The sequence below is a fragment of the Leptosomus discolor genome, chromosome 17 (assembly GCF_034619465.1).
Source record: "Leptosomus discolor isolate bLepDis1 chromosome 17, bLepDis1.hap2, whole genome shotgun sequence".
NCBI classification, from domain to species: domain Eukaryota; kingdom Metazoa; phylum Chordata; class Aves; order Leptosomiformes; family Leptosomidae; genus Leptosomus; species Leptosomus discolor.
The window spans coordinates 15,807,885-15,930,879 of NC_141407.1; the positions used below are offsets into that span (position 1 = coordinate 15,807,885).

Here is a 122,995-nt window from a genome sequence, read left to right on the forward strand (position 1 = left end):
AGATTTGAAAGAGATCTGGGCTTCATTTTAAAGAGATTTTGCTTTCTCCTCCAGGCTGCGGGTCAGCTCCGAGGCGATGCTCGGGATGGCGACGGGGCACCGGCCGCTGAGCGCTGCGCTGGTACCTGGGCCGCATCCTGGTGGCAAACAGACAGACAAAGGCTGTTTTGTTAATGACTTATTCAGCAGAAATGAGGAGGGGGATGAAATTTTTCGGGTGTTTTGTGAGCGCTCCTCCGTCTGTGTGTGTGTGTGTGTGTGTGTGTGTACGAGCGTGTCACGTTGTCCGGGACAGGGCTGAACGTATGTTTTCTACGGTTTGTTGTGCTGCAGTTGATTTCGGGTTCAACCTTGTGTATTTTTATAACGTGGTCATCTACGTATGGCGGAGTCGGGGTTTGGAAATGGAAGGAAAGTGGAGGCATGTTGCTTGTCTCTGGGATTTCTTTGTTCGGGGAACAGTAGGTGGTAGGTTTAAAAAGGCAGAGAGCGAAAGAGGGGGAGAAAAAGAAAGAAACGAAAAAGAAAAAAAAAATGGCCCTTTGCAAATCATCTGACTATTTTCTTCCGGGATGTAGAAATGCTGCATTAGAGATTAAGGAAGGGCCGTGCTTAAGACAAAATGTCTCGTTGGAAGTGTTAATAAAACAGCAGCCAGACCTCAGCCTGCTTTTAGACCCTGCGCCTCAGGAAGGGGCTGCAGGGCCACGGGCGGGGGTATTGAATGGTGAACTTTAGAGGGGCTGAACTGTTGGTGGGGTTTGTTTTAAAAGAGAAATAAAACCCAGCCGCCAGCCCGCCGAGGAGGAGCGCTCCCCCCACCGCCGTGTGACACCCCTAAGCCACTGGCGCGGGGCTTCGCATTGACAGGAGGTTCAAAATACCCCATCCCCGCTGCACCCCAGGGAGGAGTGTGGGGGGGGGATGAAGTAAGAGAAACCCCATGGGTTCTCAGGGAGGATTTGGGGGGGGGGGGGGGGGCAGGGGGGGAGAGGCAGGGGAAGGAGCCCGCTCTGCCCGCTGTACTGACAGACAGACAGACCGACCGACATTCCTCCCCCCGCAGGGCCCTTCGGCGAAGCCCTCTCTGGAAGGGGGCACGCAGGAAAACCCCTCTTGCTTTATGGGGAGAAACAGCACCCACCCGCGCCCACACACCCCCCCTCCCCACCCCACACCCCCACACCCCCCCCCCCCGAATTGAACCGTGCGCCCCCGCGCCCCGCGGCTGCCGGCTCCGCTCCTTCAACACCATGGACAGCGAAACCGGGGCCGGGCCAGGGGAGGCCGGGGCGGGGGCCGGTACCGGGGGAGAGGCCGGAGCAGGGGCCTGGGGCCGGGGGAGAAGCCGAGGCAGGGCCCGGGGCCGGCGGAGAGGCCGGAGCAGGGGCCTGGGCCCGGGGCAGGGGCCTGGGCCCGGGGCAGGAGCCTGGGGCCTGGGGGAGAAGCCGGAGCAGAGCCGGCCGGTACCGAGGCCCCGGGGCCGGGGGGAGAGGCCTCCCCGCCGCCCCGTCACCCCTCCCCGGGCACCCCCGGAGCTTCTCCCCGGCTCAGGGCAGGCCTGGTGGGAAGCATCCCCGGGGCTGGGTGGGGAGGCCGGGTCCGAATCTTGTTCTTCCCCCCCTCCCCGGCCCCGAGGGGTGGGCCCCGTGCAAACGGTCAACTTTTGGGACAAGAAGGGGGGTTTTCTCCGTGTTAATTTGTTTAGGTTGTTTTCTTCTAAATCGATAAAAGATTGAGAGCCTTGGTCTGTCGGAGTAAATAGGTCAATATGGAATAGGCTCTAAATAAGCAGATTTTTTTTTTCCTTTTTTTTTTTTTTTTTTTGAAGTTTCAGAAGATGAAAAGCTAAGGGAAAATTCCCTTCACTGCGTAAAGTCAAATACTGATTTTCCCCGGTTTGGTGCTTATGTCATGAACTGCAGCGTTATAAAAGAGGAAGAGAAAGATGCACACAAATAGGCACGGAGGCTCACAGTGCTGTGGCTGCCTTTTAAATATGGCTCTTGAGCTCGGAAGGTGGTATTTCACCTCGCTGCAGAGCATTTCTGCTCATTCATCGGTAGCCAAACGTGGCCCACCAGCTTTTTACGAGCTGCTATTTGGAGGCAGTTTCCCCCTTGGAGCCTGGTCTGGCATGGCACGGCTCTCAGAAGGGGAGATGCCATCCTCAAAACAATGGTTTTGATATAGTGGGGAACAGAATAGATCTCTCTTCCAGCGGTTATTACCCAGCTGTCCTGGAAATGCTCACACTGCTGGGGCAGGGAAAGACTTCCAGAGCTCGAGTAAGATGCCTTCCTCCATCAAAACAATTGTATCCTGCCTCACCCCCACCTTACCCCCTTCCTAAGGAGAAGGAAAATACCACAGTGTGTGGAAACACACACAGGCAAATAAATCCCTCGCCTGAAAGCTATTCTAGTGAATATGTGTAGCGCTGCTGGCCATAGAATTTACTCTAGGCAGGGAACAAGGGTGTGTAGAAACCCACAGACCCGCATCTCCCATCACAAAAATCAGTGTGAGTGTGTGTGTATACACACTTTTGGGGTGGGTGGTGTGTGCCTGGAGAGGGGACGGATGGATAATTAGCAGTGAAGAAGCGGCTTGCTTACCGAAAAATTAAACAAACACAAGGCTTCTAAGCAAGACCTCTCTTAGCTGGACATAGCCTGCTTGCTGTTAAACACGTTTTATCTCCCCAGAGATGAAATTCGGCGACTCTAGATAAATGAATAAATCCTGGTGCCCATTTCCATTGAAACAGCCGCCCCGTCATGAGGTCTGTAAGTTTAACCAACAAGAGCTGCAGCAAACCCATGTGTGACTGCTTCCCAGCTCGCAAAATGGATGTGGTGGAAGCACGTAGTGAGACACCAGCTAAACTGCAAGCGCAGGATGCTCGAGAGGGACGGCGCGGCAGGGAGAGCCGCCTGGATGCCACGGCATAGGTTAGAGCAGGTTGAGGGCAGCAAATCTATAGGTGTTTTCGGTGTTTTCCAGGGTGGAAGTCTTAAAAGAAAAAAAAAAAAATACTGTCTCTGTTTTTCACTTGGAAGTCAAAGCCATTTCCTTTCAGGTCCTCGCTCCTGTGAGTCTGTGCTCGTGTAATATTAAGAAAAATCTAGCATTAAACCCCAAAATATAAAATTCGTGTTGTATATTTAAAGGGAACCTCTTACTTTATATAACTCAGAACACATTGTCTCTTCTCGGAGAGAACGGGGGTGAAATCCTACATGTTTCTTTAAAAAAAAATAAGAAAAAAAAGAAAAGAGAAAACACGTTTTAAAATTAAATCCATGTCAGCTTTAAAGAAAATTATCGCTGATGTCTTTTTGAGCTTGGAAATATAACTGTAGGATGCAGCTTTCCCCTCCCCCTCTGCCCTTCCACCCCCTCCCTTCCCAACCAAAAAAAAAAAAAAAAAGGAAAAAAAAAAAAAAGAAAAAGCAACAGAATATATAAAGCTCCTCTGATTAACAGTTTAGGTGCAGAACCCTATTTATAGGGCACGCACTCTCCTATAACGCCTCGATCCTCCAGCCCGTAGTGGTACATTATTGATGCAGCTGCAAGTGCTCAAAGCTTAAACAATATTTTTCCGAAAGCCCCAGCAGCCCGCCCGGGAGGAAGGTGGGGACAGGCTGGCGATGGAGTCCTGAATGTTACTCCTCCAGTTTCAAGGACATCTTGCTGATGAGGATTTGGTTAATGGAGGAGAACTTATGTCCTAGCGGTGACGTCATTGGGTCCCAATGTAATCCTCTTGTGCTGAACCCAATCAGCAGATGTGCTGAGAGCCGGGATGCGGAGAAGAAGCTCTAATCCCTTAGACTGGATGAGATCAGCTGAAACAGCCAGGACTAGACCCCAAACCCCTCTGCTAGGAAGATCAAGAGAAAAGGGATAAATTGAGAGAGACGCCTCATAACCCCTTTAAAGAGCTTTGGAGAAGAGAAGAGAAAGATGGGTGGTGCACCAAGTTCATCTTGCTTTTAAAGCCTAGCGGGAGCCTGGTTTTCGCTCTGATGAGGTCCTTCTGCATTGTTCCAGGGCAGGAGGAGAAAGAGAGAGGAGAAAAAAAAAAAAAAAGAGAAAAGGAAAAAAAAAAAAAAAGAGAGGAAAAAAGTCTGAAATTCAAAGATAATGAGAGACTAGGCGCCTTTCTTATTCATCTCCAGCTTGCCTACACAAAAACAAGCGTCCTGAGCCACGGGAGGGCGTTTGCACTGGATCTGAGCGAGGCAGCAGAGTTTGTGCCGCCGGAGCCGAGCGCTGCTTCCACTGGAGTGGGTAAATCTGCTAAGAGCTAGGCTTGCCGAGCTGTAATTACGGGGTTTGGGCGACAATGGTGGGAGAGCGACCCAGCTCTATTGCTAACTTGGAAGAGCATCAGGATTTTTTTCTCCCCTTGTGCAAGCGACCTTAATGGGCTTGTCAATATTTTTTTTTTTTTTTTTTTTCCTTTTGGACAAAAAGGAAGGGGAGGAAGGGGAGGGGGTGAGGATTTTTCAGACGCGGTATCTAGAGAGAGGAATCGTCCTAAATTCATAAGGCGCCTCTAAGTCCGACGGCGATCAACGAAACCGGGTTAATTGCTTTACCCCATTTCAATCCCTCTCAATTTTGTTTTTTTTTTTTTTTCTTTTGCTTTTGCTTTTTTTTTTTTTCTTTTTTTTTTTTTTTTTTTAAGTGGAGCGATTATTGTGCCAAACCGCGGCGGAGCGGAGAGCTGGGAAACGCGTGTTTAACCTCCGCCGGTTTCCCTTCGAAAGGAGAGAAATCGGCTCCTTTGCCTTGCGAGCAAAGAGAAACACCCGAGCGGGATTTTCCTTTTGCTCTGGGGAGGGAGCGGGGGTCCCCCACGTCCCCCGCAGCCCCCCGCTGGCTGCCCGGGGCTCGGACGGTGGCGGCCCGGCGGGGGGGGGGGGACCCGCTCCCTTAGCTTCGGGACCGGGGATGGGGGATGGCTGTGGAGCATCTCCGGGCGCTTTGCAGCGGCTCCTGCCTCCGTGCCGGGACGCGTCGCACGGCAGCGGCAGCCGGAGGTTTGTTGCGAGCTGTCCTCGGCGCTATCGGCTTTTATTATTTATTATTATTATTATTATTATTATTATCACCAGCCGCATTTTGGTCGCTAGTAGGGCCGGCGCTCGGGCTGTGTCCGTCTGTCCGTCCCTCTGCCCTCCGGGGCTGTCCGCGCCCGGCGCTCAGCATCCCGCCGGGGGCGATGCAGCGGGGGCGGCTGGCGGAGCCCCGGGGGTGGGGGGGGGGGGAATGCGGGTGGGGGGGTGCCGAGGGGGTTAGACTGACCCAAGCAGGGCGAGGAAGAGGGGGGGTGGGGGGGGGAGGATGGCAGCGGCACCCGGCCGCAAGGCAAACACACATCCCACCCCCCCCCCCCCCCCCCCCCCCCGATCCCCCGCCCCGCTCCATCGCCCCCGGCCCCGTTGCGCCTCCGCGGCCGCTCCGGCGGAGAGGGGCCCCGGGCGGCGGGGAGGGAGGACGGCGATCCCGGCGGGGTGGACCCTGCACTGACAGCCTCTCTCTCTCTCTCTCTCTTTCTCTCTCCAATCCCCCCCCCCCCCCCCCCACCACCACCTTCACCCCCTCCCAACCCCCTCCTCCTCTCTCCCGCAAGCCCCGCTCGCCGCCTGCCCTGCTCCGAGCGGGGACACCCCGAGCCCCTCTCTGCGTGTTCACAGCGGACCTTGATTTAATGTCCATACAATTAAGGCACGCGGTGAATGCCAAGAGAGGAGCCTCACAGCTTCATTTTCATGGAAATTGGGGACATAAACCCTCTAATTACACTTAACAACAGCCACGGAGCGATCTATGGAGCATCCTCGGCCTTTTGACAAATAGGAGTAACAATGCCGGCAGCGCCCGGCGGGGCAGCTGTCTCCTCGCATTAACGGGGGCACGGGGGGAGGCGGGGAGGGGGGCCCCGCTCCGGCACCGTCGGGGCTTGCGGGGGCTCCCGGCGTACAAAGGGCAGGAGGAGCGGCAGGACAATGCGGGCAGAGCTTGGGGTGGGGTGGGGGGTGGGGGGAGCTGCGGGCAGGGAGCGCTCCGAGGAGTGGGGCGTGGGCGAAGGGTGGGGGTGACAAGCGGCCCCTCGTTGCAGAGTGAGGGACCCCCCTCCCCCCATGCAAAGGGACCCCCCGCCAGAGCAAGCGACATCCCCCTTCCCTTCCCAGCGCTATGAAAGGAGCCGCTGGGCTCCGCAATGCCGCTCAGAAGCTCGCTGAAAACAGACCCCTTCGGAGGTTTTTTGGGAGGGGGGTGCTTTTTTGGTTTGTTTTTTTTTTTTAACTTGCTTTTCTTTTTTTTTTTTTTTCCTGGTGCTATTTTTGCCCTTGCTCCCCGCAGCCCTGCTCCCGCGTCCCTGCACCGCTCCTCCCTTGCGCGGGGGGCTCGGCCATGCGGCCCCCGCAGCGCTGCGGAGCCGCAACACGGGTCCTGTTCTGCCTGTCTGACCGCCCTCATAACCCCTTTGCAACTCAACTAGTCACAGAATTAAACTATGAGCCTGCTTTTTTTTTTTTTTTTTTCCAAAAGCCAGGCAGGTCTGGCTGCAGCACCCCTGGCCCCGTCGGGCTCTGTCACCGCAGCCCGCAAGGTGGGACGCATCCCCTTTCGCAGTGTCCGTCGAGACTGCAGTAGCCCACGTCGGTTCTTAGGTTAGGCTTTAGATCTCAATAAATCTCTGTTGCAAGACTCGTGTTTTCAGCTTCCTAAAGACACGCCGAGCCCTGAGTTTGAGCCTCCCGAGAGCTGTGCTCGGGCAAGGGAAGATTTAATTATTTGGCTGCCAAAAGCCGTATAGCTGGATTCAGCCGCATGCACACAACTCTCTGCACCCCCTCCCCTCTTCATCTCTGCTCCACTTTTACCAGCATTGCGTCTGTCCAAGGAACTGAGTCCATAGACATCTCCACCCTTCATCCCTGCAGTGTCTGACGTGGGACACACAACCTTGTCTGCAACGGAGATGTCGGTAGCAGAGCACTTGTTTAGGAGAGGGGGAAAAGAAAAACCTCACTGTACTTTGTGGGATTGCTTGATTTCATGCTCGTCCGTGAAAAGCAGGCACTTTTAGGTAGGGCTCCTGGGGGAAGCGGGACAAGGAAAGGGAAGAAGCAGAGGACGCAGGCCTTGGAGGACAGCAGCGTGGTGTTGAGGAAGGTAGCTGCCCCCTGCTCTCAAGGCTGTTCTGCAGCAGAGGCGTCGCACCACCGAGCAGTTGAGAACGGGTCGTGCCTCCAACCCTGGCGAGAGGCAGAGGTGAGGAAGCACGCGATGCCCATACGGCTACATCGAGCGGTGCAGCAACCCAGTCCTCTCCTGCGGACCTGATCCTGAGCGTTGCTCCAGCAAGGCCAGGTACCGTGTAACTGCGGAAGCTCACAGGGCAAGAGGCTGCGAGGTGCAGGAGGGCCCAGCTTCATCAGGAGGGCTCTAGAGGCACAGAGATCCTTAAGAGAAGCTGGATTTTTTTCCCCTCCCTCTTTCCCAGTAGATCAGCGCAAGTACCAAGGTGTTGGAGACCTGCTTGCTCCCACGTCCGTCAAGCGCTGCAAGGTCACAGGACACATTTTGACCTCATTTGCCCCCACTGTAAGCCAGGGGCTTTGCGGTGACTGGATTCACTGCTGGGGGAAGGGACACCCGTACCACCCTGACCTCTTCCATGCAACCCTGCGGGGACAGATTTCCAGCCACGGGGCAGTTCTGCTCTTGAACAAGTCCTTGGTGCTTTGCAAAGCAGGTAGCGAGGGGTACGAAGCCAAGTTCAGTGAGCCAGACCCCAGTAAACCTAAAGCTGGCGTTTAAGAGACAGAAGGGAGCAAGTCACGCCAAGGTAATCTGCAGTGCAGCAGGAAAGCTGCTGGCTCCCTCCAGGGGCCACCAAGAGGCCAAGGACAACTCTGAAGGAACGCAGGTAACCGGGGGGCTGCGTGGGGCCCGATGGACCAGACTGAGCCTGGTCCCCAGATTGAGGCACGATGGGGACTGAGAATCAAGATCGGTTGTGCCAAGACGGTGCAAGCCAGATGCTCATCCTGGACCAGATCCCTCTCCAGGTTTGCAGGGGAGATGCACACGCTCCTCAGCAAACTGGACTGCCTCAGTCCTCAAACATTCTCTCCTCCCTCCTCCTCCTCCTATGTGCCCTCATTCTTCTTAGCCAAGAGGGGATTTTAGGAGGTTAGATCGCTTAGATGTCGCCCTCTTCCCCCACACAAAGCCCCTTCCAATGCATCCACGCGTACTGCTCCAGCGTGCCTGGCCATAGCAGACCCCGTCCCCAGGCTGCAGCGGGGGCTCTGCAGGAGAACTGCCCCGAACGTGCTCCCCGCAGCGTGGCCAAGGGGGGCTGGTTCACACACACCCCACCACGCACGGTCACGGGCTCTGGGACTACTGCACTGCAACGAGCCTTTCACGCCAGTCTGAACTCGAAGGAGACAAGAGCATGAGCCAGCAAGAGTCAGACCAGCTACGGCTGGCAGATGGAAAAGCAAGAAAGGCTGGTGAGGGAGCCGGCCTGGTTTCACTTTGCATGTTTTCCGCTCGTATACTGACCCCTATTTGTTTAGGTAAGTCAAGGCTCAGCCGCCTCAGAGCGGAGGGTTATTAAGCAGAGGCCTACGTACGTCCATAACACTGCCCCCACCCTGCTTCCTCCATCGTGCTTTCTGCTCAGTGGTATAATCCCACGTTCTCAGCGATATTGGTCCCACTTCTGTGTCAAAGCCAGCTCCTTAGCCTTGGTTGCTGATGATCCTACAGCGATTCCCGGCTGGCTCAGAGGCTTGCTCTGCTCAGGGTCCGGCTGGGGGCATCTCCTTCAGGAGGTCACACATCCTGCAGGCTGGTTAGATGAAAAAAAGCCCCAGAGCAATGCCATTAGTCACACGGTAAGGACAGCACCGACACCAAGTCATCTCCAGTCCTAGGCACCACCTTCTTTTCATTCAGAAGGAGGATTTATCCGAGACGAGATGTACTCCTGTGCCAGTCACAGCTTTAGTGAAGTCCAGGTTCTGATGGAAAACTCTTGGGGAATATGAGCTGGTCTTTGCAACAGCGGGTCTGGATCAGGCCACCCCATGATGGAGTCACCACAGATGACAAATTACCATCTTATTTCCCCTGCACAGTTCCCCCACACTCAGGTTTGCCACACCGTTTCCCCCCTCTCAGGGAAAAGCACAGCCGGGTCCAAGTTGGGGTGAGAAGGCTAAAGATTTACCTTCAACCCTCTAAGCACCTCTTCCTTGTAGATGTACACAAAGCACCAGTCTCCACTCCTTTTTCATGTGACAACTGCTCAAGGAACAGCTTTGCATATGATTGCCTCATCCTATACAAGTCCTGACATCAGTCATTAAGGACAGGTTAAAAAAAATACATATCTTTGCTGTCCAGTCACCACACGGTGCCGCTTTGTCATCCCATTGTGTGTGCCAGGGAGGCCTCGCATTTGAGCTATGTTGCGAAATACTGCTTTCAAATAGGATAAGGAGAAACAAATCTGGGCAGAGGCCTGATCTCGAGGGAAGGTTTGATGCTATGGGTGGGTAAAGCTAAGAAAGAAAGAGGCTGGGGGAAAGAAGACAACAGTCAAGTGCATAAAAGGGTGCTGTAAGGGGAGGGAAGCTCCCGATTTCCACAGCTGTGTAGGTAGAAACGGGCCTGACCTGCAGCAGGAATGATTCAGGTATTAGGAAAAAAGCTTTCTGGCAGAAAGGGTAGAAAAACACTGGAAACAACCTGGGAAGGAGGAGAAATTCCTGCCTAGGGAAGATAGTGGAGAAGCACCTAGCAGCAGTCCCAAGCAGCACTGGTCCTTCCAGCCTTACACAGAAGGTGGCATCAGTCATCTATTTCCCCTGGAAGAATGGAAAAGCCCCCAACCATCTTCATGTCTTTCCCTAAGCCCACACAGTTCATCTGTGTCACCACAGAGACCTGGAAAGGTACCACTGCTCAAGTGGCAATGACAGAGCCCAGTGTCTGTAAAAGCCCGGGCTTGTCGTCCTCTTATAAGAACAAGGTTGAGTTATCCCAACGGAAGTGATCAAATTCAAGGTGTCGGGTTTTTTTTTTTTTTCCCAGAGAGATGGAAATGGGACGTACCTTCATCAACCCTATGGAAATAATCCTCTTTGGGATTACTTCCTCACACGGTTTGTCCCAAGCCAGCTCAAAACCAATTGACAGCATTACCAAGGTATAATATCCCCAGGGGACATCCCAGAGGGACTGCTATTTTCTTTCACCTCCTAATAGCTCCCTTTCGATGAACTGCACACCTTCTTGGGTATGCTTGCAGAAACAGAGGAAAACGGTGATAATCTGATGTGTATAGGATTATACATATATATGTATATATATTATACAGCCCCATCTGCAGCTTTCCTGTCTCCCTGAAAAGGCCATGCCCAGGGGACCTGCAGAGCCAGACAGGGAAGGATTCAAAGCGCTCACTCAAGGTCCCTGGACTCTGCCTGCCCTATGCTCCAGGGAGGGAAGAGGAGTTTTTTTAGGCTACCAGGACAACTCACCCCACCTGCAGCACAGCTTTCCCAGCCTGGGCTGCCAGGGGTTTGACACCAGCAGGTAAGGGACGCTCAGCAAGGCAGCCTCCCTCACCGCAGAGCTCGCCTGTATTTTCGAGCAGCTTTCCCGTGCTGTTTGCGGAGCGTCCGTAGGACTGTGAGAGCACAGGGATCGTTTTCACAGGCTGCTCTTACAACCCTCTAACTAACCCCATCGTCAGCTGCTGCCCAGCTTAAGCAGGCAATACCTGTTTAAACTTTGATCGCCTTTCTTACAAAGAGAGAGCCAAGATAAAACCAGCGCCTGCAGAATCAGAGGAAACAAGAGCAGGGCAAAGCCACCCTCCCTCTTGCAAAGGCCCAGGTGACCGCAGGATGGCACTACTGCCACTCCGCCGGGGGGGGGGGGGGGGACGACACGGGACATCGCGGCCTGCGCCAGGAACTGCAACGGGAGAGGAGAGGGGTGCTGCGGGCAGCGCGGGGGGTGACAACCGACCCCGCGTTTTGGCCTCCCCGGGTGGTGTTTCTTGTCACTTAACCGCTGATGAATGATTCAGCATCCTGGACCTACGCCGGCGCTGAGCCACGAATTTGTTTTCAAGGCTGCGGCTTGAATGACATTCCATTCTGAACTGGGGAGGCAATTCCGCCTCCTTCTGCCAGCCCAGCCTTGCTTGCTCAGGGGCAAGAGCCACCCCTCTGCTCTGGCAATTGCAGAAACAACTAGAAGTGATGTTCTACCTGATCCTTTCACCCTCAGCTTTTTAATCCATCATCCCTGTCCCTCCCTCCAATGGCTTTGCCACTCCGATTTAGCTCTGAAACCCTCTCGGCCAGGCACCCTGCAGCCAGCGCTCTGCCCCACGCTCCCCCCGGCGGGGAGCAGGCTGGGGAAGAGGCAGGCAGCCCCCCAACGCTCTCCTTCGGGCGGGAGGCAGGGCTGCTGCTGTGCACAAGGTGGCACCAGCTCTCCATCTTACCAAGAGGCTGCGGGGACCTGCGGGGAAAGGAGCTTGCGAGATGCAAGATGCAAGATGCAAGATGATGCAAAGCAGGCGTTGGGTTCCTCTGCTGAGTCCGAAGATGGGTGCTCCATCCCTGCGCAGCCTGGCCCTTCTCTGGATGCTCAGAACACCAGGCGACCTGCTCACGCCCGCGGGCTTTATCTTGCAGACAGCAAGGCTGGGTGCCTGGGCCACCACTGCCACGGTTGCGCTGGATGTTGGCGAAGAGCTCGTGTCTCAAACGACCAGGCTGGAAGTGTGCAAGGAACATAACCTTTCCCGCTGCTCTGCAAGTTAGTGCTGAGATAAAGCAGAGCATCTTTCTCCCCATAAGGGTGGAAAGTTACACTTTACCCAGCTTACCCTTAGCTGAGCAACTAGTTTTCCCTCCTTTCACACGTTTCCACAGGCTTCCCAACTGAAAGCCACCTGAACATGTTCCTTCCCTGTCCCTAGGGGCAGCCCAAGCCTCCCCTTCCCCAGCCTTGCCCCTCCTGGGTTAACTGGGGTACCCCAGCCTCCAGGGACACTGGACATTCTTTAACACTCCACTGCACAGTGGTAACCTCCAGTCTGCAGCATCCCCCTTCTTCCAGGACAGTTTATATCCCTTCCTATATGGAAATGCCAGCTGATTTAGAGATGTTCACGTTTTGTGCAAAGGCTTGCTCGCAGCTGCTAAACTTGATTTTAGCTCTTGCACAACACAGGAAACTTGCTCCTAGCTCACCGTTCTCCCAGTAGTATCTCCAAATGAGGAGTGAGTTTTAAATGAGACCTACAGAGATCACCTAACGTGATGTGTCAAATCTCTTGGGAAAAAAAAAAGTAGTAGCAGAGGAAAGGAGGGGATATGTGCACACGACATCATTTGTCAAAAGCTTGGACGTCAGCTCACAGCAGAGAGGACCTGTATCACATGCTTGTAAATGGGCAACATCCCTTGCAGAGGGGTTGCTTGTAGCTTGGTGCCCTCACAAAAGTCATCCCACGGGGCAAGAGAAGTTGTACAGGTGTTGATGCCAAGGCACAAGGCTGCCGAATCTGGGGGCAACCGAGTCGCAGGCTTGGAGCGTAAGGCATGGGCAGTTGACACCTAAGTGTCTAGAAATAAAATCAGAGGAGGAGGGTGAACTGGGATGTCACAAAGAAGCACTGGGAACTGGCCAGTGGAAGCAGGAGGGGGGGGGGGGGGGGGGCTGTTTTACTGTGCTGCTTGACAGTCTTCTACTGTAAACTCTGCTGGCAGCACGAACCCTTCACACCGAAGGCTCCCCCCTTTTCCCAGCGCAGCCAGCAAGTAACGGCTGGACAAAGTCAGAAATTTACACTGCCAAAAATCCTGATGCAAAATTTTACCTCCTGGAAGCCCGCCATTTCGCAGCTAAATTCAGCTGCAGACCCCAGAGACGGAAAAACTTTTGGCATCATTACAGGAAAAGATCTAGAAGTGCTGTAGGAAGTCACATTCCAATTAGCTTCACATCAACGGTGGGGTAAGCATTACAAAGCGTTTAAAAGATCAAATGCAAAAGCACAGCTTGAGTAATAGGGACCAAGGTGGTTTCAGCTAGGAACAGTCGTGGTTAATCCGGTGGAGCTCTTTGAGGCTGTAACTGCTACAGCAGTCAAAGTGGAGGCAACAGGCAGAGCACAATTAGGTTTGCAGCACGCAGTGGACAAGGCTTTGCAAAAGAAGCTAATGACTGAGATGGGGAGTCCCAGAATAAGTGGATGTGCTGTGGCTTAATGCTCTGGAAATTGCCCAGAAACAAAGATGCAAGCAGGAAGGTATTAATGGAAACCTATGGCAGAAGGAAATGATTCCTGGGATGGAGCAATACCGCCAGCTTGTCTGGAGCAGAACAAAAGGCAGTCAGGTAAGACAGAGAGCTCCCTAGGGCAGGGAGCTGAATTTCTGTTCTGAACGTCATGTCCCACGACCACTCACGCCCCAAACAAACAATTCCCTCCTTTTTTCAAAGAGCTGCTGGAATTCTGCTCTTTGTATTCTCTCCCTCATTTTTCTGCTCTATTGATTTTTTTTTTTTTTTTTTTTTTTTTTTAACAAAACCAGGAACTCCTATCAGAACAAACAGTGCCAGCAGCATGCACAGGCCCCATCCAAGTGGGGATGGAACAGTTGCATGGCTGCAATCACATCATGGGAAGCCCGAGCATGAGCTACGCCAGATGGTGCTAACTGGGAGCTACACTCCCCATATCCTTCCCTCCACGCATTCTGCAATGGGAACGGCAGGTGAGGAATAGAGAGACCTCGTTTTGTACCTATTATCTTTGGTAAGTTTTGCAACTGATGCATGTGGGAACAACTTCCAGGCGAACGGCATCTAAAACCCATCCAACTTCCCAGGGCTTTGTAACTTGAGAGCAGGGAGAAAACTGCAGTCATGTTGGAGGAAAGATTAATTTTTTAGCTGTAGTCCTTGAATCCACTGCAGGACTGTTACACTCACAAGACAGGCTGATTCTCAGCTCTAGGTACGTCCATTCAAAGACCCCAGTCAGAGGGGCTCCCCACCTTCTGGAAGTCACATCTTACTGTGGCAGCTAAAATGCAAGTTCATAAATCTGTGAGCTGCTATTACCAACCATGGTATAGCATCCACAAAAAAAAAATGTAAAAAAAAAAAACAAAAAAAAAAGAAGAAAACCATGCTTCACTCCTGGAGCATTCTGCAAAAGGGGAAAAGAAACCCACCCTGACCCTAGAGCAGCAGAGGCCACACACGTTCATGAAGGATGCAAAGCACCGCAGGAGGTCAGCAAACGACTCTGTGATGCATTCCTACAAAATTTACTACAAACCAGCTTGTTTTCGCACAAAAATACTTCTCAGTTCAACAGGTGTTAAGAACTCCTGGAACAACTCAGCAGTTACATCACGTTGCCTCAGGGCGATCCCTATATATCTATAAGTTTAAATTAATGCAAAGTCCTCGCCCCGTCACAAACACCTCTACAAAGGCATCCTAAATATGCAGGTGGACCTACGGAAAGAGCCGAAGCACTGACTAGCTCCCTCTGGCTCATCCAGCTGAGCTCTGCTGATTGCCACGGAAATGGCAACGCTGGTAACTGCATCAGCAACGACCGAATTAGCGCCACGGAGACGATCAGGATCTCTGCAGTAGGACTCTTGGCACGCAGTTTACTATGACGTTTTCTCCAGATTCGCTAATTCTGACCCTTCACCGTGCGCGAGCTGTGCCAGCTCTGCAGCCTAGGGTGTAAATCCAACCGCTGAAACAAGGTATTTGGGGGTTTACGGTTAGGGTTCAATTAAAAAAAACAAAATGATGGGCATGACTGTATGGGAAGAGCCACCCTTAGCGACAGATAGCTGAAGTCTCCTAAGACAGCCTTACTACTGGAGAAAAGATAACACTGAATAAAGCCCTTCTTGTCTTATCAGCGCTTTTACATTGTAAAAGAATCTTAGTGCTTCACAAACCCATCGCTTTTTTATTTACCTGCAAGTTCTTACAGGACTGACAACCCCTCCTTGCAGAACCCCCTTCTCATGGGTGGGCTGTAATCGCCCACTGTAGGATGAGCTTTTACAGCACGGGCAACTGGGCAGGCATCACACCATACCACTTCTCTGATGAAGGTTTTCTAAAAATGTGAAAAAGGTGTTGGTTTCTCTGCTCTGTATCCCTGAAAGCAGCCTCTGATGCACACTGCGCCTTCCAGACCTCCTCCTTCCTCTGCTATTTTATTCCATTTTTAATCATTCCACTTTTCTCTTTGTTATCATCATTAATACTCTTAATGCATTTCTTACAAGAAACAGGGTGAGATTGCCAGCTAGTGGAAATCAGCAGTGTCTGGGGCTGTGCCAATTCACTTCAGCTCAGACACACAGCAATACAGTCACCATCTTTTCATTTGTATGAAGAAAAAGGCAGCACTATTTCTTACTGTACCTCTCTTTGAAGCGTACAAATATGTATATGTTTGTGTATATATATAATCTATACATAACATACACACTCATACACATAAAATCTACTATTTAGGGGAGAAATCCCAGATTTTATTCCAGAGTGTGATTTCTTTAAAAAACTAACGGCTTATCACGTGCAGAACATTCTTATTCTACTGAGGATGAGGAGTGCCTTCTAGGACAAAGTCTGGGAAAGCTGCAAAACTCACTGCATTGGAAATGATGGAATGAGATCATGAAGAAAATCTACTTTCATTATCCAGGACTGCGGGGCTCCTGTTTGTCCACCACCCCTTTCCTGTGGGCAGAGGCGGCAGAGGTGCTGCCTACAAATCCCCCTTTCTCTGCGACGCGATGGCTCTTGTGACCAGCCTTTCAAACGGCCTGGATGTTTGCTGCGGTCGCCGTGCCAGGGGTGCTTTCTGCCCATGGACAAACGTCACCAGGCTGCCTGACGGCACCGCTGGGTTCCTGGGAATAATTCAAACGGCTTCTTTATTGTTGTAGGAGCAACAACCGAGGCATGCTTTGATAGCTGGGAGCCTCCCAGGAAAGCACACGTGGGCTTCTCACTGCAGGCTGTGGGTGAAGCTGACGACTGTACATGCTGTGCACCACCTACTGTTCCCTCCCCTCCTCCTGGCTTTCCGTTTCGCTCCAACCACACCCGCACACGTTAAACAACGAATAAGAACAAAAATCACAGAATTACTTCCACATTTGCCAGCTTTCACCCCACTTTGCTCAGGTTTAGCTTCCCTGGCCCCCCAGCCGTGCCCTTCTGTTCGCAGCGCAGAACTGACGGGCGGGTCTCCACTTGCAGAGCAAGCTTCTCTACAGGCTGTTCACTACTAACGGCCTCAACGTCCCGAGTATTTCTGAACGAAAACCTGCATATGTTCAATGACTGAAAAGCACAAAAGTGCTGCTTCATAAATGCCTTGTATCTTTTTATTTACACTCTTCATCACCTCTACGGGCCACCCACTTTCTAGAGCATCAGTCCGTCAGGAGGAGGTGCTGAGAAGTAAACGGGCTGTGTCCTCTCTCAAGTCATAACACAGGTCATCTTCACCAGAGCAGATGACAATTTTGTGTACGTTTCTGAGGACAGTTGTGCCTCACACCCCACTCTCATTTTACCAGGAGGCTTTTGAAATTTAGAGGAGGAACCTCTGCGCAATTTGTGATCTGCAGGTTGGCATCCTTGGTAGTATTTATTGTTTAAAATAAACCCTAACAGATTAATAAGAATAAAAAAACTTGTCTGAAGATCACCCTGTCTGCCGGTCTTTTATGAATACTCTCCTTCTAGGATTGATCATCCACTATCACACGCTTTGAAATAACCGAATTAGCAACTTGCAGTGTTTTCCCATCCTCAGCAAGATCAGCAAGTTAAGGAAAACTCTGAAATGATACCTGGCTCATAGCATCACTCTTCTTCCCCATCTAGTATTTTACTCACCATGGGCAGATTACATTTCCCTTAGGAGCTCATTAGTGCTGCTCTTTGCTCAGCATCAGGAAATCTTTTGGAGTTGTCTTTACTCCTAGCTGGCAAATTTTGCTTTTTGTTTCTTCTCCTGACTTACTGCCCACCACCACCCAGCTCTGAAGTGGCACTTTCAGAAAGACAAAAAAACCCCCACCATGTTTCTAAGCTTGATGATGAATGAACTGTCAAGTTACACAAATCAAGTGTACAGCCAAGGAACAACGAAAGACGCCCTCACCGGACTAACAGGTTAAAACTAGGAACTCTTGCTCCGACAGGGAATTGTTACTGTTTAATGTTTTAGTTGCAATTTCTGTTTTTCAGAGGTCAAAGATATAAAACTGAGGACACAAAGCAGCCTCCCTCACCTTCCTTTTAAAACGTGACACACCTACTGAAGTGATGCAACACGCCGATACGCATCCTTAATCGCTTCTTTTGTTCCAAATGGAATTTTGGCTGATTAATGAAGAAAGCATAAATCGCTGCAACACCCTGGCTCCAAAGACTGAACATTGCGAAATAAGCTGGCTTAGTTAAGTACTATATATAAAACAAGGCGTATCGAAAAAGCCCTGAATTTGGTGTGATTAAGTGCATGACCATCCAGCAGCTGCTGCACACAGTTCAGTTTCAGCACACTACAAATTAGTATTTTGATTTAAAGAGAGAACTGAACAAAGTTGTGCAGCCACTTGCATGGGGACTGAAACTAGTAAAATATCAAAAAAAAATCCCCACGCCTTGCCAGTGGCTTGAGCCAGAAAACCTGCTTTGCTATCTCAGAATCTAACACTGCCCCAGAAGCAGAGACCTTCCTGGCAACTGCTTCCTTCGCAGCACCTCCCCGACAGCCAGCAGCCTCCATCCTCAGCCACCGCCGGCTGCCTCTTTAGGCTGTTACCCCCGTCACTGCTCATCTCGGAGCACCCGTGGGAGAGTACAAGGCATCTCCTGTAAGGACTAAATCGTGCAACCTTTAAGCAGAGCATTTCCAAAGACCCCATGCAATGGCACGGTTTTGTTGTCTGTCCTCACCTGCGCCCGCCTTCCAGGCTTCGTCCTATCTCAAACCTGAGAAGCAGAAATGGGAAGGATCACAGGTTTTGTGTATTCCAGAGCGCCAGAATGGCTTTGCATGAGTAAAATACAGGAATAGAGGTCTGGAAAGTTTACCAGATAGTTGCACATCACGCATTTCTAATTTTTCATGCCAGATAGATAGCAAAAAATGACACTGACATATTTATGAAATAAGGTTATTCCAGGCCAAAACATCAAGATACCTCACCCTCCCACAGAAGTGTTTTCAAGGGCTCCTGATAATCAGCTTATTTCAAAGTGGCCAAAAGTCTCTGCTCACAGTTTTTGAGGTTACAAAAGCACTAGTTTGCTACAGACCTCTGAAGAGCTCTGCCCCCTAAAAATCAGACTATCTGCACTCACACAATTGTATTTTGTGAAAATTTTACAAATCTTTATGAAACAGATTTATATTAGAAAAGGATTCCCGTACACATCAACGGGGTATGAAAGCCAGACAGTCTCCATAAATCCCCAGACCTTCCAAAACTCACTCTTTCCTGAATGTGCTAATTATCCACAAGTTTCACCCCCAAAGGGCGTAAAGAGGAAGCCACCCTGCTAATACGTCTAACTTTGACCTTAGTAAAAGGTTTTGAACACTGGAGGTGTCCAAAAAAGGTGTAGATGTAGCATTTTGGGACACCGTTTAGTGGGCACGGTTGGACTTGATGATCTTAGAGGTCTTTTCCAACCTAACGGTTCTATGAAATCTGGGCCCACTACACAGCACGTGAACAGTCTTTAATTAGACAGTGAACCTCCAGCCAGGCGTAGTCACTGATCCACTTTGCTTCTCCCTTGGCCCCCCGACACCACTGCACCAGAAGCAGGCTGAATACTGTTCCAGCAAAGCGCGTTCAGCTGCAGGAATCGGTACGTCGGGTTTCTCCGCCATCGGTGCCTCCAGCTGACTAAAACGTGTCGCTACGGGAGAGCCAACAGCAGCAAGAGCACCTCCGACGGCAGCGGTTTCTGGCTCCTTAAGAGGGTTTGCTGACCTCTGACTTCCAGGGAGACGCGGAGCTCTCGTAGCGAGTTAGACGTTGTCCACCATCAACTCGCCCAGGTTACAATTTGTAGATCTGCGAGAGCAGAGCACAGAAAACAGAACTGCGCTGCGGTTTGCAGTAAGGCTGTAAATGGGGACGGAGCAACGCTTCAATGGAGGGACTACACAGAAGAGATAAACTATGAAAAAAGCTCCCTAATAATATACGTAAAGATTGGATTATCCTTTACCAACAAAATTCACTTTCTTCCTATTCCCACCCCACAGAATGGGGGAGGGGGGATCAAAAGGTTGCTCGTGGTCTGTATCACTGCCCAGGGCATTGCACTAATAATCTAAAAATACCTGGAGAACGCAGATTTGGCGAAACAAGTATTTACAGCTCTTTCACACCACCAGATCCTACTGATTTAGCAGCAGTTGGACAACATTAGAAATGCGTTTGGTGAAGACTTTACCAACTGTCTGTTGTCATGGTAACATCCCAGGTAAAAATAATTTCTTGAGTAGCTTATCAACAGACAGATGGCATAAACCCGCCTACGCTCTCCAAATTAAAGGAGATTCAGTCAAAGACAATGTAGATGCCAGTTCTGTGGAGTCCTGGGCGTTGAAGAAAGCGCCTCTCCAAGGTCTTCCTCGCGCTGTCAGTAACTCACCTCAGGAGCGCGAACAAAAGGGAGAGCAGGGACGTTGCAGGAAGCAAAAGGACGACACAGAAGTCAAGCCAGCCCTCTTTTATGCAGAATTTCCCAAGGGATTACAAAGGTGCCCTGAAATGATGATCCTACATAAAATGAGGAGATTAATCCAGCATCATACCAGGGAACAAAAGCTGTTCTTGTAATTCCTAGAGCCCTGCCCTGCTTATGCTCTTGCTAGGAAATGAAAAACATTGCAGAGTGCCATCACGTCGCATACGCGATGCACCCCGCGTATGCAAGATGCAAGGCAGTTTTAAAGGATTTTTCTCAACGTACGTTTTCGGAAGGCAGGAAAGCCGTGCCATCAGCGGCGGTCGCACACGAGACAATCCCGCCCACCCCGACACGAGGTCGAAGCGCCACAGACGCGAACGGGAAGCGGTGCAGCAAGAATGATGTCAGCTATGAAACAGCCCGTCGCCCCGAACCGCGCTCCTTGTGAAATCCCAAATCTCCCTCTGCCAAGTCATTTCAACATTTTGACTCAACTGCCTGACTTCTAAAAATAGGCTGAACGAGAGCTGCTCGTTCTGAAAGGCACCGCGGACAAGGCGGGCTCCAGCTGAGGTGGTTATCGCAGGCGCCGCAGCTACACTCGCACCGTCCTTGGGCTGTATCGCAAGTTCCGACGAAAAACCTGCACTTCCCCAAAAACAGAGAACAGCTTTCTCCTCAAATGAGCAGGTGCCGAGCACTGTTGTCAGAAAAAGCCAGAGCTTTTCCCAAGTGAAACAGAGTGTTCAACATACAAATTCAAAGTAACTGAGAGATCAGGAAAAGGAGCATTAGATCAAAACACTTTTCCCCCCATTAGATATTTTTTGTGTTTCATTTTTGCATTTATCTGCTATTTTAACTCAGCTCCTTTTGCTCCTCCCGACAGGCGTACAAGAAAAGGGCAGTGACATTACAACAGTTATTTTTCTTCTGATCGTTTTGTAGTATCTTTGCCCACAAGTTTTTTAACACCTGCATTTACTGGAATTTCCATCTTCCCTGGCCAAATAAAATCATTATTAAAGAGGAAAAGCAAAGACATGTCCTGTCACAACTTGTCCATGCTCTCTAGTGCACTGCGGTCAGTCTAATGCTGAGAAATAAATACTACTTCTTTTTCCACTGAGATCTCACTAATATCTTTGAGAAAGTTGTCCAAACAAAAATAAAGTATTTGCTGAAGAAACACTCACAGTTGTTTATATTAACAGTCCTTTAAAGAGCAAAAGGGAAGAAAAAAAGTTAGGATTTTAAATTCTACATCCCCTGTTTCCATCTCCCAAGAATGAGTAAGGTAAAAACCGAAGTTTGACCTTAATTTTTGAGCACGTTGTGTTATGGCACAGCAGTAATTTTGAACACGGGTTTATTTTTATCTGTTTCTGTCCTCACACCTCAGCGTAGATTTAACTTGATCGGTTTTCTCTACAAGCTCAAGTCACTTAAAACCATCCTTCCCATCCACCTCCATAAAGATTTAAGTATTCAGTACCGGTACTTTTGGCGTGACCACGTGCAAATGAGTAAGGGTTTTTTTCCCCCAATGATGTAACGTTCACAGCTTCAGATCAGCGCTGCCATCACCGACCAGTAACTGAACCGGAGAAATAATGTCACTGAACTCTGTAATCAGTATCTGGTGCTACCAGCTACCTTTGGCTTAAAAGCAGAAGGCAGCAGGGATCCTGTCAAATACACACAAATCCTAAAAACATCCAACAATGGCAACTCATTCACAAGGAGTGAATTGAAGCACAAATTCCAAAAGCCCACAGGCAAGTGCTTTTACAACTATTACTCGGATTAAATAAAGGATAAGTTAAGACCTACGACATGAAGTTATTCCACAAGAGACACTGGAAGAAGGCTTCTTCCCTCGCACAGTGTGATTTGAACGCTGCTTGACGAAAAGAGCGAGGTGTCTCTTCAAATTGCAATGACAGCTGACCGGCAGCCAGCACGTCAGTCCCCTAACGCTGAAGGGGTATGAACGGAAAGGATTATTTCACCTGCTGTTAAATTCCCTCAACTCACAGTGCTGTACAACCCAGCCACAGCACCGTGCTATCCGTAAGAAATCTCTGCATGCTGAAGCTGTTAGGAATTTCTTTCTATCCAGACAGCAGGTTGAAACACATCGTAACTTAATACAGCCAAACCGGTTCCAGCTGAAGTTGTTGGGTTTTGCAGGTTTAGTGTTTGGGGTTTTTTTGGTTAGAAAATATTTACCTGAAGTCTATAGGTATATGACAGCAAAGGTTTGCTGTGTTTTCTGGTAAGTTTTGTTTTGTTTTTTTTTTCCCAGATCTGAAGAAAGAAATAGAAGTTGTGTAAATAACTTTTCTCTTCAGGGAGATGGAGCCGAATTCTTTTTGGCTCTGGAATCACTGGTTGTATGTATCCTGACACAGCAACTGAAACTAACAGCAGGTGCTTTTATTAGATGGTAACATGTTTATAGAATGCAGCATTGCTTCAAAAAGTCAGTTAAAAAAAAAAAAAGATACCCACTTACTAAAGTTCAGAGTGGGAAATACAGCCAACTGCTGTTGAAGAAAGCGCTCAGAGCTTTCCTTCTATTTGGGAAGTTCTTCTCTCATCCTGGTGCCCCACCTCTGCACTATTGCCTCCTGAAGGCTACGGGACCACTTCCGACCTCACAAGGAGAAAGGGAAGCACAAGTGACAGCCCCTGTACACACAGGTATTTCCTTTGAGGAACAGCAACATTCAAAGCAGCTTAAATGCCCTCGGCAGAGTCCTGCAGAACCCTCTGGTAACCATCCAGCGCGCTGACAGCAAACATCCAGGCGAGTCAAAGCACTTCTCAAGTTAGACTTAACCCACGAGTCGGCATAAAGGGTGGTTATAACACAGGGAGACAACTGGGAGTAAGGGAAAAAAAGAAAATGACAGCAAACTTGCTAAATATGTATTGTTTATTAAGGCTTGTATTCTCCTAGAGGAAAAAGTTAATCTGATGCTGTCCATTACCCCTTACAGGCAGTAACAGTCCAGAGACAGAGTTATACGTTCTAAATACAAGTCTAAATGATACAGATTAAACTTTATTTAAATTGGAGGTCCTTTTGGAGTAAATAGTATTCAGAAGATACTTGCTTTCTATTATAGTAAAAGATCCTCTACAATAAACACGTGCAGATTCAGTGTGCTAGAGCAGCGGACATGAGCACCATTTCCATGCTTAATTGGAACTCCAGTTGGTGACAGGTTCTCCGACGGTCCCCTCACTCCACAAAAACATGACAGCAAATTCAGTTTCTTAAAACAGGTTTTTTTACTCATCCAACAGAAAAAAAATTAGACGTACACACTGTCAATTTTAAACATCTGAGGCATAATCCATCATATTATCCATACTATTAGTTCCTACGTTAAAGCTCAGCATTATTGGTATAAAAACTTTAAATGGCATTAGGATTTGGGGGGTGGGAGGGAGTAATGAAGGGAAGGATTAAAAATGATCTGCAATTAACTAATAACACCTGAAAGCTGAAACAGGTTTAAACACATTGTCCAAAACCCCTGCAATGTTGATAGCATCACATTATTATTTAATTAAGCTACAAAAACCGTAAAGCAGAATTATGGCTGAGAGAAAGCATCTCGCTCACTCTTGGCAGGATATGGTATAACAAATGCACACTGAAGCACTGGTTAACAGAATGTGAAAGGGAAATATTTTCCAGAGAAACAATTTCACTGACAATTTGATTTTCTACTAGACAGAAAAAACCAACATGGCGCATTAGCAATTTTAAAAGTGTAATTGTACAGATAAATAAGGAGGCAGAGCAGCTGCACAAAGTGATCAGAAATTTAGGGGTTTTTTTCCTTTCAAAATTCTGAAGTGCAGTATCTTAGAAGTTTTTCAAATGACAAAAAATCAACGCGTGGTTTCTTACTTCCGCCATGAAGAAAAAGGGTTTGGGAGGAGGATAAAGGATAATTTGTGATGTATTCTCCATAATCTCTGTTTCTGGCTAGGAACATAATTTGTGCCAAAATGAAGTCTTTGGGAAGCACTGACACTTTAGTATGCTCATGTATAGGTCCACATCAGGTTAATATAACTGTTTACCAACTTAAAAAAATAAAAACAGACACACCTTTATTAATGATTTCTACAGAATTTTACATAGAAAAAAAAGATACAAATTAATGCAGAACCACTTGGGCAAAAATAAACTACAATGTACTTAAAGATGCGACAACTTAATTTCCCCTGCACGAGAAGATATATTGGAGCTGAAAGCTTTAGTTTGTCCTGATGCCAGGATACAGCACCAGCATACTTAAATTTTGTTTCTCATAGTCGAATTTAATATCAGTTCTAGAATATATATCAAACTGCGTATGTTTATTCTTATTGTTTGTTTCGATTCTGACGTTCCTGCAAAGAGAAAAAAAAAGTTAAAAGTTAAGAAAGATTTTACTCAAATGAACAAGCAACAAGTTCAGTAGCATAACAGCCCTGATGTGATCCCAGATACTTACACACTTTGTTAAGACTCTGCTGCTCCGTTTTATGCACAGGCTGTACACACCTGGCCAGCCCAAGGACTCGATAACCCACTATTAAGGGCAGCTTCAAGTGGAATAGCTGAACGAATACCTGAGCAGTCACTTCAAACTGACAGCAGGTGAAGGTCACTGTGAGGAAGGTACAGAGTATTGACCTTCCTAGACAGAAATAGGACCTGCAATATTCTACTTTCTGCATTATTTTAGGTACTGCAATAGCAGCACAAGCACCGCAAGAGCAGAAAGGAGATGGTAGGTTAGCGAACCGCACAAAACCGGTGTAACTTTGAAGCACTCAAAAGACTGGAGTTTAGTCACCATCAATAAAAGCAGGGGTTTGAGCTCTCTAGAAATGTTGTTCCTAATTCTTCCTCTGTTCCAACTATTCTGGGATGCACTGTGAAAGCTGGGGGAAAAAAAACCCAAAACAAACCATCACCAGGTGGAAGAAAAGTTACACGCTTTTGCGTGGTCTGATCAAAACCAGCACGGCTAGACTGAACAGCCCAAGACTTTCCAAGAGCGTTCACAGCCCGGTAGGCTCTCTGAAGTCTCTCTCAAAAGTTCCTGCTCCCCAGAAGCACTGAAAACAGAAGAAGGTAATCTAAGGGATACCTGCAGGCACCCCTCAACTGCTCTAAGCCTTCCCTGAACTAACCCGTGCTCTCCCAGCAGCAGTCACGCCTCTGCTCTGATCCAGAGCAGAGCCCTTGCACAGGGCTCACACAGACAGCCTGAGCAACGCAGTACCAAAAAAGGGGGATTTTTCCAATCATTGTTTCAGGAGCCCTGTAAGATGCAGAAGACAGCAAGACAAGTGGAATAAAACACGCTGCTGTATCTTCAGCCCAGCACATTCTGTCAGCTAAGCCACCCTGAAGACTGACTCGAAAGGGTTCAGCGTTAAGGTTTTCCATTTCGCCCCAAGGGTGTTTAAAACAGACTGCACAGGCAGAGCGGGCAGGCAGAGACTCCACTGTGCGTCCTGCACTTGAATGCATCACTACGGCACCAAATCCTACTGCAAGCAAGAAAATTGTGAAGTAGCCTAAGCACAAACAACAGCCAACTCCTAAACTAACGCCTTCAGATTTTACTTGTTTTGGGGAATCTTTCTGTATAAAATTCATCTCAGAATTGTTTCTGTTGCGATGTAAAGCTTACTTGCAAATATACCAAATGTTATAAATGTAACAGACCATTTGCTACTTCAGCTGGTCATACATAAAAACAAAAGAGTTTTTTTAAAAATTGAACATATTGATTTCTGCCTCCAGGCAGAATAATATTAATATTTCAGTTTTCATAATAAAATTAAGTCAACAAAGTCCAGTATAAATTCTTAATCTATGATTCAAGACAGAAGTAAGACAGCAAAATTGTTTTAGCAAATCAACAGACTGTGTAAAGTGGTATAGTTTACTTCAAAAATCTATATTCCTCCTATCTTTTTACTGCTGACTTAAGACAAACTGTCAATGGAAGTCACTTCCTAGTGGCAGAGTATCAGAACATAGGAGGTGCTCTATGTTCTTACTGAAAAGCATCTATGGCTGCCTAACACTTCAAACAAAAGGTGGTCAGAAAGAATCTAAAACTGAATCCTACCAACCCCATTTTGAGGCTTCCAAAGCAGCAACTGTTCCATCCTCCTTCCATTTCTAAGGTGGCAAATTCCCTTTACCTGCTTCACCGCCCTACCATGCCCCGTTCTTTCCCATCGCCACCTCAGGTAACTTATTTTCTGTTTTCTCCACAGTCACCCACTGACCTTTATCATTCCACTTTCTTTAAAAATCAAAGTTTTCCATTCTTATGGACCAGTCCCACAGAAATAGGAGACAGGCTAGCACCTGAGACTCCTACCTGGTTACTAGGAATTATACCCCTGGCACTCAGAGCTTTATAATTCAGTAAAAAGCGCTATTTATTGAGCAAGTTATTAAGCAGTTCCTCCTACCTTGCTGCTCGCTTTCTCTCTCGGGGACTAATCTGAGTCTTCCTTTTAAAAAGCATCTGAAACCACAAACTGAGGGGGAAGAAACTGATGCAACAATTCTTTGTGCTCTTGAGCACGGCTGCTTTTTAGAAGCTCCAACTCTCACATTCTCTTCCTTACTGCTATTTAGCACTACCGCAAGCAAGAACAAGCAGTTTTGTTCATTTTGGTTCTGAAAATCCATCCGGAGCCTTCAGAGTTTCTCCTCTCCAGCAGAATTCTCTGATATCTCACAGGGGCGCTCCTGTCGCATACTTCTCCTTCCTGACGTTAATATACACATAGTCTTCGGGCACAGGAAAAACAGGTTTTCCCCAAACTTGCAGAAGGTCCCTTTTGGAGACACTCTTCCCTGTCAAACTTCTGTCTCCTTCACCTTAGTCTGAAGTAGCTGGCAAGCTTCCTACTAAACTTTGTTAAGGTCAGTGGGATGAAAGCATTCATCTTCTGACACAAAAAATGTTATAAATGTTATCTCTATATCAGGAAATTAGCATTTTTAACCGATAGAATTAATTAAAATTAATATAATTAGTATTAAAATAGAAATGTTTTTTAACTAGTTTTAGAGGAAAGACAATATTCCATCCTTAAAAGTTCTCCATCAACAAATGTGTTCACAGAAAGCATGCTAAAGGAAATACACCGTGCTAGAAGAAAACGAGTATTTCTAAGTGCCGACACGCAGCAGGCCAACGCTTTGCAATATTTAATCACCCAAAGGAGCCATGGAATGCTTTGTGATTCAAGAGCTTGCTGAGACAAGGCTACTCAGCTCTTCCAGCACAACACCAAGGTGTAGCCCTTGGAACAGCTGAGCGCCTTGCTGCAGATCAGAGGTGATCAGTCCAGCCCAGTAACCAGGACCCTCCAGTCAGATACAGCTCTAGGAAGACAAACTGCTGACAGTAGATCAACCACTGTCCTACTGCAATTAAAAATACCCAAATCTGCAACAAGTCTATTTTCTTTACAAGCTTTTTAACCTCGGAAGACCGTTTTGTTAAGACTCCACAAGCATGTTTCGAGGGAATGTTAATAATTAATGCCACATTACACTGTATTTTCCTTTTAAAGAGGTTCTCTCACATGTGTTGTAACTTTTTTTTTGTTTTAAGAGCATGAGCATCAATCACCGAAGTCGCTCTCTTTGGGCAGGCTGCAGCATTCCTGGAAACTGACTGAAAAACCTAGGAGGGTCAGGAGAGATGTCACGCCACTCACTTTTTTGCTGCTTCATTCCAGACACCAGTATTCTCTATTACTCCTTTCCCAGGTTCTGGGTTGCCAGACTGGGCTTAAATAGTTTATTACTATGGCAAATCAAAAGCTGGACTTATAACCCAGCAAGAACAAATCTTCCCTCAATTCTAGATGACAATACAGTCCTTAAGCAAGGCTGGTAACACTGACAGTGAATTTCATCCAGCACTACACCTCCCTAATCCACATTTGATGATTTGGTGTTGACACAGAGGTTGCTAGATCAGCTAAACTGAGAGAGCACACAGTGCAGCTTCCTCTGCACACATCAGTTAAGGAAACACCGGCTAGCAACAAACTGCAACCGTCTAAAGAGCTAAAGTGCTAGTGGCTTACACTGTATCCTTCCCTACGGAGTGCCACTGGGTAAGTGAAATTAAAGCATTCAAGCCCTCCATGTGGAGATTTTTAAGAATTCTGGCCCTTTGTAATCACAACAGTGGTGAAATGGAAGCACAAAATTTCAAGAAGTAATTTTACTGCTAAACAGAGTATAATGAATGAGTAAAAACCACAGCAACCTGAAAACCAATTAAGATGGCACAGGCACAACCAACCATCTGAAAATGTCAACCAGGTCGTAAGATATCTTAACTGGCAATAAGATCCTTCAAAAGCTGTTGTCACAGGAAGGTTAACGTGGCATAACAGAAAGGCTTCAATAGCACAAACTTCTCAACAGTAAGTTTAAGTGTGTGTACAGCCCGCAAAGAAACTCTTCTAGTAATCCTCAACTTCATTCAGTCAAAGGGGAAATACCAACTTGCCAGGCAACAGTTTTACAGAATGCAACCTGACAAGCAGAGTCTTATTTTTCTTTCCCTCACTATTGATCTTTACCTCTCTAGCACTACTATCTTCCTCAGTGTATACTTTAGTTGCCTGCATCTTGTCCTATTTTCTAAGCTATTCAGAGGAATGTAAGAACAGTTACACTAGACTTCAGAGTTTATTCTCCCAATGTGTCACACAAGCTAGAGCCTCAGTTTTAAAAGAGGCAGAAAAAAACCACATTATTTTGAAAAAACTGATCCTGTTACAAAGAAGTAACCTGAGTGAGAATATTGTATCAGCACCTGAACTGAAAGTGGGAAATAGTTGTGTGTATTAGAACAACCCAAAGCAGGATCAGCATCCCTGAGCTACTGCAAAGCAAAGGAAGCTTCGGGGTTCAGAACACAGCCACCAGGATCTTCCTCAGGCCAGTAAGTTAACTGTCCAAGACTGGATCTCCTGTCGCTTTCCCAGTACTCTCACCCCTTAAACACGCACATTATTCTCCCCTCCAGACTTGGCAGCAAATCACAGGGAGACTCAGCATTAAAAAACCCAAACAAATCGCCCCCCCCACGCACACGGTAAACACTGGACAAAGGAACCCGGGTCTCCGGACTCACTCAAGATTCTCTCCGACATAGGGGAACACCTCTCCAAGGTACAGGTTGCAGTAAATACCGAACTGCTAATTGCCTACTGAAAGAATGAAGTGTTGAAGTAAAGGCTTTTAGGTTTTAGCTTGTGGAACCCCACAGGGAGTACACAAAAAAAGTCCAAATCTTAAGCTCTCCTCCCGTGCTGCACTGAGGTATGCGATGCACGTTGTATCTCACAGCTAGGAAAAACAGAGCTAAAAAGCCCTTAGGACACTGATTTCCTTTTCTCCTGTAATTTAAGGGTACCTTCTATGGAGACAGTTTAAAGCATTTTTTATCTGCACTTTTAAATGGCAATAAAACCTTTAAAATGGCAACTTCAGTTTAAGCTCCAGAAACACGTATTAAGCCTTTGCTTCAAAAACATTTTGAAGCAGGTGCCGGCTGCACTAAACTAGCCTGTCAAATAAACACTCTATGAAATACTATCCAAAAAAAGTCTGTGAAACACCATTTAACCTCAAGCAACTTTAAGTGTAACTTAACTAGTAACTACACATCCCAACACCCACTATTTTGTCAGCCCATTACTTCTAGACTGCCTAATTAGAGAAAGGCATTCGTGAAACGGAGGTCACGGGATGGATAGGGACAGATGTCTCTTGCAGTAGACTTAAAAGTCCTGCAGTAGACAGAGCCATGAAAGCGTATAAAAGTTTTTACTACACTTCCCAGTTACTGCCCAAATGTCTCTTACTACACCTTCACTCAAAACTTCTTTTCAAGAATTAGAAGACAGATTAACTGGGAACTGAAAACCTTTATTTACCCAAACAGTAATACATGTAACTTCAGCAGCAGAAATGCAATCTTTCTAGCACTATTCCAGCAATTTTATGCAACTCTTTCTTTTCCAAAGTGATCAACTGAGCAAACAAGATCAGGCTTCTCGCTCTCAAAAGGTGGCGTACAAATTTCAAATGCCAATACAGGTATCGATTTTGACAGCCCAGTTCCAGTCAGCGTCAAACCACTTCACATTTAAGGCAAAAAAACTTGAGTGGCAATCACTGGCAGAACCCCATTCTGAAACAGAAACTATTTTCTAATTTATTGACCATTTTAAAATAAAAAAATAAACTCCAAAAAACTGGACATAAAGTCCTTTACCTGCATTACTGCTTAGCTTTCTGCTTTGAAACTCGTTAGCTATGAAATTGCCACAGACAAATAAGCATCAGTTTGTTTTTTGTGTTGTTAAACACACACAAAACCATCAAGCTGAGATGTATTAGAAACATTTCGAATTCCTACTTACATTTTTTTCCACCATAGCAGCCTTCACATTTCATTTTCCCCATATCTGTGTATAAAATAAATTTTTTAATAAGTTTACCTTCCGCACCACCTCCTCCTCTTCTTGGCGCTTTTCATAATGAGAAAAGTCATCAAAGATGGAGGTCGTGTGCTTGTAAGTAGCAATAATTTTAAGCACTTGTTTTGCTTTTTCTAAGGGCACCTCCTGTGTATCACGGGAGTTTGTAACGGGTTTGTTGTCATTGTTCTCCAGCCTGATGTGTCGGAGCTGGTTGTTGGGCACATCCTTCACAAAGATCCACTTGACATCAAATTTCCCCTTCCACTTGTCCTGAGACCAGACACCTGCACTGGTGCCGTAGTCCACAGGCGATTTCATCTCTGCTACTCCACAGAAGTGTCCACTGCCATTGACACTGAATAGCAAGTAGACTGGACCCTTGCTATTCATGGACCGAAAAGCACTGTCCAGGCGTTTGTTGCCATGTTCCGTACTACACCAAATAGAATACTTAATGGAACGATGAATATCATCCTCAGAATAGCTCTTTATTATGAACACACGTCCATTTTTAAGGTTCCATTCAAAATCTTTAGGGTTATAGCTGTGAGCAGCTTTCAGTTTTTCAAGAACAGGATGGGACTCGCCACTCGGAACAGGGTTAGGCTGGGTGCTGCCAGCTGAGCTGCTGTCGTTACCAGTTCCTCCACTTTGGCCAAAAGCTGCATTTCTGTTGCGAGGAGCTACCCAGCGATTTTGGGGCGGCTGCTGAGGGGTCTGATACTGCGGCTGAGTCAATGGAGGAGGCTGAGTTGGAACAGGCTGAACAATTTGTTGCTGCGGCTGTGGAACAGACTGAGGAGAAGGTATCTGTTGCGGGGCAGGAACTTTTGCCACAGGACCCTTATTGTCCCAAGTACCTATGTCCATGTTATGCTTTATAGGTGGAGGAGGCAACGCTCCTCCGATTACGGGTCCAGTTTTTGTTTTCATTTTAGGCTGTGGTTTCGCAGGCTTGCTGGCTATAGCAGCCCAAGAGGTTGGCTTAGATACTGGCAAGTTTACATTAGATCCACCATTACCAGAGAGGGCACCTGTCATCCCGGCACTGTTGACAACAGAACCTACTGTTTTCACCGCAGAAGTTGTAACATCTCCACCAATCTTAAGTCCAACCATTCCCTGTTCGATACTGTTCATTCCAGGAGCTTTATTTAATGTATCATTATGAAATCCTGTCTGTCCATCCACAATGGTACCGCCCAGGGAACTAGGCGGGTAGCTGTAACTGCTCCCATAGGCTGAGCTTTGTGTCTGCTGTCCTTGAGATCCGCTTGTTCCCCACGCTGAGAAGGCAGGATTTTCAGGGAAGAAGTTAAACCGGTGTTGATAGATATTATTTCCCAGACCCCCCGGCTGTCCAAAAACAGCATCGTGCATAAAATGATGATCTCCGTTACTGAGCTGTCCATAGGTGGTGAGATACGGGATAGGAGGATCTCCTCCTGTAGACCACGGCGCTTCACTGAGAGAGTAGGGGAACCCAATAGATGGTGGATAATAACTGGACAGGTAAGGATCAGTCATTGATGGATAGCTACTGTTCTGTTAAAGGAAAAAAAAAAAAGGTAACTTCAGATATAAAAAACCCCTTCATGTACAAGTAGCCACAACGCTTTTCATCATCAAATAGAAAAGAACAAAAGAGACAAGGTAATTTAATTTCTAATTACAGATCTTAGGTCGCACTCCAAGAAATGTTCAAAGCTAAAATGCAGTATCTGGGCATTTTTTTTTAATATGCCCCAAGCCTGGTGGCTCACAATGAGGTTAGTACCTGAGATTTCGCAACCATGCATGCTTAGCTACATTACTAATGGTATTTAGTAGCTTCTTCTAGATTTACTCTACCATACCCCAAACTATTTCAAGGAACTTAGGTAACAATATATTTTGTGTCTCTCAGAACTAAGGATACTTAGCATTTCTAGATTGTTATGAGGGAGAAGTTTTAGATTAAATTACTTTAATATAATGACACATGTAACAGAAAATATGATCCCAGTCCTCATGATGGAACTGAGGGGCCAACAGTCCCTGACAAACAACACATACCTGATGTGGTAAAACATGCAAAAGCTGCTTCTGACACAGACAGGACCACAGTGAGATCCCACGCTAAGAAGCACGCTAAGTTTGCCCTAAGCAGACCTAACAACTGCAAACTGAAGTTAAGGGGGCTGGTACACAACAGACAAATATATGTAAACATGGCACGTGCTATATGCTGCCCAAACCGCTGGAGAGACCCTTTTGCAGAAGCCTCTTCCTCTCTTTGGAGTAAAGTTACAAATGTGCAAGACTGCTCCTGACTCCTTCCAAACAGGACATCTTTTCCACTCTGAAACAAGAGACTGTCAGATCCCCCTCTAAAATTCTAGCTTTTCCTCCCTTTCAACTGCTTCTTAGATCAAGCTGAGAAGCCTTTCCTTCCACTCTTAAATCTTCCACTGACACCTGATTTTGAAGCATTCCCTATGTTTCTCACATTCAACAATGCAAAAGAACAAATACAGAATATTTTAAAATAGATTTCATTCCTCTTTAAATAAACTTGAAGCACATATATTGGAGACCTTCCAAACTGACACCCGTAACTGTAATTATCAGCGAGGGGGAGGGAAGGTCAACAGCTCCTGTTAATGAGTCAAACAGCAGCTAGCCTTTCCTTACTCATGGAGAAAGATTATTTTAAGAAGAGGAACTAAGATTTCTTTCAAACGGCAAGATTTCAAACTTGAAAAAAACCGTATCTGCTAAATCAGCAAAACTGCACTGGAACTTCAGGCATTTTTCCAAAAATCAGATTATTCCTCAGCTCATTCAAAAAATGAAGTAAAAAACTTCTCGCTGAAGATAAGAATAATACCCAACTGATACAGAGTAATTTTTACTGCTCATTTTTCAATGACTCCCTTCCATGACACCCCAAAGCCAGAACAATTCAGCACCCTTACTTTCCATATCCAGAATGATACCTTAAAATGCCTCCAAGACTTACTTGCAGTACTGCAAGCATTTCTGAGATGTAAATAGCCTAACTCCAACGTCACTGATTCAAAAGAGATAAATCTCTGCCATTGTTCATGCTGCCTTTATTTACATGCAAATTTATCATTAACAAGAAGTACACAATTCACCTTCCTATGAGAAGATCCTCTACAAAGCATTACATTTTCTGAGACTCCCAAGCTAAAATAATCAATATTTAGCACATGAAAATGTCATTTTTCTGAAAGACTTTACTTTGAGACTGCTATGTATCATATCTTCAAGTGTTAATATTAAGAAAAATGTAAAAGCAAGTGCAGATGAAAGGGAGGACTCAAAAGCATCCCTGAAGAACTATTTACGTTCATACATTCTACAGATTTAGAATTTATTAAGACCATAAAGAATCAGCCAAGAGAAAGCAGGTATTTTGCCCTAAAATACTTCTGCTAAAGGATTGCAGACAATTCCGGAGATTGTCACCTCCTGTCAAACAGCCTGTAAAGTTTCCAGAAGGATTCTACCAAGAATAAAGGAAAGTTTCAGCAGACATCCTCACAAAACATTCCATCTATTTTGGCTGGCTTTATGCCAGCGTGTGTAAAAGAAACCCTGACAGAAGTCCTCACTGCAACAGCAGAACATTTATTTCAACCAACTCATCCTTGACCTTTCTACACCCTTCCATATTTTTTTTTTTTAATTAAAAAACCAAAACAACAAACCAAACCCAACCACTCCATTAATTAGGAAGGGAATCCTCCTTTCTCCCTGAGCACGCTGCTTGCTAGTAATTCCCTGTTACTTATGAACAATCTTGGTTCTGGAGGACGTGACACAGGGGACACCTTTCTGGCTTTGAGTATAACTTTGCATAGGAACACTCTACTTCACTCAGTTCCCCGTGCACCTAAAAGTACTTTTAGTGTGCTTTTGTTATCAAAAAGCTATCACATCTCAAATTTGATCTGTATTAACTTCTGCTGTCAGGATACTAGAACCTTCATGGAAAGTAAAAGAAGGCACCACTACTTAGAAGCAGTTTTCAACAAAAAGATGGAAGATAATTGTATTTTATTATATAACATGCTCAACACTCATTTTAAAGACTAATTTGGATTTTTAAAAAATAAAATTAACACAATATTACCAACCTACATTTGATTTTTGATGTCAAATGTATTGATGTGTCAGCTGGGGTTTCAATTTCTTAAGTATTTTTTTCAATTTCTTAAGTATTTTTTTAAAATATCCAGTCAGTCTCAAATCTTTTTTGGTAAGTCATTTATATTTTACAGTAATTTTAAAGGCCTGAATAAATCTGACTGAATAACTAGATAATAGGGCTTTGTTCAGAAACATGGTTGTCTTCAGCACAAAATCTCACACTCCTAATGAATGCTACTGTCACTTTTCACTTAAAATTTTGAGACGACCTACACAATTGTTTTCTGCAGCGTGCCAATTTCTTACTGCAGCATAAACGAATCGGTCAACAGAGCTACACTTTTATGTAAGAAAACTTTGCTAGAATTATGGAAATTCTAATCGTCATAGCGATTTTTCCATTTAAACATAATAATTTGGCTTGTTGACAGCTAAGACAAATTTCCAAGAATTAAACTACAATAGATGGTTCTCCATTTGTTCTATATGAAGTATGATGTTGACTATATTTCACATTAGAAAGCCGTATCTTGCTTTTCAATTATTTAAAAGTGACACACAAACCTGATGAAGTAGAACTTCAAAAAACCCAGAGAAAAGTGAAAACCTCAATTTCTTTCAAAACTAATTTTGCATTATAAAAGAAAATCTTAATTCCTTTTTTTTTACCCCCAGGTTTCCTGCTTTTATACCTGCTGCAGTGCAGTAATTCCAGAGAAGAGGGAGTGTAAGCCTGGAGAACACACCTACGCTGCAGAAGACCATGAAGCTTAGCTGGGGAGCCAGACCCCACACAGGGCACAGCTCAGAGGACAATACCATGTTGTCACACACACACACACACACACACGGCGTGCCTAGATGGCTGCCAGGATGGAAACGAGCTCCAGCAGATCGATCTACACTGCGCTGAAGTTTGTGCCCTTCCTGAAAACTGCTGTGATTCAAACCAAACTCATAACGTGGTTCCATCTGGCTGCCCTGACAGACACGTTTAATACACCTTGGAGGTAACAAAGCACAGTACCTGAACCCTGACTGTCTGCTCTGGTGTTCATGTTCAAGATTAGATCACAGTTTCCCCAAATGAAACAGAACAGTGCATTATTTGCCGTACTTTTTTAGCATGTAGAACATTTTTTTTTCCAGCAAGTTCAGCGGTGTCACCAATATTAACAGCAGCATCTATCAACTTCAGGCTGAATTATAAATTTCCCTTTTAAAATACAACACTTAGCCTTTCCACCAAGAAATAACAATGTGCCTCTGTAGGTGTCTCTAAAAAACGCCACATTTGTGAAAGAAAACTTTTTGCATCTCCAGTTTCTATACATTTTGTTCACTTTAAGGATTTGAATCTGAAGTCAAAAATGACTTCAATTAGAAGATATTTTCAATTCTAACAGTATGTAAGTCATGGATGTTGATTTAATGTACATTACAAGGAAGTGGATTATACTGAGAATCTACATTACAGTGCCTTACTCTTTAAATAGCACATCTTTAATTCTTAAGATATTTCGGAGGACATGAAAGACAGCAGTATTTGCTGAAGTGCAAAAAGCAAGCGGGACAACTCTACAATATACCCAGAAAGCATTAAAATCAAATTTCAACTATACCAATTTCTAGGATTGTACAAACCAGGAGAGCCCAAAAGCAGAACCTTCAGACTCCCACACACAACTCATCTATCAAATAACCGTAAGATCAAATAGTCTGTCACAGTCCAGCTGTATCAATAACCTGCAATTCGAGGAGCAATCAGCAGACACTCGTTGGAGCATTAACTTCATTTTCACTCGTGGTCATCCGGATAAGCAAAGTAATATTAGCTTTGTGAGCACAAATGCTAGTTGTATTACCAAGTAACACAATATGCTGGTCATTTCTTTTTCCATTTCTATTTAAGGAATTTGCTCCCTCAACACAATCCTATGAATTGAGTGCCAACAGCATGCCTAAGAAAAAAACCCAGTTAAAAATACACTAACCTGATTTGACTGCCCAGAAAGGTAAGGTTCGAAATCGCTGTCATGAACTGTATCCTTCTGATGTAACGAACCATTTTGTACTGGAAGGAGAAGGTTACAACATATTATAATACTGCTCTGGAGCACTTCAGTAAAGAGTTCCACCCCATCTTATCGTATGAAAAGCCATATTTCTTCTTCACACCATGAAGACTCATAAAAAGACCAAGGGATGACTTCTTTTCCCCCAAAAACAGTTTCTCTTTCTATTACTGCTTCCAAAACTGGAGTAAAATTAAAAATTAAATAAGGAAATAAATTATACAGTCGAGAGTGAATCAACAACTCATGTGAATGAACTCTGACAAAAAAATAATTACTCACAAGAATTTTGTGAAAAATATTGGGAAACAACATCTATTGTTCTGGTCCATAATTAGAACTCTCAGAAACTAATACACAGCTCTCCCAGCATGTGTTATTCACTGCTTGTATAAGTCAAGTTGGCTAAAACAAGACAAGATGGGGTTACATCTAATTATGAAATAATGACTGCTAAGTGCCTTGATATCCTGACGTTTTCAGGAAAATCTAAGTCTCCATTTTCTCACATGTAAAACAAAGAAATCTGCCATAATCAAAGGCAGAAATTAATGTGCAAAAAGCATTCAAAACCCATTTCTGAAAGATACACAAAACCAAAACTGTTATTAGGTCACTTCAAATGATTTCCTTTGTTTGCTTTAAATTTAAGAAAACAAGGTCAAAAACATTATGTGGTAGCTGCTTTATTTACCCATTTCATAGAACCTCTAAACTAAACTAAAAGTAACACTACACCAAACAGGATGTTCAGGAAACACGTTTGGGAATTTACCAGAATATTTCTGCAAAGTTTGTCAGGGAGAGCAGAGGTAAGAGAGTATTTACAACCACAGGAAACAGTGTCCAACTTTCTGTAACCAGAAGTGGCTGCGTTTTTAAGGCAGGTTAAGCTATATTAAACAGCATTTACGAGTTCAATATTGTTAGTCGCTATGACTAAACAGTCACACACTTATTAGCAATCACAGTAACAACTGAAGTATTTTCTCAGATGACTTATCATTAAATTTAATTTCAAATTAAGCATCAGAGTTATAATAAATAAGTTTATTATCTCATCACAACTTACCTATTTTTTATTTAGAATTCCTTAAATAAGTAAGTTTGTAGGCTTATATATGGCAGTTAGCACATATCAGTCAATAGCAGATCAGTAACACAATTGTATTCATCAAGCAGGAAGAGACCATGCAAAAGTACGTAAAAATATCTACTGCACAGGCACATCCTTGTGACTTTATGTAGAAATCTGCTCTATTTTAAGGAAAGGAAGAGCATTATTAAGTTTAGTACTATCACATAGTCCTTCCCACTGTAAATTCAGTAGCATTAAGCAGAATGCAAGCAAGCTTGTATGAATAAATGTTATTTTTGAAACAAAGTACAACTTCCCTTGCTCCAGATGTTATCCATATGGACCAAGAGCAGCACCTTTCTGCTCACCTACAGGTACCGATGTAAATCACCTATTACAACAACAATACAACCGATCAGATCTCAGCATGATCCTCACCTTTATTATCCTGTCCTTTCGGTCTCTGGGAAGCCATGGCACACGATTGGATAAGGGGGAAAAAAAAAAAAAAAAAGAGGGGAAATAAAAAACGTTAATTTTAGAAAAACGCTTATATTGCCACTGCAAAACACACAGCTTTTGAGGACGCATAAAAGGCTCATAAAAATGGCTAACAACGCATCAGGGTTTATTCAAACGGGGGCTGAGGAGTATGTTTCACGTATCATTCAGCACCGGCCATCCTTAGAAACGGCCACGGCCCTGAAAGGCAGCAGGAACGTGTTGTGCCCACGGGGGGGGGGAAGTTAACGAGAAGGATCAAGCTCCAAAGAAGCCAGGAGGGAGAAGAAAAGCCTCTCCCGGCCTGCAAGGGAAACCCCCCGCCCCCGGGTGGGGAGGAGGCAGGCCCCGCGCTTCGCTTCGCCACTCACCTGAGGGTCAACGCTTGTGGCAGACATAATTCATGTACAGGGCCGCCGTGGTTCAGCAGAGCGGGCCGCGGGAGAAGGCAGGGCCGCTCGGGGCCTGGCGGAGGGGCGGCGGCGCCTCTCCCCTCAGGCGGCGGCCGGGGAGGGGAAGGGGCCGGGGCCGAGGGGGAGGGAAAGGGGCCGCTGGCGCGCACGCCGCCGCTCGGCTGCTCCTTAGGGGAGGCCCAGGGAACGGTAGGCCGGCGCCGGTCCCGCGCCTCGCCTCACCCTGCCGGCCCCGTCTCTTCACATGCCCCCGGGCCGCGCCGCCCGGGCCTGCCCGCCGCCGCCGTCGGGCCGCAGCGAGGGATGGAGCCGGAGCCTCCAACTCCAATGGCGGCGGGCGCCGGGCTTCGGTGACGTCAACGCCGAGAGCACGCGGGGCACGCCGGGAAAGCACGGCCGGGCGCAGGCGGGGAGGGGGAGGTAAGGCGCGCAGAGCGCGGCGGCAGCCGCCGCGCATGCGCGGGTGGGCGGCGGGCTGAGGGGCCGCGGTCGCGTCTGTCCTCCCGCGTCCCCTCTCCCCTCGCACGGCTTCGGCGAGGCCGTTTCGGAGCCGGTTTGCCCCTGGGCTCGGCCCTGCAGGCTCAGTCGTGGCCCGAGGCGCTGAGGGAGGCCCGGCTCCCCTCACACCAGCCCGCGGGCTGCGCGGATCCGGCCCTGGGGCCTGCGGTGGCTGCGGCTGGGATCCTCTGGCAGAGGGGCCCGACCCGCCGGGCTGCTGGCGGCAGCTGCTCGCCTCGTGGTTTTTTAATCAGGTTAATTCATTTTATTTTTCTAGCAGCTGTTTCGCAGAACCCGGGTGAAATCTGGGCCCGCTTACCATAGCTTGGGTTAATTTCAGCAGGGCCAAGGAGTAAACTAGTAGTTTTCAGGGAAACTTGTCATTGAGCTACGCCCCGTTCTGAAGGAGGGTGAGGAAATGAAGCAGCGTTGAATAAGCCACTTGAGTTGTAATCGTTCAGTGCTGCTTCATGCCAAAGCTGAATCTTAATTTTCAGATAGGGCTAGCTTGAGGAGAAACCAGATTAGGTGAAAGCAACGCCCTTTTATTTCTAGTCTTTGAGTTCTGCCTCACTTATGATTGTATTCCTGCTTTTTGTGCATAGTGGCTTGGGGGTTTGCTTTTTTCCCTATATGGGTGGAATATCTAGTGATCAGAACTGGTGCTATTTCTTAGTAGTTTTTAGGTCCTGCACAGGATCCTTTATTCAAGGTGCATTTTGTAGGTGCTGCAAGAACAAAGGGCAGTTCCTGCCCTCGCCGACATCCCACAGTTTATAATAGATTGCATATTCTGATACAGAAACTTGTGTGACCACCTGCCTCAAATCTATTTGAGTTCTGATGGCCGAATCATAAACGTTTTGTGATAAAACAGAAATCAACATCGTTTTGCTTTCCAAACATCTGTTTGAAGAATGGAAAGAATGGCCCTTAAATTAGCCAGAAATCAGATTTTTTTCTCGAAGGTATCAAAATACCTGCAGACATTTAGTTTGGTAAGTCTCTTTTGGCTTTGAACTTAGCTCTTGTGTAGGTTTCTTGACATAAACATGCACCATTTACAGCTCTTGAGATATGTGTAATGTAAGACTATATTTGAGAGAAAAATGAATCAAAATCCAGCTTTCCACGTGTGTATAGTATATTGTGTTTTTGCCTGAGGTAATAACTTGAGGCCTAAACTGGGCCCAGTACCAACTTGTGTGATGCTTGTATCCAGTCTCGTTCCTACACTTCACAAGTAGCTAGAGCTCTGGCCAAAGTAGTTAAGACTCTGTCACACCAGACAGTTGTTCCAGAAGTTACAAAGTCTTGTAACATCTCCATGCTTAATTTTGGGGGTAGAAGTGGCAAATGCTCATCCTTACAAAAGATACTGAACAATGCAACCGTCTTTTCCTTTAGATGCGGTTAAAACCAGAGTCTTCTCTGTGTTCACGTGTTTGGAGATTGTTAGAGTTTGTATTTACTGTTCTAATAAAATACTTGAAATGAACGGTCCACTTGCTCTTGTCCTTTTTCTGATCAGGCATCCAGAGATGAGGGAGAAAGCGTGTTGTGTTCATCCTCAGCACCTGGAGGTGCTTTGTGTTCTTTGTTTAGCTTAGGTAGCAAGTGAAAATTGGCATGTTTTATGTTAATTCTGTTTGCTATACAATATAGCTATGGCCAAAGTCTGAGTCTGCACTCTTGAGAGTCCCCGAGTGAGCTGGAGAGGCTGTCTCAAGAGCAATGCTGCAAAGACAAGTGTGAGAAAGAAGTGAGCAGCGTGGCTGGAGAGTGGAACATCTGCCTGGAAGGAAGAGGGAAAGGCTTGTCCTGGGTGCTTGGATGATGGGCACTGCTCTGAGGTCCATGTGATTGTGTATATTCACCAGTCTTGATATAGAAACTGTGTGACTATGAATCATCCCCGCCATGAGCGTCTGTGGGCAGAATGTTAGAGCTGTGTTTGCTTCGGCGTCCTCAGGTGCAGGGGAGTGCAGCGACTAGGCTAGACCTGTTACTGCAGGTTCGGAGATGGAGAGGTCAGCCATGGTGGTGGGACTGGTTTGGTTTTTTTCTTTTGCATTTGGAAAGTGTGAGTTATTGCTTCTTCTGGGTGACTTTAATAATAATCTTGTCTATCCATCGGGAAGTGCACAGTTTTTTAGAAACAAAACCAGTAAGTCAAGAAGTCTCAGCTGAAGCATAGGAATGAGGCAATATTCAGAATTACATCAATTTGTGGTACTCTTGGAGTGTAACACCGTGACCTGGGGGGTAACACGGGTATTTGTGTGGTTTTGGCTTTGTGGAGAGAAATAAGGTGGTATGTTCTTGTACTATAAGAAGAAGTTAAGGATATCTTTTTCTTCCTTTGCTAACGCTCTCTGATATCTCAGAAGAATTCATGTGTAAATTACGGAGTGCTTTTGTTGTTGGTTGGTTTGGGTTTTTTTGGATTTAGATTTTACAGGGATTTTACGCAGCCCTCTCTGCTATGAGCAGGGGAGTAAAATCGAACACTGCCGTGCTGGAATCATCTCCCTCCTGCACCCCGTGCCCCTGTGGAATGTAACCAAAGCAAGGATCCAGTTTTAATTTCCATCATTTTAGGCCAAAAAATAAAAGCAGACATGCAGAGAAATAGTATCTGTTCTTCTCTCCTGTTTTTCGTGTCACCGACACATTGTTTGTGAAAACATGAGAAGGGCAATCACATGCAGAGTGTGACCTGTGCACAGATACCTCCCGCCATCGCCATCGCCCGTGCGGTTCTTTGCAAGACGACGTCGCTGGAAAGCTGCAGCAAGGAGCTCGGCTGAGCAGTGGCTGCTCCCAAGGACTCTCCCGTGTCTCCCTCTCGGCCTTCGTCACTGGCAGCTCTTCGCTGCTGTTGTCACGTCGTTTCCATCACATTGTGAGGTCGGTCTGGCTTGGCTTACTCGAATACAATCACCCACTTCTCACTTCAGCTTTTTGCGGTGCCCTTCAGGTTGGGCTTGTTGTCTTTCTTCCTCAGCTTTCATTGATTATTGGACAAAATAAACCTATTCCGAGTCAATTTACATGGAGACAGCTGATTGCTAGTGGGAATAGCTCAAGAATAGATCTTTCTGCCTGTCATCCAAGCAATATTCAGGCAGCCAGGCACATCTTTCTGCAATAAAAACGTGTTCCAAACTATAGCAGAATTTAATTGGAAAATCAGATGTTCCACGTTTCTTGATGGCTGATTTTCCACCAATTAAAAAGTAGGATGAGCTCCATTAAAGGCGTAACAATGCCTGACAAATCCTTCTTTAAAGGTAATTAATGGTGGAACGTGCATTAGTCACAGGCTGACAGCAATCTCTTCTGAAGAGTTTTGTTCGTGAACAATTTGGAGCAGCCATGGCACCCAGTTGACATGAGGCTGCGTGTCCAAGGGAACAGAGCACAGGTGTGAGGCTCCTCCGTGTCAGAACCAGAAGGAATCGGGAAATGATCGGAATCGGTGAGAGGGAGAGGCAGGAGCAGAGAGGAGAGAGAAGCACACCTGATCTTTGGGGAAACCAGCCAGATGCAACTCAGAAAGGGAATATCATTCACGTTTTCCATGCTCACTGTGGGAATTGTACGTAGCCATACAGTTCTCTCCTGAAACGGTGATTCATATTCCTAACGCCTGTGCTGCTGCTCACCCCCCTGAGCGCTCTGCTTGCTCTGTGGATATCCCATGGATCTGCTGAAAACTGAAGAAGTTAATTCCATTTGGGGCAGCACTGAATATTTACAGCTTTTTTTTAAAGTATTCAGAATGTTGTGGGAAACAAAAAAAAACCCCACCCCAACAAATAATGGGTGGGGTTTGGTTTTGTTCTTTTTTTTCCCCGTGATGTTTTATGTTCAAGAAGGGGTAGAAAACCAAATAAAGAGGAAAAAATCACCCTTGAAAAAGTAACACCCAAATTTTTGAGCTCCAAAAGCCATTTAGAAAAATAAAAAAGAAACTGTTTTCTACAAACGGCTACCTTGTGAAAAAGCATTGAACAGTTTTCAACCCACACCATCTTCTACAACAGAGGATTTTTAGAATCAGCTGGACACGGAAATCATGAAGTTGTGAAACTATGAAACGTAGCAATGGCAGAAACACTTTAATTCCCCTCGTTCCAAGGAGCTACCGCGTTAGTTTGCTTTTCTTTCAAATCACAGTACGATTTTAAGGCCAGTTCCTTTATTGATTTTTTGAGTATCTGCTGCGTTTGCAGATTCTTCTTTCAATACGTACTGTGTTCTGTTCCTGTGGGCTGGTGTATTAATAGTATTTGATTCTAAGCACCTTCGTGAGTCATGTTGCAAGCTACATTTTAGCTATTCCTAACTTATAATACATAAAGTTTTGAGGCAATCACATGCTGTGGTAGTGGAGGCCAGAAGAAAGAATCAGGGAAGGAGACTGAAAGCTTTGAACCCTTAGGAAATGACTTCAACAAAACATGGATCTGTTACTCACCTGGGCATTAGTTCTGGCAGTGTATATTTATAGTGTGTGTGTTTACTTTGTAGCAACATTTTCCAGGCTTCTTGAATTAATGATTTTTAATGCTTGGAGGAATAAATAATTTTTTATGATTAATGTGTTACATTTGTTCTTCTTTGTTGTTGAAAAATCCGCTGAGGAAGGTGCAGCGAGGGAAGCGTTGATAGGCAGAGCAGACCCCTTGACAGCAGAACTCCTTACGGTGAAAGAGTGAGCCTTGAGCTGGATGAAAAAGCAAAGCGAGACTTCGGAGCTTTGCCCTGAGGGAATGACTTTGTGTTTGTCTCTGGTGGGACCAGTCACTTTTCAGTGTGGCTTGTCATTATTCACCGGGTTGGGTCACGCTCCCTGTCCACAGTGGACTGGTTTTATGGATTCCTTGGAGTTTTGTGTCGACAGCCAGCGATGTGCTTTGGTCCCTCAGTGCTGCACTGGAAGGCGCCTGAACAGGCGGGCACCCTCACAGATTTTACTGTTGCAGGAAACGTAGTGCCAGCAGCTCGCAGGAGAGCAGGAGAGCGCAGGGGTTTGCCACAGGACGATGCCAGCTCGCTGTTCAGTGTGAAGGAAGACGAAGGGCAGCAGACAAGGAGGAGGGGGCAGAAGAGGACAAGCAAGGCCCTAAGTGGAGAAACAGCAGCATCACCTACTTGTACGGCTACCAGTTTAACGATCTTGTCTACTCGGCTTCAGGCTGGAAAGCAGTTCTGTCACAAGGTCTGAACGTTTTATTCTGAAAAATGGATCTTTGTCTTCATAGTGGTTAACAGTGGCTCTGAGCAAGTCGGGACAGGAATTGTGCCATAAATGTCTTTGATATCCAGCCCCCTTACACATCAGTTGCAGTGGCGAGCTATGGCATCTCTCTTCATGTTCCCAGCCCCTTTGCTTCTTCCATAATGCCAGCTGATACCTTTTTTCCCCCTGTTATAAAAGCCTCTTTCCTCAGGAATTTTTGATTAACTCTTAATTTATTGGTGAAAGCACAATCGTCTTGAGCTAAACCACACAGACCAGCTTCATCCCCTCGCAGCTGTGTAGAACCTCGAGGTTAGAGATGCTGAACTCCACTGGAGTTTTTCCGGGGGCTCCAGTCACTTTAGCCCTTTAAAGCTCTTCATCATGCTATCTCCAGCTATGCTCTGGCCCTTGTATTTATTGCTTTCCTTCCAAATCAGGCTGGCATTAGCAAACATCTTTTTGATTGATTGTGTTTACATTCCTTTCTTCTTAGAGTATTTCAAATCACTGGCTAGTATTCATTTCCATTTATGCTTGGAATGAGCTCAGCAGCGTAGGAGTTACTGCATTTCTCATACAGGGGCATGGTGATGGTGCTGTTGATCGTTATCACTGATCTATCCTGGGCTCCTGGTTGATGCTTACTGATTCCCCCATTTGTTTGTCATTAGTTCATTACACTCTTGGTTTTAAGAAGCCTTCAGAAGTTCAGTAGGACATCTTAATTCTCTGAAAAGGATCTTAAAATGTGTATCAGTTGCTTAAAAAGATCAATATTAGTTGCATACAATACATTACTGACTATGTTATTTGCTTTCATAATTTCGATGTGCTAAAATAAAACCCCATCATTTGTCCATGGTGACTTAGTTTTAATTGCTCTTAGCACCAGACTTGGTGCCGCTTCATCTTCCTCTGCCACCGTTGTCTCACTAGGCCTTCTGAGCTTTCCTTTGTTGGTGAAATGTTTCCCCCCAAAATCACATGAATGTGTCCCCACAGAAAACCAACCTCAAACCTGTCTTTAAGCTTGCATGATGAAAGAATGTTACATAAAATAAAGAAACCCCCACCCCAATAATCGCTGCCAGAATCAGTCGAATTAAATGAACTTAGAAGCTGCCTTTCAGCTCGTCTGAGCTTTTCCATCTTTAACAGTCACCCCAGGGGCTCCCCTAGAACAAGTGGAATTGTAGAGGCTGGGTGGTTCGGTACAGCTTTACCACAACACCACGGTGCCTCGGTGCTACCCCGGGCCATCGGCTGATTTCTTAGGCATTGCGTGAGAGCATCCCTGAGAGCTGCTTGCAGGCTGCTGGTGAGGCCAAGGCAGGGCTCCGAGGAAGTCAAATCAAGGACTCTACCATGTTCCCGGTGCCTCCCGAGATCACATTTGAGAAGCAAGGTGGTTATAAGCAGTACCAGATGAGGTCATTGCTTGTAAAAATGCTTCACAAGATCAGAACGATCGATCGTTCTTATCTATTAACGGGTGATTCGCTGCAACCCATCAGCAGAGACCCCAGCCAGCCTCCGTAAGAGGGATTTGATTAACTCTGTCTTACATTTTTAGGGTACGTTCTTCAAAAATAGATACAGACTTATAAAGAACAGGATCTGTGAAGCAAAAGTTAATGTGCAATTACATATAAATTAATTACACACACAAAAAAGAACGACATTCGTGTGGGACAAGTTTCTGTAAATTTGGTATAGAGCACTGCCCTCTATTGCTCAGGGATTGCCATTGGTGCGTATTTAATTAAACCAAAAAAGTTTCAACACTGTTCTTTTATTTAAAATGTTTGTGTAGGCTTGCCTGTAAGAAAAGGGCTCTGGATCTTTTCCCTTAAAAGAAAAATCCTGATTTATCACTCTTGCAAAACACCTGCGTTCTTATGTTAACGCAGAGAACTTAAAATTTGTCAAGCACATGGTTCAGAATAAGCTGCGTGCATCTTCTCAGGCAGAAAAGTGGTAGAGGGAAACACATTTTCAAGTAATTGCATCTTTCAAAGCTAGCCTTAAAATTCTTCATTCCGAATTGTGACCGCAGGCAGGCAAAGGAATAGAAAGATTTCAAATTGTGAAGATGCAACGGTAGCAAACCAGTGTTTATTTCCAGAGTAAAGGCAATGCAGTCTCTTCAAGCTGTCTTGAGTGAATTCTTGTTCCTATTTATCTGTTCATTTTATGGTACTTTTTCTTAAAAATTGCAAAGTGCAAAACACATGTGTGAGAGCAAGTTGAAAAAGACACAGAAATACTGTTAATATAGAATTAATATAGAGTTAATATAGAGTCACAGCCTGACTGCAAGGGCTAAGAGGGCCATCACCCTCTTGATAGGGAGCTGCTGTTATGCCTATGCATGACAGACTACAGTGTGTTTGACATATGTCATAGCTTACATCTGGACAGTCTTTTAGAACATGATTATATTCATCTCTGTTATATCGGTAGAAATTAAAGAAAAAATCATGGGTGTGGGAGCAAAGGTACTACTGCAAAACAGGAGGATTGCCGTTGTTATGTCTGGGCAGTCAGGCTGTCACAACTGGTGTGACAGGAGGTTTTAACAAGATCATGAGGCTTGGGTGGGGTTTTTTTTAAAATTATTTCTTTTTTCAGGGGCCCAAACTTTTATTTTCTAGAGGAAGCTTGAGCTTTGTATCTTCCTCTGGTGACTCCCACTTATAAAGATGAGACGTGTTTAGCCCATAGAGAATTTCAGCACAAACCCAACCAATCGGGGGAAATGAAGCATTAGAAATGGCCTCTGTGGCAGGTGGGGTCACTTCCATATGAGAAGGGTTTCTGCTTCTTTGAGAAAGACCTCTGTGTTGCCTAGAAGAGGGCGGGGTGAAGCTTGTGTGGTTGTGAGAGTTCAAGTTCTTGGAAGCGTTTTGGGTTTTTTTTAGTGTATTGCAGGTAAATTTTTCTCATTTTAGTTTTTCTTCTGTTAATTGTAGGGATTTGTCGATACTAGCTGTAATGTTGCTTTGGAAGTTATTGCTGTGTAGGTGTAAGTACTGGATTAAGGGATAATATTGGCTTTTAGTGGTGTTGTAACTATTTAAAATATTAGTTTGGTGTGGAGAACCAAGTTAATGGATCTTCAGCAGAGCATATCAATGTCTTTAGTGCAGGTAAACCCTAATGGGTTTCTTACTAAACAAAAGATAAATGTATTTGTTTTCCTATATTGCATCTCTGACTTAAAAACCCCCTTGATTCAGCTGTTAACCTTTTAGGTGGAAAAACGCATTTCCTTTTTTTTGTGGTTTGCTGTGAAGCTCTGGTGTGTACTTCCTAAGTGGAAGCAGGCTAAGGTAACTCAGGCACCTTGTAGATGGAAAACAGCGTTTGTCACAGTTGAAGAATAGCAGCATTTGTTTTATGAGGGCCCAAGATGAGAGCAACAGCGATACTGTGGAGCTGTGCCTGGTGAACAAGTCTCTCTGTTGCCTCTCTGTGTTTTGAGAGCAAAATCTGCTGTGCAGGCTAAAATAATTGCACGCTTGTAAGTTTGCTTAGCTTGCAAATTCTGCTGTGTATCAGTGACTAATGGGTTTTTTAACTTCTGTATGGATTTTTCTTTGTATGAGTGACACAGTTCTTGAGTAACTACTTTGTTTCAGAAACCGTGCTTTGTTTGATACAATGAACTTTCAGAGCTTTCTTTTCCTACAAGTCTGGTTTCTGTGATTACGATTCTAGAAGAAAATTCTAGTTGAATGTTCTGTTTCTCTCTGCCTTTTACTGTGAAAGGCATGTGGTTGAGCAAACTTGCTTTTAAACATCTCGCTGAAGACGTAGTACCTGTGAGGGATGGATTTGTTAACTCTGGCTACAGGTCTTGCAAGAAAATGCCCTGTAATTTTTTTTCCCCCTAAATGTACTGCAGCACTTAACTGAGAGGAATAGTACTTCAGAGGTGCTGCTGGCCTGAGTGCCTCTTAAGGGGTTCTGTGGCTGTGTTTACTGCAAAGTAGCTGCTATACAGGTGGTCTCTGCTTGATTGTTTTTTACAGTGTGCCTGTTCAAAAGGGTGCACTGCAGTATTTACCTATTATCTTAATGTGGTGTACCAGCTTTGAAACACTGTGTCTTTTTTTTGGGGGGGGGTGTATATACATATTTTATTTATTTTTTTTCCTAATTTGCTATTTGCCTCTGATGTTTTGGGTCTGAGTGCTTAGCTCTGATAATTAGTGGACAGCACTTCTTCGGGATGAATTGACCTGTTGAATTAGGTGGTGAAGGGATTTTCAGGGCACTTTATTAAAAAAAAAAAAAAAATAGATTTGAGTGCATCTACCACTTGGCCACATGTGTAGCGACTTCACTCCGGATTCCTTTGGAGTGGGTAGCTAAATTGATCCTGATTATCAGCTGTGTAATTGTATGACCTTTTGAAAGTGTATTTTCCAGCCATATAGAAAGTGTTAGAAGCAGCAGCTGAGCTGCGGTTTGGCTTCCTTGCACAGGTGAGGTCTCTTACCTTAAGCAGGATGAGGGCTTGGATAAGTGGACACTCGGTAACTTTGATTTCCCTCTCCTTGCACAGAACTAGCACAGGCAGAAAATGCCTTATCTTTCATTTAAGGACACCTCCCTATAGAAACTGGACCTCATTACTTCAGATTGTGCCCTGGAGAAGTTCTCTTTTTGTGGAGATATTTGTATATACTCACTATTTAATTAGCACAATAAGGTTCTGAAAAATCTACGGATATCCTGTGTAGTGTTTAGCTGCAAAATGAACACTGAGACATTATTTGTTTGGGTGTGGCTGTTCTCTACTTTGTTATGGCGTGCCTTCTTAAATCTGTTTTTAGGGGAACAACAAAAAAAAAAAGCAGAGTCTCTTTAATGTTGATTGAAAAGCTGAGCAAAATGGCTGGGGAATTATCACACAGATCAGATGCTGAAAGCTGGATTGGTTGAGCAAGGGAGGCAGCACAGGTTTTGCCCTCCCCCTCCACTCTCTGTTACCACAAGTGTCTCTCCTGTCAGTTGGCAGAGGGGCTTAGAAAGTGCTAGTCTCTTCCCTTCAGACACTAGTGAAGACTCAGCAAAAATTCAACAGCAAAGTACAGAAGCACCAGATCTCTGATTGGGCTGCAATTCCAAAACAAGCTCAGCTTTGTCAAGACCAGGAGCTTTCCGGAATATGCACGGGGATGAGGAACAAATAACGCAGGGCGTGTGCAGCCTGACACCGGGAATCCAGCTGGCTGCTCTGGGTTGTCTCATCCTCTTTTTCAGGACAAGAACATGGGGGACATGACACCAGCGGAGGAGGCCGAGCGCGGGGCTGCTTGCTGCCGGGTGTTTGAACCCAGCATGAGGAACGAAGCAAGGAGACTGAGGACTTTTCGGCAGTGGCCAGGCACCTCACCGGTGTCTGCTCGAGATCTGGTCAAGGCTGGCTTTTTCTTTGTGGGTCCGAGAGACGAAGTACAGTGTTTCTGCTGTGGTGGTGTCCTGAAGGACTGGGCACCTGGCGATTGCCCAGCAGCAGAGCACCTGAAGTTTTTCCCTTACTGTAGATTCATTTGTGGTGAGGATGTTGGCAACCAAGAGATGCTGCCTCTCCAGGAAATCTTTGATACTGTAGATGGTCAGTTCCTCAGTCTTTTGCAGGGGATAGACAGTGAGGAGACAGCCCTGCCCAATGAGCCGGAATACCCAGAGATGGTAACAGAGGAGATGAGACTATCTACATTTCAGAACTGGCCGCAGTATACTGACATGCATCCTGAGCAGCTGGCTAGAGCAGGATTCTTTTACACAGGTAGGTACTCTGGGGAAAAATTTTAAACTCTTCAAGTTAACTTTGGAAGGTGTCGCTGTGTTTTATTGCTTGCACAAATACTTCCAAGTATGTGCAGTGTAACTAGAAGCTGCCTCCTTCCGTTAGCTGTTTGACTTGCTGCTTGTGCAGAATTCACTTCAGCCTTAACTCCTGTTTGGGTACTGGCGGATCCACTAGCAAGTCAATTCCCTCACTAGCAAGAATGGAAAAAGTGGCATGTTTTAAATGGATGTTTCGCTGGCAGAGAAGTGTGTGCTCTTAGATCCATTGAGCTGATTTATTACTTGCATTTCTAAGAGGACTTGAGGCACTCACTTGGCATGCCATGTTCTGTATAAGCTCTGTCTTGCACTGTAGCTTTCTCCTAAAAAAAAAAAAAAAACAACCAACCCCAAATCTGAGTGAAAGCTGCAGGTAGTCAGCCCATTTGGCTGTCCCTGTGGCTTGGTGCTGTGAGGACCCTGGGCTTGTAATACAGAAATAAAAAAGGTGGTACTCTTTTTGAGGAAACTAAGCAATGTTTTTTGTTATCATATACATGTGAATATCAATATAACTTTGTTACTTCCCCTTGAAAAGGCTTTTCTGGTTAGATAATAGGTTTGAAGAGGTACTCCTCCCTGGATTGACCAACCAGAGGAAATATTTACAGTGTGTTAATGCTTGACTGTAATTAAATATTGAGGGGATCCTTCTGTTTTTGAAAGTTAATAATGTAGTGATATTTCTGTGTGTTACAAGTGTGACAACTTTTGTATGAAGGAATCTGTTTGGTTTGTATTTACACATCAATCTGAGACATGGAGGGAAATGACAGGCAGGGTCCATAAACTAAAGGTCCCTCAGCAGAAACAAACCTGTGCATCCTGAACGCCTCATGCTTTCATTGTTGCAGTAAAATTCAATTGCCCCTTTCTCCACTTATTTAAGTACTATTTGTGGTAAAGATGGGGATAGGGGGGGAAAAAAAACAGCCTTAAATGTTGTGATATGCGGAAAAGTTTGAAATGGAACATGGTGAATGACATGCATATAGAAATGTCTGTCTGAACTGACCTGTTCTTTTAGCTTGAGTTGGAGGAAGCGACTGGTTAGTTTGCTGGTATGTCTTCCTGCTTCTGCAAGGTTTTCACTCATGCTGCATGAGCTGGATCTTGCTATAAATCCAGTTACTACTAAGAATCTGTGCCTGTCTACTTGGAGCACAGTAGCAGGGGCTAAGCAGCGTGCGTGCGTGCCTAACTGGAAGACCATTTTAGGCATGTTAGCTTATCTGCTACTCCTGTCTTTTTATTAATTTTTAAGGCACACAGAAGACCAGCGTGGCCAGGAACACAGAATAAACTATAAAGCAGTGTCTGCAGCTAAAAACCTGTGTGTTTTGTGTTGGACTTGTTTTATCACTTGCCGAGCAGCTGTTTGAGAGCCCGTCACAGAGACTTACTTTGGGGACTCATTAGGCAGCAGCGGTCTGACCTGGCAGTCCCCTGCGGTCACCTGAGCAGGAGAACTCTGGACCTGAACGCTTGAGTTAAGCCAAGCAGGGCTCTAACGTGAGAGCATTGGGAAGATCATGTCTGTGACCCAAACTCACCAACAGCCTTTACTGACATCGCTTCGTAGTGCTTAGGGCAGGGTATTTGTAGGCAGTTCTTAACTGTGTTTGGCTTTAAGGCTTTTTTTCCCCTGGGACTTCTGTGAAGAGGAGCCCAGTAGAAGGGACCATGTTGTGGCAAATTCTTATACCTATGAGATGGAGGCTGCACACATCATCTGACTCTGCCTGCTGCTGGTTATGGCAGATTATGGCTAGGAAATAGTGTATTTGTAGGTATAATTAAATACGGCTGTACTCTAAATGCAGGCGAGAGGGGATTGGGTAGGTATGTGTGTACGTAGGAGCTGTGGTGCTCACATGTATGCTGCCTGTTAGCTTGTGACCCAGTTCTGGAATTGTCTCAACCAGCCGCAGCGGTGGGAGTTCAAACTCTCATCAGATTTCCTGCCCCTGTACAGCTTGAACGGTGTTGGTAAATCGTCGTGTGCTCATCCGCTCTGTCTGGTAGCCTGTGTTTTGTGCTAAATTTCTCCAGGTTCTCATCCAGGGCTAGTAGAGCATCTAGTGTGTTGGATGTCAAATGGTCTCTCAATGTCTTTTGCAGGACAAGATGATGTGGTGAGGTGTTTTTACTGTGATGGAGGTGTGAGGAACTGGTCATTTGGAGATGATCCTTGGAGGGAACATGCCAAATGGTATCCAGGGTAAGTCAGTCTTTGTTGACAAATATCCCTTGTAGCAAGACCGAAAGATATGCTGTGCATCCCACGTTGTGATTTCTTCTTTCATAAGACAGAAGTGCTCCCAGTTGAGAGATGAATGAATGGTAGTAAGTGCTGCTTCCAGGCTCTGTTAGAAGATGAGTTCTAGGTTTTTCTACCTAGCTAGGTAACTGTGAAAAGCTAGTCAGGTATGTTCAATCATGTTTAACTGCATAAGCTGTTGCAATAGCCTGTAACCTTCTGGAAATCCCCAAAATCTCAAGAGAGAGGTTCTGAATCCTCAAGGTCAAAACTGCACAGCAAGGGACCACCTTCAGATGCTACTGGTGGGTCAAGACAGAAAACTTATTTCTAGGTCTGCTGCTTAGTCTGTAGTGTCTTCCAAAAGTGCCTTCCTCCCACTCTCCCCTCACATGTGGGCGAACCAAAGATTGGTCTGAAAACCTAACCATTGTATCTTCAACTGCCTCTCCTCTCCTGTTGCTCCCTTTCCGCCTTCCCCAAAAAATAGTTGTGTGGCTGGTGTCTCTGCATATGTTATCCCTTACAATAGTGAGCTGACTCCAGGGCAGTCGGCTTCAGTCCCTTTAGGCTTCTTCTCGGGCATTGCCACATCTTCTATTCCAAAGGCTGATCTAGCACTGAAGTGTTCTGTGTTAGTGGTGAAACATACTGGTGATGGTTGTCTAAGCTGTAACTAGTTCTTGGACAAGAACTGTACAAATAGAAGTGATAAAGCTTAAATATTTAGACCCTCTCACACTTTAAAAGCAGAACCGAATGTTCAAGCTCAGGTAGAATAGCACAGTTCAGACCTGAGATTTTCTAATTTGACCTAGAATTCGCCATCTAAATTTCAATTAAAATCAGTTTCTTTGACATCAAAGAACAACTTTGGTTTCTACTACTGTGAGGTACAAAAAGGAAGATATTGCAAACCTTGTTTTTCTGTGATCCGGTCCAAAGGATGTTGCAACTGAGCTCATCTCAGGCCAAACCTGAAGACTAAATTAAGGATGGGGGGAATCATGAGCCTCTTGCTGTTGCCCTTTGTGCAAGGAGGGGGTGGAAAAAAGGCAATGATACTCCCTCTTCTTTAATGAATACAGCAATTTGTTCATAACCTGATAGCATTCTTTGCATCTAAAATTCAAACTACTATTGCTGCTTTCACTTGAGAGATCCTGTACTGACATATTTAAATCTGTCTGCTTTATAGGTGTGAATTTTTATTGCGGTCAAAGGGGAGAGAATTTGTTAGAAGTGTTCATGAGTCCTCTTCTAGCACCCTGCTGTCTCCAGTGAGTCATGAATATTTTGTGTATAGCGGATGGGGATTTGGTAGATGGGGGGAGCTTGGAACGCCTGCTGCTCTTTTGTGACTGTCTTGTGACATTTTCAGAGAGACTCCTGGGATCAGTCTGAACAAGATTCCCCTGCTTCCCAAGGTCAGTGCTGTAATTACACCGTGTTTTGTTTTCTGTTGAAAGTGGTGTAGTCTGTAGACATAGTGTTTGTGAGATGTTTCGATGTTCTAGGAGCTGTTTCACTTTTTAAATTTTTTTTTTTTTGGAAATGGTCTCTAGCACAAGAAGCAAAATGGCTTATTCTTACGAGACCTCTTAGTCTAAGACCAGAGACATTTAGCTGGTCTGGATAATCGTGTGATTTCTGGGTGCCTGCCTAGCCTTCCTTTGACTTGTCCATGCTCTTGATGTTGTTGTCTGTTTGTAGAGTCTTTCACACTACAGCGTTTTGAACATACTTGATAGGAGACCAGAGAACAGCTAGGGGGTCTAGTTGTTCATGAAAGTGTTGAACTTGGGGACCTATTCCCATTCATCAGTTGTTCCTGGAAATTTAAATAGGTGAAATTTGGCTCCCATAACTGTGGAAAACTTGATTTTTCTCATTTTCTTGAAGAGCCTATCCAATAGGATGAGCTTAAGAAAGACTTAAGCCTTTGAATGGGCTGCCAGCTGCATTTCCCACTTCTGTCTTTACTGATAAATGGCTGAGCTAGATTATGAGGTAGGAGAGACTTCAATTGGGATGTTCCACTTGATCTTCATGAAAGCAGTTTTGAGACTTCTGTTCTGGGATGTGAAAACAAAGATAAGGATTCTGGACTGGGGCCAAACATGAGAGGCTTGGTTCACTGATGGAGTCGAATTAACCATCCAAAATTAGTCTCTTGGCTTTTATGAAATTGCTCTCGATTACTTTCTTGTGAATTATGATTGGAAGTAAAAACTGTAAATCTGGATGTTGATCTAGCTATATAGATAGCTTGAGGAATGTTCTAGAATATATTAATGCCATTTTATATATAACAGCTTCAGGGAGTGGCATACTCTTGGCCCAGAGTTCTGCCTTGTTTGGTAAAGTATCTGCTCACTGCTTTACAGATCCTCTGAGGAACTGGAAATTGCAGGCTCTTCCTTCTCTGGATCAGTTTACCATAGTGCAGAATGTCCTGCAGATGGGCTTTGACCCCACCTGGGTGACTAACCTGGTGGAGAATAAATACGTGCTGTCTGGGACTTTCTACCTTTCTGAGTCTGAACTGATTTCTGATCTGCTTCAGCCAGACTGGGAAGAGAGCAGCAGTACAGAGGAAAGCAGAGGTATGGCTGACTTGCGCACCCACGTTCTTGGTGGATTTTTAACCTCTTCTTCACTTCACTTTGAGCACTGTTGTGAGCATCTTGCAGGTCTGCCTTCTCTCTTCCTAGGCTGGAATTAGAGTAGTAATGTACCCAAGCCTGCCTGCCTTTGAGAGGCAGAAGAATGAGATTCTGCTGTAAAGAATCCTGAAGGAGCTGTGATGACTAGGGTACCAGTAACTACATCTGCCTCCAACAGGCCGTGGTGTAGTTCTCCTTGATGTTTACTGCTGCCTGTAGGCCTGCAGTAGCAGACAGCTGCACAATGTGGAGGCCTGTGTGCAAATTCACATCCAGCGCAGACAGAGGCAGTTGTCTGGAGCAAGGCTTCTAGGATGGACAAGTCCTCCGAGCCTATAGAAAACTGAATCAATGACTTGATCAGAAATAGCCATACTTGTTCATTTGGATAATATATTCTCCTTAACTTACCTATGTCTGTCTTGTGTTATCTGTTTTGTGGAGTCTGTTTGCCAAGTGAGGTTTATTTGCAGATGCAGTTCCACACAGGCTTCCTCTGGTAGCGAGCCTGCTTTCCAAAGCTCCTGTCTCCATATCACAGTCTGCCATCTCTAGCTAAGGGCGGTGGGGGGAAAGACTTCCATAAAGCCAAAAGTGTCATTTATTAGTAGCACAGGAGCAGGAATGAGCAGCTGATGGCTCCTGCTGTCTGATAGATAAACCAGCTTTGCTGAGGAGACAACGTGATGTGGATGTGTCTTGGCAGGGAGATTAACGTACGTAGTGACCAAAGCACCACAGACAGCACCAGGCTGAGTGCGTGAAGTTAACAGTGGAGTAAAGAGGTGTTTAATGTGAGGCTACTGAAATCCAGGATACTTCATTTTATTTAAACAGCACTGTCTGAAGAGGGAGGAAAGGGGTAGCATTTAATGCCATGTTCTTTCCTGGTTGTACAGATGCTGTTCAGAGAGAGATTGAAACGTCAAGTTCAAGAGAAGAAATGCAATCTGTGCAACAAAAGGAATCAGGTGCACTGGGCTGACGGTGGTGAAATTGAGCCTAGGCATAATAGGGATGATTTTATAGTAATGGTATCAGTGATAATTATATTCATTCATCTTTTTTTAATCCTGAAGGGGGATGTGTGCAGGCTTGAATGGTAACTGAACAGATACCCTTATTCAGGAGTTAGAGTTCCACTGTGAAGCAGACTGTTATACAGAAGATTGGGTTTATCAGGATAATTTACATATTACAGTAAAAAGATGTTGATCTCTGTCCCTGCTCAGTCCAGCATGTGTAGATATGCTGAATGTTGTGTAGCTGAGCCAGAGTCTCTAATAGCTGTAGTTTATCAGCTTAGATGAAATTTGCCTGAGAGGCACTCTTGCCGTTTCACAGTTAGTCCAAACAAAATGATGAGCAAGTTGCAGGGTGACTTCCTAAGATGACTGGACTGGCACTCCAGAGCTGTTACAGTACTAACAGTTTGGGCTTTATTTTTTTTTTCTTTTTTTGGTAAAGATGAGTCTCGGATGAGCACAGAAGAACAGCTCCGACGCCTGCAAGAGGAAAGGATGTGCAAAGTGTGCATGGACAGAGATGTGTCTGTTGTGTTTGTTCCTTGTGGCCACCTGGTAGCCTGTGGAGATTGTGCCCTCAATTTGAGATTGTGTCCTATCTGCAGAGCAGTCATCCGGGGAAGTGTGAGGACTTTCATGTCCTGAACCATGATGTGACTAAGGGGAGAGATAATGCAACTATACAACTCGTTCATGCCACAGCAGAGGAAGAAAATAAGTAAATAGTTTGATGCTGGAGCGGTCTTATTTGCGGGGTAGCTTGGCGTAAGTGTAGAAAAACTTACTACATGTGCCTTCTATGCACAGTGTTTCTAGTAAGGGTTGCTGGTTTGCTGTACTCTTGCTGATCTTGCTGTAGGACTGCTCCAGGAAAAACTCTGCTAGTTTCTTTTGTCCTCCAAAAAGAGGCTTTTGTTGACAGAGATTCTCCTTCTCCAAATTCTTGCATTCTCAAATGAATCCCTGCTCTGTGTTGAAATCAAGGGCTGTTTTCAGTAGACTGTCTCTGGTTCTCTTTCTCTCATTTAGCAGTTGTTCAGAGATTATTCTGCTAGGGCTGATGGCTTCCTTCAGTAAGTCTGAGTCAAAATGGGAGTATTTTTATACAAAATGCTTTCTGTTGAGATGAGAATACTCAGCAGCCATGTATTGTGGGGGGAAGGAGAATCTAGCTTTTTCTTCTGAGCTCTATGCTGTCTTCCACCTCCCCCTTGTTGAATTTTCCACAATTGGCAGAATGTTTCAGTAATACTCATATCAACATGACTGAGAAGCCTGGCCTGTTGTAGGGTCTCCAGCCTCTTTACTCTCAGCTGACCTCCCTAGACAGAAGGTGAAAGGGTCTTTGATAGTCAGGGTCACTAGATGATCTCATGGAAGCTTCTGACAGAGCCTCTTCCCTGGCTGTTTGGTACCATCCTACTAGAAGATAACTATGGAAATTTACCTTTTTAGGCTTTCTGTTTGCTGGCTAAACTGATGATGATTATTTTAAATGGAACCTTCTATCTGTAGCCAAAAAGAGAAAGTTTTGTCAATATTATAGCTTGTTAACTGCAGGGGAAAACCAATATGTTTTTTAAAGTTAACTGTTCTTTTTCATTGAATAAAAACTTTTTCTTTTGTTTATCTTACAGAGGTATGAGTATCTGATTCTAGTATAATGCTCTACTAGGGGAGGGGGTGTGGTGGTATCCTCAGATCTTGGAGTGGGATCAGATTGTGGATCACTTGAACTTCTGTCCTTCAGTACTACATGGGCATGAGTGAGAGAAGCAACTGTTCTTACCAGCAATTGGTTTCCTTTGGAATTCACAAGACAGCATGTGGGTCCTCCAGGCTCTGTTAACTGCAAAAGAAGGGGTAAGGCTGCAGGAAGATAAGGACCCAGTACTTGAAGCTGTGTAAGTGGGGAATAATTCTGCATCTGAACTCAATGTGCAGTATTGGTACATGGCTCTTAAACACATCTGCAGAGAGTGAAGCAGTGGCTCTGCATTTGCTTCTGTTTGGTTCCAGGATTATAGGCTTGTCTCCAAGTAACTTTAAGGTGTCAGTTATCCCTGGGCCATGTAGGAGGGCAGATCTCTTCATCGTTGCCTTCAGAAGAAGGTAATATTACTGCAGCTCTTGGCAAAGATGAGAGAGATTACTAGTTGAGCAATTTAAACTTGCCAACTCTTGGAGGAATTGATGGGTCTTTGCCAGACAGCAGCTTTCATAGGGAGCAGAATTGCACCACCGTGCCAAATTAGGTGTTTTGTCTGGGTCCAAGCTGTCATTTGCTTTATTTTGCCTCTGTAAGTAACAGCAAAATCTTACAGTTTAAGTAAATGTGCTAATCTGAGGGTTTACGAGTGTAAACCAGCTCAGTGTTGGAATAGTTATTTCCTCCTAAACTTTAGCTCAGTGTGGCTGGAACATAGTCTGAGCATCAACAACGAGGCTGTAAATACGCCAGCTATTTCTGGGGCTTCTTTTATTTAGCACTTTAAAAATTGTGGCTTTTCCACATCTGGAAGAGTGGAGCATCTTTTTCTAAGGGAAGACGTCCCTTAGAAAGAGGGGACTGTTTTTTGACTAGCAGTATCTCACGGGATGCCTATCCCCAATAGAGGGCACTCCTAACCTGGACATGAGGGAACTCCCTGGAGCAAAACCTTCAGCTCCTCCATACCCTCACAGCACGCTGGAGATGGAAACGACTGCGAGTCCCTCACAGAACAGGGTCATTACCTGACCTTAGTTCTTTGAGCAGGTCTAGCACAAGCAGACCAGGAGGAAGGGTTGTCAGTGTGTGAAGGATGAATGGCTCTGGTAATGAAAACTAGAAGAGGTAATTAAGTGTGGAGTATGATCCTAGGTAGCTTGTCTTATTTTCTTTCTTCTGATTTTGTTGGGGGTGGGTGTGTGTGTGATTTATGGCAGTCATTGATAGTAAATGTTATAGGACATTTATTTTACTTCTATTAAAAGATACTTAATTACCTGTGTTCATCATAGCATAGAGTGGTAGTTAAGAAGCTACTTGGTCATCACACTTGTATTTAATTGATCTTTACCAGTGTGTATTAAAGTCAAGAGGCATGCTGTTAAGAGCATAGTTTGATGTCTCTTTAGAGTACTTGGCAAGTGGTTTTGATCAGTTTTATTAGTAAACGTGGCATCAAGGCTTGGTCAGTTTGAGAGGTATAGTGTTAAAAACCATGCAGACATCGAAATAATTCAAAGACCTCCTTCTGACTTCATACTGCCATCTAGAAGAATTCCTTCCTGAAACTGCTAGTGAAATGTTTCGGCTGTGCTGAATTTTGGTTGCTTTCGAACAAAGCCAACAAAGAATGCTGGTATCTGACGGACAGCATTTCTCTCTGAGGAGAAGAAATTGTATTAAACCAAAAAGTGTAAAGTGACTGTTTTCTGATGAGCAAAGGGAAGGCTAATTTCAAAAGCCCCAAATAAATGAAATCTTCATGGAACTATCCCATTGACTAGCAGATATGCATTCTTCCACTCCTTTTTCTGCCCCTCCAGGGAACAGCAGGTGGGCGAGGGGGAATGAGTGTAACACAGAAATGAACTGAATCAAAGAAGATGGAGAAAATGCTAAGAGACAGTGTGTGCACGCTGCTGTGCCTGCTGTCTGAATGGTGCAGCAGCTTGTGCTCCACTATGATATTTTTTATTAACTTGGTAGTGGCACAGTATTGATTAATACGGGAGGTAGTTAATGTTTTGTCAGGCAGAGCTGTTTGAAAGAGGGTTGAGCTTTTTCTCCCTCAAATGATGAAACTGGTATCAAACCAGCAACTGGCCATTGTCTGTTCTGCTCAGTCAGAAGCTTCTACTGGCTGAAAGAAGGAAAAATACCTACAGGAGACACAACATTTTTACTTGTGGCTGATCAGACCTGAGGATGTTAGGTTGCAGCGGGTATCTGGAATGGAAGTTGCACAGAAACAAAAAATGTTCTCTTAGTGCTTATGCTTTCGGGTTTATAGAGAAGGATTTTGCTGCTTAGGTTCTTTGAAACGGAACAAAGAAAGGTGCATCATTCTGTCTTTGACTTAGCACTTAATGTTTTTATTTCTTTTTAATTCTTCCCTCACACTTCCCCTCCCTAGCTTGACTCTTCTGAAAAGCATTACTCAAAAATGCCAAGTAATCTCAAACAGATTAGGCAAGACAATAAAGAATTACAACAGCACTTGGAACGTACCAGGCAAAGAATGCCACGGATGGCTGACAAGTGCTCTTTCTCTGCTCGACACTTAACATGCTGGGAGACGTAGCTAACAAAACTGACATTGTTTTTTGTTTGCTTTTTTTTTTTTTTTAATTAATTGCTTCAGCTCATTAATGCAACTTAATTACACTTATGTTCCACCTTTCCTTCAGCCCATTCCCTCCCCTCAAAACTGTCCCTTTCATCAGGATGTTGCCAGGCTTGTGCCTGGAATAAGCGTGGCTGCTTGGTGAAGAAGGCAGGTACAAAACCATCTATGATCCATGGAGAACTAGGCCTTTTCCAGTGTCCTGCGGTGGGTTTCGGCTGTGTATATGGCTACACCAGTGTTAATTGAATGTAGATGGGTAAACCCAGAGTAAGCTACAGCTGCTCTGAGAATGGCTTGGCATGTTGAAATGGGGCTAAGCTCCATGCTGAGTAAAGACTTGGTGCTTGTACTAGTTTTTAGCTGTTCAGTGTTATAGGAGTTAGGTCACAGAACACTGAAATCCAGGAGAAATGCCTACTGCTAAGGCCATGTCTAAAGAATAGAGAAAGAGGGAGGGAATCCTGGATGGAGGGAGGGGTGGGGGAAAGAAGGGAAGAGGTCTCATCTATAACTTAAGAAAAAAAAAAGCCTAAATAACTGAAATGTAAATAGCCCCTGCCTGGTTCTATACAGGCAGGAAGGAGGTGAAATTGTGTTAGGGGACTGAGGCTGCTTTTGGAACGAGGGAAAGGAGAAGGGGAAGAAACTAACTACAGAACATGTGAAATGTCCCAGGGTGTTAGGCAATGCTTCCTTCTTCGTGGATCCATGGTGCAAGGAAGCAGCTCCGACTTCAACTCTGTCTCTTGAGAGAGGCTCTCGGTGAACTTGTTCAGCCTGAGGTTTCAGGCCTGTGCCATTTATGGGCTGGTACCACCAGCCTGTGGTAGGAATGGTTCGTCAGGGCACTTGGAGAATTAAAAACCAACTGCGTGGCCATTCTTCAATGTACATTCATTGCATTTGAAAAGAAGACAAGGAACAAAAAAGTGGAATGGAGTTCACCATCCTGCATTTCCTCTGCCAAAGATCCAGGCCACAGGGGATTGTTTCCTGCAGCGCCTTTGATGGTGGAGTGCAAGGTTTATCCATCCTCTGGCTCCTCTTTACTTACGCAGGCCTGTAGCAGGGGAAAAAAAGCGAAGGCAGGGCATCAGTGTGGAGCAAGTACCAAGTTGTTTACACAGGGTGTGGAAATAATGAAGACAAATTTCTTTTTTCCTGTTCTGGGCTTCTAAATATGGTTGACTACAGATGAGGAATAGGATTGAGAGCTCAGAAGTAAGGTCGTTAAGTAATCTCCAAGTCTGGAAAGAATGCGATGCAGATACCAGACCTGAATATACTGCAGTTAGACTAAGGAACAGGTATGAGCCACAGTGTTAGATCTATGTATCCTCAGCATTTGGAGCTGCATAGGATTTGGTTAGGAATTTTAAAAGCTAGGGTTCGTCTCTAGAATTAAGTAGCTTCTTGAAATTGCGGTGATGTGCTTTTTGTGTAGATGCAGCAGTATAAGCAGATCTACTTTTGCAGCCAGCAGTAAAGATGAGTGAATGTTTTCAGCTGAAACATCACCTCTTAAACATGCAGCTTCAGGTTGATCAAAACAGTTTGCAAATTCATGTTGATATTCAGTAAATTGTTTGTTTGGGAAAAAGTCTACCTAGAAAGAAAAGCAAAGCGTTTTGTTTTGTGCGTTGTTTTTTTTTTCTCTCCTCAAAACAAAGTGAGATTTTTTTTGTGTGTGTGTGTTTAAGCAAAAGTTTCCTTTGTAAAGTATTCTGGTTATCAAACAAAGTTTAGAGGAAGTTGGGGGGGAAGACGGGACGGACACGACCCAATCCTAAAGGAGTTTCCCCCCACTCTCTCCCTCAGTGTTTCAGTCTGGATTTTGCTTGTTTTGAATTGAAGAATGTTATTTGTGTGCTGGTACCTGTCAGTTGGTGTGTTGAAGAACCTACTTTCAACCTATAAGTGGATAACTGTTACATGGGGTCTAGTCCTCTAATGCTGCATGCTCACAGCTGCCTCATGCCTACGGCTAGCAGACAGTGCACCACAAAAGAATTGATTAGGGAGTATTAAAGTGAGCAATCACCAACTGGAGCCTCAGATTATTCAGTTAACCAATACCTCCTCTTGCTGCCCTGTCAATACTGAAGTCTGTGTCTGATAAAAGTCACACCCTATGTTACCATATGGCCCTTTCCACTGGTAGATCTGAGGCAAGTCAAATCAGTGAAATCTGGCTCTTAAGCTGTTAATGTAGTACTTGGGGTGCCAGATCACAGTGAGCATTACGGACTGGAGCCTCACAACTGTGCAATTCACTGCTTGGCCTTATAAATACAGTCTTAAAAGGCAGGAAGATCTATTGCTCATCTCTGCCTTTTAAATAAATAGAGGCTGCCTCCTGTCATCCTGCACATTCTTGATTTAGCACTAAATCATGTACAAAATCATGCTTTGAGACTATTCTGCGTTATAATTGAGATGGCACAGCGCTGCTTTCTGAAATAAATCCAGAGAATGATGTCAAAAGACTGAACGGATGCAGGAGGCAGGAAGCGCAGACAAATGGTGGTGATGATCTGGGCCTCCTCCCCTCTTGGCAGGTATTGCAGGGGACTTGGAGATTACAGCTTTAGTCACAAAAGTCAAAGCTGGCTTGGTTAACCCTTTCACAGTTAGGGTGCAAGAATGCTTCCTTGCCTCAAATGATGAGAATTCTGTTACTACAAGTGAACGAGAACAAAAGCAACCCGGAGCTGATGTCCTGCCCTGTGCTGCTTAAGGGGAGACAGTGGTGCAAGCAGGCTGGCCCTGAATCTGAGCTTTAGGGGGTGAGAGCTCAGCCTTTCCTTCCTGAAAACTCATTGGAAATGTCCTCTTTTGGCCTCAGAAGAATAACTGGTTTTCAATAAGTGATTTATTACTCTTTGGCAAAGTACTTTGACCCAGAAACTCATGCACTGAAGACTTTTAACATACCTTCTGTCAAGATTCCCAATATATTATTATTAAATAATCAGTGCAGTGCTGTGATTGGTAAGCAGCAGTGAGGTTAGGGTAATTCTATTAACGCAGTAAAACTTCCAGAACAATTGGAACAATCTTTTCATGATAATTTGAGTCTCTTTTACTTAAGCTTGTGACTTGAAATAGGAACTACCACCACCAAGCCCCCCTGGAGTCAATGAAATGTAGAACAAAAGCAGCCAGGGAACCTGAAATAGAAATAACTGCATTTATAGAATATCATTGTTGCTGTGTAAGTGCTGGAGGTGCTAATTAAGATGAAGCATACTTAAATCACGCCTTTGTAAGCAACAATACAAAACCGTTGGTTGATTTTTGTTGTTGTTGGCTTTTTTTTTTTTTTTAAAGAAAAACAGCATCCGACTTGACAGTTTGTGAGGTTTTCCACTAACTCAAGACTTGCAACTGAAGTAAAGATCACCAAGCTGGGAGATAACTGGATTGTGGTCTGGAAGTACCTATTATCAGTAATAGTTTGGGGAGATGTTTTTTCCTCCTAGTAGGAGGCAAAGGTATTTAAGAACGTCTTTCAGCGCAGTGGATGGAAGCTGAAGGCCAGAAATGGGGTGTACATTTTGAGTACTGAATTTAGCAGCTGATAACTATCTAACTCATAGGCTGTGGGCTTATTACAGAGGTTGTGGGGGTTGGTCTTGGACTTAAGCTATGCTCATCGGTCTAGGTCAATGTCATTGTTCTGTGGGACCTTCAGATTATGAGAATTCATAAATTTGGGGAGATGAAGAAGAGAAACTAGGGAAAAATGCAAACCAGGACGAGGGAAAGGGCTCATTGAGAGAAGGGGAGTGTGATCTCATCGGAAAAGGACAGATAAAACTGGAGTGAATAGGATAATTCCATTAGGGAATGAAGGAAAGTGATCCTGTTAGAGAGTTGTGCCAACTGGGCAAGTGCATTATCAGGAGAGCAGCTGACTACTGACAGTGGGGTGATGCTGTCCTCAAATGAAAGTTCATGGTTGCAGTGAACTCCAAGTCAGTAGCTGTTGAATAGATTTGGGTTTGTTCAGCATTGTTTGGGTTTTTTTTAACAAAAAGGAGTTAAAACCAGAAAGCCTGTGTTCCTGACCCCTAGCTGTTCTATAAATTTAAACTTGAAAGAAGTTGGATATATTTGTTCTTTTGCATCTACTTGAACAGAATATAAAAAAAAGAAAATGCCTTCAGTCATCGTGAAATGATTTTCACAGCAGGACAAGGGCATCTGGCAGTCAGTAGCCCAGACTGCAAAACTCCACGGCATCATTAGCTGAGAATCAAGTATCCATTCCTCCTCACTCCCATTCATACATGTGGAAGAAAGGCAAGAGCTAGGCTGAAATAAATAAACAAAAATTGCTATTTGGTGGCTGCTGTGAAATTTATAGAGGGTCACCTTATCTACTGCTCTGCAGCTGTTTTCACCTCCTATTAGCCAGAAAGAAATATTATGCTGCGCTGGCAGAAGCTATCAATAGATAAGTGATGGTCTGAAGAATGGGCCTGAAGAACAACAAAATTATCTGTGTACTTCAGCAGTAGCTTACCATCTTACTGAGACCCTTGTAAGGAAGTTTTACATTGCTAGCTTCTGTTCATATTACAGTCTCCCCATATAGAAAACTCCATTTGTAAACACAGCTTCTTTCACAACAGAATTTGTCATTTTTAAGAAAAAAGCAGCCCGAACCCCATACTGTAAAAGTGTGATGTTTCTTCAGCACACTGCTGCATCAAGCTAGTAAATCAGGGAGCTGCCTACAGCTCCACAGCTTCTGCAGACTATGGAAAATTCTGTCCCACTGTGACAAAAAGAAAGGGAAATCAATATTTAATCTCCTGTAGCATCCTTTCTAATAACACTATAGAACCCCCAAAGTTACAGGGAAGTTAACTGCTTTGCAAAAATTACTTGTTCTCCTGGTCTTTTGCTGCAGTGATCAAGTGGGTGGTAAGCCCATGCTACATTAGAGGGACACATCTACAACTGTATGTCGCGGCAGTTTTTCTTCCCTCAGCCCTGCTTTTCTCTCCCATCCTCGCATCCTTCTTTTTGGCAGGACTCTCTGGTAACATTATTCCCAAAAAACAACCCCTCTCAGCAGCTGTTTTAAAAAATGTCTGCATGTTGAACTGCCTTCTTGCTGCTCGATTTAGAGAGTATCAAAAATTCAGATCTTATGGCTGCTTTAAACAGATAATACTGGCCTTTATGTTTGGAATCTCATTAAGAACCAGCTTGTAAGTGGATAGCGTGAAAGTGCAATCTTGTGCCTTCCACAGCGGGAAGGGATTATCAAAGGACAGAAGCTGGAATTCAACAATGGATCTCTACTAGTGGTATGAGAGGAGCTGCGGAGGACAACTCCCCTTTCTGCTCCCTGCTCTCAGCTGAACTCTTGGGCTGCCCCACACATAGAAGCCTCTGTTCTTGTAGGCAACAGAATTTAAAACAGAAGAAAAAGAAACCTTAGGAGCAAACCTGTGCCATCCTGCCTACAAGCCATCTAATGCTCAGTTTAATTTAATTCACTGGTGTGTTAGCTTTGTACCCTGCGGGTTCCCTGGAAGTACAAGCAGACACAGGGAGACCCTGTCCCCAGGACAGTAAAATTTTGTGGTGCTACCATGAGAGGATTATTGGAGGATGACAAAAAGCCAGTGAGCAAAATTGCATGGAGGTATAGGTCAGCCTTCAGTTATGCCTGTGTGTCCACAGAGCTAAAACACAGCTTAAATAACCAGATGTTGCATAAATTTCACCCCAGTGAAGATCATTGAGGCTCTGCCTGACCACGAGGTAACCTTGAGAGAGAGAATCCTATTCTGCTGTTGCTGTGGCTTACTCTCAGCATCCACTGAGGCTGACTCTTCCTTCCTCACAGCTCCTACCTTTACCTGCTTGGGCACTGTTTGCTGCTGAAAGGCCTTTCTTTGCTTTCTTCAAGGAAAAGGCAGCCAGTAGTTTGTTTACAATCACATCCTATAGCTGTCCCCACTGCTTCCTGTCAAACAGCACTGCCATAAACCAAGTACAGCTTCACCCTGGCAACCTGGGGCTGAGCAGAGTCAGTCTCACCCCTCCTGGTGTCCGTTTGTTCATCCCTTCCATGCCTGAAAAGCCTGCTGGAGAAATCAACCTGCAAGGAGGAAAAAACCCAAACCTGTGGCACCCTTGAGCCATCAAACCAAGAGGCATGCATAGCCTCCTAGCACAGGAGCTGATACTTACAGGTATGTCTGCTTGAACAAAAGGTTGGTGGGTTTTTCATTGACATGGTAGAGAGGAAATGGATCAAATCCACCAATGAAATCAACTGAAAAAAAATCAAAACTCAAATAAACAAACAAACATGGCCAGAAAGGTGAAAGGAAAGGAAAGAAAAAGTTGGTGCATGTCATGGCATAACACAAAAATAAGGGAGAGAACAGAAAAATGATTTTTTTCAGGTATGGATTGCCTAGTGGAAATCTTCTGCCTGTACAGACTTGTTTTCCGGGATCTCCTGGGATGGGCAAGTGTGCCAAAAAGGAGATTCAGCTATTAGCAGATATAAAGCAGAGCTAACAAAAAACTTGAGCAAAACAAGAGGCCCTCCCTCAGCCTCCTCGGATATTGCCACCATGCTGTGACTTCACATGAGAACTGAGCTTCAGCTTCGGCCGTTCAGCGATGTGCTGAAGGAAGGAAGCTGGGGAATGGCTCGTGAGTGAATGCCAGCGGAGGAGTTGGCAGCACAGCAACCCCCATGAAGGTTATATAGTGAAGTAGAAATTTTCTTGTCTTTCCTGCAAGACAGACAACAGCAGCTTTGGAAAACTGCAAATACCTCATTCTCTTCAGCTCTGATATTTTTCACGCCCCCTCTGCCAACTCAATTTCTTTTAATTGTATACAAATAGGAACAATGCCTCCCTTCTGCGGTATTCACGTAAGGGCAGTGTATCTAAACAAGGGGAGTTTTAAGTGACAATTCCCTTAGCAACCATCAGAGAATTTTCCAAGTCTCTCTTAGTTCCCCTGAAATGAGGCCAAGTCTATATTCCTGAGCTGGCCAACAGAGCCAGGTCAGTAGGGGTGTGATGCGGTGTGATTTGTGACTGACTGAGCAGGCCTTGCAAAAACCGTTAAAATAGATCCAGCTTAGAGCGCTTTTCAGTGCCAAGTTAGTGCGTTTTGTTTGAAACTGTGAAAGCCATCCTGTCCAAATGCCATTTAAAAATAACTGGAGAGTCTCATTAACTATATAAACGCCTGTTCATTTTTCCTTCCTGAAGGTGGCACTATTATTTTAAATGTTACCTAAAGAGTTTTGTTATTTTTTAGTGAAAAAACACAATAGAAAAAAATGTTTACTAAATATATTGGAAGTGAAAAAACCCCTCCTCTTAACATATATTTAGAAACCCAAGGAGGATATATTCTCACAAATTCCATCTTGATGGATAGCTTTGTGCTGATACTGTGATTTTGGAAGAACTGTCAGTTAATGGGTGAAATCTATAGAGGTTCTAAGTTAATAGGGGGATAATTCCCAGTAGTTCCAGTGAGACTTGACCTTTTCTCAGCCAATTTTGAAAATGTTTGAGTATTTTAAAATCAAGACAGTCTTCAGTTTAAAAAAACCCAGATACTAACTATATTACCTCAGTTGTGGGATGTCTAAATTAGGAATCCTTAAAGAATTGAAATTTTCAGTAACTGCCTAGTACCTTGAACAAACAGAAGTGCTATCATCTGAGCACCCGACCATGGAAGCACTCAAAATCCAAGTCACTTAAAAAATTCTTAACTGTGGTTCATTGCTGCAATAGATTACAGTGAATTAGCACATGTAAAATATTCTTGCCCACAATTCAGCATTAGTAGATCCCTACTGCTGTGTTTTCTCATGAAAATCACGTTAGCATGAGCTTCCTGATTAATGTGCCGCAGCACTTATAATTACTTCTTGCTGCATATCAAAGCAACATTTAAAGGAAACCACAAATGGAAGAGAAAATTAAAACGCAGCTCAAATTTGTTCGGGTCGCTGAAAGGATCTATCACCGTGAGTGTGAAATATTGATGGTTTGTCATTGTTAATTATTCAAGCTGGCATTTTAACTCCAAGCTGGGAAACTGGGAGGAAAAAGGAATTAGTGTAAAAAAAAAAAAAAAAAAAAACCCCAAAAAAACCAAAACCAAACCCAATCAAAACCACATCCTGAAATTAACAGCTCTGTGTTTCTAGATAATTCTTCCTTCTATGTGGTTGCCTCTCCTAACAGATCCCTACCATAAAAATGAGCTCTGTCAAGTTATTACTTTACAATATTCAAAAGGGGCCTGAAACTCAAGTTATTTAGCTAATAGAAGAGCTATAGGATAATTCAAAAAATATTACTTATAATGTAGCACCTTCGCTAAGTGCACTGCCAAGCTCTAAAGGAGGGATGTATAGAGCCAGCAGGATGAATTCAGCCACACAGGAAGGAACAGAAAACATGAGGACAAGTCAGATAAGCAATGCATCTCATTTCTCTCCTAGGAAATCAACATTCTTCACATACTTTCAAATATTCAGTTCAAAGCTGTTGTTTTTCAGCCAACATCCATGCCAGCTGCTCTTCGAAACAACAAAGCTACTTGTGCAAACCTAAAGTCTTAAAGAAGTTGTACTTGGATATAATGCCTTTGGATCAGATCCTTACCTGGAGCAAACTGGCCTAGACCCAACAAAGAAATCAGACTTCACATTTATTTGAACCCTATGCATCCATTCTTTTGTCTCAAAGGAAGTTTTAGAAGGGCAAAGTAATCCAGGACCAGGTTTGGGTATCTGCATAGACCCCACAGACCCAAGTAATTCCTCTGAGTCTTTGCTTTTCTCTAACACATCGTAGTGAGTGCATGACACTTAAGAGATTTGTATACCAAACACAAATGAGTCAGCTCCTTCCTCCTCCTTGTAATTCAAACACAGTACTTCCTCTGCTTTTAAATTAAGTGGTCAGGTTGGTCCTTGGCAAGAAATCTCATGCTCTACTTCATCCTCAGCTTGTGGCATGCAATACTCAGCAGGTGGCCTACTTGAGTACTGGGCTGTATTCTTTCTTGTAGGTACTCTTAATTACAATGGTAATATTTCAGTAGCATTATTCTTAACCTGTATAAGCTCGAGAACAGAAGCAGCTGCTCGGTTTCTCTAAAGCTTAGTCTGAGTGAGAAGCCAAAACCAAGCTTTTTTGTGCTGAAAGCGTAGCAGAATTACCACATCTAACACAGTGACACAGGGGAAAAACCCCTCACGGTAAAACCAGCTGATCCTTGAAAGGTAGGTAGTGCCAGATCACATAGATGGAGAGATGGAAAGAAGTCTGATGGCAACTGAGACCCGATAGACAAACATCTGAGAGAGAAATAAAATTTAATAGAACCTTTGCCAAGGGATCTGTCGATAGATACTTACAGCTGTCTTCTTCTTCTGTAAAAACACTAACAACATAACAGGCGTAGACAAAGCCCACCAGCTGGAAAACAGAGGAAAAAAAAATCATTTTAGCATCAATCTTGTGAGGCTGGTCAAAACCCACTTGGCACAACTTCAACAGCCAATATTTGCTCTCAGCTTGGCAGCATTACTGTAATGGTGGAGCCAAGTCGTATTTGCTGTAAGGCAGGGGGTGCAGGTGGAGGCTTTAAGGGAGGGCACTGCTGGGAGCATACTCAAAGTTCAAAACTTGCAAGACCCGTCCTCCCCTTCAGAGCAGCAGCCTGCTGTTGCTAGAATGATTGGGCTGGGGTTGTTGGCACTGAAACTGCCGTGCTAAGTTCACCCTCTGTGAGAGGCAGTGGGGGTGCAGGAGAGTGTCTTGCTTAACGTTTTAGACAGACAGCTACGGACAGGACAGAGACACAGACATCCAGGGGTAGGATTTATTAACAGAAGTCCAGGGCCAAGAATTCATCAGCTCTGTATTCCCGTCATAAGGGGTATGCAAGGGAAGAGAAATTACTTTGGTGCAGGAACTACCAAAGTAGTTTTTATGCAGATGAGATAGAAACTTAATTAACGATAAAAATGGTGATGTACTGGCAGCAATGTTCAGAGACGCTGAAATCTTTAGTAACTTAGGCTTGGAGATCTTTCATTGGAAAGAAATCCTAGTCTTACTCTAGCTCTACAATTTCTAAGGTTCTTTCTATCTTTGGAGAATAAACACTTCTGCGAGGACTAATCAAACATTGGGCCTGCGAAGTAAATGGGCCAGAGCACAGTGAGAAATAGGCAGGACGATAGCAGCAGTCTTAATTTGCAAATTGCATAGGTTAGCAGTAAATTGCCACCTCCTGGGAACCAGATAGAAGCAGGGAAGGAGCAGTAAAACAACAGGGCGCCTCTCAAATAACAGCCATCCTGGCGTGGTGTGGCCCTCATGTCAACCCATCGCTCAGAGCAGTCTTTAGAGCAGAAAACTAGAGTGAACATTAAAAAAAGCAATTTAAAGTAGCCTGGTGGGTCCATCCTTAGTCGGTAGTTTGTAGAAGCTCTAAAGCATCTGAACTGCCTCCTCCAGTTTCAGTAGCAACTTCTTACTCAGCCTGAATAGAGAAACAAACTTCTGGTACTATGGGAGTTCAGCATTCTAGATCCATCAGGGCTTTGTTTTGCTCTGCCTTCTTCCTGTTAATCAAATATCCTCTCCATCCTTCACTTTACATCTTTACATAACGCCCCACTTAGCGAGATCTTGGTTGACAGTAACTGTATTAGTAAAGTTATTGTGAGACATAATTGTTTTCCACTGTGAACTCAATTCTTTTGAATAAGAGTTAGACTGTAACATACAGTGACTCACTCTAAGGGAAGACAGAATGATGCATGGTAGGGCTTGAAAAGTAGAGTCCATTCATTTTTAATATGACAGAAAAATACATCACACCAGAAAACAAAAGGCAAGATAATGAGATTTCTACTGGGGAGTTAGAAGGCATTTGTGATCTCTCCAGCTCTCCCTGACAAAACACACCTCCTTGGAAGGAAATGGGACGTTTTTGTAGCATCACTAGACCTTGTATTTCCTTTACAATTTTCTATAATCGTCTGAAAGACAAGCCAGCTTTCCCCTTTGCTCTTGAGTGAGCTGTATGGAAGCATGTCCCAGGACCTCAGGTAGCTCTAAGGACTCACTCATTCCCCTGCTCTGCATTTCTGAAACCAGGGCTGCTTCAATACTACGTTGGTCTGAGCTACAGCGGACTTCATGCAGACAAAAAATATTAAAAAATCCTTCCAGGTGTGATGCTAACCGTGAGGCCGCACGCAATGGCCAATCTAATTTTACCTGCAGTTGCCTCTGAGTAGAACCATCGCTTTTTAGGGGCAGACAAAAACCAACCAAACAAAAAAATCAGGACAATCCCAGATTTTTCTTCTCTTCTATTGCTTGTACTGTGCTAACGGAAAAGCCAGGGTGGTTTTTTTTCTTTCTGAAGCTGGGGGCAGGTTGGGGACAGGCTGGGGACAGGTTGGGTGGCCGGGTGGGAGGGCAGCGGCCCCAGAACCGGCCGTGGTGCTGACGCAGCCCCCGGGGGCCTCTGCTCGTTGCTTGCGTCATGAGCAGGCTTGACTGCGACGTCAGCAATTAGCGCCCAGCAGCGGGGCTGTGGGAGCCCACGGCCTCAACGCCTACGGGTGCTCTTGGGAAAACCAGGGCGCTTCAGCTTGAAGCCGTCGCAGCACGCCGGGAGATGTCCGCCCGCCCGCCTGCACGCACTGGTCTCCAACGTAAGCGCGTTGGCGCTCGCCCGAGGATCAAGTTAGGAGCGTGGTCACACACAGTCTTTGTACTTGCTCTAGTACTTTTATACGTTGAAGATCCAGCCTTTTATGTTTTACAGGATATAAGGTCATATCATGCAATTTACACGCACGCAAATATCCAAGCAGGAAAGATGCGTCTTGAATGTGATTCCAAGGGAACTCTAGGAAGGTTTTTTCTTTCCCCAGATTTTCCATCGTGCCTCAGAGTAGGGACTTGGGGGTTAACAGCCATGCAAAGTGGCAGCTCTAAATCCATTCACTGTTATTATACTCTATAACATGTACACACAAACCTTATGTGATAACTGTGTCAGGGAACTCCTGATGGTATTAATGATGAAAATCACTTACCTGCCCAGCTTATGGGCAGAGTGCACGAACGATTATCAGCTAGACTGTCACGGGGAACCTGTTAAACCTCTGAAAATTGTTCATGGTTCAGAAGCACCAAGCAAGCAGTAAGATTGACTTGGGAAATTTGTTTTGCACAGAAATTAATGCCTCATAATCCTCAACCATCATTCCTCTCACCTCGTATGTTTTTCCTGTTGTGACTAAGGTGACCTTTTGCATTCAGAAAAACAAACAAACCAACCAAAAGCTAGTGAACTAAGGGAACTTCCCTAAATCTCTAATTCCAGCTCCATTGCAGTGGAGGGTTTTCTTTTTTATTTCTTCTGTCTCCTGGCTTCATTTCAAAATTACCTTCTTAGTGTTTAAGATTTACATTTATTGACTTCATAATCCATTCCTTCTTTACATGAGTTTCATCAATAAAAAATTGTTTATTTAACAGCACTTTGTATTCAAAGAAGTTTTGCTAGTCTTGTGGCCTGGCCAGAACAGGAGAGTTTCAGTGGCAAGAGACATACCACATAAACATGAATTGCATTTTTATATGAGCTGACCTAAACTGTAATTAAATATATCACCTCCGGGACAAAATGAACTTCAGGGACTCCCCGTGTCTCACCTTCTGCATGAATTATGAATGAAGAGGTCTCCGAGAGACACCAACGGTTCCCATCTGACTGCATCCTTGATGAAGATGTATCAAGCCCCCAACCATCACCAGCAATTAACACAGCACAGAAAGCTTCACAGAGGGCAAGAATGTGGAAGTAATTTCTGTCTTACTCAAAGTGCCATCTCTGTTGCTGATTTCAATACGCTCTACTATCCCAGGGAAATAGCAATAATTCTTACATCTTCACAAATTATGTAGGGGAGGTGGAAGAGTAGGGGAAATGTCAGTGATGTAAAATGACACTAAGCTATTGCTCTGATTCCCCAAAGAATGTTCTTGGGCTTTAGCCTCTGCTGCTGTTTCTCCACTTGTTCTGCGTGTTCAGTACCAGCTTCCTCCAGGCTGCAGAAGTATCCGATTAAGCTTTTTATTAGGAACACATGTTGTAGGCAGGTGTGTTCAGTCAGCCTGTCAGACAGCCTGGGAATGCACAGGCTGCCCAACAAAAAAGCATGGAGCTGGGATGTCCCAAGCATTCTGCAAGCAAATGAACAGAGCAGGAAAGACAAGAAGAGACAAGAGTGCCCAAAGGGAATGAGGAAGACGTAAGTCTGTACATCCCTCCGCCCCTCAGTCATCTGAAGTTAACTGTTAATAGCGAGTTGAAAAGCGTTCGTGAAACAGCAGCGTTGAACTAAAGTGCTGGAGCCAGAAAGACTGAATTACAGCGAGATGTACAGAAAGGGACCAGCTGGCTGTGAGAGTGCAAAATATGTAAAGGATGGGGAGGCTTGTGTAAGATCTTAGCTCTAGTCTGCATCTGGCCTGGTGAAGATTCTGGCCTCGTCAACTCTTGTCTCAATAGAAAAACTCACCATTGTTTTTTCCGCCACAAATATGTGCAGTCTCCTCCTTCAGGGCAGATGTAGTCTAGGTTTCACTGCTAATCAGAGCTGATGAAGTGTGTATGCTCTCATCAGTGCAAGAGGGGGAAAATGAAGAGGTCTCTGCTACAAGAAAGCCAAAAGCCAGCTTGTGAAAGAGCTGTTGTGACCAGATAGCCAAAAAGAGGCCATCAAAATCCTTTGATTCCTTGACCTTCTTTACTCTTTGGATGCAATTACGACCACTGAAAATCTAGCTCCTGCCAAGAGCAAAGCATCTCTTGTGCGTTGCTTCTCACATAACATCTGCTGTCAAGGCCTGCATTGCCGCCTTCCTGGGAACCTTCCAGCCTGTCAGTCTGAGTGAAAACAGCAGACAGGCAGGCAGTGAGCTCTCTCAGTTGGGAAGACATTTCCAATTTCCATCCCATTCAATGGAGCCTCAGGAAAAACCTAACCCTCTCCACGCCCAGAACTACCATATGGACAGCCCAGAGCTATGCCAGGTATTTCAGAACTAGTTAAATCACTCCTCTCCTTGCTGGCTAGCAAGTTGGGGAGATGCAAGATTAATCCTTGCTAAGATAAAAACAAAGCAGATTTCTTTTCTTGGCAAACTAGTTGCTGTTGCATTTCTTTATTGGGTCAGTAGGATTAGTTTTACAGTGATAGTTCTATGTTGGTGTAGACCTTAAGATATTGTTACAATGAGCTTTTTCCTCCAATGTGTTCTGTGCTAAAGCATTGGGAAAGATTTTTGTGCTGAGCCCTACAGCTACTTGTGTCATGCATGGTGACTGATATGTCCAAGTTTGATTGCGTTCCAGATTAAAGGAGTTGCTTTTGCCTTCAAGGAGTACAGACAAGCTCTGAGCAAAAGCAGACTGAGGCCTTATGTATCTTCAAATGCGTGGCCAGGAGCAGGATAATATAGTCAGCAGGAGTCAAGAGGACAGCCAAGGCTGTGCTCACCATATGGGTTCCGGTTTGCTCTCCCTCTCCTTTGGCATGCAAGATCGAATTCGGTGAGCCTTACCCCAAGTGCACGATACAATGCTCTACAGCCCCTCAATAGCCTCAAGGAATTCCTGGTATTGCCAGGAAACAACCAAAATGTCCACAGCTGGGTACTGCGTAGTTAAAGAACACGGATTTCACGCCGCCATATCTGGAATTAAAGAAAACCCCACCAAACACAGCCCCCACCCCACCCTACAGCTTCTAAAAACTATTAAGCAAAGCAAAAAACTACAGAAAGCACAATTTTGCTTGTCCCTTGCCCTTCTTTACAGGGAACTGGCTATTTCAGTCTCAAATGTGTGGCAGACAAGGAGGGAACTAGGTCACGTCCCTTGCTGCATCCTTTGAGCCTTCAAGTTCCCAGTCATGTTTTTTGCACTATCGATCCGGTCTCCCTGCCTGTCTGCAGCACAGTACCTGCCAGGCGCTCTGGGAAGGACAGCAGCCTGTAATAAAATCTGCCTTAAAATGAGATAAAGAGAACAGAAAAAGATACTGGCAGGGATCAAAGAGTTTGACCCTCAGAGACTAAAAAGGGAGAACTGGCTGGCTGTTTTGAGGCAAGATCTGAATGAGAGTGAAAAGGCTTGCTTTCTGCCTTACCTCGGGAAAGCAGAGAGGAAAAGCTCTATTTGTCTCACTACATGACAAAATTATATGAGCAGTTCAGAGCTGGCAGGAGTCACAGGCTTGGGGCTTCAACACTCTACCTTTGTTATAGGACAAACAGGAATTTACTTCACTCTGCATAGCTTAGCCCATACGGCTTTTTTGCATACCAGTATTTTAGCCTCATTTCCAGAGTTTAGGATTCAAAAATCCACCGCAACTTAAATCTCTCCTCAGAAGGAGAAAAAAAATACTCTACCTAAATGCTATTTTATCTTATAGTTCCCTCCTCTGTCTCCCTATCTCCCTTTTGGGGAGAAGCAAAGAAGGAAACACTCCCAGAGACACAGGCTCCTATATATCGGTGTGATCACTTAGCTCAGGGCCGTGTGCCTAAATTAAAAAGCTGCCATAAACCAAAAGCCTATTCCAAACAAACTCAGGACCATTTGTTGGCTGAACTTCTAACCTGGGGCACGGGGGCTTGTGCCAGCCCAGGCGTTAGGAAGGACGCTAACAGTGACATACTCCTGCACTTTAAAAGTCTGGGATGTTCTGACTTCAAAGCCTGTCAGTTGTTTCACCAAACTCGGGAACAGCACCGTCTCAGCAGCATCAATCCTGTTCCAGCTAACGGCCCTTTCTAAAAGACAACAGGCTCTATTCTTCTGGGTACGTAGGTTTGCCTCACACACAGGCATTGAAGCAACTCTCAGACAGTTTAATGCAGATCATTGTCCCTGAAGGAGAACAAACCAAATATTAACAGCCAGCACACACGCCAGGGAGTCCATCCAGCTCAGGAAACAGGAGCTTCTCTGTCTTCCTCTTTTTTGTGACATGGCAAGAAAGGGGTCTGAGTCTTCCCCCCTCCCTGCAGTTCACTGGGTCACACAGATCATCCCAGCTAATAGGAAATGCAGGATCAAGACAGTGGAAAGTTGTACCGAAAACGTGCAAAAAAGTACTTGGCACTCCAGAAGCTTGGAATTTCTCTATTTGTTATCCTTTAGCATTTAATCAGGGCAAGTTACCCTTCTTTAAGCCAAAACTGAAAGCTGAAATGTGAATGCTTCACCAGTCCACGTCCATTGGTGCTTAAAGCCATTAACCAGTAAGTAACCAAAGCAGATTAGGAAGATGCAGGCTGCTAACTCTAATGCAGCCCCAAAATACAAGTGTAAAAACGAACTAACGGGGAAAATGGACATTTTGTTTCAGTTAATTTCACAGACAATTGAGAAACAATGAATTGACAGTGAACTTTAAGGACATTGCATTACTGCAGAGTACTTTAAAAGGCCTGTGGAAGACTCCAGTGAGGAAAGAGTTGATGAAAACATCTAATGCATGTATCTGAGGTGTCAGCAGAAATAAAATATGCTGCTTTCTGCTTCCTTAAAGTTTCTTTCATTTTCTGGAGATAAGGATCTTCTCCCTTTTATTTCTTCACAGCAAGCATGCATGTGTGCTCCACCACCCATCACTAAGTCACGTGGAATAAGAGAAATCCTTCTTCAGAACAGAACAGAGAGAACAAACAAACGAACCATTTACAGAGACTTTTGCAATCAGATGATACAAAGTAGGGTGGAAAATACGGGCCAGTCTCTGTGCCTGGAAAAAAATAAACCCAAACAGCATCTTCTCAACAATTGCTACCCCGCAGCACTCTCAGCGATGTACTCACCGCAATCAGGATCTGGAAGGAGCTGTGCATGACCTCGATGTACCGATACTCCAGGGCACAGCCTATCACAGAGATGTAGGAATGGCTATCCAGCCCTTTGATGCCAGACATTGAAGCCTCCTTTCTCACACAGCCAGGACCATTTTCACTCCACCATGACTGGTGCCGGGAGATGTTGAATGTCAAGAGTTCACTGTCCTAAAGGGAAAAGTTGCCAAGAGATCTCCATTTACTGTAAGAGCATCTGATATGCTGTCAGATGGAGGTCATATTAAAACCAATGGAAAACCTAAGGTTTCTAAGATCCCCACCCTCGAGAAATGAAAGCACAGCTCAAAATACATTGGCTTTATGTTCCTTGTAAGTATTTCACAGGCAGGTTTCTGTGGTGGGAACCGTTTCAGAGGCAGTCCTGCAGCACTCCCACAAAGCTATTTCACCATCACGTAGCACACTTCAGATGCAGGACTGAGCAGCTTCTAAATCAGAAGGATTTAGTTTCTAGGCTGCAGACCCAAGACGCTTTGTTAGTGGTTCCTGCACCCAGGAAAAACCCCTCAAGTTTTGGGTTTGGGAGATTAACCTTGTAAGTCTAGAAGAAAAAGGTAAACAAGGCAGCACTAAGCATCCTGTCATCATCATGTGCTATGGGTATGGTCTTCCCAGCACGGAACTCAACACCGAGAACTGAGAAATATGAACTTTGTAACCCTAAAGTGAGTTTCAAAACCCAACAGATCTTCCTCTGTCCCTAGCTTTTAACACATCTAACAAGTTCCCTTACCATTTCTGTCCGATTTCCTTCCACACTCTTCACATATGGCGCTTCTGTGTTTTCTGTTGACCTGACACAGCGAGCCTCAGGTCAGATTACCCAACTGAGCCGACCTCAGGGCGATGATTGCAGCTTCTTGCAAACACTTCCCCAGCAATTCCTTATTATCTCTACTGTGAGAGAGGCTTTTTGTTTTGCTCTTCTCCTCTTTGCTAGTTCAATAATTTAAACCCTGCATTCACCACAGGGGAACGCCACACAAGTAGTGCAGGAGTTTGGTGTGCAACCAGGTGCTCATTTGAAAATGGCAATGCTTCTCTCATACTTGAGGAAAGGGTGGTACTCACTGGAGTACCCAGGAGAGCTTTGGGATTTTGAGCTTACAGGACATGGCAAAGCCCTCCCTGCAGAGAGTAAAAGACAAACTCAAACTTGGCTGAACAGATCATCTGCATTACTTCACAGATGAGCTCTACGTGCTGGATGCCCCAGCAGCCCTCTTGGGTCATTTTGATGTGGAATCAACAACCCCTTTTGACCACAACACAGGGAAAGGTGTTGGAAGTTTTATTCTGACAGATAAGATTATAAAAGAGATCAGAGAATCTGTGTCTACAAGGTAGAAATATGTACTGGACATAACACCCCACTGAAGCATTACTGAAGTTTTAGCATCTGTCCATATACTGCTCCACACTGCTCATGCCAGCGTCCTACACAGTGCCTTTAGTAAAGAAGTGGCTCCTACAACAGCAGCAGTCAGAGCTTGGGGTATTCACACTTCCTAACACGGGAAACCTCACGTGGCAGCTCCTTTGCCTCAGCTCCCTGTAGAGTCAAGAGGGAACAACAGATTCAGAGCAGCTAATCCAGGCTCCTGCTCCGAAGTACCCTCTGGAGAGAGGACTTGTCTCCACTGCCAATACAGGGAGCCTAGCCAGGTAGTCCTGCAGACACACTTTTCTGTGTCCACGTTTGTATCTAGGGGCAAACGTGAGTTACAGGAGCAGAAAAGTTGAACGACAGCCCGATAACCTGTGACTAGAGACCAAGCGCCCCTCTATGCACATCGTGTAGGTACCCTCCACTGCACCACAGGTACTCAAAAACAGTTTGCAGAGCGGTTACTAAAATCTGCTGCAGGAAGCACATGTTAAGAAATGTGGACAATTAAGTGAGAAGACAGCTGCCAAACTCCTGACATAATCACCACGACAGATGGGACATGTTTTACAGAAGAAGGAGGAGGGCACAGAGATGAAGTATGGCATCAGTGCAAGAGCAGCCTGAATAGCAAAGACAATAAGGAAAACTCTATTAACAGTTGGGAGTTTAAAGGGAGCTGTCTGCATTTTAAAGGCTATGGGTAATAATTATTAGCTTGGCAGCTACAGGATAATGCACACAGTGCAAGGTGCTGTGCTATCTACATTTCTAGAGACAGTTTTCCAGCTTCTCACAATTTTGGCAGAGGAGTCTTTGGCTTGCTCCCTCTGCTGGGCGTTGATCTTCAGTGGCCCACAAACATCTCACATATCCACCAAATTGCATCTTTTCTGAAAAGCTTGTTCTTTCTCTCCCAACTTTGCGTGTTCCGAGACACACGGATCTTCCTCAGCTGAAGCTTTTCCTCCTGGAGATGCCAGCCCTCCAAGCTGCTGTGCTCTTCTCCCTCTCACAAACCACTCGCTACTTTGGTTTGGGAAGGAAAGAATCATCTTTCTCAAAAAAGAAAAAAAAGGTCTCAGTTCCTGTTTCTTTGCCTGGGGCTTCCCTCAATTAGCACAGAAACAAAGCTGTTCCACAGGGCACCGCAGGATCTACTCTCAACCTCGGTCCCCAGGGCTTCCCTCTCCCAGCTCACAGATGGTGCCTTCCCAAACCTTCTGCCTCCCTGATGCAAAGAGCCCCTTCAGTGCCTTCTCCACTCCTTACAGAGGCATCTATGTGTATTTGGCAAAGCAAAGAAACAGACTGCTTCCCTTCCTTCTTGAATCTCCCTTTTGTCAGTCCTTATAGAATTGGCTCTGGCTTAACTTCGCTGCAGAAGCTGAACTTGCTTGTGAATTAAGCCTGAAAAAGCAGAAATGGTGCTGGGCTGGAGGTGGGCAGGTGGAGGAAAAGTAGGTCCTAACCAGCACTCACTGCTTTTTGCCTATAATCCTGCTCCAGCTCTGGGGAAAAAAAATAAAATAAAATTATACTTCTGTTAAGAACAGATTGGAAAAACTGAGCACATTTGGATTCTAAAAGCACCACCTCGACTTGCACACACGAGCCATCCATCTCACAGATATAAAACGAATACTGATTGCACACTGGGATTGCAGGTGCCCTCACGTTCACAGAGACACCTTTCTGAACAAGCCTCCGTCTGGAGCACTGCGGGGCACGAGGGCGGCATGACTGAAAGGGTTTCAACATGCAAAGCAATGCCGTTCCTTTGCCTGTGTCCCTGGCTGGGATGTCCTCCGAGGATACCTGCGCTGATGGGGCACAATAAAAGAGCATTCAGGAAAGTCACTTGATTGACCTCCAGTTGCTCAGCGCTTGCTGGGAGACTGGGAAAACAATCCCAGGGTGTGTCCTGCAGTTTGCCAGCTTTGTTTGGTTGAGGAGAAGTGAAACGATGAAATAGGAACTGCACACTAAAATCAGGAGAAAAGAACCAGTTGCAAGAAAGTTCAGGGAACAGCTGTTTCCCAAAACCTTTCTGCAATAAATTTGAAGTCTAAACACACTGAAATATTCCCCAAAGTGGAATGCAGGTTGTGAGATGTTAATCAGTCCCAGAAGTGAGCAAGCCCTGCTGTAGGGAGAGAGTGATCTCTGTGTAACTGCACTCCCCCTCGTTTCTTGACAGGCTGCTATTTGAAGGGCTATCGCTTCCTCTTTAACCTTCAGCCTGAACAGAAATACGAGCGAAGAGTGATACAAGCTCCTTCTGGGGAGCACGTTGAAGGCCAGCCAGAAAAATCACATATCACTCTGAACTGTTGTAGCACTTGGTTGCCATCCATTTGCCATCAGTGTGAGAAGGAAGACGACAGCACTAAACCCATAGTACCTACTTTGTACAGAGTCTATTTTCTGCTCCCAGCCTCACCCCACTGTGTCCCACGGGGAAACTCACACCTACCTCTGACACCCACAGAGCCAGCTGTGTTCCTTTTCTAAAAGAGTTTGCTGAAAGCTGTTCTGAAATGATTTTGTAAGGGACACTATCAGGGATGGTTTCATTTCTTGTTAACAGCCTTCTGAACTGCCTCCCAAAGTTCCTTAATTATCAGGCAAGCCAGTACTTCCAATGGCTCTGGAAACAAAATGAACCCTGTATGGGAGACCCCAGAGCTTGACAGCAGAATAATTTTAAATCCTTTCAGTTGGAAACATTTCTTATCAAAATAGGAAATAGAATGTTTGTCTTTTGGTCATGTGGGCTGAATAGCTGCATCGCCCTGTGACAACAGAGAAGCACTTCCATTGTCTCTCAGCAGGTTTGTTGACAATGCCACAGCATTTAAAGGCCAAATCCCAGGCCTCCAGTTTCTAAATTTAGATGGAGTTGAGGGACAGTTGTAATTAGGCATGCATTTATCCATCCTCCTTACAGTATTTTCTCCAGGTACAAAGTCATCCCAAGATGCCATCCAGATTCTCTGGAGTACAAATAACCCCCTATTCCACTAATAAGGGCTGCTTCCATTTCAAGAGGAGATTTACACCATGGCTCTGGATTCAGATCAAAGCACTGGGTAGACAAGAAAGAATATAAAGGGTAAAAAAAAATTCACCATTCCAAGACGAATAATTCCAGAGGGAAAAGACAAAGGAATACATTGAAGTACACACCACCAGTTCCTCAGACCTCTCTGAACTTCTCTCAAGTACACGATGAGCAGTCAATCGGCATGGCAGCTGGACAGACAGTTGCTCATGTGTCTTAACAGCAGGATTTTAATAATTAACTCAGACCAGGGGGTTGCAGGAGGGGCTGTGTTTCATACTCAAGTAGACAGGGAGAAGCTTAACATGTTATTTCAAGCACAGCCTGCAAACTTCAGAGATAGCTCCCAGCAAGTCACCTAACCAAAGGGCCAGATGGACAATGAGAAAAGAGAGAGATGGAACAGGAACAGACCAGAGGAGGAGGAACAGCAATCTGGAAGTTCAGCTGTGAGCCCCACCACAGAGCAGTGGTACAGCGCTTTCGGAGAGGCTGCATTTCCCCCAGATGCTGCAAGTGTGCTCGGAAGTATGAGCAGAGCAAGTCAGCGCTGCCAAAAGCCGCTCAGAGGCACATCACCATCTCACTGCCAATGCTGAGAAGCAACCCTTCAAATCCAGATTGCTGAATCTCTTGCCTGCTCATTGGCAAAGCGCTTACTTCCAGGAAAGCTGGCATGGGCTACACGCTTAGGGAGGCCCTTGCAGCAACAAGCGATGTGCTCTCTTAGACACTTATGCTGATCCGTTTGTGTCTGGCCATCTAATGAAGTTCTGCCGTGCCATATTTCACACTCTTATTCCTGCTAAGAAAAGATTGCAAGATAAAACCCAACAGGATAGAAAGATAGAAATCAGGCCAGTGTAGCTCTTTCAAGAAGTAAATAGATTCACAGAGCAGGAAAGAGCATTTTCCTTTCCAAGAAAAATAACTCAGCGTGGCTCTAACTAGTGATTAAGAGGTAGATGGTTATTAAGTAGTTGTAACTACCCTGAGCAGGGCTGACCAGAACAGCTATTCTCAGGGTTTTCATGGCCAGGAGAGAGCAAGCACTGCTGCAGGAATCTGGAGGATAAAGGAGCAGCACTCCAGGAAATGTTGTGAGAGACAGGAGGAAAGGGAGGGTGAGAAGTGGTGGGCAGACAACCCAATAGAGGAAAGAGGCAGCGGAGGAGCAATTGCTTGGTAAAGGAAAGCAGCCAGCCAGCCCCAAATTGCAATTCAACAACCATGCACCTACCAGCCCATAGTCTACTGATGACAGAGTTTATAACTGAGAGATTGTCTCTTAACCCCTTTGCCAAATTGCTTATGGGCTGACATGGGACCTCACCAACCCCGGAGCTGTGGTGCCCCTGGTTTCTGTTTATTAGATCAGCCGGACACCCAAAGCAAGGGGGGGCTCAAGAATAAGTGCCCATGCTCACCTCAGCCCTCTACTGCGCAGCACTTCCCTGCTCGTCCCGTACTCCCTCACCACTGTGAAATCAGACCCAGGCACCAGAGCACAAAGAGTTATTTGCAAGAAGTGTACATGACCTTTTCTTCATTTTTTCAATTCTTCAGGCTTTTCCTAAACTTGTCACAGCAGAAACACTTGAAGCCTTTCTCACCCCACCTGAGTTACCGCCTGGCTCAGTTGCACTGGGCTGTCGTTACCAGTCTCCAAGTTAACAAACTCCATTCTTTCTAGCTCGCTGCCCTTTTTGCCTTTTGTCATTGTAAATTAGCTAGCTGCTGACAGAGATCTCCCTGGCAGGCTGCCCTTGTCAGGAATACAGAGGGGCGAGCACGGCGCTGGCAGGAGCGCTGCTCTCCCACAGGCTCACCAGGAATCACAGAGAAAACAGCACCTGAAGACCTTCCTCAGAGCTATCGGCCCCTTAAGGGACTTGCACAGGAGCACAGCCCCAACCAAAACACTCCCCAGCACATTCACACTCAGTCTAGTGGTTAATGAGTTGGTGTTTACCTGACCAGCTCCATCAGCCTCGCTTCACCAAAGCTGCTCTTCTAGTATTTGCAATCTACCTGCTTACTGCCAGGCTGATTACAAGCTTTGACTTCGACTTCTTATTGGGAACTAAAGGATGGCTTCCTCCCAAAACCCTTCAGGGCACACAGGGGTACCTGCTCCTCTGCAGCACTGCTGCCAAAAAAACCCCCTGGCTGATACTGCCCTGCCCTTGCCTCCTCCAAGAGCTGGTCCAACACTTGCTCATCCAAGCCCAGGTGTCCTCTGGGGTCTGATCCCAAGACAGAGATCAATAAGGCTCAGCAGATGTCAGCTGGCTTTGGATCAGGTTTCTAGAGATGCAGCAGGAGAGCAATACTGCTCTTGAGTCCAGCCTGCAAAGCACCACACTGTCCTACAGAAACCTTAATTCCTGTTTCAAGTGTTCTTTTTTGTTCTCATATGGAAGTGAGGTTTTGTTTTGGTGTTAAAGACCCAAATAACTTCAGTTAGAGGGGAGAAGGAGGAAAGAAAGCATCATGATGAGTTTTTCCTTACAAGACAGCCTTTTTAAATGAAAGTAACTCATTAAGACCAGAGGCAAGGCAGTGAAGTATTTTACCACCAAACAAGCACAAATACTCTGGTTTTGCCAGTTGCCACCAAACTAACAGGGTGAATTTCTCATTGCAGCTCTAGAGGGAAATCCACGGAGCCAATAACAACTTACGCTGCAGCCCATTCCTATTTTTTAAAAAAAAAAGTCCCAAATCACAAGTGTCATCCTGTAGGCTGAATAAAGGTTCTCTGTGTGCTGGCTTTGCTGAAACAAGCCACAGCACAGAGCAAGGTGATGAGATGAAGCTCCTCTGTAGTGGAGAAAGAGTTTGCTGTGCTGTTTGAATTGCAGAGCATCAACCCAACATGTTGCAGGGCAGGTTGGGGTTAGTAAACACAAGTAATCAGCTGGCTGGAAGCACACACCGGCTGTCAGAGAAGCTCCCAGAGCAGTTTATCAAGCCAGTATTTCTGCCGCAGAAGGGAGCCTTTAAATAGTTACATAAATTTCTTTTTTAGTTGGTCACAGCCAACGCAGAGATCATCTCAGGCTGAGCTTTCAGACCATGAGTAATCACTCTTTTGGGCAAGAACTCTCTCAAAGTTGGATAATTGAGAGGGGAAATGGAGATTAATTGAGGAATTAGGAAGTTACATTTTCTTATCTGCAAAGGATTTACACTGTCACTCATGACTTGCTGTAGCCCTGATAAAAGAAGACGTAATGCAGTTCCAATTATGACTGCAACTTAGATGTATGACCTGGGAATTTAGGCCAGATGTAGAGTGCTCCCAAATGAACCTGTATCCTATAATCACCCAGAGTCTAAGCTACAGCAACACTTAGCAATTCATTGCTTACAGCCCAGGCTTAGTGCAGGGCCTGCCTCCCATTTTTATTACTTCTGACTCACCTCTCATTAAGCAGACAGCAATACTTAGCTTATCTAGCCTTCAAAGAGCTTCACATATTAACTTGCAACACTCCTGGCCAACAGCCATAAATAACTTGCACTGCATTTGAGAGAGAAGAATCGGGACAGGGAAGTCACATCACCTCTGAGGCCACCAGAGGAGATGCACCAGCCCTTCAAAACGGTTTGTTCTCTGTTCAGCAGAGAGAAAAGCCTTTCCACGAGGGGAAATATTTTGCCTGGTGTGGCAACAACCAGATACCTATTCCTGCTGCTCATGTGCACTAGGTATTCAGGAGGACTGGGAGGCAAAAAAAAATATCAAGAGCTGGTCAGGTATGGAGTTACAGCAAAGCCCTTGGTCCAAGTCAGCCCAGCCAGATGGAGTACCTGCTGCAGCTCTTCCCTGGGACAGGGGGGGCAGAGAGAACACTCAACGCTGCAGGAGAGCCTTCCCCTCCAAGTCACATACCTTCTTCCCAAGGTGTTATCAGATCACAAGAGGATCAGCTGTAATCTAGTTAGCTCCTAGCCTTCCTCAGCCACCTCTGCACCATGGCTGGGAATTAGCCCTCAAACCTCCTCTCCCCTCGGGGTGGCTCTGCTGCCAGGCTTGCTCTCACCTTTAAAAAGCAAACACACTCCACCCACTATGAGGGCAGGGTTTATTCCAGCCACCACCTGCACCGACCAGCAAAAGGCTCCAGAAATCAGTATTAGCTCCCCGTCTTTATCGTACAACAAGCAGCACTCCTCCCCTCGTCAGGCAGCCCTCTCCGTGGGCAAGGCAGCAGGACCTGCTCCCAGGCAGCCCCCTGCTACTCCCCTCAACCACCCCCTCCCTTATCTCACAGCTAAGCTCCATCCCCTCTGAGGCAAAGCCTGGGCACTCACCTATAAAGCTCCTACTCACCTTTGAGAGCCCTCCCACTTCTAAGTAAAAGCAGATGATGAAGATGTTCCAGGTGACCCAAATTGCAGTCCAGATGGCATACTAGAAGGGAACGGGGGCGGGAGGAAGAGAGAGAGAAGCAATAAACTTTAGGAAGTCACTGGAATTAGTTTATATATATATATATATATGGGATGCAGCTGGGGGTTAAATGCCCTGACTCAGCAATTGGTTTTTTCCTTCCTCTGTTTCCCATATGTGGATGGTCCCTTGCCTGATTAGAGATGCAGGGGCAGAAGTTTAGAGGCAATGGAAGAGCTTCTGCCATGCCTTTGCCCGGCATTTCGTTCTCTGTTGTGCAGCGTCGCGATGTTACTTTGGTGGCAGTAATAATTATCTGAAATCTCCCAGGTTTGGCCTAAGTACAGTAAAAGTGCAGTACGCCGAACAACGTGTTCCTGAGCACAGCCAGGCACCTCCTGCTGAAATTGTTTACAACCATTTCCCCGGGGCTTTGCTCAGTTCCTCGTGACGTGCCGTATCCCGCCAGAGCAAAGGCCTCGAAGGGCTCTGAACAGAAGGGAGGTTACTTACCACCACTATGTAGCGAGGTCTATACTGAATAGTGCCAAACAGGCCGAGGATGACGATGATGATGTGGAGGAAGTTGGCTAGGATGGGGGCCCACTGGTATCCCAGGAAATCGAACACTTGCCTCTCTAACGCAGCAAGCTGGAAGGGAGAAGGAAAAGGAGAGTTACAGCGTCTGGACTCGCGACGTTTGTACTCAAGGGTTTGTCGCGCTCCCTGGGCAAATCGCTGCGGCAGCTGACGATGTTACTCCATTCCCAAAGCAATTTGCTGCCTCTGAACCAGGTCAGTAGGGCAGAACGTGTGTCTACATGCCCCCCCCCCCCCTCGTTCTGCTTTGTACTCATCCCATCTCCTCCGATGGCTGAGCTAATGCAGACCAGTGAGCTCCTGGGTCTACGTGGGCGCACGCCCCCTGTTCTGTGCGCTTTGCGGCGGGGAGGTGGCCCTGGCAGAGGTGAGCGGTGGGACGGTAACATCTTAAACGGCTGCAGCAGGACTTTCGAGAGCTCATTTGTCAGAGCCTTCAGCATCACTCCATCATTCCTGACACCGCTCATGCTTCTGCTCTCCAGCACACACCCATCAAAGGGAGAGAGGAGGAAACTCCTCCACCTTAACCCCTCAGAAAATGCTGCCACCAGCAAAGAAATTCTGCAAACGCATCGGTTTTCCAGGAGAACAGGCTGTGTTCCTCTCCTGCACTAATAACATGGTTCAAGGCTAGTGCTACGTTCTAGAAATAAAACTCCATCACTGTTGAAGTGCTGGGCCTGATTTTTGAATCGTATTTGCATAAAGATGTGCTTTTCACCTGTAGCCATCATCGGTGTATCAGGGGCTGTGTTATGCCTGAAGCTGAAAGAGAGCACTGGACATGCAGTTGCATCCCAGCCTTTACATCCCCGCAGCCTTTAAATATCATGTCTGTAGGTGAGCCAGTGAGTGGAGGGGGCAGAACGGTTCCTGCAGGTTTCTCCCCAGTGCCCAGCCTTACACAGAGAGATCTTCCTGCTCGTCTTCGCTAACGTGGTGCGACCAACCTCCCACCATTGACCAGCAGCTTTGCTGGTGCTAAGGCTCAGCAGGAGATTTCCCCATCGGGGTGAGATTTCCCCATCAGGGTGAGACTTCCCCATCAGGGTAAGCTTTCAAAGTGTGTTTAATTAGCGTAGCACTACGCTGGGATTACATTATGACGTTTCTCATATTTATTTTCACCTAAATAAATCATTCCAATTTACCATCGATAGTTTATGTTAATTTAAGTACTAATCAGACATTAACCATGGATGACCCTAGCCCACTGTATGTACTCAGCTATGTGACGTCTTTTCCTGGCTTGGCTTTTAAATGACAGCTGGGGACCAAGCACTGGAGCATCTGTAATGGCTTAAAGCATTTAAGGATGTTAGTGCCTGCAGGTCCCAGCCCAGCCACACGATGAGGGAAGCCACATCTATTCAATGACCCTTATTCCTCCTTCCTCCTGGCTCAGTGGGGAAATCACCTTCACACCTCTCTTGGGCTAGGAAGGTCTTGCAATTCTCATCACTACCTTGGAAGGTCAACAAAAATCTGTATTTCAAAGAAATCTAGAGCAGCCCTGGTTAAGGGAGATGAGTCAGGGCGGTGCTAAGCAGGTTCCCCTCTCTGACATCTCACTTCACTGGCAAAGGGGTGCAGGGAGAGTGGGGAGGGAATGGAGGAGTCTCTAACTCCGTCTTTTCTGCAAAATAATTAGTCCTTCCTTTGAAGCAACACGTACTGCCCCGTTCTGAGCAATTTGAACCGCCTGGAAGATGCTGTGAGCTGTGCTGCACAGCCACGCGCGGGGCTCCAGGCCTGGAACAGGGCAAGCGCTGCTCATTGCACCGTTCAGCCTGCTCTTCCCCGCCGAGCACAGCAGATTTTCTGTATCTCATCAGAAACAGCAGTAATAGGTTAAACGCTTAATCTTTTAGGAGGGGATTAACGCACATACCTTAACGATATTTGGAAATTTTGAATGCTGACTGGCTGGCAATGGGTCACTTGACTGTGACCGCTTCATCCAATCAAGCATTTAATTGGCTTTGTCCGTTACATTAACGCGGGAGTACGTGCTGCAAGAGCCAGCACCTCGGTGCATCAATTAGCTGAAGGGACACAATGGGGGTGTGTTCTGCGGAGATAACGCCCTGCTCAGCTTCGCCTTTTGCCTCCAGGCCCTGAGAAAGGGGATAAAGGCAGATCCTTCCCACCCATGCCTTCTGCCACGAGTTTTCCCAGAATCAGGGCATCTGTGTCTGGAAAAGTGTTCTCACAAATCAACATTTGCCATTGGGGCTGTATAAAAAGGAGAAAGCTCGTCCTTCCACAGCTTTGTGGTGTCTCCTGGTTCGTTTGGACGAGGGAAGACATTGATCTGTGAAGCGAGAGGTACCCAACCTCCCTGGAGACAGACCTGCCAATCTACTGACTTCGGACTGGGGCACAGCTCCTAGAGAGGTCTGCGAGCCCCAGCCACGCTGGATTTTTCCCCGTGATCCCAGAAGTTAGCTTCATGTCATACTTCCCCCTTCCTTACTGCGATTGCCCTTGTCTCCAGGTTGTTTCTGTCCTGATTATGTTCCTTTGCCACTTTCTCTGCATTTTTTAAGTGGCTTTGTGTCCCTGGGAGGTGCAGGCATGACTCAGCTGGTACAGAGATGGGCTGTGCCTGCCTGCTGGTTCAGCTAAGGGGAGCTGGGTCGGCACACCTTTGTGCGATGTACGAGCTCAGACAAGCTGTTTCCTCGTTTATGAAAATAAAAGCGATTTTCTGTAAGACGCGCGTTGATGACACGCGCAGACGCTGCTGCTGAAACTCTTAACGCTGTGTTACTGACACCCAGGTAGCGAGCCTGTGCTGCAACCCAGCCATCAGAAATGCAGCCTGAAGGTACCCCAGGAACCTAGTATAATTAGGGAAATATTTGCTACAAACGAATGGGTAAACAACCATTTCACTCATTACGCTACAGGTCTGTGTGCAAAGCTTGTCCATTAACTGCTGCTGAGATTTGCAGGTAAACAGGGCTGGCGTTTGTGCTAAGCTGGCCTTGGTTTGGGGTTGGGATGTGAAGAATGTCGTGGTACCCTTCAGCCCGGGTTCCTTCAGTCTGGCTCAGAAATGGCAGGGTCAGGGTTTGCCTCTGCCTGCGGGGACCGATAGATCTGCACCCTCGTACTGAACCTCTTCGATCCCTCTTGTTGAGCCGGGGAAATGCCATCTTTCTCCGCTGCTGCCAAGTTTCTGCAGAGTAATAGCCTTGCTGTGGCGTTCTTTATGATGATTCACACGATTCTATTGAGAAAGCCTATTATATTCTAGAGATACTGGTTGTAAAGAGAAATTTCACAGATTGTGGCACAGGTTTCAACCCATTCGAAGCTGACAGGACCTTTCCATCAGGGAGGACAAATTTTTCTTCTTTATGACTATTCTTATTAAAACCAGGATTCCTTCTGCTCCTTTTGCTTCTCTAGCCCACAGACCATTTTTACCTTTCACTCTTTAAGTTAAATGATTTGTTGCTGCACTAAAGTAAGAATAGTTGTGGCAGACTTTTCTCTCCTGAAATAAACCACGTTTCTGCTGACGTGTGTGAAACTGGGCTAGCAAATAACCGTGTGAAGCAATTGTTAGCCAGGCAAGCAAAATAAGCCAAAGCTCTCTGTTGGGCCATCGCTCATCGGTACGGCCAGGAGAGATAAAGGCAGAGACGATGTTCTGCAGTTCACGGAGTCCTATCGCGTAGCTCAGGCACGGTGAGCACAGGCGATGGAAGCCAGCACGACGGGACACGCTCGAGGTCTTTATACCGTTAAAACTTCGCCAGAGAGGGAAACTGTGCCTGAGCTGGAGGGGAGCATTGCCTGATGGAGCCCATTGCAGAATAGGAAAATGGTCTTAGAAAAGAGCTCAAAATGTGGAACAGTTTCTTGTTGGGGGCGTTCAAACCATTCCCTTTGCATTTCTGATGGCTTTGGCAGGACGGTGTCACTGGCAGGTGCAGATGCCAGCAGGACACTCCGAGGTGATTCAACATGGGCTGGGGGGGGGGGGGGGGGGGCGGTGCTTGTTTAAATTCTGGTCCCTCAAAGCTTTTCTGGCCCCTCACCTTTGTCTTCTGTTGCTCCTGGCATGCTGATAAGCTGAGGAGTTCAACCTGTTCCTCTTGAGCCTCCACACTGCTAAGGAAGAAGGGACGGTAACTACCTGTAACTCTTTAACTCCCTGTGCTTTATAGCCTTCTATCGAGGCCATGTTATCAGCTAGATTTGCTCTTCTTAGTTTATTTAGCTTTTAAAGCCTCTAATCTTATTTAGGCTGGATCTGTGTCATTCACTGCCTTTCTGAAATCAGCTGGGCCACAAAATAGCAAATATCACTTCAAGATGCTGACATGACTGGTACAAGATGCAGGGAAGATGCTCAGAAAGCCTAACGACAGGTACAGGCACACAAAGAGGATGTCCTGCCTACGCACACGCACACGTCCATATGTTTCTGCTCCTGCAAGATAACCTGCTTTTATACTTTCCAGTTCAGCTTTAATAAGAGATTTCTTTTTAAAATTAAATGTTAGAAATAAGTTTACAAACATGCAATAAATGGAGCAAATGCGAAAGGCTGATCCTACTGCTACGGGCCAGCCAGGACTCCCACAAAAAAAACCCAAGAAAAAATGTTTCACCCAGAAGCCCAGACAATTTTCCACTTGATCTGTAAAAAAGCGACTTCAAAACTCTTTTGCAACTCCTTGTCTTTCACCGCCGCGAGGACACGAAGTCCCACAGCCCGCTCCAGCTCCTGCACTGCCCTTGTTCAGTCGTGTACACAGCTGCCTTGGACCCCTGCGTGCAGAGGTACTGCTTCAACACAGCCAAAATTTGCAACTTAAACCCCTATATTTACTTTCTCTCTAGCCTGAATGGAGAAAGAGCCTCAGCTGCAGCCCTCGGTCACCACCACGCTCCTGTGATGTTCAGGGCTGCCTGGCTGATTCCCGACGCGTTGATTCAGCGTTTGATTGCCTGCCAACTGGCTTTGCTTTTTAAGAAGATGCTCTTTGTTTGTCTGCTGTGCAAACACCATCGAAGCGGCCAAGACTTTCACTGAAAAAGGTCACGGGTCTTTTCTTGAGGAAAAACTTGCATTGATTTCCTGAGGTATTTTGGCTGCGCGGTCGCTGATGGCTTGAGTTCAGGACAAAGTCACGGTGCTGCTATCCCTATGAGACATCATGTCAGGATGAAAATTTAAGTCGATCTAGCTGACAGCAGGAAGAAATTAAAAAGTCTCAAACGTATCATTTAAAAAACATATCTGTTTAGGTTTTGAACACAAATATCTTTATTTTTGGTTCTTCCATAAAGTTTAAGTTTGGCAATACTGAACGCTGTCTGCTGCGTTTATTATTACTGTATTGGTATTATCGGTGTTCTTATGATATATTATATTATTACACACAGTCTTTCTACACAATTGCTTTGCGTTTGTAAATGGTGAAACAATGCTAGAGCTAAAGAATCTTAAACCCAAGCTGCGGTGTGCTGTGACTATCAGCAGTGAGCAGAGAATTCCCTTCTGTGCCACTGCTTATTCAAGGTGGAGAAGCTTTTGTGGGTAGAAAAATTATTAAACACTAAGTCTGCGTTTACCACAGTGGCTGCATTTCTAAATAAATATTAATGGTCGTAATAGCTGTTTAATTAAGTTTATCTGAAAATGCAGTTCACTGAGCCACTACTTCACATCCCCCTAACCGAGGGGCTCGTTCTGCTAGGTGCCACGTCCTTGCCTCTTCTAAAGTCAGCATCTCACGTGCTGGTACCTGCTGCATTCATGAAATCTCATTTTTCTTTAGTAAGTGTTGTCAAGGAAACCTTCCTCAGGGCCTTGTGATCCACAGCTCCTTTCCCAGCATCCCTCGCCGAAGCGCAGAGGTCAAGAGACTAATTGCACAGGAGGTCTCTTGTTTGTCACTTTGTCTCTTGGACACCTTTGGTCGCTCTGGCCACTGGAGACAATAAGCCCCATTCTCTGCTCGGTTTGGTCTGTTTTCTCCCCAGAAGCTGCTGAACCCCCTTCTATTCACACAGACATGACAGAGGCCTTCCACGGCAGACTTCATATCTTTAAATCATTTATGTTTCAGAAGCAAACTGTGGTCACTGAGATGGCCTGGAAGACCAGTGCCTGCTAAAGGCAGCTGGAGAAGTCCCCATCGCTGGCGTGAGCCCCACACCAGGTCGCTGCCCTGCAGCAGGGGCTGGCTGCTCCTGGGGCGTTACGACCCACACAGCTTTCAGACTGCACCATGGCATAGCTGAGGATCGGGACTTCTCCCACCCCAGCAGCATCCTCTGCAGAGCCTGGGCAGACCTCACCCCTCAATGTGGTTCAGCCCAACTTCCCTGCTGAAGCTCGGAGCATCCTGCCGTTAAACAGCCCGGCGTTGAGTCCTCACCTCCTCATTCCCCCTGGCCTGGCACCTGTGGGCTCTGGATTCTCCCCTCCCAGCATCATTTTGTGTGTGTTGGCAACGATGCCCTCAGGAGCGCTGCTGCTTTGACCTTGGTCCCTATGCTTTCTGCTGCCAGTGCCTTTCAGAAACATCCTGGCTGCAAAGATATGTCATTATTCAGTCCCACACGCCCGAATGCTGCTTAGCATTCCAGGAAAGGCACAATCCTTACTAAACAGAAGGGATGAGACTGGCACTGAAGCAGTGCAGAAGCCTGTTTGTTTGTGTCTGGAGTTGAGGCTCCAGCTTCAGAGGGACTGAGGGTTCCTCGTACATCACTGATAGCCACCAGCCCTGCTCGGCTGAAGACACGGGCGACGGCACAAGCATTCATGCACACAAACCTCTTAAACCTTTTCACTCCGAGTGTTGCCTTGGGCCACGAATGGGTAAAACACCAGAGATATGTGAAGGGAGAGAGAAGGCAGTAGCTGGCAGTACTTTTTCTAGCAAGTCTCCATAGTCCATGGTCCCTACCCCAAATGGCACGTCCCCGGGGGCAGCACAAGCGTGGCAGCCCCTCTCCTGCTCCACCACCCTCTAAACGCGGTGGTCAGCAGCACAGTTATTAGCTGGCTCTTGCACGTAACTTTGCAGAGGAGAGAAGAGGTTGCCCAGCACTGAGTCTCTGAATGGTGCTCAGAATACAGCTCCCAGGAAAGAGACTACTTCCTAGGAGGAATGTTTCAGCACAATTATTGCCCTGTGTTGCCTAAACTTCTCCCAAATCAGGGTCAGTAACGTGCCTGGTGAGGCTCGTGCTTTGTGCATCCCACACAGCCTCTGGCCCGTTCCTGGATGACATCTGGCCGCGGAGCTCAGCCCCCGGGGATGCAGACAGGTGCCTGTGCAGCAGCACCAGACACCCGAGCTGCTCTGTTCCCTTCGCTCCTCCTTGCGTCTCCTGATGGCATTTAAGTGCCACATGCTGCTGGGATTGCTGATTGCTGAGATTCGCAATCAGGCAAAATTAATAAGCAGGTGCCTTTGTGATCCAGGCAAAAAAAAACCCACTCTGACAAGAATGACAAACTTGTTTTGTCTGTAACCTACGTCAACATTCAAACCTAAATTTCCCAAACATAATTAAATTAATCTGTTGTGCCCACAATGCTCCACCCCCCAGCTTTTTCCTCCTCCCCCAGTTTCATAGCTCAGCGTCGGCTCTCCAGGTTTGTAACAGAGAGGGGGGCCACTGCATCGATGGGGATGTGACTGTATTTGCAACAGACATAAAAAATAATGAGTTTCTTCAACAAGTGCCTGGCATTTTTGTCAGCCAGATGCTCCGCAAGGAACAGCCTTATCCTGGGCTCAGGTGCCACACTTGTGGCAGTCCTGGCTTTCCCTCGCTTGTTGGAGACAGCTTTAGCATTGAGGGGGGGGGCACCTTCTCCCACCAGTAGCCCAAATTTCCCTGTTGAGTGAAGTGTACTAAAGACGTGCCGTTAACTGACCAGCCATTTCCCTTGGGAGATCTGCTCCCATTCATGCAGCCCCCTGAACGCTGTGAAGGCTGCGAGGCAGAGCAGTGTTGGAGATGGGCAGGAATTTCATTTTCTAATAGATTTATTTCCGATGAACAGGGCATGATATTCTGTGATCCCTGCCTCTGCTCAGCCAGGAAGGCTATCCAAAGCTGGGGCTCGTTCACGTGACAGGGATGCGGGAAAAAAGCGAAAACACTTAAAAATTACCCAAGGGGTGGTTGGATATAGGGGACATACCCTACACCTCCTGGACCTGCTATCTTAAACATTGCCTGCACAGCTAAAAGAGACAGCTCTGCTGCCGGAGGGAGGGAGCAAACGCGCTGACAGGAGGTACAAGGCTGTACTGAAGGACTGTGTAGGCCAGGACTGCCCAGCTTGTCATCTAATGATGCAGCTCTCTGGAGTCTCCTGGATGTGGGAGCTCCAATTTGGGAACAGCTTGGAGCTCCCCCTGAGCCCTCACGTGCGCTAGAAAGACTTAAAATCACCCAGGGGTTGGACCAAAACTCACAGGGTGGATAAAGCCCGTAAGATACCAGCCAGACTCACCCAGTTTAGACAAAATTACGGCTATCTTTGCTGTTTTATAGGCACTTCCTGCAAACGGCAATTTTATTTTGCCTCTGGTTACCCCAAAGTTGAATTATGACCTGAAATACACTACTGGCAATTTCCTGAAGGAGGAAGAAGCTCTTGCTTCAGGCTCGAAAAGCCAAGCCCGGTTTTCCCTCTATCCTGCCCACACACAGCCCAAGAAAGACCCGCTGTGTCCGGGGGACACTGAGAACATCCCCTGCCTTTAGCTTTATGAACAAAAACTGTCCCCTGCAAGTCTCATTCACAGCATTTTCTCCTCACGAAGGGTCGGTTGTAGCCTGAGTTACAGAAATGTCTCTCTGAAGGCAAAACACCTGCAGAAATCCACCTGAAGCTGTTTTTCTCATCCAGGGGCAGATGAGGATGAGAGTTCCTTGGGGTTCCTGTAGCATGGCCACCTTCTGCACCGCTCCGTGTGTCAGAGCAGTCCTCAACTCCGCAGGGTGCTCCCCAGCACGTGTGGACAAATGGGGTCTGTGCTGCTGGTCTCTTGTGGAACCCCCCCCCCAGGGCCTTGCCAGCCAAAGCTCCCCGCTCTCCCCTTTGCTTGACGGTCCCTCTCCTTTCTGCTCCGCACCTTCCACCCACTCCGGCCGGCTCAGCGGCCGCTCTCCCCCAGCTCCTTCCTCCGCATTGCTCTGGGAGCTCTAGCAGCTGATCCCCTTAATTAGGTCAGGAATAGATCACGCGTAAAACACTTGCACCAGCCAGATCCTCTGAAGGAAAAACATGCAAGCTCTGCAACTGGGGTAAAAGCTCGAGAGAGGAAGGATGCCAGAGCCGAAATAACTCTTCAAAACTTTGTCCGTAGGAGCCCTGTGTTTCAGTTTCTGCTCGACAGCTGGGTCCCCGCTCCCTGACACTGTAGCTAAGTGGTAGCGTTGCTTTAATTTCCTCTTGCTCCTGCTGCAATGCCAGATTGCTTGGATATTCATAAACAGAAGGAGTTTAATGAAAATTATAATTAGAGCCCTGCGGTGCTCTTGCAGGTCGCCTTTACACTAGGCTGCCTATTTACATTACAAATCAGCCTGGTGTCACTGCGGAGTCTACAGCAAGAGAAGGGAATTCATTAAAAGGGAAGCGCAGGGTGGGTGAGAAATAGGGGAGAAAGAAAATGATATTGTTATTATTAATAATCGAGGAAATTGGGATCTGCCATGGTCTTGCTCCTAGCAGAAAAGCCCATTTGCAATCGCCCTGCAGCAGGAGGGGAGAGAGCACAGCCACCTCGAAATTTCCACTGGCAATTACCGCACAAACAGACCCTTTTCCATAGAGCAACTGTTTCTCATGGAAAACAAAGTGGCAATGACGATTTTATCTCCCCCACCGGGACACAGAGAAGCGCTCTTAGCACTTCTGCTTCCTAATACCTAGCTGTGAAGTTGGGGGGTGGGGGGTGTCAGGGGGAGACAACACGTCAAGCCAAAGGGCTGCATTTCCCACCGTTTTACAGCTTTCCCTTTCCACCTGCCAGCAGCTACACATGACGCTTCTCGCCCCGCTGCAATGCCAGGAGCAGCAGCTCCTTGAGAAAGACAGAAGGCCTCATTCCGCGAGGCGCTGGAGCGTCTGCTGACTCGAGGCGCAGCGTCCGTCCAGCTGCAGTCCCGTGCCGAAGGGCGCTGGAAGATCTAGGCCTGAGGGAGGAGGAGAGACGATCCCATGGGAACAACACGGAGGCATCCGGGCATCCGTGCACTGACGCTCAGCCCGGCTCCCGCACGCGGCAGCACGAAGCACAAAACTTTAGGTGCTCTCCCAAATACGGAGCAGTCTCCTGGGTCTGATTCTGCTCCCGCTCCTTCCACCAAAGCCCTCCAGCACAGTCGTTACCTGGTTGTCTTCCCACCTATGGAGTGGAATCGGAAATAACGCCCTCACTTTGCGCAGAGGATAGCTGGAGACTTGGGTTGTCTTGGTAAAAAGCTTCTTCAACCTTTCATAGTAACCATCCCGCACCAGCAGAAACCGCATCACCAGTGCAGCACTGTTTTTACTGGATGCCCACGAAAAGAGGTGGCGTTTTAGGTTGGGGACCTCCCCATGCTGTTTGCAGCACCAGCCCCCTCGCCTTTCCCATCACGGTCACGTTCTCAAAACCCAGGGGTAAACTCACGCCCTTCCCGTGCCCGCATCCCCCCCAGATTCAGCCCCGGCGATGCTCCCACCAAATCCCAGCAAGGCCCAGCAGAGGCTGCCCAGTCAGCTCCCCTGCCAGACCCCCACTGCTGCTCCTCTCAGCTATTAATCTCACCTCGCCCTCCGCGCCCAGAGGATGTACCTTTAGTCTGATAAACAGCTGGGAAGTCAGGACAGAGCAGATGAGCTAACGCTGCAGAAGTGATTGGGTTCATACATCAAAACCGACCCAGGAGACTTTCCCCTCCGCACGTCACGGCACTGTGCAGAACGTTTTCAGGCAAATTAGAAGCTGGAGGTATTTTAGGCGTTTGGCTGCAAAGGGGCCAAGGGATTTGCTTGCATTTCATGCACGCTGCCGTCAGTGTAAAGTGGCCCATGCTGCGACAGCTGAGGTTTAATGATCACTAGCAACACTTTGTTGTTTGTGCTTTGCCAAAGAAACAACCTGACATGAAAGTGCTTCTCTCAGTTAAAAAAAGGACAAAAGAAAAAATTCCCTCGAAAAACTACAGCTGAAAAAACACATAGCCGTTTTTTCAGCTGAAAAATAAACAGCAGTGAAGAACTACTGACCAACTCTCCCCTAATGAATGTACTAGCAAACTTCCAGGCCTATCATTAAAGCATGAAATGAAAAAGAACGGGGAAGAAAAGAGTATTTTGGACGTGAAAAACATTTAGCAGTCCAGCTTCTGGTTCCAGTAAAATGCTTTTGTCAGGAAGGGTTTTAAATTGGAACAAACAGGAAAACGACTATTTTGTTACAAGTAGGGACTGTCAGAGGCTTTCGGGGTCTTGCAGGAATTTTGCAATAACCGCAGCCTCCACAAACAACTTCCCTTCTACAAAGGGGCTGGAAAATGAATCAATCGCTATCGACTTTCATCTTCCGATTGCTTCACTGGAAGAAAATCAGTCGTACTTAGCTAATTGATTCATTACCTTCGTAATTACAGGTAACAAATCTAGCTTCCCTTGCCTCCCTCAAGACACATAAACTAGGGATGCTTCAGTTTCCAGCCACTTTAGGAGGCAAAGCCAATTTCGTGTGACCCAAGGTGGCTTCTGAGCTGTCACCCACATCGCAGGGGTCACCACTACCCTCGGCACGGCTCCAGCAGCACGGTCTCTCCGGCTCTCGGAGGTGAGGAAGGCTGACCACCTCTTGGGTTTCTTCCTCGGCTGTGAGCTCCCCATGAGCATTACAGGCTGGGAAGCAGAGATCCAGCTCTCTTTTTCTTAAGACAATAAAAGCAAGAAAACAGAGACACATGAAGCGCTCGAACAGATTAATCAAGTAAATGCCTAAGGATGGAGATGGCGAAAAGTTTAGACACACATTTGAGGCCGAAGATCAGCCTCTCACGGGTTGTTGAAGCAGCTTGGGAAGGGCCATCTGCTCTGGGTAGTCGTTAAAGGGTGAGAGCACATCCCTGCTACAGACCAGACTGAGTGCTGGAAGCAAGTGCTTCGGGGCAGAGAGTCTCGGGTTCGAAGCGTGAGAGTGAGCCGTGGTGGGAGTCACTCAGCCCGTGTTTTTGTCCTGCTCACCACCCTCTGCCCCGCTGTGCGTTCCCGCTGTCCTTGAGAGGAGCTCAATGAAACAAAAGATTTATCAGCAATACAGTATCATGCTAAAAAAAAAAAAAAAGCTGAAGTTTCACAAGTTCTCCCCCTTGTGTTGATGGCATTGACCGTATCACTTTTTGTGTGGCGACCCCTTTGTTTTTGCTCTTCAGTCCAAGTAGATGATGAAATGAGACCCGTGACGTTCACTTTGATGGAGGCGAGCTGCTGGCTTTCCAACAGTGTAAATAAGGATTCAGTGCCTTTTAGAAAGCATTACTTTTAAAGGAAAGTCCTTTTGAGTGAGGGCTAGAATGGGGTTATTTTCCACATGACCAAGCGTCAAAAGGAAAGCAGCAGCCCAGTCCATGCTCTTATCGCCCTCCTTGAGTCACCCACTGGATAGATCTGTCACAAGGTGAAATAAGAGCAAGTCCTCAATTTATTATCATTTTCTACTTGTCCTCCCTAATGCAGCTCCTGCCAGGATGAGTTTGCTGTGGGAAAGTGGAACGAAACCAGGTCTTTCAGTTTGCTGCTAAACGGGACTGGGGGGAGGCTTTTTGGGGGGGGGGCGGGGAGGGAAAATCTTCCTCATTATAAAGGGAAAATGTGCAATGCAGAGTTTTCATCGGATGCTGCCCAGCCTCCCAATTAGGATGCCTGAGACAAACAGTGGCGTTATTATATGTAACTGTTTATCCAGTGTCACTCAGCCATTGTTTGTTTTATGAGCATAATTTATCTCTTCTGTTGTGCTACCCAATTTGTTTGCATTTTCAGTCCAGTCAAGTGTCTCTGTTTTATTGTATACATCTTTTGGCCTCCCACCAACCGACTCTCCAATTAAGTTTCCAAGAGTGTCGCACAATGGCCAGGCTCCTCCTGCGCTTCATTTTTCACATGACGTTTGCGTCCCCTTCGGTTCTGCGCTGCCCCTGCTGACTTGCAGCTCTTCAATGGCTCATGGTTTATTCAACAGCAAAGCTGAGTTTCTCTTTTCCCTCTCTTTTTTTCCCCTTCCCTCCCCGCTGGTCAATAGGTGCCACTTTGGCAGCTCTGGAGAACAAAGTTCATTTGCAGCAAATCTTTCGCGGTTGTGTCTCTGCAGTGCAAGAGTTTGGTGACCTTGCAGGGACTGAACCCCAAACCGTGGGGCAGCAGCTCAGACGTGGGACACTCGAGAACTCTTGTGTCTCCTCCAGCCACAGGAAGGGGACGAAGACGTGCCCTCCATTAGCTTGTGTCACCAAAGCTTCATCTGCATGTGGCCCTGCCTCCCTGCTGCTGTCGGTCCCCTGGGAGGTGTGAGACAATTCCTCATCCCTGGAACGATGGCATTTTGGGCTTGTCCCTTCTCCAAACTTTCCGACCAGTTTTTTTCACGTCTTCTGATCTTCTTGCTTGCAGGTCTGCCTGCAAGGATTAGCTAACACAGAAAAGTGCTAATCCATATTATGGAAATTCAAGTCCTGGCCACTACGTTAAGTAATTCCAAGGAAGTTTCATCTGGCAAGACGCAGAGGTGAACTCCAGAGCAGTGATAACAATATTTGTGCATTGCTTCTTCCACTAGCGAGGCAACACTGCAGCAGTAAGGAGCGGCATTTTCCTCCTTACTGTACCAGGCTCCAGACTTTCACTATTTCTGATGGGGTCCAGCAAAACCCCACTGAGCTCTCAGCCCTGGGTTACAGCTGAACATGGGGTTTGCTGCTGCAGTCCCACTGAATCTGCCAGGACTGGGTTTCCTGGGTTTCTGCTAGAAAACTACATACAGTGTCTCACCGTGAAATCATAGAGCAGTTTGGGTCAGAAGGGACCTCTAAAGGTCATCTAGTCCAGCCCCCCTGCAGGGAGCAGGGACATCTTTAGCCAGATCAGGTTGCTCAGAGCCCCGTCCAACCTGACCTCGAATGTTTCCAGGGATGGGGCTGCTACCACCTCTCTGGGCAGCCTGGGCCAGTGTTTCACCGAACACCGAAGCTCCATCTGAAACGCGCTTTGTTTGCAGGTTAGTGTTCAAAACTGGGAGTGAGGAACTTTGCATGGCCATGGGAGCCACCACGAGAAAAAAAACTTGGCAGCCACGAACCCTGGGTTACGACTCATGCAAGGGAAGCATCCTTCAGCTAAGTGATCTGCAAAGGAGTTTACTGCCCCTCCACCTCCTGTCACTATGAGCTGCTTCAGAAATTCATCGTACTTTAAATGATTCACTCAAGTATCTATTCAGTCCCAGTTCATAGATTGCAGAGCCTTTATTACACAGCCATATATTTAGCACTGGAATAGTTCTCAGCAGTGGTAACAGCCCTGTCATCTAAGGAATAAAACAAAGAGCCATTATTCATCAGAAGGGAGACACAGTCTTTATTGTCTGAAGCCATGGCAGAGTTTTTATATCAGCCTATCTATTCTTTCAGGCTGTCACACAACTCAGTTTTAAGCTGTTTCACTGGCAGCCCTGGAAGCCCAAACACTTCTGTGGTTTCTCACCGCTAACTTCCCAGCTACTGTTGTTTTAAACTGACAGCAGGACTGATCCTGAGCACACCGAGTATGGCCAACGACTTCGGAGCAGCCAAGTTAACCTTTCCGGAAAAGCTGGAGGTAGATGTCAGTTTCTGGCAAGGTCAGGAACAAAAGCCATGCAGGGTTGTTTACAGACATGAGGAGGCACGGCTACAAGGAGCAATGGGTGAACGTGCATCTAGGGCACTGTGTATATCCAGAAGATCTGGGTTTGGGCTCTGGTCTGACGGCAGAGCACGGTGTGGACGGTAGGACCCGAGAACACAGAGGGCTGGGCGTGCCGGCTGTCCCCGCCTCGCGCTGGTGTGGCTCCTGCCGCCCTCCCGTACACTGTCATGTTTTGCTTGGTGGGTGTAAGTCCAGCATGAAGCTGGAGGAACCAGCCTGGGTCTCTGGATCTAGACGCTTGGGGATTAGTACCTTGAGATGTACGCAGCACCAGCCATGCTCCACCCTGCCTGGCATCTGGCTGACTTTCTCTGCATCTCTGGGGAGAGCAGGTCAGATTTTGGGCCAGAAGACCTTTGCTAACATGCGCTTCTGTGGTGCAAATGAGCCCATTGAAAGCAAACTGAAGCAGCGCCATTCACAGAACCAACCACCATCACTTCTCCTCAGGCTTCTGAGAGCATTTGAGAATCTGCCTGCTCAGCACACGGGCAGGATAAAGAGCAGGCAGCACAGATACCTCTGAGAAGGTGTCGTGCAGGGGCTCTCGCCAGCTGTTTGCACAGCAAGGCAGACCCATCCTTCCCTTGAATGTCTCCTCTCAGAATAATGAGATGGGAAACTTGAACACCCAGAATCCTAAAAAGTGGCAGACATTTGAGAAAGAATTGCCCTTTCCCAGCTTTGTAATTTGTTTTAAGACTGGTAATCACATCTCCAAACCCCCATGCTCACTTTTCTCCACATGCTCGGAAAGCAAAGGGCACATAACAGACTGTGAACTCCCATCACATTTCTCCCAACACCCGCTTTCCTCCCTGCCGAACAGCCAGCAATCTCCCAGGCTAATTAGCCAAACTGTATTCTGCACATATTTAGCATTTCTGAGTAATTAGGATAATCAGATTTCTCCCCTAATTCTGTACATATACAATATAAGCAGGTGTATTGCCTTTCCCACAATGATATCACAAAAAGTGCGTTGTCTGCCAGAGCTGGGGATGCCAGCCGCCTGTCAGAGCCCATTCTCATCTCACACAGGGAAATCTGCTGCTCACGGATTACCAGTAGCCATGGGAAATCAGGAACTGGGTTTGATTTGGCTAAGTAGCCAGCAGCTCAGATACTTGTGCAAGCTATCTAAATGCACGGCCTTCAGATCTAGCCAGAGATCTGGATGTTCTCTTCACTGTCCTCCAGGGAAGAGCTGCAGGAGAAACTCTTCTGCACTGCAGTTGAACAGGAGGTGTTTGGCCCAGAACCTCAAAGGTGTTTTGGGTTCTGGGGAGGTGCAATAGTCTGCCCAAGACTCAGGACTCAACTCTTGGTCATTCTCCGCAGGGTTAATCAGCCGATGGACCTAGACCTTATCTCTGTGAACCTGATAGCTGGTAAACCCATACTTGTGGTCTCTGCTGCTTTCAAGCCCTCTAAACGAAGGTCAAAGCCAGTCAGGCCAGACCAGCTCTTTCTTGTCCTGGTGAGGTGGGTCTTTGGAGGAGTTCTTCCTCCAGTCAGCCGCATTCAACAATCTCTTCTCAGGGAAGCATAACATTTTTTTTTAAGTTTCCATGACTACATCCTGGCCCTTGGAGGATCTGGATGTGGTGCTGCCACCAAAGTGGGACTATTTCCCTCTAAATGGAGTATCAAGGGTCCAGCAGCTCTGAAAGGAGGAAAGGATACTCCCAAGCCCCACAGCATGGAGTTAGGCACTCCTGAGTACCTGGACCATAGCAGTAATACGGAGCAAAGACCCTGCCACATACCCTCCACAAAAAGACCATCTATCTGCTGAGCTTCACGTAGGGGAAGAGTTTGCTTGTAGACCTCGGAGTACAGCCCAACATACTGCCAACACAAAGAAGCCACTTCTAATGTGCAGGGCAATGCTCTTAGTAGTACTGTCGAATAATGTCCACACCTCCTAAACATGAAGAAGTCCAAGTAAGGCCAGGATTTAGATTTCTCCTGATCTCCAGGTAGTTTAACCGTCCTGGTACTGAGATTGAGCTCTGGTTACTACAGAGGTAATTTTCAAGTGGAGCTGAAGACAGACAGTGACAAACTGTTAATTGTGGTGAGGCTGTTTATCTGTGATGGATGAACACACCATACAGAGCACTCCATGCAAGGTTACACTCAATATTTTATAAGTTCTGTGTGGGTAATAAAATGCTCCATCCCCTTCTTTAGTGTCCTCTATCTCACCTCCCCTGTTCAGATGAAACGGTGCTTACAGATGAACGATCTCCAGAGAATAGTGCTTGGAAAATATAATTCAGAACCAGGCACTTTAATGGGTCCAAGGCTGTTGTCAGGGTCACCACAGACACAGGACAGGTCTCTGTTCCCCAGAAAGGGGTCACAGGAGGCATCTGCCCAGGCTTTGGATATTCACTGTACCTCCATGTTCATCTAAGCACCAGGATTCATTTTTTATGAATTTACGTGGCTCTTGAGGAGAAGTGTAACCCAACTATCCTCAGCAATACTCAACTCTGGTTCTTTCCTATCTTTGACCAGGTGACTGGGTGCCCAGGTGCTCACTAGTGAAGGACAGAGTCTGTCCTGTCTCGTTATGACCTACCTTCCTTAGGGCAGCGATGTCCCAGGTCGCTCGGGGATGGCGCAATGACAGGGAAAGAGACTTGGAGAACTGTACTGAGAAAACAGATCCTGTGGCAGAGCAGTGCCCTCCTAAACCTGGGAGACCGAGCTCACGGGCAGCTCTGCGGGGCGTGGGGTGGAGCGAGCCGGGATGAGGAGCCCTGGCTCACGCTGCTCCAGGCACCTCATCTCCAGGGATCTCATCGGTGGGATCCTCAGCTGCGTTCTTGTCACCTCAGAGGGCAGCGCAACGGGGAGCGAGCCTGCGTGGTGAGGGGCTGCCCCAAAGCGCAGAAAGGCTGGATCCCACACGTAGCCCTCCTGCCCCATCGCTGTGCGGCGAGGCTGCTTGCTGCCGTAACGGGGTGGCGACTTGTGCTGCCACTCTTCTGAGAATCAGGGCCTGGGTGGACATCTGTGTGCTTGCACCATTGGTGCAGAAAAAAATACGATGATGGTCCTGGTTTTCTAGTGTTTTGAGCATTGGATGAAAAAACTGGAGGGGGGGGAAAAAAAAGAAAAAGGAGGGAAGAAAGCAGATATTTTGCTGGCCTGAGAGAGCCTGGGGAGCAGGTGGGAAGCTGCCTGCAGGGCTGGCCAGTCGCTGAAAGGTGGCAAAGGAAGCTGGCACAGCAACTCCTGACGTCTGCCTTCTCCAAGCAGTTGACGATGACAAGCTGTTGCCTTGATTCCCACAGTATATTTTCATTAAGCTGTGGCAGATGGCAGCAGAGGTCACCGCTTCCACACCATCATCCTTTCAGCCGAAAGGTGTCAGGGAATCTGACATCTCAATTACTAAACCTAGATTCACCCAAACAACATCCAGGAGGACGGGGGAAGGGGGATCAGAAAAGCTGCTCTCCTCATTTCCATGAATCCTCACCTTTGAGAGCAAATCTGGGCCGTGCGCTTCCCTGATAAACAACATATTTGTGTCTAACGTCCTGACACAGAAGCAGCTGTGCTGAGAACAAGCCACAGACACCAGGAAAATGGCAATTAAGTCCTTGTGGAAATGAGACCAAAAAGCATCCCTTGGAAAAGACAGTTGATGTTAATGAGCCACAGCGAAGTCAAGGGAGGAGCTATTGATCTTGCCCCAGCAGAGAACTGCTCACTCCTCTCTAGTCTGTGAAACCTCAGAACATAAAGCAAAACAAAACTTCTGTTCTTCACTTCACAAGGACTTTCAGATGTAGGCCCAGGGCTCAGCTAAGCCAGGGAGAAGCCAGAGCAACGTCACCATTGACTTCCCTGGGTTCAGCGTGAGACACGAACCCGACACGCTGGTGAGCAGCAGCACTTTTGTTGAAACCCCATCTCAGAGATTTCTGCCAGATATTTCAACCATTTCAGGTTTTCCCATCCCCACTATTAATACCTACTTCCCTATTATTACTTCGCTACTATTATTTCTCTACTTTTTACTACTATTAAACCTCTCTTTTGTAATCCCTACTATTATCCCTGGCAGGAGGTTGATAAAATAAGATTCTGACCCTTATCAAAGCTCAATAACCAAGCGAAGCAGAATTCATTTAGTCTTATTCTGAAATCTCATGAACTTTAAGGTAATATTATGATTCTGGAACGATTACAAAACATCTCAGCTTGGCAATTCTGCAGGGCGTTCATACAGTGAGTTTCCTTCCACAACAAAAATACCAAAACCCACTGGCCTACGAGCAGATGACTCGACTCAGCCAGGCGCTACCCTGCAGCAACACCCAAGCCTGTGCTTCCTCTTTGACAACTTTTCCCCTTAAACCCCAACACGAGCTGGCTTTGGGGGAGACACAATGACGTCAGAGATATTTGGAAGATCAGAACTTCCAGAACGCACAACTCCAAAGAAATAAACCTACAACAAACCAACTTCTTTTTAGTGAGACTTTTCCACTTTTTTACAGAAGCTTGAAAACACACTTCTGAAAAGTTCAAATATTTGGGGTTTGGCACAGTAAACCCCCCCGTTGCTTTTAGCAAACATTGCTAAATGCCAGAGTATTTTCTTCTTTTTTTTTTTTTTTTTTTCCCCGAGGAATGTCTCCTCGTGTTCTGGAGATGGGGAATGGGAGAAGAATGAGCTACTTTTGAGACAAAAGTTACCACTTTGTTAGAAACTCTCTACCAAACTTAAACACAGAGACACAACCCGGGCAGGTAGGTGGGCTCATCACATCTACTGCAGCCCAGGAGGAGTGGGGACAAAGGGAACCCCACAAGCCTAAAGACATTAAATCACAAATTATCTCTGGGGTTTTTTTTGTTTATTTTAATAAGAAAGAAAGGTTCAGTTCTACTGACCTCAAACCCAATGTTTTGTTAATGGGAAAAGGGAATGCTACAGCTGGGGCACTTACTGCTGGCTAGATCATACGCATTTTCTTAAGTGCTTGAAAAGCGATGGGCTATTCCAGGGTTTTCCTGGAGGAAAAGCGATCACAATCTGGCCTTTGTTATGCAGTTTGTTCTCCAAGAGTTCCTACTTGAGGGCCTCTGGAGCAGATTCTTGGAAGAGCTCCATTTTGCACCCCAGCCAAAATGATCCGAGTTTCCGTATATTATTAGCACACAATGGAGCAACGTCAGCAACCTTAACCCCACACCGGCCAGGGGGAGAGGTTCCCCAACAGTCTCCTTCTCCTCTTGCATGGCCCTGGTGCTCCAAGAGAGGAAAAAAGGGGAGGGCAAAGGAGCAGAGAGTGGCCAGGAGAGATCAGAGAGTGGTCAGGCAAACAGACTGCGTCAGCCAAAATAAAGCCCCCGTTCTCCAAGAAGAGTTGACTTCAATACCACCCTGCCCTCAACTGCTTCTTGGCTTGGCTTTTGCCAGATTTCATTCCTGGGCTGAGCGGATTTGGTTAGAGGACACAAAGAAACGTGGTTCCTGTGAGTCATTTGCAAACTCCGCCACTGCGATGGGAAACGCGGATGTGGGCTCCCGGGCAAGGCGCGATCTGCAACGGGGCACGTCTGAAACAGATACCCCAAGCTCCTCTGCCCTGGTGCTGCTCTTGGGCTCAGACCACTGTGCTACGGCAGTACTGCCTCCAGCTGCTCAGGAAAACCAAAAAAAAAAAAAAAAGAAAAATCTCACGCAAAAATGCAACTTTTTGTCAGAAAAGCTCCACAACTCTGAAATTAAAAATGTTTGCCAGCACAGCAAGCATTTGCCAGCACATTTTTGATTTTTCGCCAAAATATTCTAGCCAAAACTTGGGAGAAAAACTCAGAATTGTCTACGGAAAGCAGATACTTCTCATGAAAATACTCATTTAGTCAAATCCCCAGGTTTCTACTGAAAGTCAGCTTCAGTGGAAAATGCTGACGAGCTCTATTATTGGCACAGCTTTAATTTTCCTTTGTCTGGAACAGACATGGAGAAGACAGCATCTGTCAAACGTAGTCTTTAGACTTACGTTATTATTTAGCCTGGAGTATTGTTCAAGGACTTCAGGAGAAGATTCAGGCCATCACCGTGCTAGGTGCTGCGCGTATACACGAAAGATAGTCCCTTCCCTAGAGGGATTACAATGCAAGCCATGGAGAAGATAAACAGCTGGGGAGAGCACAAGGTAATTTTGGAGGGGTCCCGAGCAGCGCGATGAGCAAAGGGCCACTGCGCGTCCCCTCGCACCTGCTCTTGCCTCCAACGCTTTGTGCTCAGCTGTACCGCAGCTGCGGGAGCTCAAAGCCGCCTCGGGAGATGCATCAAACTGCCCCAGCTCCGGCGGCAGCTGCGGAGGAGGGGAGAGATGGGTCCTGCCCTTCCCACCCTGCCTCCGGTTCAAAACGCCCCTGGGATGGAGAGGAGAAAGCCAAACGAGTCGTCTCTCCAGCCCCCAGACGCCGCGATCCTGCTTGCTCCTTCCCTTGGGTGGGAAGATGCTCCACCGCCCTCGCTCTCGCAGCCCGCGTGTGCCGTTCCGATCGAGCCCACCTATTTGAACTCCCGCTTCTTTTTGCCCAGGTCCTGCCCTGCCGTGCAATCCCACCTGCCTGTCTGCCACGCTCCCCTGCTGCCCTCACCCCCTGCGTGCTCTTCGTCGCGTTATGCCTCGCTCGAACTGACACGGCCGCTCTAGTTACGGGAGAGTAGTTAGAGAAGGATCCGTGCTGGTTTCAAATAGTTTCCAGAACTGGTCACCCCCTTCTGTAAGAGATTAAAAAGGCATCGCTGAGAAGGGAGTGAGGGAGAAAGAGAGCACGAGAAAATAAATAAATAAAGGTATATAGTTACTTTTGGTTAGTCTGAATATGCAGTCCCATCCCAGGGCGCCTTGTTCTGTGCTCGTTTGAAGTATTAGTCACTTTTTCCATTAGAAGCTCTTATTCTAGGGGGATTTATAATGTATCTGTAAAATTGTCTCCAGGCTTTGCTTGGCATCTGAGCTCTCAATCCATGGACAGAATGTAAAGAAACTGGAGTTGTTTGATTTATTGGGACAGGGCACGGGGAGGGAGGGAGTTTTTCCAGGCTCGGTGGAAATAAATTCACATAGTGCCTTCAAGCGCACAATCACCTACTGCTCTAGGAAATACACCGTTTGGGTGCAATCTCACGCTGGCAGAGGGAAAAGAAGCAAATCAATGACTTTTTAATATCTCCCTGCCCGAGACTCAGCCCTCGTTTGTGGTTTCTCACCATGACCCACCCAGTCCACAGTCCTGCTGGGTGTGAGAGTCTCGGCCATACCAGTCGGGCTCAGAAATCCTGCCCTTGACAAGCCTTTTTCAACCCTAATTTCTACAAAGGACATTTCTTCACCCTCCGCAGGGGCTCTCTGACAAAGTCTTGATTTTTTTCCTGAAGTGGCCTACGCTTCATTTAAGTTTTGCTCCTGTTTCTTAATATGCAACTGCCCGAAGGCTGGGAGAGCTGAGCAAGGGCTGGCAAACTGCTGCAGGGAACATCAGCACCTGAATGGCAGAAGTGTTCGGGCAAAGCGAGCACTGGGAGGCGACAACACCCTTGGGATGCCCAAACTCCGGGCTACAAACACCCCATCACCTTGTGGACGGCCCTCCTCTGTGCCACGGCTGAGGATAAGCTCATCCGCAGGGTGGCCCTGACCCGGGAGAACGTTCACCCAAACTTTTGCTGAAGACAGGGCTGGGTCGGGAAGAAGGGGAGGATTAGGGACAGCGATACACACCGGGATCAGCGCGAGGGAGAGCCAGAACCTTCTCGCAGCCTCCCGATCGGGCAAAGCAAGAGCCTAACGTGGACGTTTCAAGGAAACAATCACCTAAAATTGGAACGTGGCAAATTATTTATTCAAACTACAGCCTTCCCTCCCCCCTTGATTAGCAAACCGCTGGGGAGTCGGCCCTGATTTTCTTCAGCCAGCCGCATACGGCTCTCCTCCTCCTCTGTCTGCGCCAGGAGCGCTCAGCCCGTGGGGGGCTGAAGATCTAGTTGGTATTCACGTGGTGTAGCAGCTCCTTGGATTCACGCGTTGTTCTGCTCTCCGACTGGATCACAAACTTTTTCGTCGGGAGCATACACTGCGATGATGGATAGGTTTGTTTTCTGCCTTTTCTTTTTCCAGGGAAACATTTAGGCTGCGGCGTGCAAACACTTCCCCGCACACTCACTCAACTACTGGCACCTAAAGCATGGCAACTCAAACTCCTAATCTGATTTTTTTTGGAGGGGAGGGGGGTTGGTTTTTGATGTTTCTGGTCATCATTTATAAAAAGCCCCAGGGAAGCCTTGAGGAACAGAAACAAGAACACGTAAAGAAACAGGGGTGTGCTGCAAAACTGAGGAAGAGGGAAATCCCGGCGCTGAAATCCTCTCCCCATCTAAGTCAGAGGCGAAGTGGATGCACTGACTCTAGAGGAGCCAGGATTTCACCCCTGGGACTTCAGTAGTGGGAGACACAGAGCTGGGCAGCACACAGGGAAGACCGTGAAGGGTTCAAAGTATCAAATGAAGCCGAGCAGAGACACGAGAGGAACAAAGGAAGTTCACGTCATTATAATTTATTGATGATCTTGGCCTGATCACTTCAGTGTTTTGTCTCAGCAGAACCCGCCCTGAGCAGCAGCGAGTCCCGCAGGTCACTGGGCTTTACCGATGTGGAAGCGATGTGACAATTTACAGACAAAGTTTGCTTAAAAAAAAAAAATTAAAAAAGCACGAGGCTGGATCTCGCCCTCACCCAAGCACTTGCTGGGAACCGGCCAGGATCTCCTGACCTCACCCTCATGGAAGCGCAGCTCCAGGAATTCCCTCGCCATAGTTCACATTTTTCCAGCTCTACCAATTCACCCAGCAAGTGCCATGGGAAATCGCTACGGCGGAGGCATCCAAACTTGCTTAAGAATGAGCCAAACTGATTCTTTTCTTCAAGGAGGAGGGTCTTAAGGAAAATAAAATGCTGGGGGTTCTTTGTCCCTGTATCTTGGATACGAGAAAACTCCCACGCTTGTCAGAAATAAGAACAGCACCAGCAGTTCATGGCTTTTTCTCTTTCTTATTCTTTTTTTTTTTTTTTCTCCCCAGTGTGTGTGTGTGTGTGCACTCTAAAGCAGGATGACATAGTGATGGGTTTAAGAGACAGTGAGTGTTGAGGTGCCAATTTCTAATGTAATACAGGGTACAGCTTCTTTCTTCTGTGATCACGGGTGAAAAATCAAAAGAAATAATCCAGGAGACTAAATACACTCCCCAGCCATTCAACTCGCTCATAAATATGCCTAGCGAGACGCTTTGTGCAAGAAAACCCCACCACCTCTATTCTGTATTTTGTTTAACTACAAGTCAAACCTTCCATCCGCATCTTCCGATTGTGCCAGGCAGAGTTACCAGGGCTGCCTTCCCACCCTCTTCCCCTGCAATTTTAGGCTGATGGTTTACATTTAAAAACTAGCAGGTTTTTCTAACGCGAGGTTCTCTCCCACCTTCATCAAGTGCCTGCTCACCGTCCCTCCGCAGCAAACACGCTGCTGTCACAGAAAGCAACTCCAAAACAAAGAGTTTTAATGAGACTCACCCCTTGGCACTAGCTCACTATTCAACAGAACTTAGCAGGAAGCCTGCCCTTTCCTGCACGCTGCTAATGCTCCAAAATAAAGCAAATTTGGAAGAAGTAAATGAAATTAAATACATAGACGCTGTCATTTCCTTTTTAAGGCTCGAGGAGCCCTGGAGCCCATTAGCTATTGACAAGAAGGGGACCCTCCAGATCCAGGCTGGACGCACAGACACTCGGGGAACAACCAGACCTTTGTTTATCAGGTTATCATGTAAGCAGATGTCATGAGGACGAGGGACCCGTGCCCATCAGGGACCACACTTTCCACACACCGGCAAGTTTATTCCTAAATAAATACATGTATATTTATAAGCACATTCTATCTAAGCACCTCATCCCGAGGAGGTTTGAAGTAATTCCTTGCAAGCCAGCACAAACCCCTCCCGTGCAGGGGAGCAGGGTGGAATGATGCAAGGGAGCAGGGTGGGATGATGCAGGGGAGCAGGGGGGGATGATGCAGGGGAGCAGGGGGGGATGATGCAGGGGAGCAGGGGGGGGATGATGCAGGGGAGCAGGGGGGGGATGATGCAGGGGAGCAGGGGGGGGATGATGCAGGGGAGCAGGGGGGGGATGCTGCAGGAGGGGAGCAGGGGGGGGATGCTGCAGGAGGGGAGCAGGGGGGGGATGCTGCAGGAGGGGAGCAGGGGGGGGATGCTGCAGGAGGGGAGCAGGGGGGGATGCTGCGGGAGGGGAGCCCTTTCTTGCAGCTGGACATGAAAGAGGCTGAAGGTACCGGTAGGTTTCGGCACGTATGAAGTTTGGTTTGGTTTGCAACATCGCCACCGAGCCCGCTGGGACTCCTTTCACGGAGTGACTTGTTTTTGTTTTTGTTTGTTTTTTCAGTTGTATTTTATAAGCACAAACTTACGAATTGAGAACTTTTTCTTCTCCCCCCCCCCCCCCCCCCCGCCCCCCCCAAGCGTTTCTCCGAGTTTTAGGCATCACTAAATTCCCTCCGCTCAGCAAACCTCAGCCTGACATCCCTCCACCTTCCTCCTCCGAGACGAAGTTAAGGAGGGACCGGAGCTTTTACCAGCCCCGGGGCAGCGGGCACCGAGTCGCTGGGGGGGGTGTGGGTGGGTGAGGGGTTGCTTTTGTTCCGAATCCCCCCCGTTTTCCACCGCCCCCACCCCGTCCCCCCTCCGGAGCGCCTCCAACTCACCAGCTGCAAAGTGCAGAGGAAGATGAGGGTGCAGCGCCCGGTGCAGCATCCCATGGTCCCCGAGCAGCGGGGGCAGGGGCAGCCCGGCTCGCCGCGGTCCCCGCCGCCTCCCCGGGGCTCGCCGCGCCCCGGCCCGCAGCTGCCGCTCGCCGCCGCCGCCGCCGGGAGCGGGGAAGGAGGGAGGTCGGTCGGTCGGTCGGTCGCGGCGGCTGCCGGAGCCCCTCCGGGAGCCGGGGAGGAGGCAAGTGGGGGCCACAGCTTAAAAGGGCAATGCTCCGCCGGCGGCTGCCGTCCCGAATGCGGGCAGGGCTGGCGGGGCGGGGGCTGGCGGCTGCCGCCGGGCTTCGCCCCTCCCGGAGCCCCGGGCAGGCGGGGAGGGGGGGGATGATGCTCCCGGCCCCCCCGGGCAGAGCCCTCCCTCCCCCGGGAGGCTGAGCCAGGCAGCGCAGCTGGGGGCAGCTCCTTCTTCTCCCCTGGAGAGGGCTGGTGGGGGGAAACCCCTGATTTTTTTTTTTTTAATTATTATTATTATTATTTTTTGATTTATTTTATTTTTTTCCCGTGATGGGACGCTTTTGGCCAGGCGGTGCTGGCTCTGCCGCTGGCCGGGGGTGCCCGGTACGGACCGGGGCAGAGGGGAGGGCGGGACAGGCAAGCTGTGTCTCTAGGACACTGAGCCTATAGGGCATCCCAGGCGATGGGAATCAGGAGCTCGTCTCCCCCTTCCACATATGCCCATCACCTTCCTCCCCGTGCAGGTGCTCACCCTAAAAGTCACAAAACCTAGAATTAACCTAAAATACAACGGTTCTTCCCGTAAAATTTGTCAGCAGGAGTGCACATGGAAGACAAACTCAGAAAGGGGGATAAGACAAGGAATTCTTTGCAATGCACACTCGTGGATATTTTTTAAGTATATACCCAGGCTGGTGACTGAATCTCAGCTGACTAGCGGCAGAGGGATGTAGGGGAGCATCTCTCTCCTTCCGAGGAGAGCTTCTACCTGAGCACCATCCATGAACCACCCACCATACCCTGCATCTGTAGAAAAGCAAGTCAGTCTGCTTCAATTGCGAACAGTAGAGCAAAGCCACACAACCACCTCCTTTACGTGGCCAAGTCCTTCACATTGCCTCCTCTCCAGAAGGAGAAGCAGGGTCCAGAAGACATGGGAACATGTCAGCCCTCCCTGCTGTACCCGTTTCTGGTCGGTCTGAGGAGCGGGTCCCACACCATGCACTGTGACTTGTTGCTGAGCTCCACACGACAGGATAAGAAGCTTTGGGAGAGACTCGTCTGATGACGATGTCGTCTCTTTGCAACCGCCAGTGACTCCACTGGCTGCAGGACAGTTTGCTCTGCTACTCTCAGGCTATTCCTTCTTCCTCTGAAGCCAGTCAGGGTTTCACTGCTGCGGCCAAAGCAGGGTGCGACTTCGTACTGTTCTGCTTTCCTTTCAAACAAGCATGCCACGCTGCTTCTCACAGTGCTGTGAGAAGGAGACGGTAGCTGAAATGATAGCAGCTCTCATTTTACTGGAGGAAAGCATTGTCTGACTATACCCCAAGGAAGCAGGATTAGTCCTAAAGTGCTATGAATGTTAAAAACCTTCTATTAACAACATTATTGTTATTCAAATCAGCCACAGGGAGAAACAGAACAAACAAACAAGCAAACTCTGAATACCTAAGGTTAGGAGACAGACTCTGAATTGATCACAAAACCTACTGGTTTTAAATGGTAAAGTATATTGATTACCTGACCTGTGCACTGTGCATAACCAGGGCATCAATTAATGCAGTCAGATACAATAAAACACATTTTATTACAGGTGAAAGGAATACACCCAGAGAAGAAACCAATTTACTTTGCCCAGAAAACTGAAGAAGCTTTGGCAGTGTTTGTATTCCCAGGAAGATGGTTTTTGGATGGCGGAGACAATAGGAACAAAGGCCAGTTTATTATGAATGCAGATGAAACATTCCTTACAAACTGCCTAGGCTCACTCTGCGCTGCAGGGTCAGGCAGCCTGACATCAGGACTAAAACAGGAGCTCAAGTCTGCCGAAAGCAGGCTGGGGTTAGGCTGGTTTGTGTTACGTGCTCTGGAAACTGCTGAGAACAGGATGGGAAAGGCTGGGATGCAGCCATGCAGGTTAGGACCTGGCCTTTTTGCCCTTTCTTAAGGTTTCCTGCCTCTCTTGTACTGCCTCCTGCTTCTAAAACCCTCCCGTAAGCACAGCTATTTTGCAGCTCAGTTGTACTACAAAGGAGGCATCGTGTGAAACAGCGGAAGCTATTGCTGCTGAAATACTAAGTTTGACATAAAGAGGAATTTTTCCACCTGCACTTTTATCTTGCTAAGCTAAGTAAAAGGCAACCATGTGCTGGCTGGGGGTCCGCAAACATCTGAAAGAAAACACACTGACTCTCCTTAGCTTATTAAGAACGGTGAAACCACAGGGATAATGTAACTGTATTGTTACATCATGGAAAGAGAAAGACTTAAAACTCCCGGAGCCCAATTTTACAATCTTCATTCATACAAGTTCTTTTCTGCGTTGGTATAGCAGGAGGCTGGGACACAGAGGGGATCTGCCTTTAAGCATCCAAGTAGCCTCCCTGGTTTTAGTGGGGCCACTCACGTGTTGAAAGTCGGACACTTGCTTCAGCACTGTGGTCTCCAGCATCTTTTCATTATGGACACCAGTGGAGGTGCACGGAGCTCGAATCTCCTGCCAACAGGTTTGGTTCCTCTTTGCAGGCCAATTAAAAAGTCTCCTGCAGACCTCCAGAAAATCCTTTATTTCCATGAGACGAAATATTAACTTAGCTGAATTTGGACCTAAGTGAATAAAACACGCAGAACTTAGATCCTAATTAGGTTTATTTAATTATCAGGTGGATTAACAAAGCACCATTGGATGAGGCAGTGCAGAGGCTGCCAAAACACGGTGCCATCGCTGATGTGCAGGATACCACCAGTGATCCCCCACGTGCCACTACACAGTGGCCCTTGGCTTGGCACAGCCACAGCAGCCGACAACATCCCCTAAAAACTGCGTGAAGGCCTGACTCATCTGAATTCCTGCATGAGTGCTGCAGGGCCACACATCTACCCACAGAGCTTAACTCATAAAACCAAGTACAACTTTAAATTTGCATAAAAGAAAGAAACCCAAAATTGCTTAGTATCCTCATTTTTTTACTTCCTGGAGTATAACCTCATCCTCAGCTTTTGATGGGTGAAATGTTGCTTCGGGAGTCTAGTCTGGATGTCAAGGATTTCTCCTGATTAAGAGGCTTTGGATGGGGTCTGAGGGATTCTCAGCAGGGATATAGATCCCTGATGTGTGTACACAGAGTAAGCGAATCGCAGGCAGCTCCATCCCTCTCCATCAGCCAGCCATCAGGAGGAGACAAAGAAAAGGGAACCGGTCAAGCAGTCACTATGGCAGTCCTCTCCAAATGCTGTGCCACAGCTATGTTGAAGAGATCCTCGTTGTTTCTTTTTTCCTCCTTTAATTCCTGAGGCTGCCCCTTCAATCTGAGATCCTGATGCACATGCTGGTCACCTCCTGACTTCACGGAGGGAATGAAATCCAGTTGGGAATCATCCTCAGGTTCAAGTGATGCTCCAGAGTCCGAACATCCCCGTTCTCAGCCAGCATTTGAATCAGGAACCTCTTCCCATCCAAACTTGCTGTGCTGAGGGGGCTGCATGGATCCAGCTGCACTGCTAGGGGAGACAAAGCTGAGACAACAGGACCTTGTTATCGCTTGTTCCTGGCTGATTACATCCAAACTGCTCCACGGAGTCACAGGTTTACTTCAGAAGAACTCAAGCAGCAAAGTTAGCAAGCTTGAAACAAAGCAGCAGTGTCTCACCTCAGCTTGTTATCTCTCATATCCACAGCCTCCTCGCTCTGACAGATCAAGATGAGCAATAGAGGCTAAAAGTATTAGCTGGGGACACGTCTCTTCGCAGCCCAAACCCTGTAATTGTCACAGCTGCTGAAAGCTATAGATGGCCTTACATCCCACGATGCACACAGGGTGCATAATTCCGCTCCGTTCATTTACATTCCCCTCCTTTCCATTTTAATAACCTCATCTGGGTCACAGCGCCTTGTACACACGTCTGATCAAACGCAGCGGTGTCAGAGCACTCCAACCTTACCAACGCCCCATCCAAAAGGCAAAACGTGCCTGTCCCAGCGCTTTATGGCCTCACGAGCTAATCAGCCAGCCCGCTCCCCTCCTTCGGGGCAGACACCAGCCTGCCCAGGGTGGCACGTCACATCATATTTCTCTGTCACAAATTAGAAGTAAAACCCGCCGCCAGTCGCCTGACTGATGGCAGCTTTCCACTGCGCACAGCAGCAGCTCACAGGGGACACATTCAGAACGATCAATGGGAAAGTCTTCGCCTAAGAGCTGGGTGAGCTGTGAAGCTTCCTGCCACAGGACGCCGGGGATGCTTGAAATGTATACGGGTACAAATGGATCAGGGTAAATCATCTTCCTGGGTGGGGAGGAGGAAAGGGCACGAGCCTCTGCCATGTCTCCTCAAAAGAGGGATGTTGGATGCAGTGACAGGACCTAACTGCTGGGGAGCAGAGGTTGTCACCGCTCACCTTGGGCAGCCAGGTTGGGCTGTAAGAACCGGGCTCTGTGATACTCCCGTGTGTCTTACTGAAGAATTTTTACACAGAAAAGGATTCCTGCACTGGCTAGAAAGAGAGAGAGATCATGAAAAAAGGGCTTTCGACTTTCTAATTTTAAACTTGTAATTTTTTAACCCTTCCATTACCCTGGGGTACTAACTAGGGACTTGTTACAGAGCTCAGCTACTCTGGGACTGAAGCCAGCCGAAGCCAAGGCTATCATAGTAGAAGATCTAAGAGAGGTGGCAACAGCACAGACCTATCCTTCTCCTCTCCAGAGGGACCAGAGAGGCAGAGAAGCCCAAACTGAGCCGCACCACAGTGGTACACCCTCGGCAGGCGATGCCCAAAGGAACCAGGCTCTGCTCTTCCCCTCCTTTTGCAGCCTGGTGAATACAATGCAGAGAAAACCAGCCCTGTGAGAGCAAAGCACAAGGTTTCAAAAAATTGTTCTCATCACTACACAAGAAATGAAACAACCTCAACAGCTTTTATGCTTTGAAATGGTTCCCCAGCAGCCCAGGGCAATCTGTAAAATTTATCAGAACTGGTGTGTGAAATCTGCCATTTTCTCTCTGATCCCTGTGAAGTCTCGGATGTTGCGGGTGGCAGGGGGGGAGGCGGCTCCTAATCAGGCTTTTCGGCATTTCTACACCACCATCATCTACATTCCGCATTTGTAATTCCCTAATATTAACTTGCTGAGCTGCACAACCAATTCTCATCACTCTTTGATGAGCAAGTGGAGGATGGCAGAGGTGGAAGGCAGACCCGCTAAGCTCTCCGGTGTGTCAGAATAATAGCGAGGTGAACAATTTGTCCACATCCAGCTGATACAGCTGCCTCGTCTGTATGATCAAGGGCTGGCACGAAGGAAACACGATGGGTATCGTCCCTCCCCTGGATCAAACACATAGGCACCCATTTACCGCTACAGTGGAGTCAAGGTTCAGATTCACTCTTTTTCAGATTTAATAAGATGCCTCGACAATTCTGCCGTAACATCCCACAAGCAGCCTTTCAAATAACTCTTTTGCTACTTCTCCATGGCTATAAAGGAAAAACATAAAGAAAGAAACACCCTGGAACCTGCCAGCATTTTTGTTAGTCTGAGGCGGGTGCCTTGTGCCACGGACCACCCCCTCACCTGAGCAGCAGCACAGACGAGCCTCCCTCGCTCCCTGAAACTCCCAGTCCGTCTTACTTACAACCTGGAGACTAAGAACAACGACCGAACTACTTTGGGAAGAGCTGCTCAAATTAGGGTGATAGCAGCTCTGGGGAGTGCATGACTGCGTTCCTGGGTAAATGGTGCAGGTGCTTTTAGAGACACGGCCTCGAGTGGAGGGGAGGGAGTGCCCGAAGGGTTAATTCACGCAGGCAAAGCAAGCTGTCACAGCTGACACCCCAGCATCTCAGCCCCTGCAATCTGAGTAGCTGGCATGATTGCAGCCACATTTCCAGCTGCAATTTCACCAGGCAGCGTGACCAAGAAGTAATTCAATGCAGCTGCCAAGGTCCCTGGGTATTGATACCAAGTCATTATTCGAGGTTTCCATGCAACAGTTGCATTTCTCAAATGATATGAGAAAAAAAAAAAAAAGAGCCTGGAGGGTGAGAGCGGTCTCCAATTTTGGGCAGTGGCTCAGGGCGCTCTTGTTTGGACAAGCTGCTTCCCCATTTGCTTAGGAATCGTTTCTTTCCTCTCAAATGATTATGAACTTCCCCCGGCCGATTTAACAAATCTCATGTGATAACGATGGAGAAGAAATCAATAGCAAGTTTCTTCTAGTGTCTTTCGAAGGACATCTACAGCAGCGTCTGCACGAGCGGACGGTGTCAGGAGCCAGCGTACAGGAGTGCTGCCTCGAGGTAGGTATGAAACATGCAGTCAGAAGCTATTCAAACGTTCACGTACACAATCCAGAGCTACTTTTCTGCCCTGTTTTCAGTGATATTCCTTCCAATCCCAGCCAGTGAGAGCTAATGTGTATTAAGAAGTCAGCAGTGTCAGGTGCCACCAGGCTGAAGGAGCATTTGTTACACACATGTACTTCAGAAAGAATTAATTGCCTTGGAAATAAGCCACTTGAACCAGTCTCCCAAAGTTCATTCTGAATACCCACAGAGGAGGTCCAGGCAGCTAGCAGCGCTTCCAGGCTTTTTCATCCTGCCCGGAGCGTGCTAGGTGATCACTGTGGTAGCTTTGACTGACAACGATGCAAACTGTGATGTGACACACGCGTATGTGACATTGACACAAAATTAACGCTGGTGTAGTAATAGCTGCTTGTTAAAGAAAAGCTTTTGGTATTTGTTTGCCGGTTTAATATCAGAGGGGAGGCTTCCTGCTGGCTCGTAGGAAGACTTGGCAAATTTTGTCTCATTCCTGAAATGAAAAAAATCTGCACAGGCAGAAGGTCTGATGGGGGTCTCTAAATCCAAGTAGCTGCTTAAGCTTTTCTTCAGCTCTAGCTATGAAGTGGAGGAACATAATGAAAGGATGTCTTAGTAACCTGATTGATAGCAGAAATGCAGGCATTAAAGTGCACTCCCAGCTGCACGGAGGAGTGGGCACGGCACGCTCAAATCAGAAGTGAATTTGCTATAAATATGCAGTGCAAGGATGGGGGTTGATTACTCTCCTGATCTTGTCTGTGCTTTGAAGAGCTGGACATGGAATTCGGCGCTGGAGGCTGCTGTGCACGATCCATACTGCAGGCAGGACTCCTCGTTTTAGCTGTAGGACTAAACTCCTGCCTAAACTCTAGCTTCTCTTGCCTGACCACCAGTAGGGCTGTACTGGTAATTAGATGCAGATACAGATTTTGCCAGTGTCAAGTTAACTGAGGAAACGTATCAGAAAAGCCCTTGCACACAGGTTTCTCAGCTGAAAAGGAAGGACAAAGTAGTGTACAATGACAGGGAAGTGATTATTTTATTAAGTGCATGTAGCATTTCTATAACCTAATGGCACTCTTCATCGTAGCTGGGTAAGGCTGCTATGCTGTGGCTGCCAAATGCAGTGAGTATCAATAGCCCTGCATGCTATAATTAATAATAAATAAATACTCCTAATAAATAAATCTTATTTATTCATCATAACGAATAATAATTATAAACAAACATCTAATAACAACTGGGCTGATGTTTCATCCCATGGCAGAAAATATTTCACACATTACTTTCCTCGTTTTTTTTTGTTAGGTGACATAATGTTGGTAGGAATGAGCTTCTGTGAAGATTTACAATAACAAGACGCCCCTGAAACCACTCTGAGTTCTCAAGCTTACGGAGTTAAAAATGAGATCGAGTCTTTGGTGGCTCAGGTGACAACCTGCTTGCAGTTCACAGGGTGCTACTCGGAGCCTGCAACTCATGGAGAACCAAAAAACCCCCCAAGAAAAGGGTGTTATCACATTCTCATCAACTAACGAGACTACTCATGGAGCTAAAAGGGCTGAGTTCAGGGTTTTATTATTATTCACACAGTTATAGTCATGTAAGTCACAAGTAATGACAACGCAGGAACTTGAATGGTGACATTTATCATGCAAAGGTCTATTCCTTGCTCCTTGCTCTTCAGATTTATTAAACAGATTTATCTAACAAGGGTGTCTACATTTCTTTTTGTTCCCCCTCACTTTAAGCGTTGTGACATCCTGCACATTACTCTGATATAGTGGCCAATCCCAGGTGTGTTGGGAGAGAAAAAGATGGTACAAATCCACGGCTTCTCAGTCCACTACTGCTGCTAGTACTGAGTACTGTATTCAGCCCACATAGGTGTTAATAAACAAGCCAAAATAGGGTTTTGTTGTTTTCCTTTTTCCTTTAATATTTGAAGAGTTATGAGGAAAGCCTCCTACCCCCACGCTCATGCTGTCAGCTATTTGAGGAGAGAACTTCTCAGGTATTTATGTGCAACTTAAACGGAGTGGTAATAATGCTTCATTTATGTCAGGGACTGCAATATTTAATAGCCAAAATCAAGGCTTATTAATAGATCAGAAAGGGTTGGGGAAATCTGTAAAAGAGGAAAAAGTGAAAAAGAATGCTCTTTGGTTTAAATCCTCTTCCACGGGCTTTGTTTTGCTACCTAAGAAGTTTCAAAGCCATCATTCAAAATCATTAACTTACAAGCAAAATTGCACGCTATGTAGGTTAACTTAACAAGCTTTCACTTGCTATTAGTCTTCCTCACTGCACATATGATGCACATATTCATGAAATCTTTGCAGAATTGGGCTCTACTTGTTTTCTGTGCTCTCACATTGGACCGCCCTTTACATGTTTGAGCACTATCCTTTTGTAGCCAAGTAAAATTAATTCTATCTGAAAAACCTGAACATGGAAAACAGCTCAGAGAGGCTGTGTCTGCCTTATATTTTATGATTTTATCCTGTAATCTGTTTCTTATCGTCACGTTTCATATATGCTTGACAGGGGGCATAACAATAATAACAATGGCAATTGTGGTGCAAATACCTGTCATTTCGTTTCAAGCCAGAATCAATTCATAACTAGACAAGGGGAAGAAGTAGGAAATACAATGCAGGATGCCTTTGTAAATGTTTCTTGTTGGCATTTTCTGTTATCTTAGAATAGATATTTGTCACACATTGCAGAGATGGGAAGAGAGCTATGCACCCATCCCAGATTCCGGGAATGGAGCAAACTGGACTTGCCAGGGAATGGCACGCATTTATTTGCTTGCTAAGAAAGGCAAATGTTTGTGGCTTCCCTTCATTCCTACCGAAAACCAGACAGTCCCATCCTGCAGCCTTCACTCACGTAGGTAAGTCTTTGCTGCTCGCCATACACTATGACTTAAAGACGACTCCTGGTTCAGGGCAAATTGCAATATTATTACTACAGTGAAAACAGAAGCACTATTTTGTGCTTCTTTGATGACACCAATTCTGATCTCAGAAAGACAAAGCTGCCGCTGCAAGAGCTTGCTGCCCAGAGTGTGAACATTCATGTTTGGTACACGAAGACCACAGGAGGCATCAGCCTCCTAGCCCTGCACCACGACGAATGAAAAACGTTGCCCAACACTGCTCCCCTGAGGCTGTGAGCACAAGTATGGAATGTGCAACTCCAGACGGGCTGCAGAACCACCACCGACACCAATCACTGGGCTATCTACAAATTATACAGAAAAACTAAGATTAGTATTCTCATTAGACGCTATAATACAGCGTCTGTATAATGGGAACCTCATTGCCCATTAGTTCATGTTTACCAGAAAATAATGGTGCTTATCAGAAGAGACCACTTTCTCCTTAACTGGAAGAGCAAATTATTTCAGCCGAGTTTGCTTTTTATTTTATATCCTTCCCTCTGTCCTTTGTATGCACAAGTATTTAAGGGCTCCATTATCTTCTCGTTGATGCAAGGGGGTTATGTATGTAGCTACTATTAATGGTAATGAAAACAGCTCCTGTTAATGTCCTGTGCACTGATAGTAAGATAATAGCCAACTTACTAAGTACAACGGTCAGGCTAGGGTTGAAATGTCTCTGTGGGATTCATGTGTAGATGCT

General features: G+C 46.4%; 3 protein-coding genes across 5 annotated transcripts; 1 reads left to right on the plus strand and 2 right to left on the minus strand.

The window, feature by feature from the left end:
• Nucleotides 1–23,121: 23,121 nt before the first annotated feature.
• On the minus strand, nt 23,122–38,648 carry YTHDF1 (YTH N6-methyladenosine RNA binding protein F1). Of its 2 annotated transcripts, XM_009959391.2 has the most exons (5): nt 38,589–38,648; nt 38,155–38,179; nt 36,558–36,637; nt 30,424–31,950; nt 23,122–24,261 (listed from the first exon to the last, which is right to left on the minus strand). In XM_009959391.2, the coding sequence occupies exons 1-5, from the start codon at nt 38,613–38,615 to the stop codon at nt 24,235–24,237; spliced, it is 1,686 nt and encodes a 561-aa protein (XP_009957693.1). In that variant the 5' UTR covers nt 38,616–38,648; the 3' UTR covers nt 23,122–24,234. The 2 variants fall into 2 exon arrangements, with proteins under 2 accessions (XP_009957693.1, XP_086330649.1); XM_086474523.1 differs by lacking the exon at nt 23,122–24,261 and having other exon boundaries at nt 30,346–31,950.
• Nucleotides 38,649–49,659: 11,011 nt separating this feature from the next.
• Nucleotides 49,660–56,837, plus strand: BIRC7 (baculoviral IAP repeat containing 7). Of its 2 annotated transcripts, none has more exons than XM_086474888.1 (7): nt 49,660–50,179; nt 52,363–52,462; nt 53,700–53,781; nt 53,883–53,928; nt 54,889–55,137; nt 56,067–56,138; nt 56,635–56,837. In XM_086474888.1, exons 1-7 carry the CDS (start codon nt 49,660–49,662, stop codon nt 56,835–56,837), a joined length of 1,272 nt encoding a protein of 423 aa, XP_086331014.1. The 2 variants fall into 2 exon arrangements, with proteins under 2 accessions (XP_086331014.1, XP_086331015.1); XM_086474889.1 differs by having other exon boundaries at nt 54,889–55,107.
• A 5,266-nt stretch (nt 56,838–62,103) lies between these two features.
• On the minus strand, nt 62,104–112,834 carry NKAIN4 (sodium/potassium transporting ATPase interacting 4). The gene is made up of 7 exons (XM_086474662.1): nt 112,781–112,834; nt 86,902–87,039; nt 86,329–86,409; nt 77,488–77,685; nt 69,963–70,023; nt 66,743–66,827; nt 62,104–62,131 (listed from the first exon to the last, which is right to left on the minus strand). The coding sequence occupies exons 1-7, from the start codon at nt 112,832–112,834 to the stop codon at nt 62,104–62,106; spliced, it is 645 nt and encodes a 214-aa protein (XP_086330788.1).
• Nucleotides 112,835–122,995: the final 10,161 nt, after the last annotated feature.

What these genes read in the sequence shown, in the direction of transcription:
- YTHDF1 (XM_086474523.1), bottom strand. Translation starts at nt 38,615, where the DNA reads ATGTCTGCCACAAGCGTTGACCCTCAG. An exon ending in CCACAAGCGTTGACCCTCAG is followed by an intron (nt 38,180 to 38,588) that starts GTGAGTGGCGAA and finishes ATGGCTTCCCAG; the next exon opens with AGACCGAAAGGACAGGATAA. An exon ending in TTTCTGGGCAGTCAAATCAG is followed by an intron (nt 31,951 to 36,557) that starts GTTAGTGTATTT and finishes TTCCTTTAACAG; the next exon opens with AACAGTAGCTATCCATCAAT.
- BIRC7 (XM_086474888.1), top strand. Translation starts at nt 49,660, where the DNA reads ATGGGGGACATGACACCAGCGGAGGAGGCCGAGCGCGGGGCTGCTTGC. An exon ending in CATGCCAAATGGTATCCAGG is followed by an intron (nt 52,463 to 53,699) that starts GTAAGTCAGTCT and finishes TCTGCTTTATAG; the next exon opens with GTGTGAATTTTTATTGCGGT. An exon ending in CTTGCGCACCCACGTTCTTG is followed by an intron (nt 55,138 to 56,066) that starts GTGGATTTTTAA and finishes CTGGTTGTACAG; the next exon opens with ATGCTGTTCAGAGAGAGATT.
- NKAIN4 (XM_086474662.1), bottom strand. Translation starts at nt 112,834, where the DNA reads ATGGGATGCTGCACCGGGCGCTGCACCCTCATCTTCCTCTGCACTTTG. An exon ending in AAGTGGGAGGGCTCTCAAAG is followed by an intron (nt 77,686 to 86,328) that starts GTGAGTAGGAGC and finishes TTTTCCCTTTAG; the next exon opens with GACAGTGAACTCTTGACATT. An exon ending in TTGTTCAAGCAGACATACCT is followed by an intron (nt 62,132 to 66,742) that starts GTAAGTATCAGC and finishes CTTTCTAGGTAG; the next exon opens with ACTTTTTCCCAAACAAACAA.